Genomic DNA, 144179 nt, shown 5'->3' with positions numbered 1-144179 from the left:
TTTTCAAAAAGTAACAAAGATAGCCGGTTACTGTGCAAGTAGTACAGAATTTTCCGATCATATTCTTTAAAAAATTACGGCTTGGAATTTTTTTTTTCCAAATTAGTGTAATTTTTTCTGCTGTGTGTGATAAAAGGATCTGACGTAAAAACATTATTTAGGCATATTAGACAGTCATAGTAATATAGAGATTTTGTAGAAAAAATTTTGTAGAAAAAAGACTAAAAAACTAAAAAAAAATAAAAAAAAGAAAAAAAATTCAAAATTTTTTACAGAAAATTTTTGAATTTTTTTGAAGTTTTTGGTTCCCAAAAAGAAGCTAGAAAAAACTCCAACAACTAGTTTTACGTGCTTAAAGTTAATTTTTAAGGACTTAAATTAGGCATAATTTAGATGTTTTAAGCCTGCTCGCTTGCTTTATTTGCTCGAATTAAGACAAAAAATCAAAAACTTCAAACCGGTTTTTCTCGACACTAGAAAAGTTTTGAATTTTTTTAATGTGGTTCGATTTACGACTGAAAAGGCATTAATATGATATATCAGTCAACTCAACCCGATGATTATTTGTGGAACCAGATTTTGCGTGGAAAACAAAAAGAAAAAACAAGGCTAGCCAGTTACTGTGCAAGTTGCACAGAATGTTCCGACCACAGTCTTAGAAAAATAGAGAAAATTTTTTTTTCGAATAAGTGCCGTTTTTTTTCTGCTTAATGTGATAAAAAGATCTGAGAAAAAATTAGGCATGTTGGACAGTCATTTAAAAAAATTTCCTTGCGGAATACAGTTTTTGAAGAAAATTGACTGGAAAAAGTAAAAAATTGAAAAAAATAAAAAAAAAATTTAAAATTTCAAAACTTCTTGCAGAAATTTTTGAATTTTTTTTGTTTACAAAATGGCGCTAAAAAACTCAAAACTACATTTATTTGAGTAAAATTAAGTTTTCACGGCTTAAAGTAAGATTAAATAAGCTATTGTAAGCCTAAACGCTCACACCATATTAGCTCAAAATTAGACCAAAAATCAAAAAAAATTCAAACCGGTTTTTCTCGACACTTGGAAAAATAATTTGAATTTTTTTACGGTCTTCAAATCACGATTGAAAGATCTTCAATATGATATATCACTCAACCCAGTCCGATGGTTATTTGTGGTAGCTGATTTTGCGTGGAAAATGAAAAGAAAACAAAACAAATGGAAACTAAAACACACCCGAATACAAAATTCCGGCTCGTTTTTCAAACAGCCGGAACAAAAAAAACTAAGATGCACCCAAATACAAAGTTTATCTCCATTTTCAATGGTCGGAACAATTATACGCCAACTATCCTAAAGGTAGACTTAATATACGCTACTCTGTTTAGTTGAGGCGCTGTTGTTCACGTGGGAGCACCTGCAGCTGACCAATGACTCATTCGCCCTGGGGGTGAGCGACTTCGTGCACCACAGCGGGGGCAGCAATGAGAAGCCGATTGCAGACGAGTTCCTCTCGACAGTGTCTCACAGAGTGTCCATACAGGCCTCCTATTCTTCATTGTTGAATCTCATTCAAAAATTCAAATAATTGGCAAATTTATGCCCTAATTTTCTTATAATAAGCAGTTCATTTATAACATTTTTTTTCTTTTTTATTATAAACTTCATTACTTTCATTTGGTTTTTCAACTGAATTGTTTGTATTTTGTCATCAAGAAACTTTGTCTGCAACAGCTAATGATGTTTCTAACCAGATGACGGCCTCATTTTGAAAGTCAATTAGGCGATTTTTCTTTTCTCCAGGTAAAAAAAACTGAGCAAAATTTATGTCTAAGCTTTTCAATGAAGAATAGGAGATTTTTATAGTCTCAACCAGCTTCGTTCTCGCTTCTCTTCACCAATCACAAAGTGGCTAATGTCTTCAAAAGGAACTGCACAGCTATCAACTCCGAACTGGACAGTTCGGTTCTGCGTCTGCTCGAAGTAATGATACACATGCTCTATCCAACTGCAGAGATGATGGAGAAGTTGAAAAGGGGGAAGAAGTGTGAAGGGAATGGGGGTAGTAGGGCAAGTGAGTGGGAGAAGTTTAGTGAGAAGGAGGGGGGCATTGAGCACGAGGATGAGTCTTCGCTGGGTGGGACTAGTGGAAGTGTGAACACGTGCAATCTACCGGAGCACAGGTTCGTTGAAGTTATTTCGTTTCAAATCTATCTGATCAACGTTTAATTGGTTATTTTCCAATCCAAAAAAAAGATCAAATAAATTTTTTTTACTGAACAAAGTTTTAATAATCGCTTTAGTGACTTTTTTGGTCCATTTAAATTGAAACATTTTATTTATATATAGCGTGGTAGTTGCTCTCTATTTGTTTTGTTTGAGCTCTGATGCATTTATCGTGTCATGAAATTGTATTTATAAAGAGCTGACCAATAGTTTCCTGACTGACTGATCCAGCCGACCCTTTTTAAGTTTGGGCTCATTGCATTTATCACTACTTTTTGCAACAGTGCTCGTTCTACCTCGGAAAGCGACAGCAAACGACCGGCAGTTTCGCCAAACGCACTAAATCCAGGTCCGAGTTCTAGTTTTACTTTCCCCGAAACAACTCTCAATCCCCGCAGCGGACACATCTCGTCTAGCAACAGAAGCGACTACTCACTGAATAGTAACTCAGTGGTGAATTTCAACTGTTCGGTTGAGACGTCGTCTTTGAGTGGGAGTGCTTTCGAGATGTCAGATAGCACCTCCTCAGTCGGAAACGGGGCACGAGATAGCACCTTTTGTCAGTCAAGAGTGATGGCCAAGGAGAATAGAAGGGACATCTTCAAAGTGTTCCAAGTTTGCTCACAGTTTTGTTTCGGCATTTATTTGACAATAAATATTATTTTTTAGTCATATATCTCGACTACTGAATGGTTTTCCTGATATATTTTGATAAAATTGATAAATTTCAAAACAATATAATTTGATAAAACTTGAAATCGAAACTTAAAACTTTTTGTTTGAAGGTGATTTATAATTTAAAATTTCAGCCAAGCTTAATATTTAACTAATCACAGATTTTAAAACTAACGAACTTGATCAAAAAACCAAAATTGTTAAATAAAATTGTAAGATAAAACCTTACACGGTGTGTTCATTTCAGTGTATTTAAGGACTTGGTAGAATCGCAAAATCACATGTTCCGGCTTTGTCTTCCAGTCTCCCTCCCTTCAAACCTCTTCACCAACCCCTCCTCCACATCTTCTTCCGTATCCTTCCAACTAGCCGACAACAAAGTCCCCTCCTCCAGCCTAGTGCACTGTCACGTGGTATTCCTCAAACCCTTCCCAGACGATGACGTGGTGATGGTGTTCGGATGTCCTGCTCACGAGAACTTCATGCGGGACATCTCATTCGGAGTTGAGAGGGCCATTCGCTTATTGCAGATGTACACCTCACATCTGAAGAAATTATCATCAGCTGCTGGAGCTGACCTTGAAAAAAAGGAGAAAATCGAGTTTTTCGCCAAAGGTACAGGAGAATAGTTTTCATCAAAAGCTCAACAAAGAACGTTTTGTTTTAAACCAAAAGCTCTTTGTTGTAGATGCCCTGTAGTCGGTTTTTCGGTTTTTAAAATCAAAATGATTTATGGATTTTATGGACGGAATTAATTAAAGCTAAATGGAATATCAAATCAAGTTTGATATCGTATCGCTATCAGAAAAAATGCACGCAATTGTTTGATTTTTATGCCTGTGCACAAATATGATATCCCTTATAGTTTTGTTTATTTTCAGAAATAGGCGTATCATTCCAGTTTGTTTTGGATGAGCTCGAGAAGACTTCTGACTCTCGCAATTTTGTCACTCTGGCAAATGAAAGCTTCCAGAAAATAGCTCTCAACTCAAGCTACTCTTCAGACATCAAACACACCAAAAGTCTGGATGTTCTGAATGCAATGAAATACTTCTATGAGAAGTTGTTTTGTGGTCCCTTCTTCGGAAGAAGTTCAATGAAGATGCACACCTTCAAACAGCACTTTAATTCTCTTTCCAAGTACATCATCAAACTAAGGTATGTTTTTCCAGTATTTCACTTATTATCTCCTTTTTTTTGTTCAGCGAAACTTAAGCAAACAATAAGTACAAATAATATGATTTTTTTTAAAATTCTCAAGCACAGTATTGTAAAATCTCGAAAAAATGATCTGTTTGTGAAATCCACTGGGACATCTTTACAGCTCGACAGAACTTTTAACCAAACGATTTCAATATCTAAAGAGAAAATTATTGGCCCGTTTTTGCTACACCTGCACACAGGGGAGGATTGGGGAGGGCGTTCTTTAGGAATAGTGTTCTGCATAGACCAAATCTATTTCGTCGGCATAAGAAAAGGTCGACAAAATATTCGGAATTGTTTTGGAAAATCAACCCCCCCCCCCCCCGCGAAAATCCTAGATCCGCCCTTGTTTGCACATCAATCTTATGTTCATTTGCTTAAGCGATAAATATTTCATTTATTTTTTAATGCAAGATTGTGATTGGTTCTTTTTTTTGTAGAAAGGAGTTTACGGGAGTCTTTGCTCTGTGCCCTGAATTGGTTTACAAAAGAACAGAAATCCAAACCAAGAAATGGCTGTCACGTCAGCTACGATACTACCCCTCACTCGTATATTTCATACACATCAACAAGAGATCAGAACTGGTTCTAAAACCTTCTTTAAAAGGAAACCGACGTCAAAAAACGTTCTTCATAGAACACTTGAAAATAGCTTTGAACACTGGTAGATACCTACTTGAGCAAACCAGCGCAACTGAAGATGTTATATGGCGAGATGCTAACTTCGTTTTTACCTATCAGTTTCTATTGGGTTCGGGAAAAACCCGAGTGCCCGATGAGAGTCTTCAACTACGAAGACGAAAAATGACCGGTACTCGGCAACTCAGCTTCGACACAGATGATCGAAGTGTTCGAGAGACGCAGGCGTTTTCAAGTGCAAAAAAACGATCGCCATTGAGTGTTGACAGTTTGGACGAGCTGTTTCTATACGAGATATTTTGCGTGTTTTTGCCGGTTTGCAGACCGGGTCTGGCTATCAACTGGTCTCTTATGCTCCATCAGAAAATCTGGGAATGCTTCTACAAAAACAGAGTACTGTAGTTCGTTACTTCACAAAAAGTTCAGTTTTTCGTTTCTAGTTTTTAAGGAAGAGAGATTTTTTCTGTTTCAGGGAAACGATGTGTAAATTAGGGATGAAGAAAAAGACTTGTGCCAATTGCGCAATCGAACTTTTAACGGAGCTGCCAAACTTAAAAAACTGATCAGCTATTTGTGAACCGAGAGAATTAAGTTAGTTTTTCGAAAAAAAAATTTAATGAAATTATACTCGACTACCAAAGAATTAGAATATTATAGTCGGTTCAAAAAACGCAGTACTGAATACAATAAAATAATTTAAAAACTGAAAAATTGCGTTTGATTGAAAAATTGCGTTTGATGGATGAATTTCAAAGAAAAACAAAAAATGTATGTCAAATAACTCAACCAAAAACAAATCCAATGAAATTGAAGGGCAGCTGGAACATTCAGATCTTCACCTTGACTTGAGCAGTCTGTTTGTCAATTCAGTTTACGGATATATAATTTTTATTCCAAAAGTTACACAAACTGAAACTAATATTGGAGCTTTTTCGACAATAGCTCCATCTTGTTGCGTGAGATTACGACGATTGTTCCAATTTGTTGAGTGAGAATGATTGCCTCATCATCACAAGCAATGAGCACGGATAATGGCCGGCCTTGAACTAGCGAACTTTTTGTCGGAGAGGCGGAAACCTGAAGCGGAAACCAGCTATTGTTTCGCCGCTCCTGAACTATTTTTAGAGAAGCACTGAAAGCTTATCTAGCTCGCAGCTCAAAGCTTTATTGAGTTTTTGTTATGCAGGCAAAATATTCACGGTGAAAAAATAACCCGCACTGACAAATTTGAGATTGAAATTGCTTTAAATGGATTTTATGCAGATACTATACAGTATAAAAAGCGATTTACGATAGCTCATTTATATAAGTAAATCAATTTAGAATGGATTAAATGGATTTTAAAGGTAGAAAAAAAATCGATTTTATTAACAAAAATACAAAATTTTCCGGTAAAATGTTGTAACAAGTCATGCAACATCAAAAACTGAAACTTAAAGAGGACAGATAACGGTTTTCTGGGAGGCATCGAGCGTCTACCTTTGTGAATTTGTCTTAACTTTTGTAGTCCAGTAAAAATGTGAGACTTTCAATTTTTTGTTCAGATTTTATCATAAAACTAGTCATGTTCGGTTTTTGATGCTCTAGCTCATGATGCTTACAATAAAATCATAACAAATCATGAAAAACTTTGCCGCTGATACCCGATTCTTTCTCAATAAAATGAGTTTTGAAATAAAAGAGTATTGCAATCGTGTGCTAGACTTTTCCAGTAAATAACTTTAGGCACAGAATGTTCAAAATTATAAAAGCTAAATTTAGGTTCAGTTTTTAAAAAATTATAATTTTTATGTGTCTCCGGCGCAATTGGTCTGGAAGTAACGAATACCTCTAGGACGGCAAAAATCCTTGGTTCGAATCTGACAAGACCTGCTTTTTTTCAAACGGGAAATATTCCGTTTCACAAAAAAATTGTCGGCTCATTATTTGTCTGCTTATGTTTTGTCGTCGTTGTTTACATATTTGTGTTTACATATAATGTTTGTTTTTTGCTTAAAATTTTGTTCTCCCCAAGTGAATTCGGTTTGCTTTTTATCGGCTTAGTCACCTAATTTCAATTCGTTTCAAAGAAAATAAAATTTTACTGCTCACCTTTGGGTCGAACAAAATGCTTAAAATCTTAATAGAAATTCTAATTCAAGTTTTTCTTGACAACAATTTTTTTTCTACTTCAATGTTTTTTCTTTTCTCTCGGATTATTAGGTTTTTGTACTATAAAATATCGGTTTAAGGGCCACATTGCGACTTTCGAGGAGCAAAAAAATGTGTGTGCGTGTGTCTTAATTTTTTTCGGCCTAGAGAGTTTTTGCCAAAGTATTTTTCTGCTTTGTAACTGTTCGGTAAATTTTCATCTGATGCTTATTTCACGTACCACTGTCTTGGCATGTTATTCTTCAATTTGAAAACTAGCCTTATTTTTTGATAGATCTTGTTTGTTCGACATTTTCTAATTTAATTTGATGTTTTTCTGACTCAGCGGCTTTCTTGTTTTGTATCACCAGCGGTGCGAAGCTCATTTTTGCTTCTGTGTGCAAGAATGCCGCGCGGTAGTAAAGATTTTTAGTACTCCAGACAAGACAATTATTTTCAAAGAAAAAAAAACCATTATGAGTTTTTCGTGTGAAATTAGACCTATTTTTGCATACCCTTATATAATATATTGAATTTGAATCAGCAAAGCTAAAAACTCAGCAACGATGTTTAACCACTTAAAATTGTTTTAGTGGAAAAAAAATTCAGCCTCAAACAAAAAAGGGTGTTTTAGTTTTGGGTGTTTTAGTTTTTTTGTTTTCCACGCAAAATTACCACAAGTTATCATCATAATGGGTCAAGTTATATATAATATTCAAGTCCTTTCAGTCGTGATTCGAACAATCGTTTTCAAAAAATGTCCAGAATTGAAAAAAAAAATCCCAGTGTCGAGAAAAGCCTGTTTGAAAATTTCGAGTTTCAGTATGAATTCGAGCAAATAATATGAGTGAGTAGTTTGACATTAGCTCATTTATGCTGTGAAAATTTAGTTTTACTCAAATGAAATTAGTTTTTTGAGTTTTTAGCGCCATTTTAGGAACCAAAATTTTAAAAGTTTTTAAAAGTTTTCAAAATATTTTTATCATATTTTTTTGTTCTTCTAGACATTTATCTGCAAAAATTGTTTTCTATTTGCCTATTTTACTATAATTGCCGAACATGCTTGAGTTATAGCATTTCGTTCAGATCAGACCATGTAGAATTTCATTTTCATTTATCAGACAAAAAAACTACAATAATTGAAAAAAAAATCCTAATTTTTTTGTTGGAATATTCTGTGCTATTTGCACTGTATCCGTCGGTCTTTATTTTTTGTTTGAGTTTGTCAGGTTTTTCTTTTATTGTAATATTTTGTGATATAGATTGCATTCTTTTTGATACTTGTCATTGTTAGAGAAAAAAAGATTGCATAAACCCTTTTTAAATAATTCATGGAAGACTAAAACTATTAATAAATTTTTGAAGAAAAAATCCTATGGTAACTGCAGGATTTATTTAGAAAAAAATCGACGTGTTCAATCGAGTGCAGCAGAACTTATCCGCAAGATTACTCGTCATTCGTGAACCAACTTTAGTTACTCTGCATTGGTGCGTATTGATAGCACGATTCACTTTAAAATCCTCTCCTTCATTTATCATACTTATCGTTCTTTGAGGATTCCCAAAAGTATTAACGCCCTATTCACAAAACCAGTACGTAGAATTCTATTGATGCTCAACATGTTGTTGTATTGAAGTCAATATTTTTAAGTGTCGCACTACGTTTGGAACGCGATCTTTCTCAATTGGTGGTCCAAAGTTAGGGAATGACCTTATTTTTTCTCTTTTTTTTCAGCGTTACTCACTGCCAGGTTTACTTGGCTGATTCTATTTGGCAGTTACATCTTGAAAAAATTCACATAACAGTGCTGTACAGTGAAACAAAATTTTTAAAAAAATTACCAAACATGCGGTGTTTCCTATATAAATTGAAAGACTTGAGGAAGAATAAAGATTTTTGAGCTGAGAATTTTTTTAGCGTTTATGCCGACATCCAAATCACGGTGGACAAAACTGTAAAGCGACACCACTCCGCGAACTCATTTACTGTGGTTTGATTTGGCTACCATTGTTTTTGCTTTAAAAAAATCATACCAGCATCCAAATTTCCTCGACATACGTATCAATCTTTAAAGAACCGGAGTATTGAGGCAATTTTGTCTATTAATAAAGTTGAGAAAATTAAGTTATATGAAGATACATCATGATTTTTGATTAATTTGAGAGTGATGCCTGCCTTCAACACCTGTGCGTTATATTGCAAATTATATCTGGCGCCGGTAACAACTTTTCGCACGCTGATTGCATTACAAACTGATTTAAGTCAGACTCTTTTAATTGGTATTAAGAGGTTTTTTACACGGCAAATGTACAAACAATGAGAAAATCATTTAGATAGTTAACAAAAAATTGCGAAGTGCTTGTTGAAAATGACATGACGAACTAAGAACAATAAGTACTTTCAACATGCAAGAATGGCGAACAGCTCCCCCTTTTGTTTTATGTATTGTGACAAAAAGTGACTCTTAACAAGTTTGGAGAGCGATTCAATTAGTTAACGAAGTGATCATAACACACCAACTTAAGATATTTTTCAGCAATTAGAATGACCTGTGAAAAGTTATGCAGTTGCAATTAAACACAACACCTCTTTAAATACATATACTAGACATATGTTCTGTTGGTACTTTTTAATAACTTGTACTAAACCATTGTTTTTATGGCTTTTTGTCTGTGAGATCTGTTACTGACACCATATAAATGATAGTTTACGTCTAATAGTTACCATTCAAAGCTTTTCTTTTCTCGTGGCTGTGAATGTTCGCCGAAGGGGAAATATGTTAACAACTTTACTGCGAAACTGTAAATCGGATCTTTCATTTCTGATAAATTACACAAACGTCTGTTGGTTCCGCTGAACCGTTTTGTTAGTTGATACCATAAATTTTATTATACCCTCACTTTTAATTGGCTTTTTTGGTTCAGTAAAAATATTAGTTTTGATTTGATGCATTTCAAACGGCAATGATTGCTGCTTGCCACCGACTATCTATCTCCAGCATCATTGGTGAGTTATATTTAAAGAAATCGATTTCAACGTTTTGCTTGAAAAAGATCTATTCGGTTGAGCTTCATTGTCGCCCTGTCCATCCAAAATCTCTCTTTTACTGCTTTTAAACTTTTATATCCGTTTGTTTAATCAACTAGAATATAGCCTTTGGAGCTAGTAATTCATTTAGTATTTTTGAGAGCCAGCGCGCGCTTTAATAATAAAGTTATTAAATCAGAATCTTGTTAAAAAAATTCCCACAGATGGTAATGTTTTATTATTTCAAAACTGTGTCTGCAACAAAAAAAACTCTTCGGAAAAGTAAGATCTCTTACTGGTTAAGGAAACACGGAAATAGGAGGAGAAACTTTCGCAAATGTCTTAGTTTCGCTCCTGTTTATGGCAATTAAATGCATCTCAATTTGGGTGTGCGTTGAACACTAGAAATGGTTTAAAAAACAGCGCTCGCAATCAATGATTTAGCGCTAACCATTTACCCAAATAACTAACACTGATTCAGAACTGGAGAAATCGAAAAAGTTGAGCGACGAATTTGCATTTAATTAGCAATGAACTTTTAAATCGTGACCCCAGTAGCAAATTTCAATGCTAAAATAGCACTAATATAGCGATGAATATTAAGCGATGAAATAGAAAAGATTTTAAATTAGATTTTCAATTTTCATGCTAAAGTAGTAAAGAATAAGCAACGAGATTTTAAGTGGGCTCCAATGACAAAAAACTTTAATCAGAGTGATTCATTATAGTAAAGTCATTCGATGAAGGGCAAACCTTAAGTTTCAAAAGAATCCCCTTAAGATTTAGAGATCTCCAAGTAGAAGGAGTGTTTTTTAGGCATCAGTAGAAAAAAGTGATTTTTTGTAGGAACATTTTTACATATAAAAATTGACGAGTTAATATTTTTGTTATAAAATTAATTCAAAACTGCGCGCTATATGTGCAATTCATTGATTACATACGCTTTAGCAATAGTGCAATCCATTTTTAGCGACTCGCTCTCTTTCGTTTTGTTCAAATATCTTCAAAATGGGAAAATCAAACCTTATAAAAGCTGTAGAAAAATTCAACTTGCAAACCTTATTTTATTGATGAAGTTGCGCTGATTCATCGCTGAAATCTCTCACTCAGCGCAATAAGTTATCGATATTTCATCATTGCTGAAAAAAGTTTTAACATTAGCTTAGATGCCTCTTATTAAATCAGCGTCATTCTATAAAATAAAGCGGGAAATTTTGATCTGGAAATACACTTTTTATCAAGTGTTTTTGCAGAGATTTCAAGTATGCTGGTTTTAGTGTAGCGTTTTTCATTAAAATTTCTTAAAAAATATTGATAATCATAAATAATTTGGAGAAGCTTTTCTCCATCATAGTTTGTAGTATTCAAGGCTAATTAAATGTTTCTCTCATGTTTGGCAAAAAGAATTTTTGTTCCGACTTTCGATACGAAAGTAACGGAATATTTATGCTCGGGGTGGGTTTTTTTTTCTTCAGACAAAATTCGACTTTTTAACTAGCCATTTTTGACGGAATTTTTTTATATCATTCGAAAGCCATTGTTGTCATGAGCTTAAATTTGAAAAGATATTTCACCTGTGATCATTTTGCGTAAAGTTATGAGGGTTTAAAGATTTCCATTTTGACCAATTTGGGACAATTAACGCGCAATATAATTCGCGCTATTAACGCGTAAGCGGAGATTTAATCCGTCTTATAAATCGTTCCAAACTAATTGAACGAAGCTTATTTGCCATAATTGATTTGTTACAAGGAACAAAATCTATCTTTTTGTACTTTATATTGCGTGTGGGGGGATAATTTTTATAAAAAAAATTTCAAATTAAAAGAAAAAAATTTCATTTTTTTTTATTTCCTTAAATTTTTTATGTTATTATTGCTGCTCCATAAACCTTAAAAGGCAGTCGGAACATTCAAGGCTTCGCCCTGAGACGAACAGTCTTGTTGTGATTTGTCTTCAAAGTTTCGAGGTCTTTTTTATTTTAAATTCTGTCTTTTTTAAAGATTTTATACTGCAAGAAAACACTATAAGAAGATTTGGTACTATAAAAAAAAAGAATTTCAAAACTAAATGTTTTTTTTTTAATTTTGCTTTATGGCGATCATGATCTTGGAAATTTGCTCCAGGACTTGTTCTGAACTTTCTTTGGTTTGCGAGTGATATCGTATCAAGATATATCTGTGTTAAGCTAAGAAGAGATAACATTTTCAGAGTGTTTACCCTTGCGGTAAGCAAGGGTTTTCGAATTAGGTACTAGACTTTTTTCACGTAAATAACTTTAAATCACAATGATAAAAATCAGAATGGTACATTTAGGTTCAGTTGACAATAAATTCAATTTTATCGTGGTCTGGAGGTAACGAATATTTACACTTGGTCTGGAGGTAGCGAATATACCTGGGACGGCATGGTCCTGAGTTCAAATCTGACAGGGCCTCTCTTTTCCTACAAACTCTAAATATTCCTTTTCAAGAAACTCTCGGCTGACTATTTGTCTGCTTATGTGTTTTGTCCGCTCAGTTTCCCATCATAGAATTGTTTTTTTTTGCTGTCCACAAGTTACCTTGTAGTTACTTTCAGTGTTTTTTCTGATGTTTGTTGTTTTAAAAGTTTTGACTTCTACATTTTTTCCTGTGTGTTTCTTATCACTTAAAAATTTTCCTTCTGCGCAAATGATTTCAGCTTATTTTTAATCGGCTAATTGTCTGATTTTTAGTGGTCATAATTTAAGGAACATTCTTCTGTTTTTCGGAAGAGGTTTTTTTCTCTTTTTTTTTCAGCGTTACCCATTGCCCAGGTTTTACTTGGTTGATTTTATTTCCGACATCCAAATCACGGTGGACAGAACTTTAAAGTCACACAGATCCGAAACTCTTATGCCGTGTTTGCTTTTACCACCATTGTTTTTGCTTAGAGCAAAATCATAATAGCATCCAAATTTCCTCGACATATGTATTAATATTTAAAGAACTGGAATAATAAGTCATTTTTGTCTATTAATAAAGTTGAGTCAATTAAGTTTTATGCAGAACTTTTTTAAAATAAACATCATACTTTTCTTTAGTTCGAGAGCGCATGCCTGCCTTCAACATCTGTGCGTTATATTGCAAATTATATCTGGCGTCGGTAACAAATTTTCGCACGCTGATTGCATTACAAATTGATTTAAATCAGACTTTTTTAACTGGTATTAAGACGTTTTTGCACGTCAAATGTATAAACAATGAGAAAATCATTTAGATAATTAACAAAAAATTGCGAAGAGCTTGTTGAAAACGACATGAGCAATCAAGAACAATAAAAACTTTCAACATGCAGGAATGGACCGCGAGCGCACCCAGAAAACTGAAGAGAGCTTATTTTGACTAAATATTTTGCGCCTCAGGCAAACTTTTTGAAAAACACTTCAAAACTCCTTGAAAAGGCCACATTTTGGAAAATTATGACAAAAAAAAAGTTTTCTTTTCAGTGTGCGCTCTCCTTCAAAACTAGTTTATAATGGCGTCAAACGCGGCTTTTGAAAAGTGATAGAAAATAGCGCCTTTGTTAAAATGACAGATTTTCTTGACAACATAATTTATTATTTGTCCAATTTTGTTTGGATTTTTTTTTCAACTTTTTTCATTTTTATTTGCTTTCTTTCGACTTAAGGGGTTTGTCCTATTTTGAATTGTCTTAGTAGCCTTATAATGTTTCATATGACGAGCATCAATTGTGTGCGTTTGAGGTTGAGGGGTTCTTATTAACTTTTTTAAAGTCTTTTTTCTTGTTGTTTTTTTTTGCTTAAAGGGTTTCTGCTAAAATGTTTTCGGCTTTGTTACTGCTTGGTAAATTTTCCTACAATGCTAATTTCACATTCTATCGTCTAGTCATTTTTTTCCGAACTAATCTTATTCTTTTCGATCGATCATTTTTGTTTTGTCAATTCAATTTTTTCTCCAACTTTGCTAGTTTCTTGATGCTGTATCGCAAGCGCTAAGCTCAAAAAAAGGTCTGTCGAAAAATATAAATGACTGACCTAAAAAGAAAAAATATCATCGAAACTTTTCTCAAAAAATCCTGCGCATATAACTGACCCCGTTAGATAGGAAAAAATGGGTCGTTTTGCTGGTTAGGGGGTGGAATTCTGAGGGACTTCGATTAACCCAATTGCGACCCAGAGCTCTTGCACTTGAATCCGATAATGAAGGAACATGTGAAAATATGTCAATTGATATTCGCATTTGGTCACCAAAGTTTGTCAAAAAATATCATTAAAGGTGGCATAAATGCTGATAACTTTAATGAAAGTCGGAAAGAAACGATGCAATTTCTCATCTAACTAACTCTGATTTTTTTTCCAAATTGGTTGAATCAGAACAACGACAATCAGATTCAGCCCGATTGTGAATTAACGACATATTTGTTGTTGTTTGTGGTGTTGATTGTGTGCAATTCTAAACCATGTTCATTTATTTCTTCGCTGCTTCCTCCTTTTCTTCTTATCTTTCCCACTTTTCAGCCCCACTGTGGCGGAACAGAAACAGAAAAGAAAGAGGATGAAATTTTAACAAACACAAGACTGCAAATTGGAGCTTTTTGTGTAAAAAATGTATAATCCCGTTTTTTTCTGCTCAAACCGAATAATTATTTCCCCACTTTTGTTTGTTTTCCTTCGCTTTTGTTCCGCCACTATCTTTTTTCCATATATCTTATCGCGTACACTTTTCCCCATTTTCACTCCACTGAACATTTTCTAATTGAGCTAATTTTATCTTTTCCGTTAAAAATCCCCCACGCTTGCGCCTAATTGCCTGTTTTCCCCCCATTACTTGCAAAACATATCTATAAATCACTTTGCATACTTTTTCATTCACTTTCCCTTCAAAAAATTGCACTTGTTTTTTGTTGTTTTCCGCCATCAAACAATTGTTTCCTTCAATTCGATATTTTTAGAAGTCAAAAATCCAATTGACAAATTTGAATAATTTTTCAATTTAATTCGATTGGCATAAAATCATTTTTCTTCAAGTTTGTTGATTCATTTTTTGCCCAAAGTCTAATCGTTTTTCCCGCTTAATTGAGATTAGAACCCATAGAAGCTTTTCCTTTCTAGTGAATTATTTTTCCTCTTTGATATAAAATCTGCAAACTTATCCACTGTTTGTTTATTATTTTCTTTTTCAGTTTCAGGCGCCGCAACAATTAAATTGGTTAAATGTGCCGCGGTGTTTTTGTTTGCCCTTTTCAATAATTCTCTGAAAGCAGCAGCAAAACGTTGATAATATTTAAATTCATTTCCCTTTTACCCCCGTTGATTTAAAAAAAAAACGTTTTGCTCGTCACTTAAATTCACTTTTTCTGCTTTGCCTTTTCATCTTTCTCTCTTCCCGATCGTTAGTTATATTCGCCTGGTTGCTAAAAAAATCAACAAATCAATAATAAACACCGCACCCCTCCCCCGAGAAGAGTAGCGAGAATTTTAATCGCTTTGAACACTTTTCCATTTTCTTAATCATTTGTTGATTGATTCTAATTTCACTCACTTCTTACTTTGTTCACTCGCTCTCATCTTCTGTTCCACTTTTCTTCCCTTTTTTGTATCCTTATCTGGTAAGTGTTGCCCAAATGCTCATTCTCAAACTCTTTCTTGTCTTAGTTTCAGCGCGAAAAAAAGCTTGAGTTTGGACAAAAATATTAGCTAATAAAAAAAACCTTTGAGGAGGTTGGACAAAAAATATTAGCTAATAAAAAAAAACTTTGAGGAGGTTGGACAAAAAATATTAGCTAATGAAAAAAAAACCTTGAGGAGTTTGGACATAAAATATTAGCTAATGAAAAGAAAATAATCGCATTTTCAATTCAGTGCTACAGACACCGACAAAGACTTTTCATTCAAGGATTATTCAAATGTTGGTGAAAAAAATCGGAACTCTTTTAAGCAAACTGATTCAGCTTCCCAAAAAATTTTCCAAAAATTCTAATGAAAATTTTTTAGGAAGCTGTGTAAGCAAAATTGCATTTCGAAACTTAAAACTTAAAATAAAGTTCATTGGGAAAAACTTAAAATTAGTTGCTCGAAACATAATTTAGAGCAAAAATCTCCAAAACTGGATGTTGAGTGGTGAGTACTAATAAGCCACCCTAAATCTGCTACTCGAACAGCAGACAATTTCTCTTGTAAACCTTTCGATTTTCTTCATACCGCAGAGAGATAAAACCACTTAGCAAAAAGTGCTTTGAATCGTTGAAGTGGGAAATCAGAAAAGAAACGTTGGTTTCAAGATTGTTTTTTTTTTCACGCATAAAAACTAGTTACTCGAAAAATGTCTTATTGGGTCAAGTGTGGTATCTAATTGAGGCCAAAAAACTTTCTTATAGAGGTAAGTAGTATATAAAAACAGATAAAATAAAGTAGCAGAGAAAATTCCGACCAAAATCATAAAAAAAAACTATGAAAATTTTTAAATAATTTTTGTAATTGGACGCGTGGAGTGATGTAAAAAAACGAATAATTTAAGTTCTAATCATCTAATAATTTAAGTTCTAAAGAATAATAGTTCTAATCAATTACAGCTGACTTTAGAAATGAAATAACAAACAAAAAATTGAAGAAAAAAAATGAAACTAGTTTGAAGTTTCCTTCAAACTTTCAGCAATTTTTTGCAACTTTTATGCAAAATTACTCAAATTTTTAATGGTTCTTCGAGTTTTTTTCCCGGATTAGAAATGTTTTTCTTTGGTATATCACTCAATCCATTTTAATGATTGTTTATGCTACTTGATTTTGCGTGGAAAAAAGTTTTAAAAGTAATTTAAAAATAATAGACAAACGAAGACAAAGTTGCAACCCACTTTTGGTGGTCGGATCAAAAAAAGTAGTCCGTTGCTGTGGTTTTCGAAACACAGATTGAGAGATTCCTTTTTTATGCTTGACTGTTCTTTGCGAAGGAAGCGCTACATGAATCTTCGATAAATTTTCTGTTTCAAAAAGATATGTTTTTCATAGCCTAAATAGTCAATTTCCTTATAAAAAGGTTACTCGCTTCTTGTTTTTTTTTGGTTTTTTTAAAATGTAATTCGAGAGTCAGGATTGACTGAAGGGGTTTCAATATGTTTCACTCGACCAATTATAATTATTATTTGTCGTACCTGATTTTGCGTGAAAAAAATTAAAAACTAAAAACAATCTAAAAAACTCGTAAAAAAATTCCTTCCCTTTCTCACTGGTCGGAGCAACCAACAAAATTTAACATGATTTAGATCCAGAAAGTTTACTTAAATGGAACATGATGGGTGAAAACTTGCGACACCTGAGCAGCCAGAACTTACAACCAATAATGAAAACAGCAACCGATACACACCGAAAAAGTGTTGATGGTTGTGTTGCAATAATGATAAGATGACGCTCCCCCTTCCCCGCGTGCTATGATGACACGATCTGAACGAAGCCATAAAACTAAAGCATATTTGTTATGAATAGTAAATTAGGCTTTGTTGATAAAAACTCGCGTTCGAAGGATGAATAAAAAACATTATAAACAACTAATCTTAAAAATGTTCAACTTTTTTTCCTAATAGCTTACAAAAACTTCTGAAATTTTATTTACCCCAAAAAAGAAGTGACGCTCCTTCAAAATAATTCAGAGGTGACACTCCTTCCTTTGATTGGAGTTTTATTCAAATTTTGCGGCTGACATAATCGCTTATTTTTTTATTATAAACCCGCTTTTGTGCTTTATTTGCTCTAAACTAGATTCAAAATCAGAAATTTAAAATCGGTTTTTCTCAGCATTTAGACACTTTTTGTAACTTTTTGAAAAATTGTTTTCATGTCAATTGGGCAAAAGTATGGTTCAACTTTTCTTCAAAAAATTACTTCTAAGAAACTGTTTTAAAAATTTCGCCAATTAAATTAACTGGAGTGAAACTAAACTTAATTTATAGTGAAACTAAACTTAATCTATAATTTATTGCCTTGCTATAAGCCTGTTCGCTAAAATTAGACTAAAATTGACCATTTGATAACAATTGACCGAATTAACAAAACTCAAAAAAGGTGACTCGATCAAATTGGCATTAGTCGCAAAGCAAATTGGAATTAGATGCAAAGCAAATTTCAAACGTTGACGAACTAATAGCTGGAGTTAACCAAATTGTCACTGAGGACAAAATGGACACAATATACTTCACGGTACTTGATCTCAAGTATGCATACATTCATTAAAATTGGCTGCAGATACAGCTCGACAATTTTGATATTCGTAGGGGTTAATGCTACAGGAACTTAGAGATTCCAAACCGGGTTCTATAGCTTAGCACATATGCCGGCCGACTTCCAAAAATCATGGACAGAACAATTAACCATGCAACGACTACCCTTTGGTTGGATGATATCCTCAGTGTATCAAAAGGAGATGACCTAAAACCTGAAAAACTGATGAAAAAGATCTTAGAAAACCTAGATGAAGAAAATTTGGCGTTAAAATTTCAAAGTATGAATGCTTCAAAAATGAGCTAGATTGGTTAAGCCATCATCTATCAGAGTCGGGAATCAGACCAAACTGACCATAACAGCAGCTTTTCAGAAACCTAATCCACCTAAATTGCTATAGTAAATAAGGTCATTTCTTGGTAGTGTAAATCATCTATCAAAAATTATTCCGAACGCGGGAAGCAAGTTCGACCGGAACGAGATAAATCAACTTTCGCGATCGCCTAAACAGCCAAACAAAAAACTCTACCCCAAAAAGACACTTTATCTTCTTTGCAACTCAGAAAACGGCCGGACAGAAACTCTGAAAGAAAAATTCATATTCCGTCGGAAAACGAAGCAAAATGAGCGAGCAGCCAAACAAATGATACGACTGGTGTTCAGATACACCACAGGAACACTGGCGATGCAAAGAAAGTGAGAAAAACCTTATGGATCCTCGCTGAAACCGATGTTTCCACAATACCAACGATATGTCGGAGGAGGAAGTCACAGAGACTTTACAGAGACCAAGAAAGATAATCAGAGGAAGCCGGAAAAATCGGGACAGTTCGGAGAGCGAAGAAACCCGTCAGCCATCACGTGTGAAATGGAAATTTTCGGAGGATCAACAGAAGGAAGCCGATAGTCGGCTGCTTTGTTTCTGGCAGTTAATCGGTGGAGCAGCTAGCACTCCGCCAAACAACACAAGAGAGCTTGAAGGACATTTCCCGGCGATTAGCAGTTAGTCAGAATCCAATGAGTCACTTCGAAGAGACATCCAATTGATCGAGGTCGATCTCACCACGACAACAGAGAGCAACGAGGACGAAGAAAACGTTTGCGCAATAGAACCACCAACTCGAAATCGTAACATTTCCAGAAAGGAAACCGAACTGCAAAAACAATTGAAAGGGGACTCGTTAGACAATCTCTCAAAATTGTTTGAAAAGAATTTGTTAGCAGAGCTACTCTCGGAAGATACCCTGATGGAAACGCTGAGGAGGTCGATCGAGAGAGGAGACAAGCAGGGATTTGAACTGTGGGGACCCTATACCAATCCGTTGTGGAACCAGATGGCCATGCAAGATGATTGCATATTAGTAGACAACCGACTAGCCGTACTCTTACAACTGCGTCCGGCAGTATTGAAACGAAATCACTGAGGACACCCAGGACAGGAAGCGATGCTGAGAGTAATAAGATACCTGTGATGGTATCATATGCACGAGGACACAGTGAATCTCGCGGAAGAATGCCGTGTTTGCACCAGATATGGTGAGAACTTAAAATAATTAATTCCAAAAACGCTTCAAAACCCCTTCCACTGCTTACGCAGCCGGGTCAGGAACTCGAGTAAGATTGCGCGGGTCCAATAAAAAATCATAACGGGAAAAAGATATACTTTTTGGTAGCTATCGGAAGATTTTCGAAATTTTCGCCAGTAAAAGTAACTAAATCAACAAATGGAAAGACCAGATTAAAAATTTTGCTTACATATTTTGACACACATGGCTTTACGGAATGGTTTCTGTTAGACCAGTTGTCTGGTTTCAAGGAGAATATTTGTACAAGAACAGTATCGAACAAAAATTTTGCCCGATCGGAGACCATCGGGGCTGCGGCCTAGTAGAATGAACAATCCAAACGGCACAGCCCAGACTGGGGGTAAGGGTATTAGAAGAAAATAAGCGTCTGATCGAACTCTGCCTCAGCACCATAATCCGCGATTCGAGATGGAATAAAAAAGAATGTTCAAGTCTCTCCATTTCAGGCGCATTTCTGAAGACTCACGAAAATTGAATTTAAAAAATGCGTGATAGAATTATGAAAAGTTCTGACTATTTAGACAAACAACATCGACTAATCAAGGGAGACTAATCGAGGGAGAATCGAAATGTCATCGAAAAGGGGACTCAGAGTAGAGATACGGAGTCGATGTTCAAACAACAACTCACAACAGCGCGAGACAGGGAACGACCAAAGATGCAAAATAACCTTTTGAAGGCGAACGCTACATGGAAGGAAGAGCATAAAGATGCAGCGAAAAACGATATCAGGCGAACTGTAGACTCAGCAGGACAATCAAACCCGGAACTCAAAATGGAGATGATCTACTCCTGGGAGAGGAGTCTTATTGAAGACTAAGAAGAAGAAAATTTTCCCTCACCAAAAAAGACAAAACTACGAATGGACGACCTCAGGAAAAGTGGGAAAGCACTAATGAAACCCATAGAAGGAAAAATTTCATCGGATTCCGGTTCCACAATTAAAACGTCTGGAGGATCGATCTACCAGACGACACCAAACTTCACGCGGACGCCAAAAATCAACTTCAACCAGAACCAGCACAAGGCTCGAGTAAAGCGGAACCGAAGAACTATCTCCAAAAAATTAGCTCTCCAGAAGAGAGGCTCAGAGAAAGAGATTCAGAAAATGAACTGCAGCTGCAGTCACAGCAAGCAGACACATTGTCCCCCAATGAAAGGTTCTAGCACAGCCAAACGATCGTTACATCAGAAGCAAGGGAATCGGGAGAGGTACTGAACTTTGCGGTAAATCGGACCAAACCGAACGAGGGAGGACCAAGTTCAGCAATCGGGCCAAAAACTAAAAAAAAATGGTCCTTAAAAAATCCGAAAAGAAAAAGAAAACTGCACAAGAAGCTCAATGACCCGAAAACGGCAAAAAGGGGGAAAATGAAGATGGTGGATATAAATACCAAATCAGAGGAGATACTAGAAACCTTTCAAAATCGGGTCTTTGCAACAAGCGAATGGGAGAACGTAGCTGACCAAGTCCTAAAAAGAGGATTACAAAAAGTGGCGGACGAACTCCAATGAAAGAATCAATAACAAGGAGAGAGGAACGAGCGATTTGACCCACCAAAAGGCGCATCCGACGTATCGAGCAAGGAGGACACAAGGGTCAGGAGAAGCTCTCGACAAACAAAGAGCAAGGAGCCTCAATGTTTCGGCAATCCTTTCAAACACTCCATACGGAGAAATCGGAAGAGGAACCGACAGGGACACTCTTAAAAGCGGCCCTAAAAGAGATTCAAACTCCTTCCTATCGTTATTATAAAGTTGTTTATATAAATGTAAAAAAAGTTCACCCTAGGGAGTATGTGGTACTGCTAGTGCACTAGCAGTATTTGAACTACGACTGAAAGGCCGTGAATATGGTATATCACTCGACCCATTCCAATGATTGTTCAATGATTTGCTATGAAAAAAGTTTTGAAACTTAAAACAAAATGCAACTCACTCGAAGACAAAGTTTGTGCCCACATTCGGTGATTGGAACAATTAAGAAGTATATGTGTGTCGGTTTTTGTTTGCCTATGTGTAAGTTAACAAATTTGTTCGTGGATAAAATTCGTACGACTGAGAAGCTTTGCAAGTATGTGCATAGGAACTTAAGAAGCCTCAGGAGCTAAAGCTTTAACTAAGTCAGTAGATTTTTGACTAAAAAAGACAAAAACAATCAGAACTCAGCGATTTATTCGTTTTCTTGCAGTTCGTTTTCATAAAAAATCGAAATGAACTCAAATTGTTTCCATTTTGAATTCTAGAAAAAAAAATTATACGGCCACAAATAGCTACACAGCTAGTTTTCAAATTTTAAAACAACTATGTGGGGTTAGACAATCAAAAGTTTACATTTGTGAGAACTGAATAACCTTTTTGATTTTAAATTTGTTCTATATTTTGAATGCACTTGTGAACTTTTCGAGTCGATTTGATTTCTAAATTTGTCAGTTTAAATTGTGCAGTTGGTTTCAAATTTTTCCCGAGTTTCATAGTTTTTTATAATTGGTTTCATTTTACCCGAAATTTTTCCGTTGTAGTTAATTTTATCCAGTTATCTCATTTGAGAAAGCTTAGTTTTTTTTTCTATTTGGATTCACGCTTTTGTCTTTTTCAATTGAAATGAAACTTATTTCATGTCATTTGCGTGTTGATTTAACATAACTTTTGGCTATGTTTCTAGATTCCGGTCCAATGGTTTTGACCAAAATTGTGTAGCCCATTGAGCGGATGCCCGTAACCGGTTACGATGGACATAAAGCGCTAGAAATGTGTATTAATTTTTTAAAAGGTTTTTGTTGAAAATTGTAAAAATTTTTAAGCTTTCCTTAAAACTTTTTGACCTTTTCATACTTTTTGAGTTTTAAAATAAAACGTTCTTGAAGGGATTTTTCTAGTATATAAACTTGAAATTTTGAAATCTGGCTACTGAAACTAGCGTAAGTTATCCCTATGTAGTGAATTAATACGATTCACAATCCGACAATAATCCGTTTTTAACGACAACATTCTTACATTCTTGGAAGTTGTGTCCAGATATTTTTTTACAGATTATCAACATCATCGACGACAGATTTCAATTTTTTCTAAATTCTATTTTATTCGATTAAATGTATTTCAAAAGTTCGATTCACTTTCCAATTTTCCTCTAATTATCTTCTCTCTCAAAAATTAGTTTTCAACAACAGACATGATTCCTGGTAATTTCCGCAGAAAATCGGCCAAAAACTTTAAATTCTGAGAACACATGCTCTGTCACAATCAGAAAATTTCGAGGCATAATGCAGGGAGGGCGGAAAATAAAAATATATTGAGCAGGACCTTGAAAAAGAGACTTTTCATGACAAATCAGAATGAACTGCCTTTTTATTGCTGAGTAGAATCCTCTGAACAGAATGCAATCTATAGCTGAATCACTGCACTTGTCTTCCTGTTGACTCGTTCAACTTGAAGGATCTGAGCTTTTGGCTCAATTACTGAAAATTAATTACGTAGCAATAAATGGATTCGAAGACAACACTGGTAAAATCGGAAACATACAACAACATGAAATGAAAAAACATGGGAGCCTTTTCCGACATAAAATTGTTGAAAACAGAACCATACAAAACTTTTTTATCAGTGGTGTACCGAGACGGAGAATTCCTCTTCATCCGTTGAGATGCCTTGAGCAGAGCAAGCAAAAGTTTATCTCGCTTGAAAAACCTTGAAAACCTTGCAAAGTAACCAGCGCAATGGTATCAATGGAGTTCGTCGCAAGAGCTTAACCACATAGTATACTGCAAAGAGAACATTTGTTGAACACAAGGGCCGTCGATGCTGGAGGTGTTGTGGTACTGCGCTAGCAGTAATCTTGAAATGTATGCAATGTAAATTTTTATGAACTTTTATATTTATATCATTATACCAAGGTCACTCTAGACCAAACCTAATCTAAGCAGCTGCTAGCTCAGTCTGTTATTAACTAAGCTAAGCAACAGCTAACAAAAGAAAAGACCACATCAGTTAATAATTGAATTAGTTCTGGTTACATTTTATTTTATCAGTAAGCAAGTCCCGTAGGTTATCACATGGCAGGATTCTCAGCGCAAGACAATCGCACCGATATGATGATATCAGTATTCTGGGCATCGACGAACTTGAATTCATCCAGGCAGTTCAAGATCTGGTTAAAACAATTTTTGATGGCCGTAACAGTCAAAGGATGTCTGAACCCATAAATAATGCTAGAAGACCCAAAAGAACCGGTGAAAGAGCTACCTCCGAGACCAGAAACCCAGATGGAGGTTAAAAAAAAAGCTGGGATTTTTGCAGCAAAAAGTACTAGCCGAGACAAAACCACATCAGAAGAATCAGCATGAAACGACATCAGAAGAAAAATGGACCTCACAAAATTTAGCCCAGAAACCCAAAATTTAGCAGAAAATTGATGGGTTCCGGGAAGAAATGCTACATCGAAGAAAAAGAGCAGACAAAACTCAGCTCACCCAGAAAACAGTTTTTGGAAAAGACGAGAACAGAAAAAAATGGGAAAGCACTGACAAAACCGTTAGAGAAGATTATTGCATCGGAAACTGAATCGAAAAAGAAGACTACTGGGGGATCAGTATGCAGAAAAAGCGGTATCGCTGAAGCAAAGATTCAACTAAAAAACAAACTGTCTCAAGAGTACAGTAAAAGTCCGACTGCATAACCGAAAAAACTACTGAAAATCAGCGCACCAGAACGTCTGGAGGAACAACAAAAACAAACGAACCTGGGAAAGACAGCGAGTCGGTCGGCCAATCAAATTCGACGCCGAAAAAATACATAAACTAAAGAGAAGAAGCTCAAACGCTTGGATAAGCTTACTTAACCGGAGGAAATAGTAGAAACCTACCAGAATTGCGATCTATCACCGACAGAATGGGAAAATCTGGCAAATAAAATGCTAAAGAGGGAAGAACAGAAAGTCGGAACAAAAACCGCCGGAAAAACCAGCCAGCTTCCTAGAAAGGAGAAGAGACGTTTGACCCACCAACGGGCACATGAGACGAATCGAATATCGAAGATGTACGGAAGTCCAAAGAAGTTACCGGCAAACGAAGAGGAAAGAAACTCAGCTGATCGGAAACCCAGTGAAACCCATGAAAAGAACCTCCTGCCGGCCTACGTTTAAGCGGCACTGGCGGCATATAGGGAACGCTGGTCAAATTGCAAGACGCAAACGATCGGCCAATGGAATCCAGATTAAGTCTACTTCTGTGACATTTTTCCCGAAAAAAATCGGTTATGCAAGTTGGGCGAAGAGAAGGGCACATAGAACTTAAAAAGATTTAAATAAAACGGATAAATCAATAATCCGAGAGTTTCAAAACCTGCAAACTAAAAACTGAGCAAAAAACTCCTATTGTTACTATAAAATTATTTACATGAATTAGTTTTAAAAATTTCTGCTAAGCAGGGTATGTGGTGCTGCGCTAGCAGTAAAATTGAGTTGCATACTATGTAAACAATTTTGACCTATTATGTTTAAGCCATTATACCAAGGTCACTGTAGACCAAACCTCATGGATGATGCTGTATTGGGTTGGCAAGACGCAAGAGGAATATAGAAAAGTGAATGTTTATCTGAAACTGTTTTCATCATTTCTCAGAATCAGAGCAAAATAAAGAACTCAGTTTTGGCTTGGAAATGAAAACATCACTCATGTTTATACGTGAAATGATCAAAAGTTTGAACTACTTCGCCCAAAATTTTCTTCAAATGTTTTCTTACAAAAGAATCCAAATTTTAGTGTTTTTTTTTCAATTAGCATGCTTTTTCGGACCAAATTAACATCCTCCCCTCAAATGTGTTTAGGGGGAACGATGTTAACTTGGTTCTGAGGTCGAATTTTTTGCCAAACAGAATATAGCATTTTACATACAGCGCTAAGTAGATTTAAATTAAAATGAACGCTGGGGTGGAGGAGAGTAACTTGGTCTATTTTTTTGGGGTGGAGGGAGAAGTAGGATGTTAACTTGACCCCTATTCTCTACAACAAAGTTATGAAGTATCTGATTTATTCTATAAACCATTTTATGTCTCTGCGCATACCATGTTGAGTTATATGAGTTATAAGAGCTCACTGCAAAAACTTTACTGTTTTTAGTATGAACCTATAAAACTACCTTTTTGTTTAATTCAGATCAAGAGTTGAGTTAGATCAGATCAGGGGCGGATTTAGGGAGGGGGGATTGACGGACGCCCCCCCCCCTCTCAGGGATTCGACCACCTGCCGACCCAAAGGGTCCCCCCTTTGATACTTTTTCAGAAATCCATTTTTGGCCGACCGACCGTAAAAATTTTCTAAAGGCGCCTTTGGCGCCAATATATACTAACTTTGAGGGGGAGCGCGCGCCAAAAAAAACGCGTTTTTTTGTCAAAATTTTTCAAAAAGTGCCCAAAAACGCCTTTTTTGACTGTTTTTTCAAAAATTTGCCTGCGGCGCTGAAAATTTTGCCAAAAAAGGGGCAAAACAGTGCTTTGGGAGAGCTCAAAAAATCTATTTGGTCGACCTAAAAAAGAAAAAAAGGTCGTCAAAATCCCCCCCCCCTCGAGAAAATCCTAGATCCGCCCCTGGATCAGATGTTGAGTTTTATGAGTTATAAGAGCTCACTGCAATAATTTTACTCTTTTTAGTATGAACCTATAAAACTACCTTTTTATTTAACCTTTAATTCAGATCAAGAGAATCAAAGTGACCGGACCCTTTTAAAATACCTAATTCCGTCCCCTCACCTATCATATTGTTTGTTAAATTTGTTCTAAATATAAAAAAAGACGATAGTAGTCTGTTAATTATGTCCCATCAAATAGTAATTGAGCAATACTTCTTTCAATGTTGGGTTAACTAGTTTTGGAAACGTTTTAATAATTTGGCCCAAAACTCCTTCGCAAATTGTGTTCTAATTCGGATATAAATCTTGGGAGATTCAAATTAGGCGAGATATTTATCCCCAGTGGAGGTTTTTGTTTTCCTTCAAAATATAATTGGGTCTCTCGAGAGATCGGCGAGATTGTTTCTTCCCACCACCAACTGACAGACTAAGGTGTTAATTGCGAGCAGCTACTCATATATACTTCTGCAGCTCACCTATGTAATGCTACACCCGATATCTTTCTCTCCCCCCCCCCCCCCATACTTTTTGCTATCTGTGAATAATTGCGATCGGTAAACGAAAGAATCTGCTGCTGAAGACAGAACCGACGCGCCAAATCGCCGAAGTCTCAATAAATCGAAAACTTTTTTGACAAACAAATTGCAAGCCAAAAACTGTACACGTAAATAGTAGTAAAAACCTAAAAATCGCAAAATTTTTAGCAAAAAAAAACTGGTCAATACATATGTTTTGGGTTCTACATTTTAACTGCGGTAAGTATGGTAAAATTTTAGGCTAATTGAGCTAGGTTTGTATTTAGTGGGTTGAGATTGGGTTTTGAAATGGTAAAAGGGGGATTTGGGTGGATAATGCGATTATATGGGAGAGCTTTTAACTTCTCCCAAAATGCAACTGAGAGTGCTTTCGCAAATGTCACAATCAATTATCACTTCTAATCTGCTAATCCTTCACTTCTTCTAAAGAACAGAGCAGACTACTAAGTTCTCTTTCTCACTTTTCAAACCCCCCTCTCAAGCCCTATCAAGCTACTCTCCAAAATTTAACTTTTGTCTCCTAACATCGCAGCCTAGATCGAAGAGTAGCGACTGAAAATCTACAAATGTGATTCTTTCTTATATTTGCTTAAATTATCTCGGGATAAGTGTTGTTGTTTTTCCAGTTGGCTGATTTTAAACTTGTTACCTGTAATCGAAGTTTTGTAATTTTTGATAGTTTCACGTTTACTAATTCGAGCAGAAGATTCAAATTTGGTGTGTAATACACTTTAAAACAGTTATTTAAAACAGTTATAAGATCAAACCTGAAAATATTTACTCTGATTGTTCGTCACAGTTTTATCTCAAAAGGTAAGTCTTGTGTACCTTTTGAGAATTTGTTCGGCATTTTTTTTTCTAAAATTTGTGTTAACTGATTTTTTGAGGCCATCCAAAAATTTTGCCTTCTATATTAGTTTGCAGCTTCATTAAAAAATTTTCAATTTATTAATTAATTTTATTATTAAATCTTTCCAATTTCACAAAAAAAAATCAACCTTTCTGAAAATTTTCATGAATTTTTTTTTGAATCAAACGAAAAGACAAAAAAGGAATTGATGAGTGCGATGAGTTCAGATGCGTTAAGAAGTGGTGAAAAGACGACAAGGTATTTATGGTTTGTGTTGATTTTGTGTCTTTGTCTTCCCTCTTCACTTGTGTATTCTGGCATAATTGCAATTTTATGACAGGAATAATGCTCGTAATAAATTGCCGTGAAATCACCTGTGAACCAATACCGTATGCACATGCTAGAGATAGAAATAGAGATAAAAAACAGACACCAGAGAGACACTCGTTCTTATTCTCTCAAAAAGCAAAAAATATATATTATTACTAATCAGTTTTTCATTGGCGAGCTGCTCTCTTAATAAAAGCGATCATGGAAAATCCAGAAAAATTGTGAGCTAACTTATTAGATCCTAATAAATTGATACCTAAAAGATTTTTTACTACCTGGAGTGTTCTCATTTAGCAAATTAATCTGAAATCAATTAATATTTTTAGTTGGCACAGATCTCGTCCAACGACATCTTTCAACGTTTCAATAAAAGTTGACGGGTTAGTTAGTCCTTGATGTTATAACATAGTCCAATTTTTTTTTCAGATGTTTTTGTTCCTATAGAAAAAATTTTGTCTCAAAAGACTCGCGGTGGGCGCATTAAAAATTTCGTATTGGTACTAGTACTGGAAAGCTCAGAACGAATACAACCTGATTTTATGCATTAACCTTTCCAAACTAATGGAGAAAAATGGGCAATTGAATTATGAACGAGCTTAGATCTGCTGGTATAAAAAATTATGAAGTAGTAATAATCCGTTTTTGTTTCAATTGACATTTGGTATTTTTGCATTTGTTGTTCCGACCACTGAAAGTTATCGGAATGGTTTCATTTTTTTTAGAAAAAACGTTCTTACGCAAAATCAGGTACCGCAAACAATGATCAGAATGGGTCGGTGATATTCAATATCAAAGCAATTTTAAGTCACGACAGATTTAAGAAAAACCTAGAGTTGTTTTCTCAGTTTTGAGAAAAACTGCTTTGAATTCAGTGCTTTTTTGGCAATCTAATGTGTTTTTCAACTAAGAGATATGCAATATAAACTTTGTTGAAATGGCCATTCAAAACAATTGATTTGCTTAAATTATAAGCTTTGCTTTGGTGCTTCTTACCGAACTACGCACAAAAAAGACAAATTTGAAGAAAAAATTTTTTTTTAAATACTCTTTCTAATTAATGAGAGCGGAACTTCCGATGTTACTGGTACATCAACTTTATTTTTTTTGTTCCAAGCATTTGAAACATGGGGATGAAATTTGTCTTTTGGTGCGTTTTAGCTTTATATTTTTCTTTTTTGTTTTCCGCGTAAAATTTGGTACCACATATAATCATCTGGGTCAAGCGATATATCATATTAAAGCCCTATCAGTCGCGATTCGAGCGATATTATAAAATGTTCAAAAAGTTGCATAATGCCAAAAAAACTGGTTTCAGTTCAATTTCAGTTCAGTTTCAGTTCATTTTTGAGCAAGAAAAAGCAATCGAGCAGAAATATTATAGAAGAGTAAGCCATGAATTTTAAGTTTTATTTTATTTAACGCGGTCTAGGGAGCAAAAAAATTTATGACAAGAAAAACAAAAGATCTGTAATAAAAGTTTCTTGCTCCCAAGACCGCGTTAAATAAAATGAAACTGAAAATTTATGGCTGACTCTTCTATAATATTTCTAACGCGCAGAAGAAAACGACCCTATTTTTTTTAAAAAAAAAAAGAAAAATTTTATGATTTTTTTTGAAATACTCTCGGACCATTTTGTGCTACTTGCACATCAATTGGCTATCTTTGTATGTATTTGGATATTACTTGTTTCTCTAAGACTGAGCAAACTAGATCCTTGGCTCAGTCATTTGGATTCTGTGTTAATTTTGAATTTATTATTTTGTAATGTTCGTTCTGATCTACTAGTTTCTAAATTTGTGCAGCCACTTAAATAATCAAAAACAATGATGTTTTTTGAAAACTTGATTGCGTCGTTTTGAGTATTTATATTTTTAACTGAGTTTTTACTTTGTTTGTTTAACATTTTTTTTTTCTACGACAATTATTGTTGCCTTTGGCTAACGAGCAAAATGTTAATGATGAATTTGCAAAGAATGAGGCTTTCCAAATCATCAGTTCTTTCATCAGTTTTCCGTATTTACAAATCGTATTTCTCATTTGAATTGTTTCCAACTAAATTACGCTGCAGGTGTCTGTTCATTGCTTCACTCTTTTTTAAATTTTTGACTGACATTTTGCTCTTGAAATTTTCTCGTTATAAATGAAAAAAATAATATTTTTGCTTAAATAGTGTTCCTTTGATTAACAAATAAGGAAAAAGAAAAGATTGCCCGCATCAGGGCAAAGCTTTTTATGGTTTGTCTGCTTTTTGACTACTATGAAATATTTTTTGATAATTTTTTTAACGAATATTTTTAAAAAGCATGATTATTCTTAAGAAAATAAAAATTATTGTCAATTATTCTCAAATGGTTTAAAACGTTCCCACTTTGATTTCGTCCCTTTAAAAATAAAGTTCGTCAATTGAAACAAAAAATATAACATGAAACAAAGTAATTCAAAGACCTGAACATTCTGCGCAGAACCCATAATTTTTGTTTCAATGAAATAAACGTGTTTTTCTCGCTGGCTGACTTTTACTTCATTATAAAATTTCCGTTAGATTTAATTGACCTCAAAACTCATCAGCTGTAAAATTTGACAAAATTATCAGTTTTTTAGCGTTTTTTTCCCTGTTTATAGCCTTTCCTTGACACAGTTCGAATTGTTGTTTTCTACATTCTGTGTCTTATACTCAAAATGTTTTCAGCATAGCTAAAACGGTTATTCACGCAGTCAATTAGGGACTTGTCGCTTGCACAATATATCGAATTTAGCCCCTGATTCTTGACTGCATCTATTTATGCGGCCGGCAGGGGCTGGGGAAACCCTCTCTAATCCATCTTGTATTTTCACTCTCTCATTTTCCCTCATTTATCCCCTCATTTTCCCCTCATTTCTACCCAATTTGCCTGTTTCACTGCTCCATATATTGAACCCAAATTTAATCCTAAATATTTTGTAACATGTCTCATTATAGGTATATTTTGTCAACGCAAATAATTTACCCCTGACTATCAGACAGGCAGACAATCAATCAGCTTAACTTCAGCAGTCTTTTTTTTACATTCCGATCAAATTATTCATAATGGTTTCTTTCCCTGTTAAAAATTTATAAATCGGTGAGTGAGTATTTGTATGTACTTGAACTTGCCAGTAAATCAAGCGCTCTCCCTCTAACCTTTTGCAAGAAGGGACTAACAATGGAGAAATTATCATCACTTTTTCTTTGAAGCTATTTCCCTCAATGGAAACAGTCTCATTTAATGCCTATTCCATTCTATACGCCCTTTTTTACTTTACCTTTTTGAAGCTTCAATTTGTGAACAGGCCGTCTCTTGCTCATTTTTCAAGCCTTTTTAAGTTTCTTAAACGCCCTTCGAATTTCAGTAAACCGTTTCGTAAATTCCCAATTTAAGCCGATTTAATTTGCCCAAGTGGCGTGAATATTTTTAGGTTCCCCTGTTTTTATCACAAGCCTTCTGATGTGTGAAGGAGTTTCGCTTGAAAATGCATTTTTGTACAATTTTTGTTCACAATCCCTATCGGCCACACCCACAAAGTCAGTAAATCTTAATTATCTTACTATTATTTCACTAGCTGCTTTTTAATGCATTGCCTCACAAAAATTTTTAACCTCAATTATTTAATCATGTTTTTTCTATTTGAAAAACTTCTTTTCTCTTTCTGTTTCAATTCCTTTTCTAATATTTGAGTAAAAAAAGATTTTGTAAGTTTGGGGTAATTTTCTTCTTGTCTTGTGAAAAAAATTTTTCTAGTAAAATAATCCTGTTGTTTGACAAAAATTGATCATTTTTGTCTTGCAAATCAAAATGTGTCGAACCCATTGACAGTTAGTAGATGAAGGCAACACTAAATTTAGTTAAATACAAGTCAAAAATTACAGGTTTAATTAGTCAATTATTGCAAAATTAGTCCCTGATAAAGAAAACTGACTCGAGTTATTGAAAGACAGAGAGCGAAAAGCACATGTTTAACTGAGCTTTTTTCTTTTTCTTACTGATATATTTTTCCAATTAACATTTAAAAATTATATTTTATTTTACCTTTCATCTATAGAAAACTTCATAATCTAATTAAAAACCAGTAAAGATCGCTTACCAACTATACTAGTGCACAATAAAATAAATGTTCACTACAAATTGAATTTTATAGAGCAACATTGGCTCCGACTTGCCGCTGTATTTTCATTTTCATCCTCCATAAAAAAAACAGGTCTGTTTTGCCTGAAATGTTGCGTGTACTTTCTGCTTCCCTAATCTAAGATTTAAGCCCGATGCGTAACTGTAATTTGGTTGAAGTAACTTGTCTGCTGCATTAACACTGTTCCGCATATTAATATCCCCCTAAAATGACGTTCACTCCGCTTCTAATAATATCTGCTCTCTAGGTACTACCACCCGGTATGAACACTATACTACAAACTAAGATGAAAAATAACTACAGAATAACTATAGAGTTTTTAATTTTTTAAACTCGTGTTTTGTCTTCTGCTAATTCTTCATCCCCGGTGAAAGTTAAGCGAAGGAAGCCTCCTTTTTGTTTGCTGGCGGCGCTTTAAAAATGTAAGTAAAAAATAAGAAAAAACATGGTTTTTAATTTGCATTCAAGTTGAAAGCAGAGTCAGCTATTTCCACGGAAAACTCAGTTTATTTCGCCTGTCTACTTGTTTTACTGTTTTTCAATTCCATCAACCTCTTCCTCCGTAGTTTTTACACTGTTGTTTTTCTAGGTGTGTTAACTGTCGCTTGTTTTTGTCGTTTCCTCTTTTTACGTTTCCTCTCTGTTTATTTATTGCTTTTTGAGCAAAATCAAGCTGCAAATTTATCGTGTCGATTTTCACTCACAATTCTCTGTTTTAACTGCAATTCGCTGATGCCATTCTAGCTTTCTTTTCATTTCTGTAGTGCTCATTTTCCCCACTTAATTTGTTCACCGACTTCCAAATTTTTCTCACTTGTTTGTATTTTCAACCTTCACTTGATCCCTTTTAGCCAACCATCAACAAACAAAACAGCCCCTTTTCTCAACATCTAAAGTTTTTGTTCTTAATAAATTTTGGACCTTCAGATCTCAAACGCCATATCATCTCGCTGCTGAAAAGTGAGTTCGATAGTTTTTTAAAAAGTTCCCCATTTGTACTTGTGTTCTGAATTTCAAAGAAAGTGACAGAAAAGACATAATCGAGGTTGTTTTTTTACTGATTTCAAATTTTCTTCTTTTTGATGCATAACGAGGCCAAGCTGTGTATTTATTGAGTTGTCACCTGATTCCGCAACAAAGACGCTCTCTTTGATCTTCCTTTGTTCTTAGGTTTTCTTACAAAATTTGAACACGTTTAAAGACTTGTCTCTGGATTCTAGAGACCTCACACGCTAAATTGTGCGCCTATCCAGAGCACAGTTTGGTCTCCTAATTTGAAAATTTTTCAAAACATAAAAAATTACAATTTGTCGAGCTCAAATTTAGATATCTGCTTTACCTAAAATTTTTTTTCTTAGAGCGGGTTTGATTTTTAATTTGTCCTAACAGCAACTAATTGAAGTTGAGGCACACTAATTGATCAAAACAATTTGTTAAAAGATACAAAGTAAGTCATTTTGCACTTAACATTGGGTTTGTGAGATTTAAATCATTATGGAAGTTTTTCGTCTAAGTTTATATCAAACTTTTTGAACGACTGCTGAAAGATCCAGATATTTGAACTTACACAGCAGTTTTTAAGAAGTTGTTTGTTTTTACTTCGGTGGTTCAACACTTTTTAATTGTACACTCTGAAACATATTTTTAGCTAGATTGTAGAAAATAGCTCCAGTTTTTTTTGTGTTTTTTCTTGCACAATTTTATGAAATTGACCTCTCAAGTACTACTTTATTAAGCTCTTGTTTAAATTTATGAGTTTTTTCGTAATATTTGAGTTTGAACAGAATAGCGTTAAAGAAGTCCTTTCAACCAGAATTGCAGCTTTAATGATCAAATTGAAAGCTTTTTTTTCTCTTATGGTTAAACGAAATGTTAATGTTCCTGGAAGAAGATTTTTTTAGAAAAAACTTTTAGAGCGCTTTGAAAAATTCTGATGACTGCTTCTATTTCAGTCATTAATTAGTAAATGATTAAGACCCAATATATTTTGTTTTCCAAAAAAAATCTGATAATGTGTTTTATACTGGTTGCGTAATTTTGATTTGAGCAGTGTTGTATCTTATTTCTTTGTATCTTATTTTTTCTATTTCCTCTTGAAGTATAAGGTTAATACCCCGTTTTCGTTGGATAATTTCATATATGTTCTTCAAACACCACGATTCCCAACAAAATAGTTCTTGATCAGAAAAAATTGTTATGCTTAAAGCTATTCAAATCATTATTTTTGTCAAAAAGGTTATATATTCAACGGAACTTTTCAAAGGCAAAATCCTAGGCGCAAGAAATATTTTTTAAAAATCTCAAACTTCGAACAAAAATTACATCATAGCCATTTAATTGAAAGACATGTCTCCTTTTTATATCAATTTTCAAAACAAAGCAAAAATTCTCGAATCACGACAAAGCCTTAGATTTTCAGACTGCTTTTTTTATCGACGAAAAATTTTGGCGTAAAAAACGATGAAACACTTTTCATATAAAATTTTATCCATCACCCACACGCTACGAGAAAATTACGTTGTTTTTTGAAATTAGAAGCATATAATTTTGCACAACTAGCAAGTTGCTTCAATTGAAGTGGAAATGATTTAATTTTCCGCTGAGCAGTGCGAAACATTATGCGGTTTTTCACAAGACAGCCAAATTGGCAAGAACAAATTAACTTGACAAAAAAGATTGCATGTAAAAGAAGTTTTTCAATTTTGAGCTCAAAGCATGACTTGCTTTCAGATCATACAAAAAACCGCCAAAATTTTGAAATTTGTCGAAAAAAAACACGCAGAGCACAAATATTCCCTCGTTTTTTTGAACTTCGAAAATATAAGCTTAAAAAATTTTCAATTTTTATTTATGACCGATAGCATTAAATTTAACAACAAAGGTTTTTTCTCATGAGCAACACTCCGATTGGAAACTTCAAAAAAACTCAAATTGTAATTTCAAAAAGAAACTAAAGCAAGCTAAGTTAATCCTCCTCAATTCAAATTTCACGCGTAATAAACGAGGCTGCTAAACTCTAGGCGAAGCTCCGAGCTTTTCAAGTATCCTGTCAACTTGGTGATCCTGCTTTGGCCGAAAAAGTAAACTTGTTTTGCTTCTTGTGATTTTATTTTTTGTGACAAATTTTGGCTTTGTAAAAAGCCCTTTTTGAACATTTTATCCTTTGAAAAAACTGTTGACTTGTTGACTACTGACTTGTTGACCCAAAATTCAATATTAATTTTCACCTGTAAATTGTTTTTGTAAACTTACGGGGGCTTGAAATCCGGCTACATCTAAAGAGTGCCATATTTCTTGCTAATAGCGCGTAAGCGGCGGAATAATCCGTTTCAGAATTAGTTTCACATAGAATTGATTTAGGCTTTTTGGACTTCAAAATACGTTGTTAGACGTTCATCGCATAACTTTGTAAGTTACATGCCATTTGAGCGTTGACAAATCTCCTTTTGGGCAAATGGTAGCAATGATTATGCTGAGGCAGGCTGGATAGCGTTTTATAGATCCTCTGTGAATTGCTGAAACCACAACTATTATTGTTCAGACCTTTTTGTAAAGTTATGGGGGTTTAAAGATTGCCACTTTGGCCGATTTACATATATTGACGCGCGATATATTTTTTGCTATTGGATTAGGTGGATGATGATTCCATCTGAGAAATTATTCCAGAACGAATTTAGTCATTCTATTTGGTCTATTCAACGCTTTGCTATATCCGAATCTATCATTTTGATCTTTACAGTTTGGAAAAAACCTCAAAAAATCAATTTTTTTTTCTTTTGTTTGGAAGTTTCTTGCCACTTTTTTTTTAAAAACAAACTCTATTCCTCAGAGCTTAAAAGTCAGTTAGTTGGAACGTTTAGGACTTCGTCCTGATAAGAGCATTCTTGCAGGCATTTTATAGTTTCTATTAGAAACTTTGTCAGTTTTCAAATTTTAAAAGAGGTCAAGATTTTCTCAAACATATTCTGTAAGCAAAATGTCCTCACAATACTTTCGCAAGTCGAATAAAAAAACGAAAGCTGCGTCAGATTTCGAAACAAAAATACTTTCAACTCGAAAACGTAAAAAAAATGCAATTTCTGACATAATGAATGTCATTTTGTTCTTTCAAAGTTTGTTGACGCATCAAGTTTTTTTGTAGGAGGTGATTTCAATGTATGCACAAGGCATGAGCAAGAAGATGCCATTCTAATGATTTCATCTGTTGTTCAATTTAAATTGCAATGAGGCTGCTGGCGTTTTTAACATTCTAGCCAATATAGGCAATACTACTTCTTAGCTATTCTACATCACATATGTTTGCATTAGTGGGGTGGATTTAAACGTACAGTTCAAGACATGAGACATACATTATACACTTGTGAGAAGTTAGAGGGATTGAGGAGCAATAAATATCAAAGAAATTTAATAAATTTTTTCTAGTCTAGTACCACAGAAAACGGTGTCATTTGCGGAGCGCAAACAATCAATAAAATTAGCGCTGTTACTACTACTGCATTGCTCTACTTACTCTCGGATATACGAGATTTTTTTAAATTCTTTTTAAGACGACATTCTGGATATACTGAAAAAATATCTGGTAAGTTAAATCAGTTTTCAACGAAGTTATTTTCTTTGAAAATGTTGACGTTATTTTTTCTATTCCTTTTTGGTTGCAGAAAAAATGACTTTCGTTCAACAATTTATGGAAAATTTTATCATAAATTGAACAAGTTCATAGAAGTTTTTTTTCAGGAAATATGCTGACCCCCTGCTATACACGAGAAGTAATGCATAAATAGCAAACAACTAATGAACAACGTCGAATGAAAATAACAAATTTCAAGATTTCACCTTTTTATCAATAGATTTTGACAAATTAAAATATGCCCCTGCGTAGTATGCTGAAAAATTTTTGTGGGCGCTATCTTTTAAACGCTATTTCAATTCTAACAGAAATTTTAGGTTCTTTTATGATTAAAAATATTGTTTTGGCTTTGGGTCTGGCTCTCAAATTTGAAAGTTTAGTTCCCGCACAAAATCTTCTCAACAGGGAAACCAAAACAAATGAAATTTAAGTTTGTTAATACAAAGCCTGTTAAGACTTTCCCTGTTTGGGCTAACAAATGTCCCTTTTATTCTACCATGAAAACTCAAATAGAGAGAAAAGGTCTTTTGTAAATTAGGGCACACTTTGATAGTGTTGATTAGAGGTAGTTAATAAAAGGGCTAGAAGTACTAACTTGGTTAGTGGACCTGGCCTGGGTTTAATAATATTACCATCTGGAAGTAGTTATTGCACCCGTGTACAGCCCTCTATTTTATACAGGGTATCATATACAGACTACAAAAGAGTCAATGTTTGTTTTGAAATTATTCGAAGTTTTTACAAGGTCTTACAAGTGCTATCTTTTACCGTCCGAGCAAGCTTCGCTTTACTACACAAAAATTTGTGAAACATGGGCTAAATTATTACAATATATCACAAGCAATTTAGTGCAATCCGTTTTTAAGTATAAAAAAATACCGTTTAAATCAAAAATGAAGAATTACGGCAAATAAAGCTTAAAATTCCCCACCGAGATTCAAACCAGTGACCTTTATGTTTCAGTTGACATCTTCATCCGGCTGTGAGTCCAAAACTTAACATAGCAACCGGCGCATTCAGGCCCAACTTCAGCAGCTGATCTGACCCCAAAATTGACCCCAGCTTAGAAGCTCAATATTGCAACCTCAATTTCAAATTCCAAAACCTAATTAAAATTTCTCGCAAACCTGTAAAAAAACACTTCACTTGCAACAATTTTACACTTCCTTATTTTCAGTTGATTATCGGTTCCTGGGTAATAAAAGGTTGAAAAAAAAATTAAAAGTTGCTCTATTCTAGCCTATCAGACATATCATAGTTTGAACCTTTCAGTACCCATAAACTTTTTGTGAATAGTGTCCCCTTAATACCGATTATTGTTCATTTGTCGAAAGCGAAATTTACAAACTTTCTTGAGTTCTATTATCTGTTGGTTCTGTGTATTAGAGATTTCCCTTTACTGTCGTCAATGCTTTACCCCGCCGCTGTAGCTACGCAATTTCAAGGAAACAGCGCTAACAACACACACAATTTCAACCGATTCGACTTCTTGGAACGAAATCATCAGAACAAAATTAAAGGGTCGAACCACTATAACCACAATAGATCGGTAAACAACTCATTCGTAAACAAAAACTTGAGTAGTACTTACCGAAGTTCGCCAGGAGCTTCTTCGGCTCTCGATATCGACTGCATGATGACCGCTGGAGGCACGAATATCTCGGTCGTCACCGCGAGCAACGCGGCAACACTTCCTTACAACGCCACATCAATGGATAATGGGCCGACAGTGCCACTAGACGAACTGTCTCCGTCGTCGACAGGTGCCAAAATGGAGTCGGGAGGTCACAACCATCAGAGTTCGATGGGGGGAATGGGCGATGATTGCAGTGTGATGGCGTGTGTCGAAGGGGGTTCGCCTTCTCCGCCTCAGACGTTGACCTTGAGACTTATCATGCAGGGAAAGGAAGTCGGAAGCATCATTGGGAAGGTGGGTTGTTTAAAGATATTAAATGCATATTTTTGAGAAATAAACTGTTCAAACCTACAAATATGTTGTATAATAGTACAATTCCCTATTATCATAGAAATTATTGAGTATTTCTGAATTAAAATGTGTTCACTTTTGTTATAGAGAGGTGATACAATCAAGAAATTCAGAACTGAGGTGAGTCGTAGTTTAATATTTTGTCAGAATAAAGTGCAAGTTTTTTACAGAATATTGGTGTAATGCTCAAATGTTCTGATTTAATGAACAAAAAAAAAACAGTGGTTTCTGCTAATTGCAGAGGATCTATGAACGGCTATCAATGAAAGTTTTAAAACCACTCAAAAATTCAAAAATTACCCTTCTAATTTATCTATCAAAAAAACAGGCTACTTCTACGTTAAATTTATCGGAATTCTTATGAAAATTGAAACGCTATGAAATTTTTGGGGATTCGTGACGTTTCTGCTGGTTTTATCCTTACTAAATCTACCACCTCAAAAACTGTTGAACTATATAAATCTGTGAGTTGGTTTCCGCAGATTGTTCTTTGTTCTTTGGCAACTAGCATCATGATAAGGCGTTCACTTTGAGGATTTGAGATCGTGTGTAGAGACTTTTGTCATGGCTTCAAGGACGAGCCCTTGTTTGACCTCTAGGTTCAAGTCTACCACAGCCTGATCGATTCTGGAACATCTAGAAACTTCTAGACGCAAAACATTGAATCGCGTTAACAAAAAGGTTCACTCAATGATATAGACTAGATCACTTCGCATAAATCAAACTTCATTGATCGACAAGATGTGGCGACGAAACCTTCTGCTTCAAGCATTTTTTGTATCTAGAAATAAATTAGATTGGGTAGGTCCATGGATTTTGTAAAAAAAAATGATGCAAGCTTTTCTATATTTTTTTAAAAGTTTTTCATGGAACTGAAAGAGCTGGTCTGAATATATTAGTTCACAGATTTTGGTGTATGGCTATAACTAAAATTTCGAAAAAAAGGTTAAGCCACCCAAAACTTCGTCCTAACTTTTGAACCCATTCAGCACACAATGAGAAAAAACCATCTCCATATTATCAAAAAAAAAACTTTTTTTTTCAAAATTTTAACAACAAAATATACGCATCGCTAAAGTGTAAAAAATTAGACAATCAATCCAGTATTTATTTTTTTTTTTTTCATTTTTGTAATTGATTGCTGAACAAGATTTTCACAAGATTAATTTCACGTAATATATTGTTTGTAATCTGCTATTTTTGTATTTAATTTTTCCAAAAACAAAATAGATTTACAAATTTTTCTGAAGAAGCCATTGAAAACTGAAAAAATTTCAAAAAGATTCGATATTAAAAACAATCAGCCTAAATAAATTCAGAGTTGTTTAAAAATGCTGAAAATCACTGAAAATTTGTCCCTAGTTAGTATTCTGAGTCAAAAATAAATACAAAGTTATTCGAATGAGCTGTTTCCAAAAAATGGGGAAAGGGGCAGTGTTTATCTGAGCTGATCCAATAACTGATTATAATTTATCAAAATTTAGAGCCAATTATTTTCCGATCTCTCTATTTAACGTCAAACGAAAGTCTTGAACAGAAACTGACGGTGAAAATAGGGGAAGATAAATTCTTTCCTGCTATCGCTTTGTCTCCATGCGAGTTTTTCTTTTTGAAATAACACTTTTCTATAGATTTTTTTAAATGTTATAATACATGACAATTGGAGGCGTAGTAAAGTGCAGAATAGTTTCAGAAAAAAGGGTCCAAGAACAGTAAAATTCAAAAATATTAATTTTTGTAAGCTAATCGGTAAAACAAGAATTAGAACTATCAATGCTACAAAGAAACGAATAGATCATGCATAAATTGAGTAATTCATCAGATTTTTTTTGAGTTCAATAAGACTAATTTGATGAAATTATATAATTAATGTATGATTTATGCATTTCCTTGATAGTTTGACGATTCTAATGATTTTTTAAATTGATTAGCCCGTCTAGATCATTATTTGACCGGTTATTTGCTCTTAGACCCTTTCTGCTCATAGATCATTCTGCTCATTGACTGGCCAGCATGACGACAATATGAGTTTAAAAATTATATTTTCATAGTGTGACCTTTTTTAAATTAGCAACTTTTGAAAATTTGCACTAATGAATGTGCAGTTTTTTTTTCGAGCATCTTCAAGCAAACGCATAAGCAACGAATTTATTATTGCAAAAATATATAAAACAGAGCTTTAATAATTTTTTTTTCTATCAAAACATCAAAACAAAGAGTGGCCAGTAAATAGAAAGTCAGGCAAAACCTTCATCCAAAAGAAATAGAGACTGGTTTGTTGTTACTAAATCACAGAAAAGTCTCTTTCTTCAGTGTGCTGTTTTTTTAATTGATACAAAGGTTTAAAAAAGTGATATACTCTTTTTTTTGCTGTCGTTCTTCAAGTTTTTTTGCGGCCAATTTTCATAGCTGACCGCTTAATAAATTAGTGTATTACTGTAACCATCCAAATATGCTGAAATAGATACAAAATATAGGGCAGAAAATATGAATGCGCAAGTAAAACATCAGATGTCCAACTTATAGGACTAGGCGCACATTAAAGACATCCATTCATTGATTTATTACATCGCCATGGGGATTCCGTATGCGATTCGACACACAATAGAAACCCGTGCCATTGTGTTAAAAGGATTCGCTATTTGGGATGATAATTTAGCCCAAATATTGCAACAGAGGTTTCTGATTTATATTCCCACGTTAGGGACTTCTTAACTGATCAGGGAAGATTTATAGCTGGACATCTTTGTAAACAGTAGCCTGATTGATCGGGGCTTCTAAGACGACCCAGTTTAGATAAAAGCTAAAGAGAGTTACAGTTACGGTAAGTTATAGCATGTCATACTTTTAACGGGCTTCGAAAACCGCTCAAAACCGTCACCAAAATTAGCCATTCTTTTCTCAGATTCAGTTCAAAAGATCAATTTGAAAACTCAGTTGTTATGGGTTGGTCGCATTATTAAAAGTATGTAAAATTGTGTGATTTTCTTGAAAACGCAGGTAAAAGTGCGACCAATTTTCATTTTTTTAAAGACTTTCTGTTCGCATTTTTCATTTTTGTCGTTTCATGGAACAATGACCCAATTTTACGTAGCTGTGAGTTTTGGTTCCAATAAAATCCAATCGACTTAATCCATTAAATAGGGTTTTATTTGAGTCGCTAATAGATCCCTTATGAAATTTATTAAAACTTTGGGAAATAGTTAGAATACCCTGATTTGACACCTATTTGATACTGTCCGTTTTAAGAAGAATTCTCTCTTTTCTGTTGCGTTTGTGGGAAACATAATTTGAAACGCACCTGTTAATGAGGTCAGATTTTTTATTGATTAAATCTAAACCTTATATTTTCATTTTATCACTGAGAAACGGAAAGTTTTTCCGCCTTGAAAAACTGCTAACTTGCCAGCTTCATTCTTCAGAAACGTGATAAAAACGCATTTTCCTTTTTTTTTTCACCCAGTGTATCTTTTATTTGGTCTGTTTATCTTTTTGCGTTTCGTTGAATTCATTATTCTAATCATACTAAATACTTTTTGACATTAATTTTATTCGCTTAAATTGAAGTTCAAATTTATCTTTCAGCAGAGACTTGCAAAAAGGTTAGGCGGAAATTTTTTCACAACCGTTTGTTTTAATTGGTTTTCTCAGTTTTCTGATTCATAGGTTGAAAAATGGCACTTGCAAATGTTTCCAATGCAATTGGCGAAATCCTTGAAACCTTTGTGTTTCTAGAATTAGTGAATAAGCACGAATTCTTCTTCAATTGAGTTTTATTTCTTTCAAAAGATGGGCCTTTAACAAATCCCTTTTAGAAATTTGAATTAATATTGGAACAAAAATAAGGCAAGGATTCTTTTTGCCTCCACATCGTAAAAATTAATTCGCAACCTTAAAATAGAGATTTGGTGTGCCAATTAAGAAACGAATGAAGTGTGACTGAAGTTGAATAGAGAAAAAGGAGTTTCATTTCTCTGAAGTTCATGTTCTCTATACCAACGCAAAATACAACAGAACAGGTATCGATTTCACGATATCAATTTTGATCGGTTTATGCGAACTGTTATTTCATCCAACTCAGAAAAAAAATGCTCTGGTAAATTTTGTCGGCTCTTCAAGTCGCAAACCATTTTTTGAATACCGAGTTTATATGGGTCTATGACAATTAACATTAAGATATCCATTCATGGCTGACGGACCCTAAAGTGGTTCGAAAGGCGCCTTTGGCGCCAAAATATGCCAAAGTTTTTTTTTGGGGGGGGGGGGGGGTAGCGCGCGCCGAAAAAAAAACATGATTGGTCAAACTTTTCCAAAAAAAGTTTTTGGCCTGTTTTTTCAAAAATTTGGTTGCGGCGCAGAAAATTTTGTCGAACTGGTGTCTTTATAGTATTTAGGGAGAGCTCAGAAAATCCATTTGGTCGTCCTAAAAATAAAGGTCAACAAAATTTTTGAATTTTTTTTGAAAATCCGCCCTCATCGAGAAAATCCTAGATCTGCCCTTGAGGAGGACAAAAGCTTGCGACCACAATTATTTCGAAAAAAAATTTTCTTTATCAGTTTTTGTATCAAATTTGAGTCAATTTTTTGCACTGTTCCAGAGATAGACTCATGGAAAAAAGAAAAAAAACTTAAATTAAACTTCAATTTTTTCAGATTCAGATATTCAAGTTTTCGCATTTCTTTGTGCTAAGCTAAGCTTAAAAAATGCTTGCGACTTAAAGGGCTTTCAAAGCTTAAATGATCAAATAATAATATAATTAATGGCTCCACTCGACCCATTCTTATAATTATTTCCTGTACCTCATTTTGCGTAGCAAAAAAAGTAAAACAGACCGGAATACAAAATTATTTGCCATTTGCAATCGTCGGAAAAACAACTCACAAAAAAGCTGATGAGGTATGAGGTTTGCTTGAGTTAGAACCTTGCAAAAATTGCAAAAATAATGTAAAGTTCCGTATCGGTATACCACAGAAAAACATAATTTTCTGGATCATACCGTTTTTTTTTGTATGGCAGTTTGGTGAAAAATTCAGCATCGACTCCCACGCCTTTACACTTATCTGATTCGTATCTAAAGAACGGGCAAAAGGCAGTCAATTTTAATTGTCAATTGGCTGGCCGAGGGTTGTTGAGGTGTGAAAACTTTAACATTCAGTATCAACCGCCCATCTTTTCTTGAAATTCGGTTGCCAAATTTATCTCTCCTCTCATTTCTGTACCTTTTTATGTCGTACCTTTTGGGCCAACTGACTTAACAATTTTTCGAAAGGCGTTTTTGGTGCCAATATATACTAGTAACTTTTAGATGGAAGCCAACGCAAAAAATTGCTTCAAAAAATGCTCAAGTTTTTAAAAAGTAGGTCTCCTTAGTGATTTGGGAGAGTACCGAAAATATATTCGACCAGCCTAAAAAAAGCCGACCAAAATTCTGAAAAATAAACGACACCCCTCGAAAATTTTTTGCTGCTACATAAAAACTGCTGAATCAATGGTTGAGCATATGCGGACTTCGTACCACGTAAAGAGTTCCTCAACTTTTGCAATAGGGATGGGGTGGTACTTAAAGAAATACGAAAACATCTGGCAGCGTAAAATTTAATTTAAAAATCATTTTAATCAACTGAGTCGGTCGATGAGACATTTTTCATTGAAAATTGATAGTTTTTTGACACTGGAAACGTTTTTAGGAAATTTTGAAATACAATTTCCATATAGACAAAAATAGCTCACTGCCCATTTTTTAACTTTTAAAAAACACAGTCAAGAAGAAGTTCAGTCAACCCTGGCGTCGAAACGGTACCGCGACAACTCCTAACAAAGTCACTCAAAATTTACGGAGAGCGGCAACTCACAAAGTGTTAAAATCAGATAAATACGGGGCATTGGTTTGTACCGACGGCTCGCTCCACTGCGCTTATATCCAGAACAAATGGTATAATGCGCGTGAATCAGTGTTTGTCTCCAGTCTAGATTATGATTAAAAAGAGAACGTTAATCACCTTTTATTGCTGCGAGCTGTCGCTTTCCTTAAGTATTGCGAGTTATTTTTTGTTGTGAGTTGTGTTATGCGATTATAATAGATGAAAGTTGGTAGCAGTGAAAAAATAAGAAAAATACCTCTAAGAACGAGCGTTACATTCTGGCCTGTAGGCGAGAGAAACGCATAGCTGATCAAGGATAACCGGTTGCTGTGCAAGTAGCACAGAATATTCCGACCTGTTCCTAGGAACAACAAAAAAAGTTCTTCTAATTATCAAGTTCTATAAATTAGTGTCGTTTTTTGTATGTGGTGTGATGATAAAACTATACACACGCGTAAAAAGTTGGTAAATTGGGCATAATCGACAACGGTTGCGTTAAAAAACCAACAAAAACTTGAAAAAATATCGAACTACCCGAACAAAATTAAAAAAAAACTTTTGTAATATTTTTTTTGCCAGGGAAATGCCAAATATAGCGTTTAAAACTGATTTTCGTTCGGAAACACCAATTTGTTTTAGCCTAATTGACCAATTTAACAAATCATCACTTTATTCATTCTAAATAAGACGAAAAACCAAAAATTTGAATCCGGTTTTTCTCGACACTGGGAATTTTTTCTTGGAAATTTAAAATTTCGTTCGAATCACGACTGAAAGGGCTTTAATATGTATCACTCAACCTAGTCCGATAATTATTTGTGGTACCTGGTTTTGCGTGTAAAGCAAAAAAAAAAAGAAAAACTAAAACATACCCGATTACAAATTTCTTCCCCATTTTCAATGGTCGCAACAAAAATAGAGCAAAACTTGGTTATCAAATATACATACGTAATTTAAGTATGTTGAACCAGTCAGTTTTGTTATGTGGTCTGAGCTCTGGCTTTGTTGCAGAGTGGAGCTAGGATCAACATCTCGGATGGTCAGAGCATAGAAAGGATAGTGACATTGACTGGAGCTAACGAGTGCCTGAACAAAGCTTTCGCCATGATATCATACAAGTTCGAAGAGGTGAGTTCAATTCCAACAGATTCCTGTATAACGATCATCGTTTCTACCATATCAGGAAGAAGCATGATGCAACGAGGCTTGAGTTTTTTTTGTTCAATTGATGCTGCTTGACATTTTTGATACTAAAAACTAACTGAATAAAAACGTTTTGCTCAAAGTGTGTTTGTAAGAATTATGCTAAAAACGGTTGAAGTTAGATATATCAATATAACTTGTGGTTGTTGTTGTGTTTCAGGACATGAGTGAGGGTCTCACTGCAGACTGTCCCAAACCCCCGGTCACACTCAGACTCATAGTGCCCGCATCTCAGTGTGGATCCATCATCGGCAAAGGCGGCTCAAAGATCAAGGAAATCAGAGAGGTAACCTTTATTACAGTTATATAAAGACTATGCAGTTTGATTTAAAAAAAAAAACAGAGACAGAAAAGATTCATCCAATTTGAAGAAAACATCTGAGGGCTCTCGAACTTCCAAACGTCTTCTGTGATCAATCCCGCAACGATTCTGTTCAAACGTATCTAATATATTCAATCGCATACATTGAGCGCTTTGATTTAACCAAGATGCAACAACTATGGTAAAAAAAGTATACAATTTAATGAAAAAAGAGCATCTGATCGACTTTTGGGCTGTTTGTTTTAGCACACTGGCTGTACGATCCAGGTGGCAGGCGACTATCTGCCCCAGTCGACCGAGAGAGCAGTCACTATCTCGGGCATGCCGGAGGCCATCACCAACTGCATCATGGAGATATGCAAGATCATGGCTGAGGTCACACAATTAGTTCACTGTCACTCTATACGCAACTGCAATGACATTCATATAAATAATAATAATTACTTAAGAAATTACTTAACATTACTCCAAATTATATCGACACTCTTATTATAATAGTTTCTGGTATCGATTTCCAGTTTTTCGAACAGTTTTCACTGCAAATTACTCAGCTTTACTCCAAAATATATCGACATTTTTATGATAAGAAATTAAATTCTGGAATTTATTTTAGTAATTTTTGAACGTTTAGTAAATAGTTTCTTTAATTTCATGTTATTTTAAGCTTAATTGTAAGTATGATTTTATATTTTCTAGTCCCCTCCGAAAGGACAGACTCTTCCCTACAGGCCCAAACCCATATCCTCCGTAGTGTCTGGCAGTCCCATCATAGCCAACACCCACCCCGCCCTCTCAGCCGCAGCAGCATCGCACCCCTTCGCCGCCGCAGCAGCAGTGGCCGCCGCCGGTGGCAACCCCAACTTCGCAACTGGGGCCATGCATGGGGGAGTGTCGATGGGGAATAACTTCTTGACCTCGCCCTATGGCATTCACCCGGCCAGTGCAGCCGCAACCCATTCCTCCCAGTTCATGCCCAACACCACCCAGAGCGAGGTGAGAATGTTTTCTAAAACTTTTTTGCTCATTTTATTTTATGCTGAGAGGCAAATCATATTAGTGCTTTAGCGCTAAAGTATCAGAAAAAGTAAATGCGAATATTCGAGAATATAAGTAACGATACCTTTAATTTTTTAAATCTAAGATTTTTCTTTTATGCGTTTCTCAACCTGATTTTAAAATAAATACCTTCAGACGTTGAGATAGAGTTCAGATTTTGAAAGTTCAATAAATAGAGTTCAGACGTTGATTCAAAACATTAATGATACTTTTCAAGGATAAGGATGAGACCGAAAATGTCTCTGAACCAAATGCGACCGGCAGCGTAAGTGGAATGTCAAACCAAAATGACATTAATGTGTTACCAACTCCTGATGTCGATACTTCCACCAGTGGTCCTGGCGGACAATTATCAAATTCAGTTCCGTCCGATCACCCGACATTCGACGGATGTTTAATGCTGCAAGAGAACCAAATGGTTCCAAATTATGATCAAGACATTGCAGACTTAGCATACATGCAATCGTTTGAGGTATTAAATGGTCATCCAAATCATGAAGTCATTCATAAAAATCCATTTCATTCAGGCAATTTACATCATAGACTTTTGTAAACTCAATAAGTGATATCTCAGAAAGTCTGATGAAGCCATAATGTAACATCTTACAATAGACTCCAAAATCAAAGGCTAGCTTTAGTTATTAATTCTTTATTGCAACTATGATGCTTTTATCCTGTTGATTTTTAGTATCGTATTTTAATCATATCTCATGTTTAGGTTAACTTTTTACTTGTATTATTTCTTGATTGATGTGTTTATTTCAAGCTGGCAAAGATCCAGGCAGCCCAGCTGTCGAGTTTCTACGGGTCGTTCCTCCAGCCCGCAACTATGATGCAGCTGGGCGCTACGCCCCTCAATACATTCAGTGCAGCAGGGGCGTCCCTTGGGGGAGGGGCTACTGGCCACCAGGGGGGCTCTGGCTCTCCGGGGGTGTCGTCGGCAGGAACCCATTCCACGCAAACTACCCAAGAACTCACAATTCCCAATGATGTAAGTGTATACCACCGCAAGTTTAGTTTTAATGCAATTGATAAATACAATTTTTATAGGAGTAGTCTCCAATTAACTTCCCTTAAAATGGTAGAGAATAAGATACTGAAAAATTACATCGATGCATATTTAATTGTTTCTTTCAAGCTTAGGTCAAACTTCGGTTTTTGTATAATTTTCATATCACAAGAAAACAAATCTAAAAAACATGTTGAACTTAAAACAAAACATAAAAACTGACTGATTATGAAGTTTGCGATTAGTTGGAAATCTGTTTTCATCATGCATTGTTTTGCGTTTAGGTCATCGGTTGCGTAATTGGTCCTCATGGAAACAGGATCAACGACATCAGGTCAGTAAATGTGAACAGGAACCCACTCAGTGTCTAGTATTTAACTGTGTCTAGAGATCTTGGTGTTGTTGTCTTTTAATTTAAAGTCCTAGTGATCGAACCTGTATGGGGTCTTTTCTGCGGAGAGTAACAAATTTGATAGTTTCTTTCTTCTGAAAGTTGGATCATACCGCGTGACTCGAATTAACTCAAACTAATTCAAACCGCTACCAGAAGAGAAAAGCAATTGCTCAAAATGAGTTAAAACATGTAGGTTAATTTTGAATGAACATAAAATGGTTAACAAAGTGTGTTTGCGAGAACAGTACGAGCGTGAGTTCGGGTGGCAGTGCTAGCGGGGCCCCGGGTGGCGCCGCCGGCGAGTGGCATTCGGCCGACGTGCATGCCTCTGCATATCAACATCCCCATCATCATCCCCACCACACGCAACAAAACATAGCAGCCGCTGCTTACTTGAATAATCTCGCAGCCTATCAGTCGGCGGCAATCTACTGGCCTTGGTTTATATCCGCCGCAACAGCTGCGTCCGCATATCAACAACACCACCCGGCTGTCTCCGGTGCCGCCGCGATGACCGCTTATCACAACCAGCATCTTATGGCGACACATCATCACAACAACTCGGCTAATGGTATGATGCAACTGCAGCTCCACGCAACGTCGGCAGGATCCAATAATCCGAACGCATACGCAGCCGAAAGTGCAGGAGTGGTTGCATCGTCGGCTAATTCAAGTTCGGCTAACAATGCATCCTCGACCGTGACGTCGGATTCTTCTACTTGTCAACATTCCAATGTGACAAACCTCACTTCTAATTAAATTATCTCGATGTTACCTTCACACTTTGATGTTTTCCTTCGTTTATCGTTTTTGCTATCATCGTCCTCCTTAACCGAAATATTATGGAGCCGAAAATGTACGATTTCGACAATCCTTTTGAGATGTTCCTTCGATGTTATTCTTAGCTTTGGCTTCTTCATGAAATCATTCGATTCGAATCGGGTCATGAATATTGAAATATCTAATCTTTACTCGGTTAGTATTCATAGATGAAATCATCAAGCAAGCTACTATTTTTGCCAATGGTGCTGATGAAAAAAAAACACATGTCAATCAATGTTGTTTTTGTTGTTTTCGTTCTAAACTGAAGATTAAATGCCTATTACTGCAATTATAACAAGCTGCCTTCAATGTAAATGCAATTTATTTGTTAGAAATATTAATTTCAATGTTCATTTGTAGATTACTTAGTTGTTAATTCGAGTTAATTTATCTTTTTACTCAAGCTATCGAAACTCGTGAGCTTTCTGGTGACCGCTTTACTTCGTATTCTTTCGTTTATCAACGCTGGTCTGAACTACGAAATCAAGACGGTGCTTTCAAGCGAACAGCTGCATACACAATATTTGACTGGTTAGTCCTAAAACTTTGCTCAAAATTTTTTGAAAGTATCGAGAAAAACCATAAAGGTTTGTATGAATGATGTTTTACTGTCAGCAGCGTTTGTATCATTGATCACTTGTTCACTTTTATTGCTTTTCCTTTCCTGTCTGAAGAATTCGCTCCTTCATTTGGGTTTAAAGTGGGTTAAAATCTGCTTGCAGACCTTTGACCTCAATCATTCGTTTTCTCCCTTCTATAACCTAGATCCTGCTGTTAGTAGATAAATTATGAATCATAAAGCTGCAGCAGCCTTTTGCTTCTTTTGAAATGGGGAAGTTATATATTAATTAGTATATTAAAAAGCGAAACTTGATGTTTTGTCCTCAATTTAATTTTGAAAAATCACAAAGGTTTCAAGCAGGGCGGATTTAGGTGGGAGGGGGGGGGGGCTTGGCGGACGCTTCTCCATCAGGGATTCGACTCCAAGCTGACCCAAAGGGTCCCCCCTTTGTACTATTTTGAGATATCCATTTTTGGTGACGGACCCTAAAAATTTTCTGAAGGGGCCTTTGACGCCAATATAAACTAATTTTGAGGGGGGAGCGCGCGCCAAAAAAAACGAGATTTTTTAATCAAAATTTTCCAAAAAATGCCTACTAACGCCTTTTTTGGCCTGTTTTTCAAAGTTTTGCCTGCGGCACTAAAAAATAGGGCGGGTCAATAAAGTCGAAAGCATGAAAGAAGCAAAAATATTTCAAATATTTTATCTCAACTGATTACAAATTATGCCATTTAATTTTCCTAATGATGATGGTGATGATGATTAAACTTGCCTTGATTATTGTTCACAATTCTCTCTCCCTATTTCGTTTACCCTTCTTTTACCCTGTAGCACATATACCATATTATTACTAACTTGGTGTGCCCTCATTTATTACTTATGTCTACACGTGGGATAACTCTTGGATTCGTCGCGTTGTGTTTTATGATCTGTCGGCCTTGTTGCTGTTATACTATCCGCCCAACAATCAAATTCTTTCTCCTATTATTAGTATCCGTTCCCTTATTCTTATGTCTTATTTCGTCCTTTGGGTGCAGATGCGAAACGAAATTGTCTCAGCTCGAATGCAATTGGTCGACCCGACTAACCAATCACATCTTAGTGAGTCGAATGCTAATGGCTGACACAATTGGCCAATGAGATTTCTCCGAGGATCAAAGAACAAAATATATATGCTTTCTGGATTGAAGCTGCATTGGGAATTGGGACCCGGTAGCACGGCCCTGCTAAGCGCTACGTAACTGCCACCCGCTTTTAACCCTCACGCACAGTTTTTGCCCAAACTATTTGTTTTTAGGTTATCAACCAAATAAGCTCAATGTTTCTTTTCAGATGTTTCCTGTTGATTTTAAAAGTTTATTCTGATACATTTTTAGCTGATTAGTTTGTTATCATTTGCATGTTTGACGGTTTGATTTTTTTTGGATATTACAAACCAAAATGTTGATAATTTTAGCGCGAATATTTGGAAGCGAGTAGCTTGTAAGTAGTTTGGCCGACAGCACATAAAACCGAACATAACGCCCCACTACAAACTAAGAATGTTTTCCCGGTCCTAAAGCATATAAGAATTTCAGAGTTCCTTCATATATCCACAAAACCGAAAGTTACAAAACCTTTTTTCTCTTTTTTATCCACTTTAACTATTATTCCACTTTCAGTTCACACCACTTCCAGCAGCCATGAATTGTCCATGACCTTTTACACCTATGGGATACAGGCAGGGTCTAATCCATAACCTACTTCAAAACTTTCAAAGCTTTGCCAACCCCAAACTGGGTTTTGTTTGAAACATACTAAGTGATTTTTTAGCAAGACCATAACTTCAGCCCACTGTATCTGTTTTCATTTTTATCTGAAGCTACACTTGATACTAAAAGAAACGATTGTACGTGATCAATTAATTTTTGTTGTAAGTTTGGTAGTTTTTTGCCGGTTTTCACTAAAAAACAACAATTTGCATTGCATTTCCGAAGAATGGAAATCACATGGAACATATTCTGTGACTAGAAAAATATCACAAAAATTTCAGATGAACTCTGAGTTCTAGTATTTATCATAGTCCAATCAATTTTTATATGACTTCATTTGGTTATTTCTCATGACTCTACAGCAAAATTTTTGTTGCAATTATTTCAGAAGTTATAAACTTTGAAAGTTGTGGCCTTACTAAAAAACCACGCAGTATTTATTAGAATCTCGCATCAGCGCTCGAAACTGAAATAAATATGAAAAAAAAACAAGAACAGTTGATTGCTATGCACTTAGTGGAGAAAGATCCGAGCTCGGTTATCTTTGAAACTTAATTTTAATTTATTTATCGGCGCAATGGAAGCGCTAACCGAAGTTTAAATTAACAGTGACGGGACATAGAAGTTGTAAAGTTTCGATTTAAATGAATAAATTTTTTCTTCATTTTTTATCGTTTTCTCTGCAACTATTTAGAAAAAAAGTGGAAACCTTGATGAATGCTGGATGAAATTAGCTCTAGTTCGTTGGCGGGATCAAATGTTCAGAAATTTTATTTTGAAAGCGTAAAATAGCTGGTGTATCTTTACTGGTTTCAAAGGTGTCCTGGCTGTGGAAAAATCTTCGCAAACAACGCAAATTACTTTTTTTTGAGCAGCGGAAGAGCTTGATTTGTTATTTTTGCCGTGGAAAAACGACGCACAAATTATTGAAAGAGTTACGCGTCAAAAAAGTTAGGTATCACATCACAAAATAACCCTGAATAACGAAATGTCAGATAATTATCTTGTGATCATGGTTATCTTGTGCATAGATTGAAGCAGCCATGATTTTGCAGTAATTGCTGGAAAAGTTCTTTTGCTGGCTTTTTTCATAAAATCAGCGCAAAATTTTATAAATTGAACAGCTTTTTTTAAGCCTGACTAAGCAACTTTTTCCGCGAAAAAGCTACCAAAAAACTAAATTGACCCCATAAGTTCAAATTTATTGTTCTGTTTGCCAAAACTTTGCCACAGTAAGGTTCTTTCCACAGCAACGACAGCTCTCAAACTAATTCTGATGTACCAGCTAATTTACGACTTCAGAACAAGTTTTCTCATATCTTGATCCGACCAGAGCCCTTCAAAAAAAAGTACCTAGCTTTTGTCAAGTTTTTAAACCTTTAATCTAAATAGTAAATAGTTGCAGCGAAAATGACAAAAACATGAAAAAAAACTTTCAATTGTTATTTGAAATAGAAAGAGATTGCCACTTTTGTTTGTACCATGACTGTTTTATTTCTAGCTTCTTTTTCAAAGTTTGAACAATTTTCAGCAAAAATAAAGTAAAACGATGTAATTTGATTGTCAATTCTTCCCTTTATTCTAGTTTTAAGTTCTCACCCAATTTTTTTGCTTGCGATTTTTTTAAATTATTTTAAATGGTTTTGACACTAATTTTAAAAAATTAACAATGGTATATCACCTGACCGTATCGGGCATTTTTTGTGCTACCTAATTTGGAGTGGAGAAAAAGTATAAGCATAGATGCCTGTAGACAAAATTCCTTACTAATTATGGTTCAAGCAGTTATAGATTTTTCAGCACTGATTACTACAATGTAAACAAAAAAGGAAATTTCACTGGAGCTGCTTTTTCATCCCGTTTTTTAACACGTCAAATTGATAGCTCAAAATTGTTTTAAAACTATTTGACACAAAATAAACCGTCTAAATATTACGTTAATGACAAGTTTTTTTTCATCCATCTCGACACGATATTGCATTTGGGCATAAACGTTTGCCGAAAATAAGCAAAATAAAAAGCTCTTTTTTCGAAAATTTTATCAAGCTTTCTGCCGTGAATGGTTTTGCGTCAATTATAAATACAGTTAAAAGATTCGGTGCTTTCATCTCATACGATGTTATTTGAAAATGAAATGCAAATTTATCAATCAAAGTTTTTCAAAACTTCTGAGAAGACACAACATTTTCAAATTTGTCTAAAGAGTAAATTCATTATTCATTTTTTTTTAGTTAACCATGAAATTGATTATAATGTTAAAATCTGGGTTGGAAAATTTTTTTGATGAAATTGAAAAATCAGTCGGTTTGAATTTTGCGACCCGCTGAAAACCCGAGGTTGATATAAGCTATCAACTTGCGTGCAAACAGTTTTATTCTTATTTACACGAAAGTTTGACCCAGTAGCGGATTTAGGGGAGCATAGAGGATAGAGGGCGGACGCCTCATTCAGAGAATCGACCCCTAGCCGACCCAAGTCACCCTTTGGAACTTTTTTTGGGTATCCATTAAAAAATTACTAAAGCCGATTTGACGCCATTATATACTAACTTGGGGGGGAGCGCGCGCTAAAAAACGAAACATTTTTGTCAAAACATTCCACCCACAAGTTTTCGAAAAATGTCCCCAAAGAAATTTAAGCGCAGAAAACTTGGTCAAAATAGTGTCTTTATAAGGCTTTGAGAGAGCTCGAAGAACCAATTTGGTCGGCCTTAAAAAAGTCGAGAAAACTTCAACAAAACCTGGCCATTTTAGACGGGATTTGTATACCATTTGAGTTTGACATGCCGAAAGCTTAAACTCAAAAAATGCGCCACATGTGATATATATTTTGTAGCTAAGTTTATGAAAGTTGAATTATGGACTAGATTGACTATTATTAATCAATTTAAAACATTCACCGGCGCAAAAGCTTTTGTGATATTATTTCAACTTTGAAGAAACTGAGGAAATTATATGCTTGGGTTGCTTTTTTATTCAGATAATTTTTCAAAGAACTTCTGCTGAGTGTGGATATTAATCCTTGAGTATGTACCAGCAAGGGCATGATTATCGCTATTGTAACACCACTCTAGGTCATTTGTGAAATAAGTCTCGCTAAACTGCTCGTTCAAAATTTTGATATAAAAATGTTTAAAACTGAGCAAACTATTTGTAAACGACAGTTACAAAAACGTTTCAAGATGAACTGAGGTAAGCTAATTGGTCATAATAATTCCATGTGCGACTGAAACTCTAACGCATATCTATTCAATTTTTTCAGATCAAGATTCATAATTTACCAATATTTTGTTTATTAAAAATTATTCGAAACCACTTAAAGGGTAGAGGAACATTCAGTTTTTGCACTGATACACGAGCAGTCTTGTTAAAGAATATATGGCCAAATATGCTTTTCAAAAGTGAATTGATAATTACTTTACCAAACACAAAAAAAGTATCAACTTGTAAATTATATGCTGTACGCGAGTGATATGATACAACTAAGAATTAAAAACGTTCAAAAAAACAAGTTGCCTCCAGTTTGTTTATTTTGTAACAATTGGTCTAAGCAAAAAATTTTCAATCAATCTTACAGGGCAGTCGGAATTTTCAAGGCTACACACAGATCCGAGCTGACTTGTTGAAATTAAAATTTAGTTTATAAGTATCCGCTTGCAGTGAAAAAACTGCGGTAAACACAAAGAAGTTATTCATTAGCGTCAAAGCACCTGAATGAATTATCAATTGCCTCTTTGAAACGAATGCCCCTTTCTATACTAGTATAAAGTTGACGAGTTTCAAAAAAGACTATCATATGGTTAGGTTTATTGAGTGGATGAAGATTACAAACTGCTTATGTTAAGGTTTCTAAGACCGAGATGAATTAAAACTAAACTAATTTTCACGAAATTGATTTGTAATTACTTGCGTGTGCAAAAAATAATCAGATTGGTCTCAAAAACCAAAAATTATAGTTAAGCAAAACTAGTTATGCCTTCTTTGTGCTTTAAAAATGATTTTTTTTCCAGATTCAAACATCCAAATTTCATCAAATAGATTTGTCTTTGAAATTTTCAGTCCTAGATTGATTCAATCCAAAAAACAAGAAACATTTTCAAAAATTGTATATATGAGTGATTTTTTTTACATTCGCACAACAATATTTTTCCGAAGGTGTAAATAAGTTTGTCAAAAACGCTCAATTTAACAGCCGAAACTTGATTGAATAAAAAACCAACCCAAGCATAAATATTCCGTACTTTCTTCGAGAGTCAGAACAATAGAAATAGAATTAAAAGAACGAGCGTCAGAACAATAGAAATAAAATTTAAAAATGATTTATTGATGATTTATGTAGAAATGAAGAAATTTGTTATGAATGCCCCCATTTTGGCATGTAGACGTTCACGAAGTCCTCTATCGCAATTCGATTTTATCCAGTGTTGACTGCTGCGCCTGTTTTTGTGATGCTAATTTTTGTATTTGGAACTTGTTTGTGCGTAACAACCAACCCCTTCCCCTCCCCCAACTCATTGAACCTAAGAGTAACACTTTGTTTATTGATGTTAGACCTACGGAACCTCATATTGCATAACCAGAACTGGATTCAGAAAAAAATTTCATAGGAATTTATTGTCTTTGGAATGGTTCTACCCTATTTTAGTCTACAGATACAATGCTTTATACTAGATACTGCATAAAATCAAATTGTAGAACGCTTTTTTAAAAATATTGTTACGAAAATTGAGATTGATAACACAAAATGTGCTCTTTTAGGTTGAGATCGTTTGAAACGCATTTGAAATACATCTTACCCGAACCTCAAACCTCAAGGATTTCTTAGTCTTTCGGCTGTAGAATTTTTCTCCCTTGCAATAAAATCAGTTTCCCTTCTTCACGTTTAAACCTTACTTCACAGTCAAAAATTACCATTCCATACCTTTGTATGTCAACCCCGTGTCTAGTGAAGTGTATAGCGGTGCTGATGTTTTGCAGAAATTCTTCGGGAGCTAGTATAAAAATCTCCCCCATGACGGAGACCTCTGGGCCCGCACGGGTGGTGACCGTGACGGGTACCCAGCAGGCAGTCACCAATGCATGCCACCAAATTGCCACCAGGTAACACACCACCCTCCCCTCCCCTCCTTCGACACTTTCCAACCCCCCAATATCCCAACACCACCTTCGCCACCACCGCCACCATCAATTCGAGCATCTTCATTAAATGTATAGCACCATAAAGCATCCAGCCAGGCCCCAACATGGCCCAAGCCAAATTCAGGAACATCTGGCCTCGATTTTAATGAATTAGTGGCAACTCACAGCAAATAATTCCCAAATCAGAATGCTGCATCAAGATATCATATCATTACCATTTTAGATCATCGCCAACCTTCAACTTTAAAGACCATTTTCAAAATTTTGTTCGGATAGCCGTTCTACGACTATAAATGAAGTTGCGTAAAATATGAGAAAAAAAATGATTTCGTTTTTTAATGTACTTCAATACTCTGGCATAATAGCATATATTGTATGAGTGTGACATTCAACATAACTGCATGGTTCGAAAACTCTACAAATAGCATGATCATTTAAAAAAAATTATCATGACCTTTAAATCGTTAAAGTGAAGGTTCTGTTAAAATAGTAGGAAAAAGATCAGATAAATTTCTGTGGATCTATGAATCTGATCTCGTTAGACAGAGTGGCTACTTACGGCTATTCAGTAGTCAGATTGTTCTTAAAACTGTTACATATGCGCTTAAAATGATGGGTTGTTTGTTTGATTTTATGCACCTTATAATAAGATGCCCTTATAATAAGATGTGCAGTTTGATACTTGCAACGCAAATAAAGTCTTGTCATTTGGAATCTTGTTTAATCATTTGTTCATGAAAGTATGCCAAATGTTTTTGATTGATGCTGCATCTTCATTACCGAAGACATCGCAATACTCATCACTTCCATTCAGAAAAATTTCATCATATGGTTCGATAATTTTGAATTCGGGATTTCTGTTTTAGTCTGGGGATTGATCCATCGTCTTTGACCTCCGGAGCGTTCGGTGCTTCGAACGGCTGTTACGGGAACAACAATGCTTCGCTGCAGGCAGCAGCATTGGCTCTTTCTGCCAATCCTGCTTTCGCTTCAGCAGCCGCTGGTCTATCAACCAATCAGATGCTTCAACTGTTGAATCCTGGTTTCTCTTTGGCTGGTTTTGCGCCTGCGTCAGCCAATCAGATTGCGACATCATCTAATGCGGCTTTTGGGGCGTTCAACCCTTCTATGACTATGACTGGTTCAAACTACGGGCAAGCGCAGAATGTGGCAGCCAGCTTTGCGGCGGCGACTCAAGGGTCAAATCTGGTAAATGTTATGCGACCCAATTTTACGAACCTCAAGAAAGCAAGAAGTGAAGCGGCACCTTACTAAACACAGAATCGAAGTGATTCGACATACTTTCGCCCTGGAGGGAGGTACGCATCATCTCATATTGCGAAAACTAAATGATTTTCAAATTAGATCTTTTCAAGAGTCACAATACTTTATGCTTTAATTTAAACGCCAGTTTAAAAAAACTGTGCAAAATGTTGTGATTTTAATAATGCAAGTTTTGACATTGTTTGTTTTACTCTATTTTTCTAAAAATCTGTTTAAGCTTCAGCGAGGCTCAACATATGCCTACTTATACATATTTTATTTGACTTGTCTGTTTTGAAAATTGTGATTATAATATTGATGTTAAATGTGGCAAATGTTTATTTTTGTGAAAAAAACTATTCACAATAATGGCAAAATCAATTTGTGAAGAAATAATTTGAGAGCAATAATGGTGCAGTGAAGATGCCAAATTTCACGAAAACAGTTTTGATTCGCTGAAGTCAACGTTTCAAAAATCAGATTCGTTCAAATTTTACTGTCTGAGGAAGTAGCGTAGTTAACTGTGCTGATTAGTGTAATTTAGAGATGAATTGGTTCAACTGTTTAAAGGCAATGTACAACTAGTTACATTAATAATATTTTTAATTAATGCAAATTATCTCAATTGATGAAACATATCGCAATCGTTTTCTATTTGTAACTTGTCAAAATGAGCAATATAACTTTGCTTTGTTCGTTTTTATCCTAGAGAAGGACTTTAAGCCTTTGTCTGGAATCCGAATCATGGCAAGTAGGTCTTTAACAGGATTCTCCATGAGAACTGTCGAATTTTTTCATAACACTAAACCATAGTTATTTGCTTTCATTTTGTGGCGAGGTGGAACGTATTAAGTTCCCGCTGGTTTGTGCTGTACCAACCATACAGAGGTATTATAAAAATGCACCAATGGTCATGATTCGAATTTCAGATCAAAAATTTCTAGTTAATTTGACTGTGTCTACACAAAATAGGTCCAAAAAGTCAGCTTTTCAGACTGCAAAGTTGTCATTTAAGCTGAATATAGCTAAAACAAGCTAAAATCAGCTTTGCTGAAACTAAGGTAAAATCGAAAAGAAACAATGATAGCCAGTTTTTTTCCGCGTAGTATGATATCAAGATCTGACGCAAAACTATAATTTAAGCATATTCAACAGATACAATAGTATAGGCAAACAGAACATCAGTTTTCTATGAAAAAAAAATTAAAACAAAAAAAACTTTTAAAATGAACTTTTTCAATTTTTTCCAGAATTTTTTGAATTTTAGAAAAATTGATTCTTCAAAATGGCCTTACAAATCTCCAAAAACTAATTTTAATGAGTAAAATTTAAATTAAACGTAAGTAATTTTTTGTAAACGGCCTAAATTAAGTATAAATAAGCCTGCTCGCTCGCTTTACTCGCTCGAAGTTAGACAAAAAATCAAAATTTCAAAACAATATTTATCGACACTGGGAAAAACTATTTAAAAAAATTATCAATTGTTGTTGGAATCACAACTGAAAAGACTTCAGTATGATATATCACTCAACTCTCTCCGACGACTATTTGTGGTAGCTGACTTTGAGTGGAAACCGAAAAAAAGAAACAAAACTAAAACACACCCGAATATAGAGTTCCTCCCCATTTTTCAAATGGTTGGAACAACGAAAATAAGGTCGGAAGTTTTCATCTTAAGAAATCTTGTTTTCGAGAAACAAAAGTAGTTTTTCTGATTTGGAGCGTATAAGTAGTTACTCAAAATGTAATCTGAAATCGGCTATTTTTCATTCCCAATAACCTCATATGAGCATCAATTTTATGGTGTAACGACTAACGATGGATTTTACACGATGAAGTATGAAAACTAAATATATTTTTCATGGCTTAATTAGTCCTAAATTTTCATTACAACTTAAATTTGCATTACAATCGAAAAATGAGAACAAAAATTTCACTTGGTGAATAAAGACTTACAGGAAAAGGAAAACACGCCCTTAGATACTATAAAAGCCAAAAACTCAATTCACACTACAAAAAGAAAATTGCTTAAATAAAATGAGAAGCACAGTACAATATGTTTGCCTTAACAAAAATGTTACTCTTTTGCTGGTCTAATATATGTTGTTTTAATCATTTGTTTAATCAAAGTTATGTAACAGGTCATTATTTTTCGCAATCTGCCTTTTTGCGAGTATCAAATATAAACTGGCAAAATATCGGTTTGAAACAAGTTTTTGTTTTTCGTGGAGATTATCTGATTGAGCACGTGATTTTCAACTCGACTTCAAATATTTTTTTTTAAACAAAATTGAACTTTTCACAAATGTTTGAATAAAACAACATCGAAAAGCAAGAAAAGTGGCAAATTTTGTGTTTTTTAAGACATAATTAGAATGCCGGACATCAAGCTGACGGGACTTTAAACCGAATCAAATGTACATCTGAATATCCCAAAAAATTGGGTCGTTTCCATAAAATGATTATTTGTAACTTTTGTTACTTTTGATGTTGTATATAGTCTCCGTTGTTTGCATCTAAAATGAGTAATTAATTGCTTTACTTATTTGCTCCGACCAATGAAAATGGGGAGGAACTTTGTATTCTGGGGTGATTTAGTTTTTTTTTGCTTTTTGTTTTCCACGCAAAATTAGGTACCATAAATAATGATCGGACTGGGTTGAGTGATATATCATATTGAAGCCCTTTCAGTCATGATTTGAACCACCTTAAAAAATTCTCAAAAAGTGTTCACAGTGTTGATGAAAATTGATTGGAAACTTTTTGATTTTTCGTTTTAATTCGAGACAGTAAACCAAGCGAGCAGGCTTACAACAGCTTAATTAGGAGAAATTTATGTTTTAAGCCCTAAAAACTTAACTTTATGCAAGTAAAAGTAAATGTTGGAGTTTCGTAGCTCCATTCTGGGAATAAAAACCTTCGAAAATAAAAGGAAAAATTGCTTCAACAAATTTGAAAAAAAAATTTTGAAACCTTTTGAACTTTTTTCTGATTTTTGATTTTCTAATCAACTTTCTAGAAAAGGTTTGTCTTATTTGCTTTTTTTACTATGAATGTCAAATCTGCCTAAATTATAGTTTTACATCAGACTTGTTTTTATCACCCACGCTGGAAAACTAATTTGAAAAACAAAGGCTTATCTTGTAGTTTTTCTTAAAGACTATGGTCGGAACAATTTGTCCTACTTACACAGTAACTGGCTATCCTTGTTGTAATTACAAACCTTAAGGCATTATTTTCAAGTCCTAGAATTAGCTCTAACAATTTTGTTTTGTCCAAAACGCTTCATCATTTTTGTTTAGGCTATAGAACGTTGGGTTGTGTATATTTGCATTCTGAGAAACATAAAGTATAGAGAATGTTTCAACAGTCGTTTACAAAATGGGTGATTTTTATTGTGATAGTTAGATGTTTAACTGAAAAAATGAATGTCATTACATATCGCTGAAACTATGGATTATAATCGTGAACTTAAAGTTTATCTTGTTACCGTAGCTTTTAATCAAAACAGTGATTAAATGTAAGGAACAAGTTTTTTTTGCTTGAATAAAAAAATTTGTTAAAAAACAAATCAAAGAAGGAGTAGATAAGCTCATATGCACTTTTTTAGTCCAACAAAAATTAGTTAACCAATTTGATTTTATTCGGGAATTAACCAATTTGATTTTATTCAACACTATAAATACGGTCCATTAGTTATCTAGCAAAAGAAATCCGAAAAAATTTTGCTTTTATAAACAAACAGTGATTAAATTAGCTAATATCAACCATTTATGATGGTTAAATTTTTTTTCGGCTTTACAAAATTGGATTGTGTAACATTGTTTTTGTTAGAAACATTCAGAAAATTTTCAAATTTTTTTCACAACACTATTTCTTAATCTTTAACAGTTAAAGTTTTCACAGAAAAATTAGAACGCCATTAAGATGCAGGTTTGGATCAAAATTTTAATTTTGAATATAAATTGTTACTAAAACTCAGATTTAAAACCTCTTTCTTAGATTGATTGCATGAACAGGGAAATCATAAATTTGTTTAAAAAAATATGTTATGAAAACAAATCCCATAGATGAGTTGATAGCATCAGCTAAAAATGCACACTAATTTTGATCCGATTTGATCAATTGACGAAAATTGTGTATACAATTCCAATTTAACTATTGTTCTTTTTTGCCCATTTTGATTCTGAGTTATAGTAACGGTTTATAATTAAAAACAAGATGTGTTCCAAACTTTTAGCGATTGGAAATGACGTTCTAATTTTTCTGTGCAAATTTTAACTGTTAACATTTAAATAAAATTTGTGAAAACTAGAACTGAAAGTAAAACAATGTTACGTAAGCCAACTTTGTGAAGCCGAAACAGAACAAGTAACTATCATGAATGGCTAAGATTAGCTAATTTAATCACTGCTTGTTTATCAAGCAATACTTTTTCGGATTTGTTTTGCTACATAATTGATGGAACACATTAATAGTGCTGAACAAATCCTCGATACTTGCAAATTTGTTGGTTGACTTCTTTGAACACTATCTGTGAATTAAAAAGAGTGAACCAAAAAAGTTTTTATGAGCTTATCTACACCATCTATGATATATTTTTTTCTACATATTCTTATAAAAAGAAAGAAAATTGTTTCATTACACTTAATCACTGTTTTGGCTACGGTAACAAGATGATCATTAAAATCACAAATATAATCGAAAAATTTTCAGCGATATCTAATGACCTCCATTTTTTTCACTTAAACATCTAACTGTTCACAATAAAAAAAAACATATTTTGTAAACGGTTATCGAGACTTTTTCTATATTTCATGTTTGTCAGAATGCAAGTTTACACAATCTTAAGCTTTAAAACCGTATAGAAAAGGATGAGCAACTTGATGAAGCAAAAATATTAGAGTTGGGCTTAGGATTTCCAAATAATTCCTTAAGGTTTGAAATTACAAATTGCAAAAATGAAAAACATGTAATTACTCAAATTTAGTTACAAACCAAGAACACATAATACAACATTAAATGTTACATGATTCGCCATGAAAACAAGTTTTTCTTTGATATATTCAGATGTATCCCGACACCACGATGATATCAACTAAGCTACAAAATTATTCATACCTAATAAGATCCTGTCGATTAAGAGTTGGGTTAAGAGTTGGGTTACTAATTGGGTTACCTAGGACAATAGAGCCCTAAAGCCCTAAAAACTTAACTTTATGCAAGTAAAAGTAAATGTTGGAGTTTCGTAGCTCCATTCTGGGAATAAAAACCTTCGAAAATAAAAGGAAAAATTGCTTCAACAAATTTGAAAAAAAAATTTTGAAACCTTTTGAACTTTTTTCTGATTTTTGATTTTCTAATCAACTTTCTAGAAAAGGTTTGTCTTATTTGCTTTTTTTACTATGAATGTCAAATCTGCCTAAATTATAGTTTTACATCAGACTTGTTTTTATCACCCACGCTGGAAAACTAATTTGAAAAACAAAGGCTTATCTTGTAGTTTTTCTTAAAGACTATGGTCGGAACAATTTGTCCTACTTACACAGTAACTGGCTATCCTTGTTGTAATTACAAACCTTAAGGCATTATTTTCAAGTCCTAGAATTAGCTCTAACAATTTTGTTTTGTCCAAAACGCTTCATCCTTTTTGTTTAGGCTATAGAACGTTGGGTTGTGTATATTTGCATTCTGAGAAACATAAAGTATAGAGAATGTTTCAACAGTCGTTTACAAAATGGGTGATTTTTATTGTGATAGTTAGATGTTTAACTGAAAAAATGAATGTCATTACATATCGCTGAAACTATGGATTATAATCGTGAACTTAAAGTTTATCTTGTTACCGTAGCTTTTAATCAAAACAGTGATTAAATGTAAGGAACAAGTTTTTTTTGCTTGAATAAAAAAATTTGTTAAAAAACAAATCAAAGAAGGAGTAGATAAGCTCATATGCACTTTTTTAGTCCAACAAAAATTAGTTAACCAATTTGATTTTATTCGGGAATTAACCAATTTGATTTTATTCAACACTATAAATACGGTCCATTAGTTATCTAGCAAAAGAAATCCGAAAAAATTTTGCTTTTATAAACAAACAGTGATTAAATTAGCTAATATCAACCATTTATGATGGTTAAATTTTTTTTCGGCTTTACAAAATTGGATTGTGTAACATTGTTTTTGTTAGAAACATTCAGAAAATTTTCAAATTTTTTTCACAACACTATTTCTTAATCTTTAACAGTTAAAGTTTTCACAGAAAAATTAGAACGCCATTAAGATGCAGGTTTGGATCAAAATTTTAATTTTGAATATAAATTGTTACTAAAACTCAGATTTAAAACCTCTTTCTTAGATTGATTGCATGAACAGGGAAATCATAAATTTGTTTAAAAAAATATGTTATGAAAACAAATCCCATAGATGAGTTGATAGCATCAGCTAAAAATGCACACTAATTTTGATCCGATTTGATCAATTGACGAAAATTGTGTATACAATTCCAATTTAACTATTGTTCTTTTTTGCCCATTTTGATTCTGAGTTATAGTAACGGTTTATAATTAAAAACAAGATGTGTTCCAAACTTTTAGCAATTGGAAATGACGTTCTAATTTTTCTGTGCAAATTTTAACTGTTAACATTTAAATAAAATTTGTGAAAACTAGTACTGAAAGTAAAACAATGTTACGTAAGCCAACTTTGTGAAGCCGAAACAGAACAAGTAACTATCATGAATGGCTAAGATTAGCTAATTTAATCACTGCTTGTTTATCAAGCAATACTTTTTCGGATTTGTTTTGCTACATAATTGATGGAACACATTAATAGTGCTGAACAAATCCTCGATACTTGCAAATTTGTTGGTTGACTTCTTTGAACACTATCTGTGAATTAAAAAGAGTGAACCAAAAAAGTTTTTATGAGCTTATCTACACCATCTATGATATATTTTTTTCTACATATTCTTATAAAAAGAAAGAAAATTGTTTCATTACACTTAATCACTGTTTTGGCTACGGTAACAAGATGATCATTAAAATCACAAATATAATCGAAAAATTTTCAGCGATATCTAATGACCTCCATTTTTTTCACTTAAACATCTAACTGTTCACAATAAAAAAAAACATATTTTGTAAACGGTTATCGAGACTTTTTCTATATTTCATGTTTGTCAGAATGCAAGTTTACACAATCTTAAGCTTTAAAACCGTATAGAAAAGGATGAGCAACTTGATGAAGCAAAAATATTAGAGTTGGGCTTAGGACTTCCAAATAATTTCTTAAGGTTTGAAATTACAAATTGCAAAAATGAAAAACATGTAATTACTCAAATTTAGTTACAAACCAAGAACACATAATACAACATTAAATGTTACATAATTCGCCATGAAAACAAGTTTTTCTTTGATATATTCAGATGTATCCCGACACCACGATGATATCAACTAAGCTACAAAATTATTCATACCTAATAAGATCCTGTCGATTAAGAGTTGGGTTAAGAGTTGGGTTACTAATTGGGTTACCTAGGACAATAGACCGACGGGACTTCTAACCGATCAGGTTGAAACTTAAACTTTTTAAGCACCGTAAGACTACTTTTTTTAAATCTCTCTAATGTTAGTTTTTAAAAATTAGGGCAAGTTTAGCCCATAAGAGGCTTTATTCGTGACAGTGAGCCACTTAGGAGGGGTGTCCGTTAAATACAATAGCCGAATTTTGAATTGAATTGTAAGAATTATTAAGAGAAACAGATTAAAAATTTTTTAATTTTTTGATTTTTCCCAAATTTAATTTGGAGGTTTTAGAATTTATGAAGAAGCCTCAAACTGGTATAAAAAAAGATCTTGAACTTGAAAAATTCTTCAAAGCGATTTTAAATTTAATCATTTTTCATGACTTTTAGAGAAACTGTTCGACAGGAAGCTCCTAATTTTACGATTCGGCTTGAAGACCTGTCTAGTTGATGACCGGCACCCGTTGGAGTTAATCCATAATTCGAGCAAAAAGAAAAGAATAAATTGTATGGCAAAGTATGATTGGTCAAATGAAGATGCGCGCATCTCGTAATGTTTTTTTCCGTGATGAAGATGCGTGCATCACTGTTTTCAACTCAATTGCACAAGTTGTCACAGTTGTCGATATCAGCAAACTAAAGTTTGAAATAATTCAAAGGTGTAGCTGAAAGAGCAGCTATAACCAAGTGCGTCTACTAGCATGCGATTGGGGGTTGAGAAATTAGACGATAAGCAAATTATACGGAGGTACTTAAAAGGAAATTAGACAGGTTTGCAAAACTACAATTGCGAGAAAATAGACGAAAGTGAGAGAAATTGACTTTGTTTGCACACAAATTGCGTTAGAAAATTAAATTGTTTGTAGACAACAGTTCAATTTCGGTGGCCAAAAACTTTACAAGTCAATCATGCATAATTTATTCAATTCAAAACTCTCCTGTAATATTCAGATTTGACATTTTATGTTCATGTTAGCTAATTGTTTTGATAGGCATTGACATTTTATGTTTTTTTTGTATTTGTGAAACTTGACTCTTAAGAAAAAAATTTGTTGGCCCTTTCCTTTTTATAGCTTTTTAGTCTAAAATGCCAGATCTGTAAGAAATAAATTCCATCTTGTTTCGTTTTTGTAGTATCCGTCTAATTTGCTTATCGTCTAGTTTTCTAGGATCCCATGCGATTATTGCTTTTTTGGGTGTTCGTACCGAAAATATTAAATTGTCTCAAATGTTCCCATAATTTAAAGACACCTGATTTGCCGGAGTAATTAAATTTTTCTTTTGAATTTAGTGAAACGAAAAAGTAAAATTAGAATTTGCAGAAAAACAAAGCGGAAATATTGGTACAAATTTATTACAAACACAAACACGGAGTCCGTTACAAACCCAGAAAGTTAATGTTTGGTCTCGTAATTATAATTATGTATGAGTCGAACAAACTGTTCTAAGATTACCTTGTATGGCTAGCTGATTCTATCAGTCATCTTTGAGCATTTTTTGTTCCGACTTTCGAAGAAATTGGCTGAAAATTTTTGCTCGGGTGCTCTTTAACGTCCAAAAGAATTTGTGCGATAATTGCGTATGTGGATATTCAATCCGTCTGAGAAATTCTTCCAAATTGAAGTCATGTCTCCTCTTCGGTCTACTCAATGCTTTGCTATATCCGAAATCTATCATTTTGTATTTAGCTAGCGTGCGGTGGATAGTTTGAAAAAATATTCAAAAAAGTCCATACATTTTCTTTTTGTTTTGGAAAACTCATCAATTTTTGTAAGGCGAATACTACTGCATAGACTTTAATGGGCAGTCCAAATGTTCAAGTCTTCGTCCTGATACGAGCAGTCTTGTTTTTCTTCAGATACTTTCTCACATAACATAAAAAGAGACTTTTTGTATCAAGAAGACCGAAGGATACCCGTTGACCTTAAACGCCTTTTCAGTAGGGTTCAATTAAAAAACTTCATAAATTTTTTCAAAAAATAAAGAAAAATTTTGAAGAAATATTTATTTCGTAAAGAAATTATCAACATACTTGCTCTTTAAAAGTTAATTTGAAATTTTAGCACTCTTTAACGAGTTAGTTAGAACAACTAGCAGGACTCCGCTTATAATGATTTCTAATCCTGATTGAATCGCCGATTGTGCTTTTATAAAACAAAATGCATCGCGCGTTATTGTCTAAATTAGCCAAATAGAAAATTTTCAAAACCTTTGGCTTTTGGATAAAATTGGTTACAGGTTAAATATTTTTTGATATTGAATTCAAGACAAAAATTTCTCAGATAATATAAAATGACTTGTTTAGAAGTCGCAAAAATGCTTGGAGAAAAAACCGCTCAAACACAAAACGACCGTTCTTCTTTTCAAATGTTGGAGTAATCAAATTTTAATGCAACAGGTTCTGAGTAATTCAAAACAGAATTCAACTGTTAAAATTAGATTTCGTAGCTGTTGACCGTAAAAGCAACTAAATGTTATGTTTCTCGCAGGTCACGGATATACTAGAATGATCAACTAGTTTCAATTAGGTGTTCTCCAGGCAAAACCTAATTTAATAAAATTTTCTATTATTCTAAATTATAACTTTTTATACATTAGCTTAATGGAATTTTTCAAGTTCGCTCAATTCAAAATTTCAACTTCAATAATCATCAAATAACTGTTCAGTCGAATGCAATCAATATATCAGGTCTCAAGAAACTATCAGGAACCCTAATGAAAATATAGTGCTTCAAAATTGTTCAGTTTTTTACCACGGTGACTAAGTGTTCAATTTATTACCTCGACGATGTCATCTTAGTTTGTCATCAAATAAAATTGAGCAAATGAGGCAGGTTATTGCGTTTGAGAAAAAATCTTGAAAAGTATCGAACGGCGTCGAAGAATGACTTAATAGCTATAGTTGCTCGAACTAGCGTGATTTAGGACCCTTTGGTGCACATGCTTTTCAGCCGGTCTCCACTTAAAGTCGAGCAAATTTGCCCGCTAAATTACCAAAAATTAGAGAACTTTTTATACTGTTATAAGAGAACTTTTTTAAATCTAACCAAGAGTTTTTGAACACTGAAATGCGTCATACCTGTTATAATGCTCATAACCTTTTTTATCTAACCAAGAAGTTATGAACATTGAAATGTTTTATAATTTATACTGAACAATTTTTAAAACTTTTAGATTAAATGGTATTTACTTTCAATGCAATTTTCAACAGTTTTTCTTCAGCAAATTTAATTTTTCTTCAGCAACACCATTTCAGCATGTTTGTTTTGAAAATGGCAGCTGCTATTCAATATTGAATCATTAAAATGTAGTTATATATATTAGGATGGTCGAAACACTCCTTATTCTTGCATCTTATATTTCGCTCGCTTTTCATACCATATATACTCATAAAAGCTTGCAAACCACAAAACATTCTGTCAATCTTTTATTTTTTTATTACTTGAATCTAAACACACAGTCTTAAATTGGTATACCTGAGAGCAAAAACGTGCATTATATACAGCAGTCTTTTGAAAAATAGCAGTCTTTACTCAAAATTAAATCTTTGTCTTCAAAAACATCGTGTAGCTGAATGATTAACTCGTGTCATCAGGATGTTTTTCAGACATTTGAGACGAAACTCAACGAGTTCAATCCATCGATTTTTGTAATTGGTGCGGTAACATTTGATTTGACCAATTATCAGTGTCAATCGAACCTTGTTGATAGTTCGATTGAGGATCCCGTTTTATTAAGCGTAATTTTGGTTGAAGGTGAAATATTCGAATGTTTGGAACCGTTTTCTATCTTCTGAAATAAAAACAGTGAAGATCTTATTTTAGTACTATTTTCGTTATCAAATTATAACAATGCATTGTGACCTGACCTTATGGCGCGTTTGTGCTAGAAGCAAGTCAAGAAGTGACTTTTTTTTAAATATTGGCAAATAGTTATGGCTTTTCCGTTTGAATTACCGGTTCACTAACATCTGCTTTTTGACTTAAGTGCTGCGGAAAACGTCTGCCAAGTTAAAAGGAACTCAGTGTTAAATACAATACGTGTGAAAATGAAAAAAACTTTATCGCATAAAATCGTTAAGTTTTCCAGGAAAAAGAAAAACCTATTAGGTGTTTTGTTGTTAGTTATTCTTGTATTTTTCTCCTTGAATTATTATTTTCTACTCGATCTTTCATTAGAAATTAATTATCCGTTCCGGTCATCAAATGTGCTATCAAAACAGCTGCAAAAAATAGAAGCGCGAATTGACCAAAATCTGAAGCTATCAGAACTTAGACAGCTTTATTTTGGGACTTCAGGGTTCAAAGTGTGTGAAAACTCAAAAGGAAACTGGCCCGATTATTTTTGGACCATAAAACCTGAAGATGAAATGAAGTTGAAAATTTTTAGGTACAGGTATGATAGTTAGTTTCCTTGCAAAACTATTTTAATGAACTGACAAAACTGTTTTACTGACAAATTCAAAAATTAGGGCAAGTTTAGCCCATAAGAGGCTTTATTCGTGACAGTGAGCCACTTAGGAGGGGTGTCCGTTAAATACAATAGCCGAATTTTGAATTGAATTGTAAGAATTATTAAGAGAAACAGATTAAAAATTTTTTAATTTTTTGATTTTTCTCAAATTTAATTTGGAGGTTTTAGAATTTATGAAGAAGCCTCAAACTGGTATAAAAAAAGATCTTGAACTTGAAAAATTCTTCAAAGCGATTTTAAATTTAATCATTTTTCATGACTTTTAGAGAAACTGTTCGACAGGAAGCTCCTAATTTTACGATTCGGCTTGAAGACCTGTCTAGTTGATGACCGGCACCCGTTGGAGTTAACCCATAATTCGAGCAAAAAGAAAAGAATAAGTTGTATGGCAAAGTATGATTGGTCAAATGAAGATGCGCGCATCTCGTAATGTTTTTTTCCGTGATGAAGATGCGTGCATCACTGTTTTCAACTCAATTGCACAAGTTGTCACAGTTGTCGATATCAGCAAACTAAAGTTTGAAATAATTCAAAGGTGTAGCTGAAAGAGCAGCTATAACCAAGTGCGTCTACTAGCATGCGATTGGGGGTTGAGAAATTAGACGATAAGCAAATTATACGGAGGTACTTAAAAGGAAATTAGACAGGTTTGCAAAACTGCAATTGTGAGAAAATAGACGAAAGTGAGAGAAATTGACTTTGTTTGCACACAAATTGCGTTAGAAAATTAAATTGTTTGTAGACAACAGTTCAATTTCGGTGGCCAAAAACTTTACAAGTCAATCATGCATAATTTATTCAATTCAAAACTCTCCTGTAATATTCAGATTTGACATTTTATGTTCATGTTAGCTAATTGTTTTGATAGGCATTGACATTTTATGTTTTTTTTTGTATTTGTGAAACTTGACTCTTAAGAAAAAAATTTGTTGGCCCTTTCCTTTTTATAGCTTTTTAGTCTAAAATGCCAGATCTGTAAGAAATAATTTCCATCTTATTTCGTTTTTGTAGTATCCGTCTAATTTGCTTATCGTCTAGTTTTCTAGGATCCCATGCGATTATTGCTTTTTTGGGTGTTCGTACCGAAAATATTAAATTGTCTCAAATGTTCCCATAATTTAAAGACACCTGATTTGCCGGAGTAATTAAATTTTTCTTTTGAATTTAGTGAAACGAAAAAGTAAAATTAGAATTTGCAGAAAAACAAAGCGGAAATATTGGTACAAATTTATTACAAACACAAACACGGAGTCCGTTACAAACCCAGAAAGTTAATGTTTGGTCTCGTAATTATAATTATGTATGAGTCGAACAAACTGTTCTAAGATTACCTTGTATGGCTAGCTGATTCTATCAGTCATCTTTGAGCATTTTTTGTTCCGACTTTCGAAGAAATTGGCTGAAAATTTTTGCTCGGGTGCTCTTTAACGTCCAAAAGAATTTGTGCGATAATTGCGTATGTGGATATTCAATCCGTCTGAGAAATTCTTCCAAATTGAAGTCATGTCTCCTCTTCGGTCTACTCAATGCTTTGCTATATCCGAAATCTATCATTTTGTATTTAGCTAGCGTGCGGTGGATAGTTTGAAAAAATATTCAAAAAAGTCCATACATTTTCTTTTTGTTTTAGAAAACTCATCAATTTTTGTAAGGCGAATACTACTGCATAGACTTTAATGGGCAGTCCAAATGTTCAAGTCTTCGTCCTGATACGAGCAGTCTTGTTTTTCTTCAGATACTTTCTCACATAACATAAAAAGAGACTTTTTGTATCAAGAAGACCGAAGGATACCCGTTGACCTTAAACGCCTTTTCAGTAGGGTTCAATTAAAAAACTTCATAAATTTTTTCAAAAAATAAAGAAAAATTTTGAAGAAATATTTATTTCGTAAAGAAATTATCAACATACTTGCTCTTTAAAAGTTAATTTGAAATTTTAGCACTCTTTAACGAGTTAGTTAGAACAACTAGCAGGACTCCGCTTATAATGATTTCTAATCCTGATTGAATCGCCGATTGTGCTTTTATAAAACAAAATGCATCGCGCGTTATTGTCTAAATTAGCCAAATAGAAAATTTTCAAAACCTTTGGCTTTTGGATAAAATTGGTTACAGGTTAAATATTTTTTGATATTGAATTCAAGACAAAAATTTCTCAGATAATATAAAATGACTTGTTTAGAAGTCGCAAAAATGCTTGGAGAAAAAACCGCTCAAACACAAAACGACCGTTCTTCTTTTCAAATGTTGGAGTAATCAAATTTTAATGCAACAGGTTCTGAGTAATTCAAAACAGAATTCAACTGTTAAAATTAGATTTCGTAGCTGTTGACCGTAAAAGCAACTAAATGTTATGTTTCTCGCAGGTCACGGATATACTAGAATGATCAACTAGTTTCAATTAGGTGTTCTCCAGGCAAAACCTAATTTAATAAAATTTTCTATTATTCTAAATTATAACTTTTTATACATTAGCTTAATGGAATTTTTCAAGTTCGCTCAATTCAAAATTTCAACTTCAATAATCATCAAATAACTGTTCAGTCGAATGCAATCAATATATCAGGTCTCAAGAAACTATCAGGAACCCTAATGAAAATACAGTGCTTCAAAATTGTTCAGTTTTTTACCACGGTGACTAAGTGTTCAATTTATTACCTCGACGATGTCATCTTAGTTTGTCATCAAATAAAATTGAGCAAATGAGGCAGGTTATTGCGTTTGAGAAAAAATCTTGAAAAGTATCGAACGGCGTCGAAGAATGACTTAATAGCTATAGTTGCTCAAATTAGCGTGATTTAGGACCCTTTGGTGCACATGCTTTTCAGCCGGTCTCCACTTAAAGTCGAGCAAATTTGCCCGCTAAATTACCAAAAATTAGAGAACTTTTTATACTGTTATAAGAGAACTTTTTAAAATCTAACCAAGAGTTTTTGAACACTGAAATGCGTCATACCTGTTATAATGCTCATAACCTTTTTTATCTAACCAAGAAGTTATGAACATTGAAATGTTTTATAATTTATACTGAACAATTTTTAAAACTTTTAGATTAAATGGTATTTACTTTCAATGCAATTTTCAACAGTTTTTCTTCAGCAAATTTAATTTTTCTTCAGCAACACCATTTCAGCATGTTTGTTTTGAAAATGGCAGCTGCTATTCAATATTGAATCATTAAAATGTAGTTATATATATTAGGATGGTCGAAACACTCCTTATTCTTGCATCTTATATTTCGCTCGCTTTTCATACCATATATACTCATAAAAGCTTGCAAACCACAAAACATTCTGTCAATCTTTTATTTTTTTATTACTTGAATCTAAACACACAGTCTTAAATTGGTATACCTGAGAGCAAAAACGTGCATTATATACAGCAGTCTTTTGAAAAATAGCAGTCTTTACTCAAAATTAAATCTTTGTCTTCAAAAACATCGTGTAGCTGAATGATTAACTCGTGTCATCAGGATGTTTTTCAGACATTTGAGACGAAACTCAACGAGTTCAATCCATCGATTTTTGTAATTGGTGCGGTAACATTTGATTTGACCAATTATCAGTGTCAATCGAACCTTGTTGATAGTTCGATTGAGGATCCCGTTTTATTCAGCGTAATTTTGGTTGAAGGTGAAATATTCGAATGTTTGGAACCGTTTTCTATCTTCTGAAATAAAAACAGTGAAGATCTTATTTTAGTACTATTTTCGTTATCAAATTATAACAATGCATTGTGACCTGACCTTATGGCGCGTTTGTGCTAGAAGCAAGTCAAGAAGTGACTTTTTTTAAAATATTGGCAAATAGTTATGGCTTTTCCGTTTGAATTACCGGTTCACTAACATCTGCTTTTTGACTTAAGTGCTGCGGAAAACGTCTGCCAAGTTAAAAGGAACTCAGTGTTAAATACAATACGTGTGAAAATGAAAAAAACTTTATCGCATAAAATCGTTAAGTTTTCCAGGAAAAAGAAAAACCTATTAGGTGTTTTGTTGTTAGTTATTCTTGTATTTTTCTCCTTGAATTATTATTTTCTACTCGATCTTTCATTAGAAATTAATTATCCGTTCCGGTCATCAAATGTGCTATCAAAACAGCTGCAAAAAATAGAAGCGCGAATTGACCAAAATCTGAAGCTATCAGAACTTAGACAGCTTTATTTTGGGACTTCAGGGTTCAAAGTGTGTGAAAACTCAAAAGGAAACTGGCCCGATTATTTTTGGACCATAAAACCTGAAGATGAAATGAAGTTGAAAATTTTTAGGTACAGGTATGATAGTTAGTTTCCTTGCAAAACTATTTTAATGAACTGACAAAACTGTTTTACTGACAAATTCAAAAATTAGGGCAAGTTTAGCCCATAAGAGGCTTTATTCGTGACAGTGAGCCACTTAGGAGGGGTGTCCGTTAAATACAATAGCCGAATTTTGAATTGAATTGTAAGAATTATTAAGAGAAACAGATTAAAAATTTTTTAATTTTTTGATTTTTCTCAAATTTAATTTGGAGGTTTTAGAATTTATGAAGAAGCCTCAAACTGGTATAAAAAAAGATCTTGAACTTGAAAAATTCTTCAAAGCGATTTTAAATTTAATCATTTTTCATGACTTTTAGAGAAACTGTTCGACAGGAAGCTCCTAATTTTACGATTCGGCTTGAAGACCTGTCTAGTTGATGACCGGCACCCGTTGGAGTTAACCCATAATTCGAGCAAAAAGAAAAGAATAAGTTGTATGGCAAAGTATGATTGGTCAAATGAAGATGCGCGCATCTCGTAATGTTTTTTTCCGTGATGAAGATGCGTGCATCACTGTTTTCAACTCAATTGCACAAGTTGTCACAGTTGTCGATATCAGCAAACTAAAGTTTGAAATAATTCAAAGGTGTAGCTGAAAGAGCAGCTATAACCAAGTGCGTCTACTAGCATGCGATTGGGGGTTGAGAAATTAGACGATAAGCAAATTATACGGAGGTACTTAAAAGGAAATTAGACAGGTTTGCAAATCTGCAATTGTGAGAAAATAGACGAAAGTGAGAGAAATTGACTTTGTTTGCACACAAATTGCGTTAGAAAATTAAATTGTTTGTAGACAACAGTTCAATTTCGGTGGCCAAAAACTTTACAAGTCAATCATGCATAATTTATTCAATTCAAAACTCTCCTGTAATATTCAGATTTGACATTTTATGTTCATGTTAGCTAATTGTTTTGATAGGCATTGACATTTTATGTTTTTTTTGTATTTGTGAAACTTGACTCTTAAGAAAAAAATTTGTTGGCCCTTTCCTTTTTATAGCTTTTTAGTCTAAAATGCCAGATCTGTAAGAAATAATTTCCATCTTATTTCGTTTTTGTAGTATCCGTCTAATTTGCTTATCGTCTAGTTTTCTAGGATCCCATGCGATTATTGCTTTTTTGGGTGTTCGTACCGAAAATATTAAATTATCTCAAATGTTCCCATAATTTAAAGACACCTGATTTGCCGGAGTAATTAAATTTTTCTTTTGAATTTAGTGAAACGAAAAAGTAAAATTAGAATTTGCAGAAAAACAAAGCGGAAATATTGGTACAAATTTATTACAAACACAAACACGGAGTCCGTTACAAACCCAGAAAGTTAATGTTTGGTCTCGTAATTATAATTATGTATGAGTCGAACAAACTGTTCTAAGATTACCTTGTATGGCTAGCTGATTCTATCAGTCATCTTTGAGCATTTTTTGTTCCGACTTTCGAAGAAATTGGCTGAAAATTTTTGCTCGGGTGCTCTTTAACGTCCAAAAGAATTTGTGCGATAATTGCGTATGTGGATATTCAATCCGTCTGAGAAATTCTTCCAAATTGAAGTCATGTCTCCTCTTCGGTCTACTCAATGCTTTGCTATATCCGAAATCTATCATTTTGTATTTAGCTAGCGTGCGGTGGATAGTTTGAAAAAATATTCAAAAAAGTCCATACATTTTCTTTTTGTTTTGGAAAACTCATCAATTTTTGTAAGGCGAATACTACTGCATAGACTTTAATGGGCAGTCCAAATGTTCAAGTCTTCGTCCTGATACGAGCAGTCTTGTTTTTCTTCAGATACTTTCTCACATAACATAAAAAGAGACTTTTTGTATCAAGAAGACCGAAGGATACCCGTTGACCTTAAATGCCTTTTCAGTAGGGTTCAATTAAAAAACTTCATAAATTTTTTCAAAAAATAAAGAAAAATTTTGAAGAAATATTTATTTCGTAAAGAAATTATCAACATACTTGCTCTTTAAAAGTTAATTTGAAATTTTAGCACTCTTTAACGAGTTAGTTAGAACAACTAGCAGGACTCCGCTTATAATGATTTCTAATCCTGATTGAATCGCCGATTGTGCTTTTATAAAACAAAATGCATCGCGCGTTATTGTCTAAATTAGCCAAATAGAAAATTTTCAAAACCTTTGGCTTTTGGATAAAATTGGTTACAGGTTAAATATTTTTTGATATTGAATTCAAGACAAAAATTTCTCAGATAATATAAAATGACTTGTTTAGAAGTCGCAAAAATGCTTGGAGAAAAAACCGCTCAAACACAAAACGACCGTTCTTCTTTTCAAATGTTGGAGTAATCAAATTTTAATGCAACAGGTTCTGAGTAATTCAAAACAGAATTCAACTGTTAAAATTAGATTTCGTAGCTGTTGACCGTAAAAGCAACTAAATGTTATGTTTCTCGCAGGTCACGGATATACTAGAATGATCAACTAGTTTCAATTAGGTGTTCTCCAGGCAAAACCTAATTTAATAAAATTTTCTATTATTCTAAATTATAACTTTTTATACATTAGCTTAATGGAATTTTTCAAGTTCGCTCAATTCAAAATTTCAACTTCAATAATCATCAAATAACTGTTCAGTCGAATGCAATCAATATATCAGGTCTCAAGAAACTATCAGGAACCCTAATGAAAATACAGTGCTTCAAAATTGTTCAGTTTTTTACCACGGTGACTAAGTGTTCAATTTATTACCTCGACGATGTCATCTTAGTTTGTCATCAAATAAAATTGAGCAAATGAGGCAGGTTATTGCGTTTGAGAAAAAATCTTGAAAAGTATCGAACGGCGTCGAAGAATGACTTAATAGCTATAGTTGCTCGAATTAGCGTGATTTAGGACCCTTTGGTGCACATGCTTTTCAGCCGGTCTCCACTTAAAGTCGAGCAAATTTGCCCGCTAAATTACCAAAAATTAGAGAACTTTTTATACTGTTATAAGAGAACTTTTTTAAATCTAACCAAGAGTTTTTGAACACTGAAATGCGTCATACCTGTTATAATGCTCATAACCTTTTTTATCTAACCAAGAAGTTATGAACATTGAAATGTTTTATAATTTATACTGAACAATTTTTAAAACTTTTAGATTAAATGGTATTTACTTTCAATGCAATTTTCAACAGTTTTTCTTCAGCAAATTTAATTTTTCTTCAGCAACACCATTTCAGCATGTTTGTTTTGAAAATGGCAGCTGCTATTCAATATTGAATCATTAAAATGTAGTTATATCTATTAGGATGGTCGAAACACTCCTTATTCTTGCATCTTATATTTCGCTCGCTTTTCATACCATATATACTCATAAAAGCTTGCAAACCACAAAACATTCTGTTAATCTTTTATTTTTTTATTACTTGAATCTAAACACACAGTCTTAAATTGGTATACCTGAGAGCAAAAACGTGCATTATATACAGCAGTCTTTTGAAAAATAGCAGTCTTTACTCAAAATTAAATCTTTGTCTTCAAAAACATCGTGTAGCTGAATGATTAACTCGTGTCATCAGGATGTTTTTCAGACATTTGAGACGAAACTCAACGAGTTCAATCCATCGATTTTTGTAATTGGTGCGGTAACATTTGATTTGACCAATTATCAGTGTCAATCGAACCTTGTTGATAGTTCGATTGAGGATCCCGTTTTATTAAGCGTAATTTTGGTTGAAGGTGAAATATTCGAATGTTTGGAACCGTTTTCTATCTTCTGAAATAAAAACAGTGAAGATCTTATTTTAGTACTATTTTCGTTATGAAATTATAACAATGCATTATGACCTTATGGCGTGTTTGTGCTACCGGAAAGTCATGAAGTGACTTTTTTCTTAATATTGGCAATTAGTTATGGTTTTTCCATTTGAATTACCGGTTCACTAACATCTGCTTTTTGACTTAAGAGCTGTGGAAAAAAGTCTGCCAAATTAAAAGGAACTCAGTGTTAAATATAATACGTGTGAAAATGAAGAAAACTTTATCGCATAAAATCGTTAAGTTTTCCAGGAAAAAGAAAAACTTATTAGGTGTTTTGTTGTTAGTTATTCTTGTATTTTTCTCCTTGAATTATTATTTTCTACTCGATCTTTCATTAGAAATTAATTATCCGTTCCGGTCATCAAATGTGCTATCAAAACAGCTGCAAAAAATAGAAGCGCGAATTGACCAAAATCTGAAGCTATCAGAACTTAGACAGCTTTATTTTGGGACTTCAGGGTACAAAGTGTGTGAAAACTCGAAAGGAAACTGGCCCGATTATTTTTGGACCATAAAACCTGAAGATGAAATGAAGTTGAAAATTTCTAGGTACAGGTATGATAGTTAGTTTCCTTGCAAAACTATTTTACTGAAAGGAAAAAAAAAACATTTTACTGACAAATTTTTACGAGTTTAATCCATCTGTTTTTATAATTGGTGCGGTAACATTTGATTTGACCAATTTTCAGTTTTAATTGAACCTTGTTGATAGTTCGATTGAGGATCCCGTTTTATCAAGCGTGATTTTAGTTTGAAATGAAAAATTGGTCCCGCTGCCTTAGCAATTTTTTTAAACCGAACTATAAACAAATTTACTTTCTAAAAGACTTTAAGGCCATAAGTTTTCCTTCAGGGACCCATAAAATTTTCAGGGATTCAATACAACTATCATACTTGTACCAATTTGCAGACTTGAGCTTTCGTCGTCCTTCTCCTCGCGTAACCGGATGATGCCTCTCATTAGAAATGTGACCCCTGACCTAGCCAGGAGGAAGGCGGTGTTGTTTGTGGGGGTGAATGGGGCGGGTCACGATATAGTGCAGAAAGAGTTCAGGCCAATATGCGCACAGGTCAGTTGATAATACAACAGTGTAATATATGTCTATTTTTCTGCTTTTTGAAGAAACTCTCCCTTTTTAGCATTATATAAATTTAAAAAAATCAAAAACGGACCATTTGGATGTTGAATTAATTTTGAGCGTGGCTCATAAATTGTACAGAAAAAAACTTTTTTTTTGTGAATATAAGGCCTGATAAACACTTTGTTATTGTTTCGATCATTGAAAATGGAAGGAACTTTGTATTCTGGTGGGTTTACATTTTATTTTTTAAAGCAAAATCAGGTACCATAATCATCGGAATTAAAGCCCTTTCAGTCGTGATTCGAACAAAATTTCAAAATATTCAAAAAATTGTTTCTCAGTTTTTTGATTTACAGTCTAATTTCGAGCAAATGAAGCGAGCGTGTAGTGGGCAGTACAATAGTGCCGAACTACAACGGTGCGGAAAGTAAAAATTGTGTTCAACAGTGCCCAAAACTTTTGAATACTGTTTTTACCCATCACAAATCACTGACAATTAATTATACTCAAATTGAAGCAAATCTGATGAGACAAAAATGACTATTTTAGATCGTACCGCTTGTTAAGCAAACAAAAATTGCCCATGAGCGGCGTCAAACATTTTTCTGAACAAAAATTAACTCAGCAAAAATTGTCAAATTTTTCGCTTGGTTTGCTCCAAAAAAAACAGTATTTATGCAAAACTGCCGCGAATTTACAAACGGAACTTAAATATCATTATTTTTCTGCACTGTTGAATACATTTGCAGTTTCGGCACTGTTTTTTGGCACTGTTGAATGCCCAGCTTGTAATACATGCTTTTAAAATAGATTTGAATCAAGTTAGGCCGATAAAACTTAGTTTTACTCTGGTATAAAAATAGTTATTGCAAATTCTTTTAACGCCTTCTTGGGAATAAAACTTCTAGAAAAACTTATTGAAATTTTCTGCAGAAATTTTGAAATTATTTTTTGGAATTTTTAAAATGTTTTAAATGTTTTTATTTCATGAAGTAAATTACCTAATGACGCTGACAGAAGTACCTAATTTACCAATCGAAGCTCTAGTGAATACTCTCATCTTACCAAGATCCAAAAAATGACGCAACTTGAAAAAAGAAACTTTCTAAGTAGTTTTTTAAGAATATGGTCTGAATAGTTTGTGCTATTGGCACACTAACCGGCTATCCTTGTTTATATAAAAACTTAGACTATCAAGTTCCCCAATTGCAATGTGAATTGATCTTCTTGATAACTAAATTCTGAGAGTAAATAAACCAGCCAAAGCATCAATCAACCGAAAATGGGCGGAGTATATGAGCAAGCCAAAAATTTATTTAATGAAAGAAATTTGCATGAGTTTTGTAACAGTAAAAAACTATTGAGTTTTTTAGCTGGTTTATACTTCGGTTGGTTTTAGTTTGGCTGATTTATCTACCACACCTTTTCTGTCATAAAAGTAAAATCGTTTAGCATTACAGACGAAGAAATCAACGTCAAAATTTCTACATTGAATGAATCATCCAAGAATGGATCACAAGAAGTATTGACACTAAAACAAAAGATTTAAGTTAAGTTTGATAAAGGTTTATCTCCAATAGAGGGTGCGTGCTTTCAAGAGACCTGGGTTTAAAGGGAGCCGAATCCCTAAGACGACGTGGCGTCCGCTCCCTGATAACTCCACCCCTAGTTAAAGCGAAAGATAAAAGAATATTTTCTGAGTGTCACTAAGATTCAAACATTTTCAGTATTTAAATGGGAGATGAAAGACTTTTTTTGGTTTTGTTTTATTTCAAAATAACAGAAAAGGTGATTTTGTTTGCATAGGCATCGGACAAGCGTGTGTGTAGTCCGTTTGGTACTTACGCAAGACTAGCGGGAACTTGTACGCGGGATGTGAACAGAGACGAGACGCCATTTGCCAATAGACAGAATCTGGACCAACTCATCTACGACCTCCAACACCACCCCCATCCTGTCATATTTCTCAATACCCTTTATGGTAAGAATCGTAGCACAAATCGTGAAGAAATCATAATATTTTATTAAACATTTATTTTTGCTTATTGGCAAGGTTTATAAATAAGGACCATCGCAGATTAGTACTAATAAATTCAGGAGAAGCCTTTGCCAGACCTTTACTGAAAATATTTACCGAAGAATTAATTGTAGTTCCTGCGAATCGCAGAGGAGCTATCAGTAGGCCTTAACAGTCCTGTCGAGGATAGTCCATTTCTATTATCTCCCCACATTCCAGATAGTGTTATTTTGCTGAGCGAAGCTGTTTTTTGCGACCTAAGGCCATTTTTTTGCGTCTAGAACTTTTACGTGGTACCACTATTGCAGCCAAATTTGTTCAGGTTGTGGTAGACCTGAATCTGGAGGTCAAGTGAGAGCTTGTCCTCACACACTATCATTGCCATGGCATGGGATCGAATACACGATCTGACGATATCAAAGTGAACGCCTTACCACTGTGCTAAAGAATCATAAATTGAGATGCTCAAAGTTTGGTGTACATGGCAAAGAAGCCTTATGAAAGCAAATTTTAGTTCGTATACCAAAAATAGGGGAAATTTAAAATATCACCAAAGCAGAACCCGAGGCGGCCATAGTCTCAAATTCCTCCTAAATGCGCATCTCATGTTGCAATTTTTTCAAAAAATACATGCGATTCAACTGTTGTTAAAAACCTGTGGGTATAATCAAAAAGGAATGGATCCATGTTACAAGTGATCCCGTTTTTTCAGGTGCTTCTCATTTGCCTTATCCAAAATGCTACCGCGATTCTCCCGGCAGCGAGCAAGATGCTGAAAAGCAGCGAAGCAGACCTCTAGTCACATATCCTAATTTACGACACATAGCCGAAATATGTTCTCTACTAGCTATAGATCTCCGAATAGTTCTCGTCATCAGAAATCCCGAGTCAGCTCTGTTTTACAATCCGATTGCCGGAGACGTCAGCGAATCGGCTTTACTGCTTATTGAAGCCTTTCATGAAATCCGAAACCAGTTGTCAAATATTGACCCTAGCTTTCTGGCATCTTGTATAGATGTTGACGCAGATTCCGAAAAACAAAAAGAGCTCATGATGCCATTATTCATTGAAGAAATGGGTTTACTGAATACGACAGCTGAAAATGTTGCGAAAAGGTTTTCTAGCTCAACAAAATCAGACTGCGTTGAGCAAATTGATAACGCGAATTTGAGTAATGTTTCAGAGCAGTTCAAAAAATTGTATAAAGAAGCTATTGTTTTGAAAAATTTGTGTTATTCTTTGTAAGCGAACTTCTTGAATTTATGATGTACTAAAATGCGTTTTCTTCAAACTGTGGTTCTTGTGCTGATGATCTTAAACAACTCATATAATCAAACTTCATATACGGAGTCTACGGATAAATTGCTTAGCATGCAATTTTCGTAGAAGAAAACTGTATGATGAGCATTTTTTCAATCGATTTAAAAAAAAAATCTTAAATTGGTTTAAAATTCAAACAAAACATACTTGTGGCAGTTTTGGTAACATCAAAGTATCGTTGGCATCAATTAAGAAATTGACAAAAAATCATCATACAACTTCATATATGAAAATGTATCATATCCATTTTTCCATAAACCATACACATTTGAGGTAGAGAGTTTTTTTACTATATTTTCTTGCAAGCTCGGTCCTGTGCTCAAATACACATTTTATGAAATAGATTTGCATGCAAAATTTGATAGTTTGAGTCTATAGCGTAGTTCAAGTTGAATTTTTCACCAAAAAAATCAAAAATCACAAACGAGCATTTTTTTCAACACAATGATTATTTTTAATTTTTATATGCTAAGAAAAACAAAAAAAGGCTTCTTCCCTCAACCACTAAATAGTAACAAGACTGCTCGTATCAAGGCGAAGCCCTGAATGTTCCGACTGCCTTTTAAGGTTTATGGAGCAGTAATAACTTTAAAAAATTAAATGAAATAAAAAAAAAAACTTTTCAAATTTAAGCTCAGGACAACAATGGCTTTCGAATGATATTAAAAAATTCCGTCAAAAATGGCTAGTTAAAAAGTCGAATTTTGTCTGAAGAAAAAAACCCACCCCGAGCACAAATATTCCGTTACTTTCGTATCGAAAGTCGGAACAATAACTTCCCAGCCATAAACAAAATGTTACGTTTTTAGCATATAGCTCTGAGTGAAATTGTTAACAAGAACTTACATGGGCAATATCACCAAATGCTGTTGATCTGCGCGCTTACTGCAACTTACACTTTGGGTTTTTCAATCCTTGGTCCTTGTGTTTTTGGTTAAAACACACAATTTAAAACAAAATTAAATTTATGGAACAAACGTTTTTTTTCATACAATTTCATAGTAAAAATAAATGCTTTCAGTCTTTTCACAAAACTTTTGAGACAAAAAGTAGGGCAAAAAACTTATTTATTTATTCCCAGAGTGTAGCAAAAATTTTCTTACAGTGTTTCATACATCTCTATGAATTTCATAGTATAGAACACTGCTTATTGTGTTATTTTCACACAATTTTCTTGTCATTGAATGCAATTGTAAGACACGCGTTTTTTAATTGCATGAAATTTTTTGATAAATTTTTTTGTCAATCCGGGATAATCGAATGCCCAGACAACCTCGTTTAAACTAGAAACACAATTTAATATTTTATTTGAAGTTCTTTTCAGTGACCGTTATTTAAAAGATCCAATATGTTCCTTCTCTATTATGTTTTAGATTAAAATCTTCAGGCCATCCCAGTGGTTAAAAGCTCCATAAAACCTATCAAATAGTTATTAGGCTTTATCCCCGAAGAATTGTGTTTCCGCAATTCTTCGGGGATAAAAACGTTATTCTCACATTTTGCTGGCACATGATAGTTAGAGTCCATTACCTTTTTTACACAGAACCTTCCAATTCTACCCAAAATGATAGACAACCCATGTATCGTGTTTTACGTCCGGTAGCTTCTTTTCTAATATCAATTTCTACTTCTTCCGACAGTTTTGTCTTGTTTTCGGCTGTTGTGTCATTTTTCGCTAATCTTCTCAACAAGGTCAGACCGCTAATCGAAAGTTTGATTTAGAAAAAAATTCTAGAGCTATCTAAACTTTCTTTTTATCTGTTTTTTCAATATAGTGTTTCGCGACATTTTCAACTGTTTCCGGAACTTTTGGTTGTGTTTTCTGGAGTAATGGCTTACTACAACCAGGAATGCGTCATAAAAAAAAAATTTAGCAGTTGTTTGATAGCTATTGGCTCGAGGCCAGGACAAAAAAACCGTGTTTCTACTAGCCATTACATTCGAAGTCAATCAGTTTGTGGTTCAAGGACATCAAAAAAACCGTTTTGAACAAAAAAAAACGAACCAAAAAAACTCATGCAGTCTTGCTTGAATTGAATGCACAACCCTATGTAAATGTCGTGAGCATGCAGATACCGTCAAAAACCGGAGGCGATAATTGCATTGAGGGTAGTTATGTTTTCCTGTAACAATTTTTAGCTTGATCCAGTCTGTTTGATTCAACTCTCATTTCGTCTATCTCAACCTAGCCAGAAAATCAGTTTAAAATTGAGCTGCATTGTACTCATGGCATGACAAAAATGAAGGAAAAAAGCGAAGCTAAGTTGAAGTTTAGATTTTTGTGGCTTAGGCACCAAGAGTTCTTATCAAGTTTTCTACGGAGTCTGGGAAGATGTGAAATAGTGTCGCAGAGACTGCATTAAAGCAACTGGTTTTTTCTATATAGTTGTTCCAGTTGTTTCTCTGGATTCGAAGTGACTACTCTAGTTTAAAATAAGATAATTTTCTGCAAGATAATTTCCTGTTTGCCGTTTTCGCTCCAAAACCAACATGTTCAATCAAAAATTTGTCATCGAAAATGCAGTTAAAGGTTGACGAGCGCGGTATCAGTTTTGATGTTCAATTCAAATTAAATCTTAAAGCTTTTTTAATGGTTTCCTCAACGGTGAAAATGAGCATCTTGTGTTTTGAATTTGATAATTTCTAGTTCAATTTTGTAAGACAAACTCGAAAATGTTATTTAGAAATTTCAAAAAGAATCTTTGAACGTATTTTTTTTGTTATTATGATCACGGGCGGATCTAGGATTTTCTCGAGGGGGGAATTTTGTAGACTTTTTTTTTAGGTCGACCAAATTGATTTTTCGAGCTCTCCCTAAGCATTTAGTCCCTGTTGAGGCCAAATTAAAAAAAAACAGTCTAAAAAAGGGTTTTTAGGCACTTTTGGAAAATTTTGACCAAAAAATTGCGTTTTTTTCGGCGCGCGCTCCCCCATCAAAACTAGTATATATTGGCGCCCAAGGCGCCTTTAGAAAAATTTTAGGGTCGTTCGGCCCAAAATGGATTTCTTAAAAAGTACTAAAGGGGGGACCCTTTGACTCGGAAGGGGGTCGAATCCCTGAGGGGGGGCGTCCGCCCCCCCTCCTAAATCCGCCCCTGATTATGATTATCATGACTTCTTGGAGAAGTAACTCATACGGTTTTTTTTTAAAATAATTTTGATTATAATGACTTCTTGTATTAGCCATCGAGATATTGACCCAATTTTGACTGTGTATTAGCTTAACAATTACAGCAAAAACAGATGAAGAACCATATGCATGTGTTATTTTCAGTCCAGTATGTTGAATAGAAGTTCCACATAAGTCTTAACAGTTTTCTTTTCAAATGAGTTTTATCAGAACTGGATGAAGTTAATTATGAAACCAGTGCCATACCAGAAGCTGCTATGCCGGAGCTCTTATCGTTTTTCTGATAAACTTTGTCATGTGTGTCCTCTTTCTTCTCGGATTAAATAATAATTTGCATAATTAGCCCCATACCGCCCATTAATAATATTGCTGAAGAATGACAATTCTTTGAAACGATTGATATATAGCACAGGCAAAAATTTCAAAAAAAATCAACGATTGCTTGTATAACCGACTATCAGAAGAACAATTTCTGACGCATAAAGACACTGATGCATATTTATACCCTTTACAAATTGGTTTCTGTTGAAATGGTTGTTAAAACTGACGTGTTCCGTTTGAGCAGGAAAAAACTTGAAAATGCTTTACCGATTCGTTTCTTGATATAATCGCATTCACTTAAGGATCATCGATGATAAATTCTAAATATTCTATATATTTTTTCTATTTTCCGTTCCAAGCCTAAGTTGGTAGAATTCGGCTTTTCATTGCTTCTGACTAGAGATTAACTCAGTGACTAAATATCTATTGCAATTATAAACTAAACGGTTTTGCTAGCTACAGAATTTTCTGATCTTCTGATTTTTTCGGACATTTTCTTCCATATATCAACTTGAGGTAATTAGCAATTGTAAGTACAACTAAAGATTGCACAATTAAATTTAGATAATTTATTTGATAAAAGGAAAAAATATAGATCCAAGAGTGGACCCTGTTGAACTCCAGAGATAATTGGCTCGGGTTCGGACTCAAATGCATCAATTCTGACTCTTTGGGTACTATTGTGCTAATAATTCCGATCAGGAGAAACATTTTTTTCTGAAATACCGATATCAAACAATTTTTTTAAAGAAATTTTATACTTTTTGTTGAAGGCTTTAAAAAATCGAACTGCAATATTAAATCACAATTTTCTACGCATATAGGTTTTCGAGAGACTGAAAACAATAGTAAAATTACTGACTTTTCTGGAAGAAAGCGAAAATGCAGTTCAGACAATTTATCTTCGAAAGGTTTTTTTTATGGCTCAGAAAATGAATTATTCAAGGTAATCAAAATAAACATTCAAAAGGGTTAGTGGAAAATTTGGGATAAAGAAATTGGAAAAAAATAACAAACACGCAGAATTAATTTGGCGGAATATTTAAAATTTGATTGCATGATAGAAATTATGTAACAATTTGTTATATTATTTTTATGAATAATGTGTTTGACACTTTTCTGATTTTTGATCATTCTGTACATATTAGTTAGATTTTTAAACTTGAAGATGCACTAAAATTGTGCGAAAACGTTTGTTCAATTTACAATTTTAAAATAATCAATTATTTTTTTAGTGGTCGTAGAGGGTCAAGAAGACGCATCGCGTAAAATTTTTTGATGTGATCGATGAGAGGGAGATTTTTGTTTATTCTTGTGATTTTTGTTATTTGGTTTTCGCTTACATAAATAAATGTTTTTTGTTATTTGATTTTTATATATTCTTGTGTTTAGGACTTATTATTGAGCATTTCCACTGTTTCGAGAAGACAGCGGTTTGCTTGAGCTTAAAATTTATTTGGCTCAGTGAGTTGCTTAATGCTCCCTGACGGTTCCTGTTAAGCAGTGTTCGTTAATCATCAGGGCCTTGTGAGTTGGTGATGTCTATGTCGATGCATTTCGCGATCAGTTCTCTGAAGAAGCAGATGAATTCATCTGGTTGGTAGCAATTGAGACTGGTTTCCCCTAATGAAGGAAAAGATGATCGATTAAACATGTTGCTGAAGAATACTGAGAACAGTTCTGCCTTTTGTTGGTACGTCGCAGTTTTGTCTCAGTATGTTGGAGCAGAGGGTGAGTGTGATTTGTTGAGGCAACGGTAGTATTTAAACAGGTGTAAAGTATATTGGGTAGTTTTGCCTCGTAAGTTAGCTGGTTATTGTCTGTTTTATTTAACATTGTATCGAGTCGTTTTAGTCATTTTGCTTCGTTTTATTCGATCTTTAGTCTCTGTATTGTTCAATACAAAGGCATTATTGTAATCATTCTTCGAGAAGCAAGATTCCTGTTCAATGTCGGGCAAGTTAAATTCTCCCGCGAAAATAACTGTTTCTGGTATCTGTGCCAGTCGGTCATATTTTGAAGTTTGACCTTGAGAAAAACAAGAACGCTTAATTTTGGAGTGAAATTTGATTTTTCAAAAATTCGAATGGAGCCTGTCATGCACGATTTTCTCGCGATAACTGAAAACCGAAAAAGAGAAATCAGAACGATCGAGTAACAATCGCGGGAAAGTTGCCAGATAAAGCAGTAGGAAATTGCCATTCGCAATTTCCGTCACAATAAAACTAGAGTAGAGCTGTCCTATCTGAAACAGAAGGAAGCGTATTCCCGAGAACTGGACTATTATTGCTCGACTGGATTATTATTCAAACTGAACTAGAGTGAACCTTCGATGGAAAGGTGGACAGCTTGAGTGTCCCAATGGTTCACGAGAAACCATACTCTAGAGTTCAAACTTGGTCCTGTTATTGAAACTGATAAACATTAAACTCATTTAGTTACATTATTTAATTCTCGAGTTGATTACCGACTTAATTACTCCCAGTTCTTGAGCGTGCTACGATGTGAGTACTCAATTTAAATTTCTAGAGTGTGTTTTATGATTGTTATGTTGAGTTAAGGCGAGTTTTAGGTTGATCCATCTGAAATGGATCAAAATTCCACTGTCTGATAAAAATTAACTTAACGGATTGTTCCGACCCGGTTTTTAACGGCGTTCATGTATTTTGGGTTTCTAGAGACCTAAGTATGGGGACGTTCTTATTTCTAGAGTGGGGGGATATTTTGGTAGTAGCCTTTAAGCTGTAACGGGTCGTAGTCTCATGTCACAAGCGAACCGAATTGGCTCCGACTGATTTGAGGTAGAAAAACACAAGAGATAGTGTCCCTGACTCTTGAGCCAATGGTTATAGGGCCTATTTTTCTTAAGCCTCATGTGTGACTACAGTAGACGAATGTTACATAGTGTTTTTATGGCGCTCCTGGGTGTTTACGACATCAAGACTACGGAGTCGAACCCACTTGAGACAGCTTCGGGCTGCATGCCCATTCTAGAGTACCGGTGGTACGGTTCGGCAGGAACGTGCAAACCTTCCGGTTGTACCGTGATAGCTTTTTAAGAAAACTCGAGAAAACTTCCTGGTACGCTCTCCGAACGAGGCTTAGCTAACCGAGTAAAAGGGGGCAACTAGGGGGACATAAACACGAGCAAAAAGACAAAAAGCGAAACAAAAACCAGAAAAGAATAGAAAAAGGAACAAAAACCATAAAACGAAAAAAGACAGTGACTTTGACACCAGATTAGTTGGATCAAACCTTTATATTAATTAAATAGTATACCCATACTGTTTTACAAGTTCGATCGTTTCGATCAACCTAGCAATTTAACCCAGTAACCTCAATAAAGTGCCCGAGTGTGGGGCGTTGTCAAGGGTTTTCAGATAGCTTGGAACTTAGCTGGACAACAAGGAGACTTGACTGGAAGAGGTGACCAGCCGAGTGGGAAAGTGGTTCAGGAGCACTTGAGCTGAACCAATAGGAGACTGGACTGGAAGAGGTGACCAGTCGAGTGGGAAAGTAGCCAAGAAGGATTTGGCAGTTCTCGAGTTCTCAAGTTGGGCAGAACGGGTATCGTTAAAATCCACATTATATTATAGGAGATAAGTGTAAAATTGGATAAGCGAAATCCCCCGGTTTTGAGGAACGTTTTTACTTGAGCAGGCCTGGAGACAGGTCTACGGTTTTCTCTTGAGAGGTTTAGCACCCGGCGCTTAAGGTAATTTTAGGCTTAAGAAGGGGGGCTAAAAAGGGGGGAGGTTAGAAGGGGGGCTGGTTAAGTTAGAGGTTGGCGGTTATAATTTGTAAAAAGGGGAGACACATTAGAGTAACTAATTGCTCGGCATCGTCGACTTAGTTACATTAGATATTTACACGCGTTGGTCATAGGAAGCGGATATCCAAAATTAGAATCAGGTTAAGGTAGGTCGGTAGGGGGGATCGGTAGGGGTGAATGGACATAAACAGTTTTTGTGATACCCCATAAGATCGCTAGCAGGGGGGAGGAGAACGCGTGGCAATTCGGTACCAGACATTTTTTCGATAGAAGGTAGACATTTGTCACCTTTGAGTTTTAGGTGGGTTCATCTCTTTGTTTTTATTGTTTAATCTTGCTTAGATTTTTGTTGCCTTTTGGTAAGGATTTGTGTTTGGTTTTTATACGAACAGGTGATCACAAGATACCTGCGCACAGGTTTTGGTTTCAAGTTGCTTGGAACATTGAAAAAGAGGTAACTAAAAAAGGGGGGTCAGCATTTGGCCACTAAGAGAGGGTTTTTGGGAAAATTTTTACTAGAGCTTGAGTGGTGGTGCAAGGTACAGTGAATCAAGAAGTCCCTAAAACGAAGAAGAAAGAGGTCCCACCGCTCAAACACTTGTTAATAGTCTTGGGACAGTGCCAAAGAAGTCTTGGGACAGTGCAGTCTGGGGACAGTCTTGGGACAGTGCAGTCCTGGGATAGTCTTGGACCAGAGCAGTCTTGGTACAGTCTTGGGACAGTACAGCCTTGAGACAATACAGTCTTGGGATAGTGGTCTTGTGACAGTGGTCTTGGGACGCTAGTCTTGGGACAGTGGTCTTGGGACAGTGGTCTTGGGACAGTGGTCTTGGGATAGTGGTCTTGGGACAGTGGTCTTGGGACACTAGTCTTGGGACAGTGGTCTTGGGACAGTGGTCTTGGGATAGTGGTCTTGGGACAGTGGTCTTGGGACACTAGCCTTGGGACAGGTCTTGGGACAGTGGTCTTGGGACAGTGGTCTTGGGACAGTGGTCTTGGGATAGTGGTCTTGGGACAGTGGTCTTGGGACACTAGCCTTGCGACACTAGTCTTGGGATAGTAACCTTGGGACACTAGCCTTGGGACAGTAGTCTTGGGACAGTGGCCTTGGGACACTAGTCCTGGGATAGTAGCCTTGGGACACTAGTCTTGGGACAGTAGTCTTGGGACAGCAGTCTTGGGACACTAGGCTTGGGAAAGGGGTCTTGGGACACTGACAAAAAGTACTGGGACAGTACCGAACAGTCTTGGGACAGTAGAAAGAAAGCCTGGGACGGCACAAAGAAGAGTAGGGACAGTAACTGGAAGTCTTGGGACGGTATAAAAATTGGAGTAAAATCACAATAAGTGTTTTAAGACAGAATTAAAACAGAACAAGACTAGTCGGACTCCGTACGGTTGTAACCACAAATAAAGAAAGTTTCTCGAAAAGTTTTGAAAGAGAACTGGGAACATCGTTTTTATCACGTTGTATATTTCCTTTTAAGAATTTTTCCACAAAAGATTTTATTCTTAGAATAGAATTGTGTATATAATAATATTGTAAATAAGAGCAATTGTAAATAGAAATAATGAGACGGAGTAGGGTACCGGTGCTCGAAAAAAGGTCAACTGGATCAAACACGAAATATAACTCGTCGCTGCGCGGAACGACATCAATGGGCCCAAAGAAGACAAAAGATAACTTTTCAGTTAGTATGGTCAGCACGAGGAGTGGTACTGAGAACAAGACGAAAGAAGGTGCTAAAGACAAACAGGTGGAGCCCACAATTGAGATCAATCTAGAGACACCAGACCAGAGCGTAGATGAAGTGGAGAAGAAGACAACGGAATCCACACCGATGCCCCATATGGAAGATCAAAATCCAAAAACCGTGGAGTTTTCGCCGATAGACGCGTTGGAAGACACAACAGGCAATACCCGAGAAACTGTGAAAGACGACTCTCAAGTAAAGAAGACATCTTTTACAGAAAAGTTGGCGATGATGGTCGGAATGAAATCGAGAGACAACACGGCCGAAGAATCAAAAACTGAAAGAGCACGAACATTTGGGACAGTGAGCACGAAGGCGACAGAAGCCGACCTAAAGGAAGAACAAGCCAGAACAGGAGCGACAGCCGAAAACAAGACAACTGCTGATCATGAAACAGCTACTCTTGAGCTTGGCGACCTGATGACAAAACTAAATCAGATCGACAAAAAACTAAAGTACAGTGAGGAAGATAGAGACTTGATAAGGAAAGAGTTGAAATACAACAAACACGAGTATCTGGATAGTTATTTTAACCTGGCTAAGGCGACAGACGAGAGACTCCAGCAGATGTCGGACAAGGTGGATGCCACCAATGAAGAACGAGATAAGAACATCAAAAAAGATATGCAACAGTTGAAAAACCGATATGATGATGTCAACAGCCAATTAGGTAGCCTGGAAAAGAGAATGGACACAATGAACAGGAATCAGGCCGAAAGTTCGTGTGCAATACAGGCGAAATTGGATGCAATCTTGAGAAATTCTACCTCACAAGAAAGACCGGCAGCGGATCGTACGCAAGGCACCAGAGTTGACTTTGTGGAACCACAAAGGAACAAACGGCAATCGACACCGTTGCCTTTAAACCGGGATGCGGTAAGCATAGCACCAACGGCTGCTAAAACAATCATGAAAAATAGAACATCAAACACAACGAGTGGTCCGGGGGACTCAACGGCTAGCAGCAACGCAGGTCCGGATGCCAAGACGTGGGCAAGCACTTGGGGGATGATGAAGAGGCCTTCGCCACGAGGAACACTGACTCGAGCGATAGGAGAGACGGAAAATCAAGAAAAACTTTCAAGAAGCCAAAAGAATTCAAAGACGACTCCGATGGATGCATTGACACCTGGGTGGAAGTGATGAGATTACACCTAGAGCAAGATAACTTAAATGATGAAAGGCAAGCATGCACAGCCATACTCAGCAACCTGGAAGGCACGGCATTAAAATGCGTGGTTGCAAAGAAAGAAGAAGAACGCGATACCGCGGACAAAATCTTCGAAATATTGCTGAATCGATTCGGGTCAGGCATGAAGGGTCACCAAGCGATGATGCGATTTGAAAAGAGAAGGCAGAGGGACGATGAGTCAATTGATCGGTTCCTAGATGACCTTGAGAGCTTGAGAAGAAGGAGTGACCCAGAGGAGTCGACAAACAGAAGAAACTTTAGCATTGCCTCGAAGTTCATTGATGGGGTAAAAAGTGATGACTTAAGAATAATGTTAGCAACATACTACACATTGTCGAAAGACAGCGCACCGACCCCAGAAGAAATGAGACAGATATCAAGGGAATACATGCTGATGATGCCCAAGAAATACTCATATTCAGAAAACAGGAACACGCAAGGGGGAAGTCAACCTCAGAGGTCGTCATGGTACAAGCTTAGAGATGACATCGACAAGCGCAGATCATGCGCGAACTGCGGGTCGGCGGATCACCACGTGGCTGACTGCACAACATACAAACAAGGCATGAAGAGTCTAGGATACGCACCGGATGAGGAGGACATGAGCCAGATGGAGGAACACGAGTACTATAGCGGCTTAATCAACAAGATAGGCGCGAGATGCTTCTTCTGTAACCAAGAAGGGCACTTCAGAATAGATTGCCCCCTGTTCTGGGAAGCGGTCAAGGACCAGAGTCACCCCAAACATAAGTTGGCATTAGCGGCGGTGCAGAATCAGCGGAACAGACAAAACGAGTTTGAACCTAGGAACTTAGGAGCACCGAGCACGGAATTGCCGACGAAAACAGTGAAAGCTGCAACACATGTTAAGGGTGCGATAGAATCCGCAGCCAGGAACCCTCTAGAGATAAATTATGAGAACGCGGCGACGGAAGCAATTAACAAAGTGAAACAGGATCTGGCTGCGAAAGAAATAGAGCAACGACTAAAGCTGGAGATCGAAAGACAGAATTTCAACGAAGCATTAACTGGATCAAAGCCAACACCAGAGGCTATACCGGGCTCGACAGAGACCGGGAATTGTAACAATGTAAAAATGGTGACGGGAAAGCCATTCGGCATATCGAAAATCGGGGCTAGAATAATGTCGATAATCACAGTGGGCGGCCACGAGGTAACCAGAAACTTGAGCGAACCGAGCGACCAGACAATAATGCACATTGACGTGTACGCAGATTACTTGAGTTGTATAAGCCCACAAACGACTTCTAGAGCGTTTAGAGCACTACTCACGAGAGGGGGCAGCAAGTCGGTACGTGTTGATAACAGGTATACTGAAGCTTATGGTCCACACGAGGTGATGCTAAATATAGATGGAATCAAAATCTATACCAGGACAATGATAACATGTGACGAAGACCTAATTGGGCAAATCTACGCAGGGAAAGAAGAGTTGAAAGTGAGATTGATTGGACACTGCGCCATGCTTGAAGAAGATGCGATGCACATCGGGACGGAGGCAGATGTGACAGGGCACGTGCTAGACATAAGTGGCAAAAGGATTCAGTTACGTGGGTTACTTGATACGGGAGCAGTCTTGAGCGTCATACCAATCGAAACTTGGGAACGGATGGGCTTTGACAAAGGTGATTTGATAGACTCGAGAATACGGCTGTCAGCTGCAAACAAAGGGGCACTTCGGGTGCTGGGCAGGACGCCGATAAAAGCCCTCAATTTGGGGGAACGTAACCTGTGGATGAGCTTTCTCGTGGTAGAAAACCTAGATGAATCTGACCAATTCATTTTGGGCAGAGACTTCATCAGGAATTTCGACGTAACGATTGATCTAAATAACGCAATGTTCAGGATACGGAACCCGGATAGGAGGTACGCAATCAAACCGGTAATTTTAATAATGGCAAATGAAACCAAAGCACCGGTATTCTTGAGTAGGAGGGTGAGGCTAAAGGCGAATGAAGCGGCAATCGTAGGCTTGAGGATGAAAAATTACAATGCACTAAGTGACAACAAGCAAGTGTGTATAGTTCCGAATCATAATAGTCAAAGTGCTGCTGTTTTAGGAAGATCCTTCTCGATAACGAAGAGCGGCCTCTGCGTCAGTGTCTTGTTGAATACTCTTGATATACCGATCACGATACAGAGAGGGAGGAAACTGGGATATGCTTTACCGGTTAAAACCCGATATGAAACAACGGATAACTCAAAACAAAATGAAGTTGTTGATTGTCCCAATCATAGGGACAAAATTTGTATCTTGAGACGATTGCAGAAAATAAAAGATTCTTCAGGTCTTGTTAAATCACTTAAGTCAGAGACAGATGATGGGCCGTCGAGCTGTTTGAACTTTCCAGAGCGGCCCACACTAGATGAAATGCAAACTGATAAACCGGTTCTGCCGGAGATTGAACATTTGAGGGGCAAACTGAAAGATGAACAGCTCGAAGCCATCAAGGACGTACTAGAGCGGAACGAAGAAGTTTTTTCGAGGCATAAAGCGGATATCGGGTGTTGTAATTTTGTTGAGCATGAAATAGAACTTGAGGAGAACGCGGTACCGCACAGGGAGGGGGCGAGGCGCATGACCCCACACAAATCGGAGGCGTGTAGAAAAGAAATTGAGACGTTACTAGAGTATGACATGATAGAACCATCCAAGTCACCGTGGGCGTGTGGAGTAGTGATGGCCAAAAAGAAAGGCGACCAGTTGAGGTTTTGTTGTGACTTTCGATACCTGAACTCCGTCACGGTGAAGGATGCCTATCCCATACCTAGGATTGATGAGAGCCTCTCGAAGTTAGGTGATGCAAAATTTTTTACGACTCTTGATTTAGGCTCGGCCTTTTGGCAGGTACCACTAAGGAAGCAGGACAGGGACAAGACAGGGTTCGCCTGCGAGTTGGGTCTGTTTCAATGGAAACGAATGCCGTTTGGACTTTGCAACGCCACAGCCACGTTTCAGCGGTTGATGGCACACGCGCTGATAGGCGTGACGAAGAAGTATGGCAATCTGGTAATGTGCTACGTGGATGACGTGGTAATAGCGACGCCCACATTGGAAGACCACATTGAGAGACTTGACGAAGTGTTCGCATGCATGAAAAGGTCGGGGCTAAAGTGTAAACCATCAAAGTGCGAGATACTCAAGGACTCAATAAAATACTTGGGCAGGATGGTAGACAAGCACGGCATCAGACCTGATCCGGACGCCGTGGAAGCAGTCCTAACCTGGAAATCACCGAAGACAGAACACCAGTTGATGAGCTTCCTGGGTTTCGCTAACTATTATAGAGAGTTCATCAAAGGCTATCCGGACAAGGTATACCCGATGCAACAATTAATGAGACACAAGGGCAAGAAGTTCACGTGGAACAACGCAGCAGAAGAGTCATTCCAGAGAATAAAGAAAGAGCTATGTGAGGCACCAGTACTGGGTATGCCGACTGAGAAAGGGATGTATGTGCTGGACACGGATGCGTCGGTAGTCGCGATTTCTGGAATTATCCATCAAGAACAAGAATGGAATGGGAAGACAGTCTTGAGACCAATAGCGTACGGTAGCAAAGTCCTGAGTGACACGGAAATGAAGTACGGAGCACCGAAAGCAGAGATGTTCGCGGTAGTTACCTTTGTCGAGAAATACAGGGCATACCTGGGCAGTGAGCCATTCAAGTTGCGAGTCGACAATCGAGCACTGAGCTGGCTGAAGACGTACTCAATGGACCAAAGTTACATTGGGAGGTGGATAGTTCGCCTGGACGGATACAACATGATAATTGAGCATAGAACACGAGATAAACATCAGAATGCCGACAGCTTGAGTAAGAAGACGGAGTTCTATGAGAGACAAGAGCAAAGAGAGGCAGACAGACCTGAAATCAAAGATGGCTTCTCCTTCATGGACAAGGAAACGTACGACAGTCTTCCACTCACGAGATGGCTGGACAAACCAGGCAAACCGATTGAAGATCATCCTGAATTACCTAAAGAACCTCCAGAAAAGACCATCTTGAAGAAGAGCAGAAGGATTCCGATAGAAACAATACTAAAGTCGAAGATCGTGAGGGAGACGCTCAAGGCAAAAGGCTATGATCTTAACCAGGTAGAAGCAGGAACTGCACAGATAGATGATGACTTAATGAGGTTGCTCGAGAAACTATCAGATGAGAAGCCCGTGATCCAAGAGAAGGGTCAAGAGGAACCGGAAGTCACTATACTTTGGAGAAAAGAAACAGTGAACAATACTGACTCCTCAAGAGGAAGCGTCACTGACAGCAAAGATGTCGTGCGGTCACTAGTTGACAAAATCCCCGAAAACATTCTGGAGCAGACCAAGGTTAGGAAAAAGAAAGTGACGTTCAAAGAAGATACTGAACACCTGGGACTAGGTCAAGAGTCCGGGGAGTGTTCCATGTTCACGGAAGAAGAAACCGGAGAAGGAAAATTGTCCGGGGAGCGTGAAGAATGGGATGAAGACTCGGATGAGAGCAGCGAAAACCAAGACAGTCTGTGCATGATATTGGCGGAAGAGAAGACAAGGCACCACGACAGGGAGTTACAGACGGATCCATCTTCAGGAACGTACAATCTGGACGTACAGGAGATACGAGGTGGTGAAGAACTTGAGAAAATTGCGGTTTCAAGGAAGCCATTCAGGGAATTATCATGCAACTCAAACGTCAGAACGAATCTGGTGCCAGAAGATGATATGAAAATCGTGAAAAGGATGATATGCGTGAAGCTGAGTGATGACATCCACAACCCTGGTGAGATGAATGGACAGATCATGGCGCTAAAGGAGCATGTCAAGGCAAGATATAGGCTGTCAGACCTAATAAGAGCCCAAAAGAATGACAAAATGACAAGTAACCTCTCCAAATGGATCCAGTCGGGGGTCAAGGAGAAGGGGGAACTCGAGGAAGACAGCTACAAGATCTTGAGCCAGTTCTACAAAGAGAAGAAAGACTTACTCTACCACACAGCTGATGGGGTGGTAGCATGCAAGAGGAAAGATGAGGAGAAGATATTACACAAACACAACCTCATCATACTGCCACAATTGTAACAAACGGAGGTGCTTTTCAGATCGCACGACCAGATGGGGCACCAGGGGATAGATAAAGTACAACAAAGGATACTTCACAGGTTTGATTGGCCAGGAATGAGAAAAGCTTGCGAGAGATGGGTGAATGCCTGCTTGGCATGCCTCCAGGTAAAAGACCCAAGGAAGATGAAGTTTCCCCTCAAGTCCGTCGAGAGCTCAGAGTTCAATGAAGTGGTATCTGCATGACAGAGTCAGGATATAACCAGATACTGGTTATAATAGATCACTTCACAAAGTTGGCGGAAGCGGTTCCGTGCCGGACAGCCTCGGCCGAGGAGACATGTGATCATCTGATAACGCATTGGATATCGCGGTATGGTTGTCCAATGACTTTCCAGTCGGACAACGGCAAAGCTTTTGTGGGGGACTTGACAAAAGAATTGATGAGGAGATCGCACATTGCTCAAGCACACTCGACAACCTACCATCCACAGACCAACGGGTTGGTAGAGAGACAGAACAGGACACTGGTCAACATGTTAAGGGTGTACTGCTCAAGATACATGACGGACTGGGATAAATACCTGCCACAGGTAGTAGGGGCCTACAACAGTACACAGCACTCAACGACGGGCATCAGTACCTTCATGATGTTGACGGGCAGGGAGAGAGCAATGCCTCTGACATTCTTTTACCCGGAATACGAGGGGAAAAGGACGTCGCCTCAGGCATACGTGAAAGAAGCGATCAAAAGACAACAGAAGCTAAACGAGCTATGCAGGAGGAACACAGATTTTATTCTTAGAATAGAATTGTGTATATAATAATATTGTAAATAAGAGCAATTGTAAATAGAAATAATGAGACGGAGTAGGGTACCGGTGCTCGAAAAAAGGTCAACTGGATCAAACACGAAATATAACTCGTCGCTGCACGGAACGACATCAATGGGCCCAAAGAAGACAAAAGATAACTTTTCAGTTAGTATGGTCAGCACGAGGAGTGGTACTGAGAACAAGACGAAAGAAGGTGCTAAAGACAAACAGGTGGAGCCCACAATTGAGATCGATCTAGAGACACCAGACCAGAGCGTAGATGAAGTGGAGAAGAAGACAACGGAATCCACACCGATGCCCCATATGGAAGATCAAAATCCAAAAACCGTGGAGTTTTCGCCGATAGACGCGTTGGAAGACACAACAGGCAATACCCGAGAAACTGTGAAAGACGACTCTCAAGTAAAGAAGACATCTTTTACAGAAAAGTTGGCGATGATGGTCGGAATGAAATCGAGAGACAACACGGCCGAAGAATCAAAAACTGAAAGAGCACGAACATTTGGGACAGTGAGCACGAAGGCGACAGAAGCCGACCTAAAGGAAGAACAAGCCAGAACAGGAGCGACAGCCGAAAACAAGACAACTGCTGATCATGAAACAGCTACTCTTGAGCTTGGCGACCTGATGACAAAACTAAATCAGATCGACAAAAAACTAAAGTACAGTGAGGAAGATAGAGACTTGATAAGGAAAGAGTTGAAATACAACAAACACGAGTATCTGGATAGTTATTTTAACCTGGCTAAGGCGACAGACGAGAGACTCCAGCAGATGTCGGACAAGGTGGATGCCACCAATGAAGAACGAGGATGTCAACAGCCAATTAGGTAGCCTGGAAAAGAGAATGGACACAATGAACAGGAATCAGGCCGAAAGTTCGTGTGCAATACAGGCGAAATTGGATGCAATCTTGAGAAATTCTACCTCACAAGAAAGACCGGCAGCGGATCGTACGCAAAGCACCAGAGTTGACTTTGTGGAACCACAAAGGAACAAACGGCAATCGACACCGTTGCCTTTAAACCGGGATGCGGTAAGCATAGCACCAACGGCTGCTAAAACAATCATGAAAAATAGAACATCAAACACAACGAGTGGTCCGGGGGACTCAACGGCTAGCAGCAACGCAGGTCCGGATGCCAAGACGTGGGCAAGCACTTGGGGGATGATGAAGAGGCCTTCGCCACGAGGAACACTGACTCGAGCGATAGGAGAGACGGAAAATCAAGAAAAACTTTCAAGAAGCCAAAAGAATTCAAAGACGACTCCGATGGATGCATTGACACCTGGGTGGAAGTGATGAGATTACACCTAGAGCAAGATAACTTAAATGATGAAAGGCAAGCATGCACAGCCATACTCAGCAACCTGGAAGGCACGGCATTAAAATGCGTGGTTGCAAAGAAAGAAGAAGAACGCGATACCGCGGACAAAATCTTCGAAATATTGCTGAATCGATTCGGGTCAGGCATGAAGGGTCACCAAGCGATGATGCGATTTGAAAAGAGAAGGCAGAGGGACGATGAGTCAATTGATCGGTTCCTAGATGACCTTGAGAGCTTGAGAAGAAGGAGTGACCCAGAGGAGTCGACAAACAGAAGAAACTTTAGCATTGCCTCGAAGTTCATTGATGGGGTAAAAAGTGATGACTTAAGAATAATGTTAGCAACATACTACACATTGTCGAAAGACAGCGCACCGACCCCAGAAGAAATGAGACAGATATCAAGGGAATACATGCTGATGATGCCCAAGAAATACTCATATTCAGAAAACAGGAACACGCAAGGGGGAAGTCAACCTCAGAGGTCGTCATGGTACAAGCTTAGAGATGACATCGACAAGCGCAGATCATGCGCGAACTGCGGGTCGGCGGATCACCACGTGGCTGACTGCACAACATACAAACAAGGCATGAAGAGTCTAGGATACGCACCGGATGAGGAGGACATGAGCCAGATGGAGGAACACGAGTACTATAGCGGCTTAATCAACAAGATAGGCGCGAGATGCTTCTTCTGTAACCAAGAAGGGCACTTCAGAATAGATTGCCCCCTGTTCTGGGAAGCGGTCAAGGACCAGAGTCACCCCAAACATAAGTTGGCATTAGCGGCGGTGCAGAATCAGCGGAACAGACAAAACGAGTTTGAACCTAGGAACTTAGGAGCACCGAGCACGGAATTGCCGACGAAAACAGTGAAAGCTGCAACACATGTTAAGGGTGCGATAGAACCCGCAGCCAGGAACCCTCTAGAGCTAAATTATGAGAACGCGGCGACGGAAGCAATTAACAAAGTGAAACAGGATCTGGCTGCGAAAGAAATAGAGCAACGACTAAAGCTGGAGATCGAAAGACAGAATTTCAACGAAGCATTAACTGGATCAAAGCCAACACCAGAGGCTATACCGGGCTCGACAGAGACCGGGAATTGTAACACTGTAAAAATGGTGACGGGAAAGCCATTCGGCATATCGAAAATCGGGGCTAGAATAATGTCGATAATCACAGTGGGCGGCCACGAGGTAACCAGAAACTTGAGCGAACCGAGCGACCAGACAATAATGCACATTGACGTGTACGCAGATTACTTGAGTTGTATAAGCCCACAAACGACTTCTAGAGCGTTGAGAGCACTACTCACGAGAGGGGGCAGCAAGTCGGTACGTGTTGATAACAGGTATACTGAAGCTTATGGTCCACACGAGGTGATGCTAAATATAGATGGAATCAACATCTATACCAAGACAATGATAACATGTGACGAAGACCTAATTGGGCAAATCTACGTAGGGAAAGAAGAGTTGAAAGTGAGATTGATTGGACACTGCGCCATGCTTGAAGAAGATGCGATGCACATCGGGACGGAGGCAGATGTGACAGGGCACGTGCTAGACATAAGTGGCAAAAAGATTCAGTTACGTGGGTTACTTGATACGGGAGCAGTCTTGAGCGTCATACCAATCGAAACTTGGGAACGGATGGGCTTTGACAAAGGTGATTTGATAGACTCGAGAATACGGCTGTCAGCTGCAAACAAAGGGGCACTTCGGGTGCTGGGCAGGACGCCGATAAAAGCCCTCAATTTGGGGGAACGTAACCTGTGGATGAGCTTTCTCGTGGTAGAAAACCTAGATGAATCTGACCAATTCATTTTGGGCAGAGACTTCATCAGGAATTTCGACGTAACGATTGATCTAAATAACGCAATGTTCAGGATACGGAACCCGGATAGGAGGTACGCAATCAAACCGGTAATTTTAATAATGGCAAATGAAACCAAAGCACCGGTATTCTTGAGTAGGAGGGTGAGGCTAAAGGCGAATGAAGCGGCAATCGTAGGCTTGAGGATGAAAAATTACAATGCACTAAGTGACAACAAGCAAGTGTGTATAGTTCCGAATCCTAATAGTCAAAGTGCTGCTGTTTTAGGAAGATCCTTCTCGATAACGAAGAGCGGCCTCTGCGTCAGTGTCTTGTTGAATACTCTTGATATACCGATCACGATACAGAGAGGGAGGAAACTGGGATATGCTTTACCGGTTAAAATCCGATATGAAACAACGGATAACTCACAACAAAATGAAGTTGTTGATTGTCCCAATCATAGGGACAAAATTTGTATCTTGAGACGATTGCAGAAAATAAAAGATTCTTCAGGTCTTGTTAAATCACTTAAGTCAGAGACAGATGATGGGCCGTCGAGCTGTTCGAACTTTCCAGAGCGGCCCACACTAGATGAAATGCAAACTGATAAACCGGTTCTGCCGGAGATTGAACATTTGAGGGGCAAACTGAAAGATGAACAGCTCGAAGCCATCAAGGACGTACTAGAGCGGAACGAAGAAGTTTTTTCGAGGCATAAAGCGGATATCGGGTGTTGTAATTTTGTTGAGCATGAAATAGAACTTGAGGAGAACGCGGTACCGCACAGGGAGGGGGCGAGGCGCATGACCCCACACAAATCGGAGGCGTGTAGAAAAGAAATTGAGACGTTACTAGAGTATGACATGATAGAACCATCCAAGTCACCGTGGGCGTGTGGAGTAGTGATGGCCAAAAAGAAAGGCGACCAGTTGAGGTTTTGTTGTGACTTTCGATACCTGAACTCCGTCACGGTGAAGGATGCCTATCCCATACCTAGGATTGATGAGAGCCTCTCGAAGTTAGGTGATGCAAAATTTTTTACGACTCTTGATTTAGGCTCGGCCTTTTGGCAGGTACCACTAAGGAAGCAGGACAGGGACAAGACAGGGTTCGCCTGCGAGTTGGGTCTGTTTCAATGGAAACGAATGCCGTTTGGACTTTGCAACGCCACAGCCACGTTTCAGCGGTTGATGGCACACGCGCTGATAGGCGTGACGAAGAAGTATGGCAATCTGGTAATGTGCTACGTGGATGACGTGGTAATAGCGACGCCCACATTGGAAGACCACATTGAGAGACTTGACGAAGTGTTCGCATGCATGAAAAGGTCGGGGCTAAAGTGTAAACCATCAAAGTGCGAGATACTCAAGGACTCAATAAAATACTTGGGCAGGATGGTAGACAAGCACGGCATCAGACCTGATCCGGACGCCGTGGAAGCAGTCCTAACCTGGAAATCACCGAAGACAGAACACCAGTTGATGAGCTTCCTGGGTTTCGCTAACTATTATAGAGAGTTCATCAAAGGCTATCCGGACAAGGTATACCCGATGCAACAATTAATGAGACACAAGGGCAAGAAGTTCACGTGGAACAACGCAGCAGAAGAGTCATTCCAGAGAATAAAGAAAGAGCTATGTGAGGCACCAGTACTGGGTATGCCGACTGAGAAAGGGATGTATGTGCTGGACACGGATGCGTCGGTAGTCGCGATTTCTGGAATTCTCCATCAAGAACAAGAATGGAATGGGAAGACAGTCTTGAGACCAATAGCGTACGGTAGCAAAGTCCTGAGTGACACGGAAATGAAGTACGGAGCACCGAAAGCAGAGATGTTCGCGGTAGTTACCTTTGTCGAGAAATACAGGGCATACCTGGGCAGTGAGCCATTCAAGTTGCGAGTCGACAATCGAGCACTGAGCTGGCTGAAGACGTACTCAATGGACCAAAGTTACATTGGGAGGTGGATAGTTCGCCTGGACGGATACAACATGATAATTGAGCATAGAACACGAGATAAACATCAGAATGCCGACAGCTTGAGTAAGAAGACGGAGTTCTATGAGAGACAAGAGCAAAGAGAGGCAGACAGACCTGAAATCAAAGATGGCTTCTCCTTCATGGACAAGGAAACGTACGACAGTCTTCCACTCACGAGATGGCTGGACAAACCAGGCAAACCGATTGAAGATCATCCTGAATTACCTAAAGAACCTCCAGAAAAGACCATCTTGAAGAAGAGCAGAAGGATTCCGATAGAAACAATACTAAAGTCGAAGATCGTGAGGGAGACGCTCAAGGCAAAAGGCTATGATCTTAACCAGGTAGAAGCAGGAACTGCACAGATAGATGATGACTTAATGAGGTTGCTCGAGAAACTATCAGATGAGAAGCCCGTGATCCAAGAGAAGGGTCAAGAGGAACCGGAAGTCACTATACTTTGGAGAAAAGAAACAGTGAACAATACTGACTCCTCAAGAGGAAGCGTCACTGACAGCAAAGATGTCGTGCGGTCACTAGTTGACAAAATCCCCGAAAACATTCTGGAGCAGACCAAGGTTAGGAAAAAGAAAGTGACGTTCAAAGAAGATACTGAACACCTGGGACTAGGTCAAGAGTCCGGGGAGTGTTCCATGTTCACGGAAGAAGAAACCGGAGAAGGAAAATTGTCCGGGGAGCGTGAAGAATGGAATGAAGACTCGGATGAGAGCAGCGAAAACCAAGACAGTCTGTGCATGATATTGGCGGAAGAGAAGACAAGGCACCACGACAGGGAGTTACAGACGGATCCATCTTCAGGAACGTACAATCTGGACGTACAGGAGATACGAGGTGGTGAAGAACTTGAGAAAATTGCGGTTTCAAGGAAGCCATTCAGGGAATTATCATGCAACTCAAACGTCAGAACGAATCTGGTGCCAGAAGATGATATGAAAATCGTGAAAAGGATGATATGCGTGAAGCTGAGTGATGACATCCACAACCCTGGTGAGATGAATGGACAGATCATGGCGCTAAAGGAGCATGTCAAGGCAAGATATAGGCTGTCAGACCTAATAAGAGCCCAAAAGAATGACAAAATGACAAGTAACCTCTCCAAATGGATCCAGTCGGGGGTCAAGGAGAAGGGAGAACTTGAGGAAGACAGCTACAAGATCTTGAGCCAGTTCTACAAAGAGAAGAAAGACTTACTCTACCACACAGCTGATGGGGTGGTAGCATGCAAGAGGAAAGATGAGGAGAAGATATTACACAAACACAACCTCATCATACTGCCACAATTGTAACAAACGGAGGTGCTTTTCAGATCGCACGACCAGATGGGGCACCAGGGGATAGATAAAGTACAACAAAGGATACTTCACAGGTTTGATTGGCCAGGAATGAGAAAAGCTTGCGAGAGATGGGTGAATGCCTGCTTGGCATGCCTCCAGGTAAAAGACCCAAGGAAGATGAAGTTTCCCCTCAAGTCCGTCGAGAGCTCAGAGTTCAATGAAGTGGTATCTGCATGACAGAGTCAGGATATAACCAGATACTGGTTATAATAGATCACTTCACAAAGTTGGCGGAAGCGGTTCCGTGCCGGACAGCCTCGGCCGAGGAGACATGTGATCATCTGATAACGCATTGGATATCGCGGTATGGTTGTCCAATGACTTTCCAGTCGGACAACGGCAAAGCTTTTGTGGGGGACTTGACAAAAGAATTGATGAGGAGATCGCACATTGCTCAAGCACACTCGACAACCTACCATCCACAGACCAACGGGTTGGTAGAGAGACAGAACAGGACACTGGTCAACATGTTAAGGGTGTACTGCTCAAGATACATGACGGACTGGGATAAATACCTGCCACAGGTAGTAGGGGCCTACAACAGTACACAGCACTCAACGACGGGCATCAGTACCTTCATGATGTTGACGGGCAGGGAGAGAGCAATGCCTCTGACATTCTTTTACCCGGAATACGAGGGGAAAAGGACGTCGCCTCAGGCATACGTGAAAGAAGCGATCAAAAGACAACAGAAGCTAAACGAGCTATGCAGGAGGAACACGGCGCAAGCGCAAATGAGGCAACGCAGAAAATATGACGAAAAAATATTACAAGCAAAGCCATATGAGGTGGGCCAATACGTGTGGGTCTTTCAAAATGTCATACCGCCCAAGGGAACGAAGAAACTACTCAAGAAGTGGAGGGGACCATTCATGATAACGGAAGTTCATCAACAAGGACGGTTTTACCGCTTGAGTACTGAGCGAGCAGCATATTATGAAAATCTGAAGCCTCACGTTCCGTCCCCGGAGGACTGGTGCATACCGAAGGACATGGAGGGTCTCGAGTACCTGGTGGTAGAGCCAGCGTGTGAAGTGAATGAAAAAGGCACCAGAGAGAAAAATGATGGTAATGAGAACTTGAGTTTGGACGACAATGAAAAGATAGAGGTGGAGTCTGAAGCAGGATCGTTTGTAGAAGAAGACTGGAACGACCCGGAGCAAGATGAGGTGCCGAAGTGGATGGAGCCAGATCGACCAATACCACCGGGAACCAGGACTGGCAATCGTAAACGGACCGGCATGAGCTACAACAGATACGGGGATGACTTCTTGATCGATAAGATACAGCCAGACAAATTGGGCGAGGAACTACTGAGTACAGGCGAACTGGAAGCCGAAGAGGAATTGCAGGTCATTGACGATGGTGGACATTATCCGCAGGAAGACTACTCGACACCAGAATTGGAGACGGATCTCGAACAGAGTGAGATAGAGAGGAGGGAGAACACGAACTTGAGGATACTAGAGTGGATGCGCGATGTCAAAGACGAGAGCCACAAAGGACAAAGCATTCAACAAGTCGACGTGTCATCGGCAAATTATATGAAGACAGAGGACCCTCTTTTCGGATGGAGGGCAACAGACAGGCCACTGGACATTCCTCCGGACAATTCAGACCCGACAACATCGACGGGGACGTCGATAAATATTTTTGTCCGGGGAGTGGGGGTAGGATTTACCCACACCGAAAATTTGATGATAAAGAAGCTCAAGGAAGTGAGAGAAACAAGCGAATTGGAACTGGAAGAAGAAGAGCCAGAGCCTACCATAGGTCGGAATTTCAAAACGAAGTTTGAAATACCCAATGAGTACTCGGAAAACATCATGATAACGGATAGCGACTTCATCCTGTCAAACAGGAAAAGCGCGATCTGCGTCACGGCGGACATGAGTTTCAAATCAAGATTGGAAGCTGACTTCAAAAGAGAGTACCAGAATGTGGAGTTTCTGTTCAGACAGAGACCAGGACTGGGAGGGATGGCAGCGCTTCCACCATCAGTAGCACAAGTCCCGGGCAAATATCTGTGCTTCCTAGTGACGAGGGTCAATGACAGGAACACAATTGATCCCGAACACGTGATGTTGGCAATAACAAGACTACGAGACTTCATGATTGAAAGAGGAATAACGGAGGTCTCAATGCCGGTGTATGACCCAAACAGGGGCAAACTGAGCTCAAGGGAATTGTACGCTATCCTACACGTAGTCTTCGCGGAAACTGAGATAATGGTGTATCTTCACAAGAAATACTACTTGAGCATCGCCTGAGTTGGGCACACGGGGGTCTCGAGTTGGGCATGAGGGAGGAGTCTTGAGTTAGGTACTGGGGTGCGGCACAGGTAAAGGGATCTTAAGACGCGATTGGCATGACAATTGATTTTAGAAGGATTAACGGTGCTAAAACATAAAATGAATCTGCATGCTTTTAAGGAAATTCCAATTGAATTGATTTTAGTGGAATGAAAATGATAAGATTTTAACCATACTGGTAAAAGGGGGGTTTCTAGGTTAGGAACATGACATATTAAGTCTTAATATGGTTTCTGTTTTCAGATCAAGTTTGATAAACAAAGTTGAAAATCCAACTATACTCAAGCGAGAGACAGAAAGGGAAATCTTGATTGAACTTGCAATAATCGACACCTGCAGCAAGTATTTGCAAGGAGACATTTCTAGAGAATTCTTAAGTTGGTCAATTCTTGAGTCGGTAAGGTAATTTTTGAGTCGGTAGGGTAATTCTTGAGCTGGTTAATACTCGAACACATCCCGAAGTCACAGAAAATGGCAAACAGGTTCTGGAAATCCATGCCCGCGGCCCTGAAGAAGCCCACTCTCGATGAGCTGTACAGACGCCTGAGGGACCTGGGTTATACCCAGATAGACGAGAGAATGGCGGTAATGCTGAATGCCATCCTCCAGTTGGAAGAACAGGGTGAGTGCAGGGAGTCTGCGACGGAGGCTGTCTTGATGGTCGGCTACACCACCGAGGGAATATCAAATCAGGAACAGATCAGATGGTTGTCTTGGAATGTGGATAGAGGAGTAAGGGGCTTTGACTTGGCAAGGAATCCTGGCCTGAGTAACAATACCGAATATGGCGCAGGAGAATTCCCACTACCAACTAGGCCATCAGCAAGATCGACAGGCCAGAGCTCGAGTAAGGTGCCATCGATGACGCGAGCGCAACAGACGACTGAGTCATATCCGGATCTTGGTGTTCTAAAGAAAGAGCTCGAGAAGACGCAGAGGGAAAGGAGCAAGGCGAACCTCGCTCTGGATCAGGCTAAGCTGGATCGGGAAAAGGCTCAGCTGGAAAGGGACCAGGCGGTCAACGAACGAGATCAGACTCTGAGGTTGCTTGAGATGCTGCGGGCTGAACATCAGCAGGAACTAAGGGTGCGGGAGAATGCCGCAAATTGTGAGCAACTGAAGTCAGAGATGGAGAGAATAAAACAACGACAACGTGAACTTGATGCACAGAAGGGAGCCAGGCCAAAGGAGCGAGTGGTTACCAGCTCGAGGCCAGAGTCACGCATGGAAGTGGATGACGCCCCCAGGGCAAGAGAACGGTTCAACCTTGACCGCGAGGCTCGAGAACACATGAGTGAAGGGTTGGAAGTCTGGATACCGAATGAAGCAACGTCCTCCTTGCGTAGCTTAGAAACGCAACCCATACGCCCGCTGATGGATGTGGTACTGCCGGGATATACCCCAACCTCGACCTCGAGCGGCAGTCAGGTGAGCGGCAGCTCATCGCGTCTGAAGGAGCTGAGCGAGAGATTGCGGCAGAGAAGTCGTGAATGTTCGGCAAGGGCGGAGCTTCCTCCAACGTGGAGGGAACAGCCGGTCAGGAGCGTCATGATCTCGAGTTATAAGAAGAACACCGAAAAGAGGTACCACAGGCTCAATCGGCTGGATTGGAATGCGGAACAGAAGGCCAGGAGGGATTGCTTTCATGATGCAGCCTGGGTGGAATATCTTGCGCCACCCCGTGTGCCAGAAGGTGCGGTCCACCTGATTATAGGGGACAGCCTAGTGCGGGTGTTGACCCGGATCCAATCGCACTGGCAGACAGGAATCTTGAGTTTCGCTGGAGCTGCCACGCCACAGATATTGGTAACGCTTGAGATGCTAGGAATGACAAAAGTATACACGGTGACCCTGATGATCAGAACGAATGATGTATCAAGGGGAGAAGCGAGGAAAGTAACGAGGCTGCACGACAAGATGAGCTGCCTTCTTGAGGAACTGAGGATCCAGATGGATCCCATCCTGTTGACAGTATGTACTGTCCCTTATAACATGAAGTTCGATCAGCACGCCTTGGAGATGAACGAGAAGGTGCGGAACCTAAACGGGGTGATCCGAGAAATCCACCGGAAGAATGTGCTCCCCATCAGATTGTTGGACGTGGCGGAGCGCATGGAGCAAGCGGGATTCCCTGAAGACACCTCCTCAGATGGAATCCACTTCGACAGACCGAGGGGAGCAGAGTGGCTGAATGACGTCTTTCAAGGATACATAAATGCGCTAGAGGCGGATCTGCTAGAGACGGCCCAATTCACATTGGGGCCACCTCCGAACCCACCATTCCTTGCCTCGAGGGCCTTGTCTAGTCGTTTGGGACCGAGGGTCGACACTAGAGACAGCTCAAGGAGCAACCAGGCCAGATTGCCGAGTGCCACGCCAATGGAGTCTGAGGAGGTGACGTCATCAACGCCTCCAGGTTCGGCAATCACCTCAGTGGTAGTGGCAGAGAGCAAGCGGGTGGAGAGGCCTATGGAGACCGCTCGCTTGAGATATCTTGAGAAGGTGAAAGGGCTGGACCTAGAAGGTTTGGAATGCAGGCGAGAATTGGCGGAGACTCTGGGTATTGAACGAGTGTCGCACGAAGACTTGAGCAGACACCATTGCGTGGACTGGTTGAAGGCTCATGAGACGCACTTCTCGAGAGCAAAACTGATGGAGACCGCGGATCTGACCGGAATTCCCACGAAAGCGATCATGGGACCCAACAACTATAGACCTCTCAAGCTGCTGGGGAGTCCTGGACTCATAGCAGAACCCCCCAAACACCGAACGAGCATCGCCAGGATCAGATTGGCGACCCCGGCACAATTGAGGGTGATGGATAAGCTGCTGAATCCGGGGGAAATGGAATTGCCAGATGCCGCGTACGAAGGCTCGAAATTGGCGGAAGATCCCAGGTACGGGAAGCCCTGTGGGAGCACCCAGCTGGCCGAGACTTTGGCAGTTTACGATAGAGCAGATCCAGCTGCTGCAAGGGTAGTCATTTTGGCGGGATCAGACTTCGAAGGAGCGTCTCCTAAGCTGTTTTGGCCGGAGACTCTGATATACTCTTTGCCAGGAGCCGAACTAAACCAGATGTTAACTCTAGTGGTGGCAATAAAGTCGGAGATGCCCTGTGAGCCTGAGCTGCTATTGTTTGCAGGAATGAATGATCATCTGCACGCGGCGGGACTTCTTGAGCAGCTGAATGGCAATGAACCAACTCCGAGGAAGATATGGGAAGCCATTCAGACGTTGTTTGCGGCGATGAATGAGGTGCAAGAGAATGTTGTCTCGAGATTCGGCTCCAAGACGAAGGTGGTGTTCACTACATCCCCTGGATACGCGAACATGCCACCCGCCCTACAATTCGTGTACGCGGTCTTGATCCTGATAGCAGAGGGAAACGAATGGCGAATTCTAATGGCGGCCCCCAATCGGGAATTGGAGCCATCGAACCTGAGGCTCCGCAAGTCAGAGTTGGCAGCGGCATGGGCGGACATATCTCATGCACTGAGGGGCTTTTATGGATTAGCCGACATCCTGATCGTATTGGACGAGGTGCTCTTGCTAGAGATATCGAACTTTGCCAGGCAACTCAAGTTCAGCCCAGTCATCGGGGACGATCACCCGGCGATAAACCAATTGACGGCCAGCTTGTGGTTTCGGAGCATGGAGGTGACGATCACAGGTTCCACCGGCAAGTCTAGAGGCCCGAGCAACGAGAGAAAAAATGTGGCCGAAACGGAGAAACAATTAGAGTCGATGGCATATCGTCTGACGCAAGAGAATGGCTGGTGGCCATTTTTGACACCAAGGCTGGAGAACGCCACGAATAAGACGAGGGAGGAAGCACCACCCCTCGTGAAACAGGTCTGGAGTTTTCTGGAAAAACAACTGGAGCTGGCCGAAGGAAGAGAGATGATGGTGGCTAGATTTGTCTCGGCAGCCAATGAAGTGACGATTGGAGGGTTCTGGAGAGAGCACGCAGAGGGTGAGCTGAGGACTAGAAGGGATCATGAGATTCTGAAGTTCTTGAGTCCTTGCTGGGGGAAAGAATTCATGGCAGAGATATTCGGCACCAAAGCGACTATCTTTGGAGCCTTCGTGCAGGAGATACTGGGCATGCCCATCAGCCTGCTCTTGGCTTTGTATCTGGTCTACCCCAGATACTTGTTCAACATGGGCCCAGCGTACATGTTTAGTCGAGGAGTGGAGACACTTCGGTTTGATGGGTATCTGGCACTAGTGCTCTTAACCCATGGGGAACTGGTGTCATTTCATCGATTGATGAAATATGGGGAGCCCCTGTCAATGGGGAAGGTACACTCGAGTATCGACACCTATTCCTACAAGTGTGCCGCGGGGTTGAAGACGCTGTTAGTGCAATACCTCATGATGCAGAATCGGCACATGACGGGTGAAGAGAAGAACCCAAAATCGAGAGAAGAGTGGAAGAAGATGAATGGAGGTATGCCTCTGTTAACGGACCTGTGCCTGGCAATGAGGTCGGACCCGATGGGGATAATCCGGGGTCTAGAGGAGGTGGTAACCTGCATTTACGGTCCAGCAGTGACGTACGCATTTCCTGATCCCCTGGTGACAACGTATCGTTACTCTGTAACGCACTTGAGTCTTATCAGCGTACTGGATGGGACGGCGCTCAATTGGTGTCGACAGGAGGTGCTCAGGGCACAAATGAGCAATACGGTACTCTTTGGAAAAGTGAAAGATGCCGAGTTGATAGTGTACAATTTCAGGGGACAGCAGCAATGTAGAATGGGAGGCAAACGCGAGGGCCTCATCGATACATATCCCAAGTTCTGGAACTTGAACCCACTGGCAGCAGACGGACGGGAAATCTTGAGGATTCCTGCTTGGAAGGACAGCTTTGCACTGGTTAAGAGGGAGCTGGAGGCCATAATGGAGAAAGAAATCCTGCCAGCCACCATGCCTGAGTTTCCGATAGTCAGGAGGATGACCTTAGGGATGAACAGTCCCTTAGTAGTTCCATCCATAATTGCGAGGATGACAACGGAGGAAATGCAGAAGGACTTCACTGATGGCTGGGACCCCCTATTCGTCGGCTATACGGCGGCGGTTTATTTCCACACTAGCGAGGCGAAGATAAATTCGTGGACGACGCAAGCAAAAAGGATGAGAGGCTCGCAGCCCCCCGGATATGAGGTGCGAAAGGTCTTGAGAGCTCTTGATCAGTAGGGACTTGAATACATGCTACCAATATGGGATGATGGCAGGATGATCATGATGGAGGGGCATGTTGCATTGGTGGACGAGAGGAAATTCGCGACACGAAAGTATAGGGCACCCTATGGCTTAGAACAGGTGGAGATGAGACAGGAGGGAAAAGAACTGGATGCAGCAGGTCAACTGTATGTGGCCCTGACGGAGTACAAGAGATTGGAGCCGGCGACACCATCACCACTGTCAGTAGATACACCTGGAGACAAGAGGAGTGGACCCGTGGAAGACCGGTTCAAAAGAATTCTCGAGAGAAGAAGAGCTGAGTCAGAAGAAGAGAGTATGGATGAAACTCTCAGCGAAGCCGGCGAGGACATGGAAGTGGGGAATACGCCTGAACCAAGACCATCAGGTGAGGAGCTCACCACTCAAGAGCTGTTGAAAGACTTGAGTGAGGAGAATTGGGCAGATACTGCCACTCCACCTCTGACCCCGTCTCCCCGGAAGAATCTGGAATTGCCATTGGCGAGCAAGACCTCCAATATGGGGATGATACTCTTGAGTTCGGAGGAAAAAGAGAAGAATACATTCGAAGGAAATAAGGACATGTTCCTGGGGACTCTGGAGGACGACGCTTGGCAAAAGTTCTTGAAGGAATTCAATCACGAAGTGGGCAGCGAGACGACGCTGGACAAATTCAAGGATGAACTGTGGGACACAGTCGTGAAGTTTTGAGAACCGCTTCTGATGGGGACGGGCCTGGATGAGAAGGTAAGTAAGGAGCTGCTGAACAAGCTGATAGAGCTGAGGAATTCACGATCAAAGACTAGAGAAGAAAAATGTGAAGACAGCTCTACTCTGAAACAAAAAACTGTAGATAAAATAGTTGATGATATAAAAGGGGATAAGGTTGGGACTAGTAATTTGATTAAAAGTACTAATATCCTTAAGGCTCGAGCAGGGGGGAGGCAAGAGTTGGAAAGGTTGGAAGTAGACAGAGAGGTCGAATCAGTGATGATAACCACAACACCCTCAAGCAGAGATGTGAAGACTCGCAAGAGGAAGAGAGAAGTAGAGGGATTGAGTAGTCCTTCAGTGGATGCTGTCTCGGCAGGAAACTTGAGAGAGACGGCGCCCACGGTTTTGGCGCGATGCAAGACAGCGGCATACAAGAGCAACACGGAGCTCAGAAGACCACTCGAAGTAGAGAGGGAAATAGAGGCTTCCATCAGTTCGACATCGGAGGAAGACTTCAAGCCCCAGAAGATAAACGAGAAAAGAGGTTCAACGGACGGACAGACAGGGGAAGTGGATGTCGGCAAGGAATGGGTCTCGAAGGGACACCAGGCCACGGGGAAGCAAGTGACGAGTGATCCACTGGAGAGGAGCAAGACGAGGAACACCTCCCGGCCATGGTGGGTGGCCCTCGAGACATTGAAGGAAATGGAAGACTGCTTGAAGAAGTTGGACAGTGGAGTAGGTCGCAAACGACGCAATTGGGCCACCCAGCAAAAGGCCGAGGTTAACAAGATAGAATTGGCGAACCAGCTGAAGAGGTCCTGGCAGAACTTATTGAAGGATCATTTTGAAGAGGCAATGAGGACCCCCGCATCAGCACCGCCATTGATGGCGAATCCCTTCGTTAGAACCGCAGGACAATTGATGTTCACCTGGAGTCTGGTGGGAATAGAGTTGGAGACACTGACCTCGTATGGCAGGTTGAAATTAGGAAGCAAGAAGCTAGAAGTGTATCAAGCACTGATGCAGCACGTGGCCAGGGATAATTCAGGCTTGAGCCTGGCTAGGAGGAAGGACGCCACATGTTTCTTGAGATGGATAATGTCAATGATGTCTGATAGCACCATCTTGGCGTGCTACCAAAGCGGAAGTAGAACCGTGGAGAAGAGAGTCTCAACGATCATCTTAAACGTATATCAGAGTACTGGAATAGAAAAGGAAGATGGTTCCAGACTATCCCTAGAGAACCACAGAAAGCTGGACGAGGTACGGAGGTTTTACAATAAGAAGTTCGAAGAAGAACATGATGTTCACCGTAACCTGGCCTCGCCAGGGCAGTACTCGAGACTCAGTGAGAAGGGGGAATACCAATACGTGTCAGGAGTGATGGGGATAGCCTACAACCCCTTCTTAGACTCAGAAACTGGAGGCGCTCACAAGAACCACGAGGTAGCGGAGCTGCTGAAGTTTTGGACAGAAAAAATAGTGGAAATAGACGTGGTGGAGAAAGAGAGGCCGAGCCTGGGCCTGATTCTTGAGAAAACACCGGAGGTGGTGAGCATACCGCGCTCGAACAAGAGAGTTGAAGTGAACATGGGTAATGGCAATGGCTTGTTGATCACGAACTTGGGAGTGGTATGGAAGTTACTAAGACCCTCCTGGTGCCCACATCCCCACGCGAGTCTGATTGAGGAGACCACCGAGCGGGTGAGGTTAGCACCAACGGAAGATGAAGATTTGGCAAAGTTGAGTGTGGTGCACAAACTGATCTTACCTCAGATGAAGGAGTCAGGCGAAAAGACGAACAATCTCGAGTCAGCAAAGAAGATGGAGCCGGGTAGCTGTCTGGATTCTACGTGTGGGAGTGGAGAGCACACCTGCGACGGACGATCATGTGTCAGGATACTGTCCTTTCAAAAAGAAGATCTGGTTACTTGGTTTGAAGACATTACGGAAAGGGAGAAAAGTGAAGTACGAATAGTGGCGGAGTGTTACGCGAGAACTACGGTGAACATAGCGACATCTCTCGGATTCTTCTCAAGAATGTGTAGTCTGCAGTCACTGGAGAGGCTAGAGTCTGAACACCATTTAGTGACTGCGTTGAGCGTGGAATCATGGCCGGGAGTGTTGCAGGTGACTCAAAAACATATCCGGAGCTGGAAGGTTGGTCTCGAGGCGGAAATGGGGTTTCCCATGAGCGAAGCTTATGGCCTGCCATTGAACGCAAAATCCCTGATAGGGTCAATGATGGCCAATTTGTGCGGAAGCCACTACCAACTGCACATGGCGATGGTGGAAGCATCCAGCCAGAGAGTATTGGTGGACAAGTCCTTCTCAGTGCCCATGTGCGTGAGGTTGGCTCGGGTATCGCATCACTCGCACAAGTTGTTGAGGAAAATCAGAGGGACAGTACCGAAAGAGTTGAGAGATGACTTGAGTGAAATCTGGGGAGAAGAGCTCTTGAAATTGGAAAGTGAGAACACAAGCGGTCACGAGAGACAAAACGTGATCGGGAAACCTGTGGGGGGTGCTCCAAACATGGGAGAGAACGACACGATGCATGAGAAAATGATGGAGCTTGAGCCTCTCTTGGAAGCCTCGGGGGAGCGTAACCTCAGGAGCATTGAAATCACCCATGGAGAATGCCCATGCCACTGTTTGGCACAAACGGTGTGGTATCCAGATCACAAGAACCTCTGCCTGGTGTGGGATATGGAAGAAATTCGGTCGATCGCATTGCCGGATCACCGGCAGAAGGTGACGCTCTTAGTAGTGAGTACGATGCTGGCTCTGAGATGGATAGAAGAGAATATAACGAAGTATCGGGAAGCGAAGACGCCAACGGCTGAGTCAATATATGCGATAGACTACAGCAGGAGACTCGAGTTGTTTGAGACTGCATGCAAAGTATTCGCCATACTAATGGAAGTCAGACACGTATGGAGCCGCTTGAGGTACTTTCCATGGTTTCGAGCGACACTGACGTCTTGGTTATACATGACAACGAAAGATCACATGAGAAAGCATCAAAAGGAGTATCGACAGTTCCAGGCCGAGATTGGGCCGGAAGCTTTCAAGAGACCCTTGTTAACCCATCGAAATGCGATCACGACAGGATGGAAAAGAGTGGCTAAAATGTCTAGAGACAATACCAAAGCGAGGGAATCGATACTAGAGGAGGACTTGGCGAAGAACGTGAGCCTGAGCCTGCACAACTCATTTTGTTTGAACCGGGAATCTAGGGTGAAGGCACTAACCAATCAGGCAAAGAGTTTGCAGGAGCAAAGGGAATGGATGCGATCCTATGAACAGCTGAAGGCTTGGGAGGAGATCGTGATTAGCTCCGATGATGAAGAAGAACTGTTGAGACAGTTTGCCGTATCCAGTACTTCAGGGGACGGCACCTCCAAGGCGAAGAGTGCGAAATGAGCGGATGGTTCAAAGAAATCTTGAGTCTTGAGAGGGAAGGGGGGCTTGAGTGTGAATCCGGATGAAATCTGGGTTCACGAAAAAGAAATTTTAACGAATCAGATATTCTTATTAATATGCTATATTTACTATATAAATCAAAATGCTGCATGACAATTTCCTGATTGAATGGGACAAAAGAGATTTTAAATAATTGGCTTGAAAAGCGAGAATTCAAGGGTGCAGGTGTGTGCAGATTTTGATTGCTGTTTAGCGATAGTGTGAAAATTTTACATGGCGGTGAATTTTGGGGTGTAGATAAGCTTAAGTCTGCTGCAAACTTCTGTAAATGACCACTGGCACTGTACCTTGAGCAACACTCGGTTTTCTGGGACTCACTGGCAGACGACAGCACGCGATGAGGACATCGATCTTGAGTCCGGGGAGTATGTGCCAGTCGGTCATATTTGGAAGTTTGACCTTGAGAAAAACAAGAACGCTTAATTTTGGAGTGAAATTTGATTTTTCAAAAATTCGACTGGAGCCTGTCATGCACGATTTTCTCGCGATAACTGAAAACCGAAAAAGAAAAATCAGAACGATCGAGTAACAATCGCGGGAAAGTTGCCAGATAAAGCAGTAGGAAATTGCCATTCGCAATTTCCGTCACAATAAAACTAGAGTAGAGCTGTCCTATCTGAAACAGAAGGAAGCGTATTCCCGAGAACTGGACTATTATTGCTCGACTGGATTATTATTCAAACTGAACTAGAGTGAACCTTCGATGGAAAGGTGGACAGCTTGAGTGTCCCAATGGTTCACGAGAAACCATACTCTAGAGTTCAAACTTGGTCCTGTTATTGAAACTGATAAACATTAAACTCATTTAGTTACTTTATTTAATTCTCGAGTTGATTACCGACTTAATTACTCCCAGTTCTTGAGCGTGATACGATGTGAGTACTCAATTTAAATTTCTAGAGTGTGTTTTATGATTGTTATGTTGAGGTAAGGCGAGTTTTAGGTTGATCCATCTGAAATGGATCAAAGTTCCACTGTCTGATAAAAAGTAACTTAACGGATTGTTCCGACCCGGTTTTTAACGGCGTTCATGTATTTTGGGTATCTAGAGACCTAAGTATGGGGACGTTCTTATTTCTAGAGTGGGGGGATATTTTGGTAGTAGCCTTTAAGCTGTAACGGGTCGTAGTCTCATGTCACAAGCGAACCGAATTGGCTCCGACTGATTTGAGGTAGAAAAACACAAGAGATAGTGTCCCTGAGCCAATGGTTATAGGGCCTATTTTTCTTAAGCCTCATGTGTGACTACAGTAGACGAATGTTACAATCAGCTAGCTCCCTGTTCCACAGCATCAACACCCTTAACACAGGGGAAAAAAAGCAATACGAGAGCCTTGTTACAGCAATTCCTGGCCTATCCCTTAATAACAACTTGCTGAACCAAGGAAAGAACCTCCGACGACTACTCGAAGACAGTCCACTGAAGGAGAAAAAAGTGGTTGTGTGGCACGACGTGGTGAACAACACCATTAGCAGCCACAGAACAAACAACTATCGCCCAGCTGGTGTCGAGGAGCTGACAAACTATTTGAAGACGAAGAAGCAGCAGATATTGGCGATCGTTTATTGCAGAAGGGAAGGAACGCCCGACTTGTTTAGTCAACTTCTCGGCACAGGGGTGCTCATTATTCCAGCTACAAAACGACTACTCTCCAAGAGCAAGCAAAACAACCCGGAGCAGCTCAAGGAATATTTGAAGCTGCACCAGAGTGCTGATTTGGAGCTGAAATCTCTGCGATTGGTAGTGGCACACAAAGAAAGGCTGTCAGAGCTGATTGGCAATATCAGGGGCAAACAACAGAGACCGTCACAGACAAGGAGGAAGGCGAAAGCAAGACGTGAGCAGAAGCTGAGGGCAGAGGAAGTGTCTGCGCTTCAAAGACAGGGGTGAGAAGAGTGTGATTTGTTTTGCTTTGTGCCTTGTGAGTTTCATTACTCGTGGCCTGCAAAACAATGACCACAGTAATTTTGCCTGCTGTTTGGCTCAGACAAATTTTGAAAAGGAAACTAACTTGGAAAATTGTGTTAGACTATTTAAAATTCTTTAAAAAAGTTCAAGTATCTGTACATAGACTGAAGTTTCTGAGAAAATGTCTGAAAAACGATCTAATACCGGACTTTTTGAAGTTTAGGGTCCCCGAGAACGGGGTTTTTTCGGACCAAGCTGTGCATAATTTTCAATTGAAACTACTAAGGACTGAAACTTCTAGGGCAAATGAGGATAGGAAAAGGTACGAGGAGATGCTAAGGAAAGCGAGATCACTGGTGCAAAAAGAAATTGACAAACAGTGGTGGGCATCCATTTTCCGATTCGTGAGGCGGCAAGTTGAGGCAAGCTTAAAGACAACATCAGAAAACCATAGAAAAAAGTTAGAAAAACTGTCCGAGAGACAAGATAAACCTCTTGGGGGGAGAAATGAGCGATCAGTTAGGGTACTTGATAATATTGAACTGCCTGAATGGGTATATGAAGTGCTATCAATGGGCCCCAAGCATCCAATTAGAGACAAATTTAACGAAACACATTTTTTGGCGGATATCGACATTTTCCTCTCACAATTGAAAAATCAAAAAACATCTGGTGAAACGTTATGTGAAATAGAAGCCGCGGCAAAGGCATATGCAAAAAACGTACGGCAAACCCCAAGAGACAAAGCCGTTGAAAAAACGAGGAAATATCTCAAAGATAATGGGTTGCTGGCTGTGCCTTTTGATAAGGGGGTTGGTTTTTGCATAATGAGGAAACAAACATATGAATCAAAGCTGGAATCCTTGTTGCAATCTGCTCAGTTTGTGAAAAAAGATGCAACCACTGATGAGGTGATACTGAAAATTGAGAAAGAACTTAACAAAGAGTTATTAGCCATGAACAAAAGAGACGAGAGAAGTGATCAGTTATATACTAAGATACGATCAACAGGGGGGCAATACGCCCGTTTGTACGGTTTAGCTAAAGGAACACAAGGATGAGACACCCCTACGACCTGTACTATCACTTCCCGGCAGCTCGTATGAGAATCTTAACAAAATGCTTGCGAAGTTTTTTGACAACATCGATGGAGCAAATATAGAAACCAATACTAAAGAGGCTAGAGAAAAAATAGAAAACATTGCTCTAGATCCGGATGAAACCATAATATCTCTTGATGTGAAAAGTTTGTACACCAACGTTCCCCTGAAGGAGGCAATTGAAATTGCTTTACAGAAGCTGTACAGCCAGGAGTCTCCTCCTGAAATTCAAAGAGCAACCATGAAAAGGCTTTTGAATATGGCGGTCAGCAAAGTATATTTCAAGTGTAATGATTCATGGTATGTACAAGTTGATGGTTTAGCAATGGGAGCGTCCCTCGCTGTAATTCTGGCAAACTTATGGCTGAAAGAATACGAATTTGCTCTACGACAACAAATACCGGTGGGAACGGGGGTACAGCAAATTAATGACAAAAACGGCTTGTGACCATGTTGCAGCAGGAAAGTCACATATAGATCAAAGGGGGTTGAATGCGAGAGTTGCCGAAACTGGTATCATCTAAAATGCGGAAAAATATCCGATGACGTATACGCATCAATAACCGAGATAGTCTGGTACTGTGAAAGCTGCTGCCGAGCTAAGAACAAGGAGAAGGATACTCCCCAGGTGAAATTGTTCCTCAGGTATGTGGATGACATTGTTAGAACAGTCAGAGGGGAGCCGAGTTGTCTTCTCGATGCCGCCAATTCTCTTCATCCAAATTTGCAGTTCACTCTAGAGAAAACTAATTCGGAGGGGAATTTGCCGTTCCTGGATTTGAACATAAATATATCGCAGGATAGGCGTGTAACTTGCAGTTGGTATCAAAAACCAACAGATACAGGGACTATACTGAACTATAGAAGCTGCGCCCCAACTCAGTATAAGCGTAGTGTTATCCAAGGCACTGTACACAGGGTTTTTAGGAGTACATCTAGCTGGGAGCAATCTAGCTGGGAGCTAAGGCTATGGAAACTAATAGGGCGCAATGGCTGACAAATCAGTACCCTGAAAATTGGTCCGCAAAGGTGGCTTCAGACGCCTTGTGCAAGATCATCGAGGGTAAAGGCAAGCCCCTGGATAGTGACAGGGGTTTGTCAGTTCAATCACCAAAGGATGAAAAGCCCCCAATGCTGATGGTGCAATATAGAGGTAACCAGAGCCAATATTTTGCTAACAGGTTACGAAAATTAACGAACGTTTAAGTGGTTTTCACCACAAGAAAACTACAATCATGTTTACCATCACTGAAGTCAGCATTTTCTAATGACCTCAAGTCAAGAGTGGTTTATAAACTGTCATGTAGTGGATGCACTTCCACCTATGTCGGACAAACTGTTCGACATTTGACCACTAGAATTGAGGAACATAGGAAAGCAGACTCACCGGTAGGCCTCCACCTTCAGCAATGCCAACTTGAGGGAAATAGCGCAGATCTTAGTTGGGAAATTATAGATAGGTCAAACAACCAAACAAAATTGCTAACACTAGAGGCAATACATATCAGGAAAGAGAAACCGGGCTTGAACACGCGCGATGAGTTTAGGAGCAGGGAGTTAACACTGAAAATTTAGTCCCAAAATATTTTTGGTTTTTTATTCAAAACGTACATGTCTAAATCGAAATTATGACTCAGAAACTTCCAGACAAATTAATTTTAAAATGTTTAATTAATTTTAGAGGTTAAAAGTATTTTAATCTTAATAGTAATTTAGAGGTCAACTGTGATTGGCTAATTTTTTATCATGATGGTTTAGAACCAAATTGTATGTGATTTATTGTAAATAACATTTGTAAATTGATGTTTTATCGTCATTTAGAGTAGTTTATTGTAAAAATCCTGACGATGCACATAGTTGCGAAAACGTTTGAAATTTACTTTTTAGCAAAAATTTCTTCAATCAAATTATTAAATCTAATTGTTGTGATAAAATTTTTAAACAGCCTACTTGTTGTGATAAACTTAAAAAATAGCTCTTCAATAAATTTTTTTCCTCTCTGTTCCCAGACGTATGAGATGGGGCCAAAAATCAGTTATTCATTTCAAAAAGCCGTCTTTTCTACTTTTGACGGTGAAATCATCATATTCCTCATATATTTTTCGTTAAATTTTTCTTATGATCCTAAAATTTTTTCACAATCAATTTATTTTATAGCAAATTTTAGCGTGTTTCTTTTATAGCGTGTTTCTTTTATAACTTTGTATTCAAGTTTTTGCTTAGATCGCATTTTTTGACTCCGAAAGATTTTGAAAAATGAAAATCGAACTTAAAAGGACGCGATTGAAAACATCCAATTCAAAAAAAATCATAGGAGCCTGATTGCATTCAAGAAAAGACGGAGACAAAGATGAAATAAACTTCGATTTTTGTTTCATAGTGGTAATTCAAAGTTCCAGGAGAACTTTGAAAACGATATTAGGCAATTAAGAACCTATAGTAAAAAACAAGTTCAATGTTAAAACGTTTTCGTCTAAATTGACATCATCAGTAATCTAAAAAACAACAAAACATCGTATAACGGAAAAATGCGGAAAAAACAATGTAAAATTTAGAACCAATTAAAATTCAAAGCATCAAATAAAATAAAGAAGAAGAAGGGACTTTCTTAGTGAATGATAGTACATATAGAAGTGAAATTTTGAGTTTGCGTAATTCAAGTTTTGAGTTAAATTGTTAATGTTCAGGAACGACATGTGTTGCAACGGCATTTGATGAAGAAAGTGCATGGATTGTCGAGATTGAAGGTTGATTCAAGTTGCTGTTTAAGGAAATTGAAGAGTACAGTCTTGGTTTGTGAGACCGTAGTTGTAGAGTTGATGTCGACTTTTGCTAAAACACTATTGACGCTATGAATTGTTCTTTGGAAAAAGCTCCCAAGGGAACAGAATTTGCGGGTAAGAGGTACAGAGAATACCATTCTCTGACTGGATCTGTTTCCCGGTCTCGATTCACTAACAGTAAGATAATCATTAATATCGAAGTTATGTAGCAGTAAAAATAATTTGTTAGCAAATAGGCAGTATGTTTAACATCACAAGACTGTCAGTATAATTTGTGGAACCAATTATCCACTTTACTGCCTTTTTCTGGAATTTTTCCAAATCACGTAGCTTTGATAAATTTGGGTACCAAATACAAGAGTTATAAAGTAAAATGGACCTCACACAAGAAATGTACATTTGAAGCTTAGTTTTAACAGGTGAGTTTAGATAGAAGGTAAGAAAAAAAAAATCAAGTTAGCGTAAAATGCTAAAACAATGAACATTACAACTGCAGTGTCAACTGCCATTGCCGGTACTCCTCTCGCGTGTTCAGTGCCGGTTTCAGTTTTGCGATATGTAGAGCTTCCAGGTTTAAAAGTTGTTCTGATCAAAACTGCGATCAATAACTTTCACGTTCATATCCATGTTTGCCCGCATTCTCTCAGATGAGCTCCAACGGGTGCCGACGCTCTCTTGTGTTCTTGTAGTCGAGTTTGGCGATGTCTGGTCGTTTGATCGACATAGCAGGATTGGCACCCTGAACAAGTTAGTTAATAAACAACTCGACTGCAAAGGCTCTCAGGAATAGGGTCTTTTAATGATGGCAGATGTGTTTTCAGTTTCCGTGTTGTAAAGACTGTTGATATCTCTTCAATGATAGTGCGTAACGTCTTAGCAAAACTATCTGACGAGCGCCCTCTGTATTGTAATATCACCATGTTACGTCTTCCGTTCACAGACTCCTTGGTGTTGTAGTTTGGGAGTTTTCGGGGGGTTTCCAGTTGGCAAATTTTGGTAATGATATCGCGAACAAGAGGAATATAGAAAGCAGGTGGGTACTGATTTGCTTCCCAGTCTCTAACTGCCTTCTCCAAACCCTCATGAAAACCCATCCATGCTGAAGTGGCTTGATTAATGCGGTGGATGGTTCCTTCGATTATTTTGCGCTTATATCTGGTCGGAGCGCATGCATGAAAACCTAGTGTAAGACCCGTGTCCATCGGCTTCGAGTACCAAGTAGTCGATATGCTGCTATTCTTCCTGGTCACTAACATGTCTAAGAAGGTCAAGTTTCCGTCCCGCTCGCATTCGCAGGTAAATTCCAGATTGGGATGTAATGTTTGCGCATAGTAGTTTTTCTTATACTTTTTTGCAACCGCCCGATCGAATAATATCATCCACATATCTGCCATAGAGCTTGGCTTGCTCGCCAACCGTATGGGGCTTAGTACGCTCGAGACGACAACCACAAAACTGCCCTTTTGTCATTTCGTCTCTTCAACACTGAGGTTAGTACACTTCCTATGATACCACTTGTTTCACTGGACACAACGAATAGAATAACCTACATAAGTGACTGCCTTGGCACATTTGCCGCATGGGTATTTGGTTGCGGGAGCGGGCGCTTCCGTTAGCACCTCTTCTTTCTCTTGACAAGCCTCTTCAGAAGGGTCAACTGGACCACCAATGCTGCTCTCAAACTGATGTAACCAAATATTGGATAATATCATCGCTAAGGCGGACCCTTTGGCAACACCATCACTCTGCATGTACCACTCTCCGCCACTCAGGAAGCAAACGCCTTTGACGGCCAGACGGAGCAACTCAACGAAAATTTCCTTGGAGAACTCCGGCTGTTTGTCAGAGGCGTATAGCATGTCGGCCGCTCTCTGAAGAGACTCCTCCACTTGTACGTTGGTGAATAAACTTTTCACGTCTAACGAAACCATTATCTCACCGGGTTTCAGTTCCACGTTGCAAAGTTTCTTTTCCATTTCCTCTGTTGAAGTCTCAATCCTCGCTTCTGGCAGCGTCTCCAAACAACTTGCCAGCTTCTTAGTAAGAGGCTCGTAACCGCTATCGGGTAAAGATACTATTGGTCTCAGCGGCATGTCGTGTTTATGCACCTTGCCGAGACCGTACAGGCGAGCTGGTTGGGCACGCGTGCATCTAACCGTATCATAACGGTCTTTAGAAATCTTCTGCGCTCGCGACGTTGAAGTTGTCTTCAATCTTGAGGAGAATGCGCTTTCCACGACTTGGACTTTTCAATCTCTCTAATTGTCGACCTGTGAGAATATCGTGCAGTCTTTTTAGATAGTCTATGCTAGACATTATGCAGTATCCCGCGCCTTTGTCGAAAGGAACTGCTTTGAGGTCATTTGTTTTCAGATACTGACGAACTTTGGCTAGCACCCGGTCAGGTTTCTGTTTCTTCATTTCTTTCAAGTAACCCACCGCTGCTGCGTTGACCTCATTGCAGACCTCAGTTGAAACACGTATCTTTGATATTATAGAACAGCCGGTCCATATCCGCCAGAAAGTGTGTGTCGCTGAACTTACCGAGAACAGGATGCTTAGGGCCCAAGGAAAGAAATTCGATAACGTACTGTGGCGGTGCCAAACTGTCCACGATCTGGACCGTGGTACCCACCGATCGTAGGGGTTTCCCTTGCTGTGCCGCTTAGTCGGCTAGCTTCTGGTGTCGCAACTCTCTTGGGCTGTGTAACACTATACTAGGCAATAAATACTGGGGACATCCGCTTTTCAACACGCTCCTCGAGTCCTCTAGAAGTATTTTCATACCTCGCCAAGTTTTCATCGCCTTCGATAGTTCCCGTCTTAAAAGACGCCTCTGGAAGTTATGCACAACCGTCATCTCAAAACAACCATTCTCTGGAATCCTGAATAGCAAAAACCGAGGAATAAGGTCATTCTTCAAACAGATTTTCAAAAAAACTGCATCTCAGCTCGCTGTTGATACATTTTGCTAATTTTATCGTGAACGCCAAATGCGACTTCCAAATGTCGCATCTCTCTAAAATCTTTATCGAAAGTTTCCAGGGTAAAAACATCGATAAAGGTAGATAGTAAAATCAAGCTATTAAAACCAAGCAATCAAGAACCAATCACATAATGAATTAGCGAAACCAGGAAAATGTTGTTAACCAAAAATTTAGCAACCAAGGTTTTCAAAGCCAGATTAACCAGAAAACAACCTTTATCTAACTCAGGAGATGAAGATTATGTTGGGCTAACTGACTGATTCAATTGTCAAAAAAATCTATGGCGAGCGGCTATCTGTTAAAACATTTGGCAAAAAATTTTGTGGAGGACTGAAGGTTATCTGAATTATTGGAGCGTAAGATACAACAAATCAAGCATTTTCGAACGTAAAACTACGCTTATTGGAATTAAAGACTGCGCATTCAACAAAATCGATATGAATAAAACTTTGACTAACTAATTTTTTTAACCAAATATAAATTCGCCCCGAAACAATATTCGTTCATGCAGTGATGACTCTGGGAGCTTTTAGACATTCAATTAGCATCTTTTTATAGAGATCAATGATGCTGTAATTCCTGTTTGATTTATTAAACAGGTATTATGAAAACTTTTTTTTTTTCGAGTCCTCTAGAAGTATTTTCATACCTCGCCAAGTTTTCATCGCCTTCGATGGTTCCCGTCTTAAAAGACGCCTCTGGAAGTTATGCACAACCGTCATCTCAAAACAACCATTCTCTGGAATCCTGAATAGCAAAAACCGAGGAATAAGGTCATTCTTCAAACAGATTTTCAAAAAAACTGCATCTCAGCTCGCTGTTGATACATTTTGCTAATTTTCTCGTGAACGCCAAATGCGACTTCCAAATGTCGCATCTCTCTAAAATCTTTATCGAAAGTTTCCAGGGTAAAAACATCGATAAAGGTAGATAGTAAAATCAAGCTATTAAAACCAAGCAATCAAGAACCAATCACATAATGAATTAGCGAAACCAGGAAAAGGTTGTTAACCCAAAATTTAGCAACCAAGGTTTTCAAAGCCAGATTAACCAGAAAACAACCTTTATCTAACTCAGGAGATGAAGATTATGTTGGGCTAACTGACTGATTCAATTGTCAAAAAAATCTATGGCGAGCGGCTATCTGTTAAAAAATTTGGCAAAAAATTTTGTGGAGCACTGAAGGTTATCTGAATTATTGGAGCGTAAGATACAACAAATCAAGCATTTTCGAACGTAAAACTACGCTTATTGGAATTAAAGACTGCGCATTCAACAAAATCGATATGAATAAAACTTTGACTAACTAATTTTTTTAACCAAATATAAATTCGCCCCGAAACAATATTCGTTCATGCAGTGATGACTCTGGGAGCTTTTAGACATTCAACTAGCATCTTTTTATAGAGATCAATGATGCTGTAATTCCTGTTTGATTTATTAAACAGGTATTATGAAAACGTTTTTTTTTTTCGAGTCCTCTAGAAGTATTTTCATACCTCGCCAAGTTTTCATCGCCTTCGATGGTTCCCGTCTTAAAAGACGCCTCTGGAAGTTATGCACAACCGTCATCTCAAAACAACCATTCTCTGGAATCCTGAATAGCAAAAACCGAGGAATAAGGTCATTCTTCAAACAGATTTTCAAAAAAACTGCATCTCAGCTCGCTGTTAATACATTTTGCTAATTTTCTCGTGAACGCCAAATGCGACTTCCAAATTTCGCATCTCTCTAAAATCTTTATCGAAAGTTTCCAGGGTAAAAACATCGATAAAGGTAGATAGTAAAATCAAGCTATTAAAACCAAGCAATCAAGAACCAATCACATAATGAATTAGCGAAACCAGGAAAATGTTGTTAACCAAAAATTTAGCAACCAAGGTTTTCAAAGCCAGATTAACCAGAAAACAACCTTTATCTAACTCAGGAGATGAAGATTATGTTGGGCTAACTGACTGATTCAATTGTCAAAAAAATCTATGGCGAGCGGCTATCTGTTAAAAAATTTGGCAAAAAATTTTGTGGAGGACTGAAGGTTATCTGAATTATTGGAGCGTAAGATACAACAAATCAAGCATTTTCGAACGTAAAACTACGCTTATTGGAATTAAAGACTGCGCATTCAACAAAATCGATATGAATAAAACTTTGACTAACTAATTTTTTTAACCAAATATAAATTCGCCCCGAAACAATATTCGTTCATGCAGTGATGACTCTGGGAGCTTTTAGACATTCAATTAGCATCTTTTTATAGAGATCAATGATGCTGTAATTCCTGTTTGATTTATCAAACAGGTATTATGAAAACGTTTTTTTTTTCCAGATGAGATCTGGTTTTTTTTTTTTTTTTTTTTTTTTTTTTTTGAGACCTTTTTTCGAAAAATTCGCTTTCCCAAAAAACTACCCGTCAGATTCTCATAAAAGTGGTACCAATGGAATCAGTAGCGTTTCACCTACCTGCCTGCATGAAATTTAGGGCAATTTTTACCCTACCCCACCCGCTACGGTCTTAGAAAAGCTTCACAACTCGGTACTTTTTTCCCTTTTTGCCCATTTTTTCGGAAATTTTCGATTTCCTCAAAAACTACCCGTCCAGATTTGGGATTAAGGGTTTAATCGATAGACCAGGTTGTAGGAAACTCCCCCGCACAAGCGGCTGGTCCTTAACTTGCCTAGGGGAAGAGCTATAGACTTAGGAAAAGTCACTTTTTTGATTTTTTTGCCTATTTTTTCGGAAATTATCGATTTCCTCAAAAACTACCCATCCAGATTTGGAATTAAGGGTTTAATCGATAGACCAGGTTGTAGGAAACTCCCCCGCACAAGCGGCTGGTCCTTAACTTGCCTAGGGGAAGAGCTATAGACTTAGGAAAAGTCACTTTTTTGGCCTTTTTTCAAATCTTTCCGATTTCCTCAAAAACTACCCGTCCAGATTTGGGATTAAGGGTTTAATCGATAGACCAGGTTGTAGGAAACCCCCATGCACAAGCGACTGGTCCCTAATTTGCTTAGGGGAAGAGCTATAGACTTAGGAAAAGTCACTTTTTTGATTTTTTTGCCTATTTTTTCGGAAATTATCGATTTCCTCAAAAACTACCCATCCAGATTTGGAATTAAGGGTTTAATCGATAGACCAGGTTGTAGGAAACTCCCCGCACAAGCGGCTGGTCCTTAATTTGCCTAGGGGAAGAGCTATAGACTTAGGAGAAGTCACTTTTTTGATTTTTTTGCCGATTTTTTCGGAAATTATCGATTTCCTCAAAAACTACCCATCCAGATTTGGAATTAAGGGTTTAATCGATAGACCAGGTTGTAGGAAACTCCCCCGCACAAGCGGCTGGTCCTTAACTTGCCTAGGGGAAGAGCTATAGACTTAGGAAAAGTCACTTTTTTGGCCTTTTTTCAAATCTTTCCGATTTCCTCAAAAACTACCCGTCCAGATTTGGGATTAAGGGTTTAATCGATAGACCAGGTTGTAGGAAACCCCCATGCACAAGCGACTGGTCCCTAATTTGCTTAGGGGAAGAGCTATAGACTTAGGAAAAGTCACTTTTTTGATTTTTTTGCCTATTTTTTCGGAAATTATCGATTTCCTCAAAAACTACCCATCCAGATTTGGAATTAAGGGTTTAATCGATAGACCAGGTTGTAGGAAACTCCCCGCACAAGCGGCTGGTCCTTAATTTGCCTAGGGGAAGAGCTATAGACTTAGGAAAAGTCACTTTTTTGATTTTTTTGCCGATTTTTTCGGAAATTATCGATTTCCTCAAAAACTACCCATCCAGATTTGGAATTAAGCGTTTAATCGATAGACCAGGTTGTAGGAAACTCCCCCGCACAAGCGGCTGGTCCTTAACTTGCCTAGGGGAAGAGCTATAGACTTAGGAAAAGTCACTTTTTTTGACTTTTTTGGCCTTTTTTCAAATCTTTCCGATTTCCTCAAAAACTACCCGTCCAGATTTGGGATTAAGGGTTTAATCGATAGACCAGGTTGTAGGAAACCCCCATGCACAAGCGACTGGTCCCTAATTTGCTTAGGGGAAGAGCTATAGACTTAGGAAAAGTCACTTTTTTTGATTTTTTTGCCTATTTTTTCGGAAATTTTCGATTTCCTCAAAAACTACCCGTCCAGATTTGGGATTAAGGGTTTAATCGATAGACCAGGTTGTAGGAAACTCCCCCGCACAAGCGGCTGGTCCTTAACTTGCCTAGGGGAAGAGCTATAGACTTAGGAAAAGTCACTTTTTTGATTTTTTTGCCTATTTTTTCGGAAATTATCGATTTCCTCAAAAACTACCCATCCAGATTTGGAATTAAGGGTTTAATCGATAGACCAGGTTGTAGGAAACTCCCCCGCACAAGCGGCTGGTCCTTAACTTGCCTAGGGGAAGAGCTATAGACTTAGGAAAAGTCACTTTTTTGGCCTTTTTTTCAAATCTTTCCGATTTCCTCAAAAACTACCCGTCCAGATTTGGGATTAAGGGTTTAATCGATAGACCAGGTTGTAGGAAACCCCCATGCACAAGCGACTGGTCCCTAATTTGCTTAGGGGAAGAGCTATAGACTTAGGAAAAGTCACTTTTTTGATTTTTTTGCCTATTTTTTCGGAAATTATCGATTTCCTCAAAAACTACCCATCCAGATTTGGAATTAAGGGTTTAATCGATAGACCAGGTTGTAGGAAACTCCCCGCACAAGCGGCTGGTCCTTAATTTGCCTAGGGGAAGAGCTATAGACTTAGGAAAAGTCACTTTTTTGATTTTTTTGCCGATTTTTTCGGAAATTATCGATTTCCTCAAAAACTACCCATCCAGATTTGGAATTAAGGGTTTAATCGATAGACCAGGTTGTAGGAAACTCCCCCGCACAAGCGGCTGGTCCTTAACTTGCCTAGGGGAAGAGCCATAGACTTAGGAAAAGTCACTTTTTTGGCCTTTTTTCAAATCTTTCCGATTTCCTCAAAAACTACCCGTCCAGATTTGGGATTAAGGGTTTAATCGATAGACCAGGTTGTAGGAAACCCCCATGCACAAGCGACTGGTCCCTAATTTGCTTAGGGGAAGAGCTATAGACTTAGGAAAAGTCACTTTTTTGATTTTTTTGCCTATTTTTTCGGAAATTATCGATTTCCTCAAAAACTACCCATCCAGATTTGGAATTAAGGGTTTAATCGATAGACCAGGTTGTAGGAAACTCCCCGCACAAGCGGCTGGTCCTTAATTTGCCTAGGGGAAGAGCTATAGACTTAGGAAAAGTCACTTTTTTGATTTTTTTGCCGATTTTTTCGGAAATTATCGATTTCCTCAAAAACTACCCATCCAGATTTGGAATTAAGCGTTTAATCGATAGACCAGGTTGTAGGAAACTCCCCCGCACAAGCGGCTGGTCCTTAACTTGCCTAGGGGAAGAGCTATAGACTTAGGAAAAGTCACTTTTTTTGACTTTTTTGGCCTTTTTTCAAATCTTTCCGATTTCCTCAAAAACTACCCGTCCAGATTTGGGATTAAGGGTTTAATCGATAGACCAGTTTGTAGGAACCCCCCATGCACAAGCGGCTGGTCCCTAATTTGCTTAGGGGAAGAGCTATAGACTTAGGAAAAGTCACTTTTTTGATTTTTTTGCCTATTTTTTCGGAAATTATCGATTTCCTCAAAAACTACCCATCCAGATTTGGAATTAAGGGTTTAATCGATAGACTAGGTTGTAGGAAACTCCCCGCACAAGCGGCTGGTCCTTAACTTGCCTAGGGGAAGAGCTATAGACTTAGGAAAAGTCACTTTTTTGGCCTTTTTTCAAATCTTTCCGATTTCCTCAAAAACTACCCGTCCAGATTTGGGATTAAGGGTTTAATCGATAGACCAGTTTGTAGGAACCCCCCATGCACAAGCGGCTGGTCCCTAATTTGCTTAGGGGAAGAGCTATAGACTTATGAAAAGTCACTTTTGTTGATTTTTTTGCCTATTTTTTCGGAAATTATCGATTTCCTGAAAAACTACCCATCCAGATTTGGAATTAAGGGTTTAATCGATAGACCAGTTTGTAGGAACCCCCCATGCACAAGCGGCTGGTCCCTAATTTGCTTAGGGGAAGAGCTATAGACTTATGAAAAGTCACTTTTTTTGATTTTTTTGCCTATTTTTTCGGAAATTATCGATTTCCTGAAAAACTACCCATCCAGATTTGGAATTAAGGGTTTAATCGATAGACTAGGTTGTAGGAAACTCCCCGCACAAGCGGCTGGTCCTTAACTTGCCTAGGGGAAGAGCTATAGACTTAGGAAAAGTCACTTTTTTGGCCTTTTTTCAAATCTTTCCGATTTCCTGAAAAACTACCCGTCCAGATTTGGGATTAAGGGTTTAGTCGATAGACCAGGTTGTAGGAAACCCCCATGCACAAGCGACTGGTCCCTAATTTGCTTAGGGGAAGAGCTATAGACTTAGGAAAAGTCACTTTTTTGATTTTTTTGCCTATTTTTTCGGAAATTATCGATTTCCTCAAAAACTACCCATCCAGATTTGGAATTAAGGGTTTAATCGATAGACCAGGTTGTAGGAAACTCCCCGCACAAGCGGCTGGTCCTTAATTTGCCTAGGGGAAGAGCTATAGACTTAGGAAAAGTCACTTTTTTGATTTTTTTGCCGATTTTTTCGGAAATTATCGATTTCCTCAAAAACTACCCATCCAGATTTGGAATTAAGCGTTTAATCGATAGACAAGGTTGTAGGAAACTCCCCCGCACAAGCGGCTGGTCCTTAACTTGCCTAGGGGAAGAGCTATAGACTTAGGAAAAGTCACTTTTTTGACTTTTTTGGCCTTTTTTCAAATCTTTCCGATTTCCTCAAAAACTACCCGTCCAGATTTGGGATTAAGGGTTTAATCGATAGACCAGTTTGTAGGAACCCCCCATGCACAAGCGGCTGGTCCCTAATTTGCTTAGGGGAAGAGCTATAGACTTAGGAAAAGTCACTTTTTTGATTTTTTTGCCTATTTTTTCGGAAATTATCGATTTCCTCAAAAACTACCCATCCAGATTTGGAATTAAGGGTTTAATCGATAGACTAGGTTGTAGGAAACTCCCCGCACAAGCGGCTGGTCCTTAACTTGCCTAGGGGAAGAGCTATAGACTTAGGAAAAGTCACTTTTTTGGCCTTTTTTCAAATCTTTCCGATTTCCTCAAAAACTACCCGTCCAGATTTGGGATTAAGGGTTTAATCGATAGACCAGTTTGTAGGAACCCCCCATGCACAAGCGGCTGGTCCCTAATTTGCTTAGGGGAAGAGCTATAGACTTATGAAAAGTCACTTTTGTTGATTTTTTTGCCTATTTTTTCGGAAATTATCGATTTCCTGAAAAACTACCCATCCAGATTTGGAATTAAGGGTTTAATCGATAGACCAGTTTGTAGGAACCCCCCATGCACAAGCGGCTGGTCCCTAATTTGCTTAGGGGAAGAGCTATAGACTTATGAAAAGTCACTTTTTTTGATTTTTTTGCCTATTTTTTCGGAAATTATCGATTTCCTGAAAAACTACCCATCCAGATTTGGAATTAAGGGTTTAATCGATAGACTAGGTTGTAGGAAACTCCCCGCACAAGCGGCTGGTCCTTAACTTGCCTAGGGGAAGAGCTATAGACTTAGGAAAAGTCACTTTTTTGGCCTTTTTTCAAATCTTTCCGATTTCCTGAAAAACTACCCGTCCAGATTTGGGATTAAGGGTTTAATCGATAGACCAGTTTGTAGGAACCCCCCATGCACAAGCGGCTGGTCCCTAATTTGCTTAGGGGAAGAGCTATAGACTTATGAAAAGTCACTTTTTTTGATTTTCTTGCCTATTTTTTCGGAAATTATCGATTTCCTGAAAAACTACCCATCCAGATTTGGAATTAAGGGTTTAATCGATAGACCAGGTTGTAGGAAACTCCCCCGCACAAGCGGCTGGTCCTTAACTTGCCCAGGGGAAGAGCTATAGACTTAGGAAAAGTCACTTTTTTGGCCTTTTTTCAAATCTTTCACTTTTTTTGCGTAAGAAGGGCGCTATCGACTTGAGAAACCTGAAATTTTAAAACAATTTTAAAATAATCAATGTTAAAATAATCAAACAGGTCCTCCAGCTTTCAGCTGGGCCCCTAGTCACAAATCGACTCCTTCCTTCTGATGCGGGTGCAGAGCTATTATTGCAATTTTTAAAGATTATTTAAATTTTTCCCGAATTACAGCAAAGAATTGGGATACAACGACTCTGAATAAAACCAAGCCATCAGCCATCCAAATTTGATACCAACCAACCCTACAATCATAATGCAACAACTTTTTCATAACAATTCATGATTTTTCAGAAAATATTAATTTTTCTTTCTTGGTGTATGCATAAGCGGTTATACCTTTGAGCGGTTCTGTTATTCCTACTATGAAAATTCAGTTGTTTACTGCAGCATTTCTAGTTTCTGTGTCTTGACAAAAAAGAAATATCGAAAAAAAAACTTAGAATCAGCTCCCAAAAACTCCATTTCCAGCAAAATTGAAACAAAGTGGGAGAGGGACAATCATAACGACTCATTTTACCGTTTTTACTTCTCAGTCAAAGGAATTGAAGACAAAACAAATCGATTGAAGTTTTTTAATCGATTCGTTTTTGAAATTTTTGAATTGATCCGCAAAATTTGCTCAAAACATGCAAACATCCTCAAATTTTTTCCTGTTAACTTCAGAAAACGCAGGCAGAAAACGTCAAAACATTTTTCTTCCAGATGTGGGTGAAAACGCAGTTTCAGTAAATCCGGAAACATGGCTTAGTAAAAAAAGGTGATAACAATTTATAGAACCTTGATCCAAAAATTTAAGTCTTAATTCGATATGGCAGACACTCTTGTATTATTTTCACCGGTAAAACTAGCGGCCAAATTGAGAGACGATTTAAATTTGTCTGATAAATAAAATGAGTCAGTTAAATGCAAATCCAAGTTCAATTGTGCTTGAAAAAGTTAATTCATATAAATTACAACCCCAACAAAACTTTTTTAAATTGATTTTTAAGAACAAGTAACTTGCAATGTTGATAATGCATTTTCAATCTCAATAAAATAAAATTTCAAATCAAATATAACATCAATTACTTGAATAAAAAAGAGAGGAATTTTGCTATTTATAATAACTCCACACGGCCTAAATGTTTTTTTGTTCAAACGATGAGACGCGAGTTCTTAGCAGTGAATATGAAGCAAACCGGAACGATTTTGTTTCTGATACACTACACCCTATAAAAGCAACGCGTTGGTTTATTTTCTAGTGCCAAACATCAAATGTTGCAAAAACCTGCCAGAGCTTATCTTCACTTTCAATGAAAACAAGTGCACTAAAAGTGGTTTTTGCAAAATCTTCTTTGCTTTTACTTGGTTCCAGTTATATCTAAGTACAGATGTAAACAAAATGGTTTCTTTTTTTTCTCGGGTTAGTTATTAGTGCTCTGCAGCACCATGCCCCAATCGAAAAGAAAATTGTAGGTAATTTTTAAGCCAAAGTGTGCTGAGAACAGACTGTTTTGATCAGAATGCGAACAAGAAATTAAAAAGAAACAAGATTCCGTTTGAGTTTATCAAAACCAGAATTGAAGTGACAACTGACAAAACTACCGAATCTGCCGAGTTAGATTTTTCAAATTAATTACAATTACCCAAGAAAACAATTCGCAAAATTTTTTCATTTTTAAGACTGTTCAGCCCAGCACAGTTCGCGGTTCCGGTTCAAGTTACTCAAAATTAATGGCTGAAATTGAAGAACAATTGGAAAACTTTTCAATTTTGATTTTGCTCTCCTTTAGGTTACAAAAAAAGTTCAAAGAAAAGGCTTTCAAAAGAACAGTTTATGCAATTTTCTTGGATCTATCAAAAACTTAAGATTCTATTTCTAATAACAATTTAGTGAAAACATTACGCAGTGTGTTTTTCAACAAATGCCATTGCACTATTAGAAGTTTTTTTAAATGACCAAATCTAAAGAGGGAAGGTTATTGGAGTTTTTTTTCCAAATGAATCAAAGTTAAAAGAGTCTGCCATAAGGAACGGTACTAGGTCCACTGTTTTTCAGCTTATATGTCAAAGATATTCGAACTCGATTATTTGCTGGATGTTTTTTGGTACATCTCGTCCGCATATTGTACATCGTGCACAATATGGGGACGAATGTATGGTATATGCTTCATATTTAACTACAAAAGTGTTCTGAGCAAATTAAAAAATTCCTTTCAGCAGCTCACATAATTTTTGTTCGAATATAGTTGAAAGTGAACTGAAAAACGAAAATTAAAAAAAAATTAAAACTACTTTTTGGAAACGAATTTTTTGAAAATTTGGTAAACAGTCATCCAATTTTTTAAAATTTGTATGTAGAAAGAAATCTGATTGCATTTTTCAGGTCAAATTCTCGACTCTATATTGTCATTTCAAGCACAAATGAAAATAATTTTACCAATTGCCAAAAAATTTTAAAATAATAAAAAACCATAGATACAATTGGACAACAGGTGCACAAAATAACTTTATAGTTGCCTTGCTTCACTGACTAAGGTTATTGCATTTAGATTAAGCATTTTTTATCTGAATTCCAAAAAGCGATTTTTTTGCAAGTAAATTACGGAAGTTCGGCAACACCAGCTTAAACTCAAGAATAAATAAAAAGAGTTTATATCAGTGAAATGCAACCTAATCCAATTTGTACGCATACCAATTTTTTGGCATGGTTTCAATTTCTACTTGTTATCCTTTATATATGGTTTTTAACAAATTTTTATTTTGAAAGTTTTATTTTTGTCTAATTTTGCTTTTCATATTTTTTCTCTAAATTGATGATTTTAGTGGAGTCATTTTTTTTTGAAAGTTTCATTTTTGAACAATTTTATTGCTAGTTAAAAAACTAAACGTAACTAATTTGTAACTCGTATAGATGCGGAGACAGCTTTGTAAAGTGAACAAAGTGTTTTTTCTTCTTTTTCTTCAGAGAGTTTTCAAAAAAGAATCTTAAAAAAAATCTTCAAAACATTTTCAAAAAAGATTGATGTTTAATTTGATATGAATTCCCGATTGATGGGCTCTATAACACTGCTAAGAAAATTATTGCAAAGAAAATTCCCAAATTTTGTGCATCATCAGAATTTCACTGTTTTTTTTTTACAATTTTTACAAAATTGATCAATTATTTGCAATTTAATTCTGTTACGAGCAGGCCAGAAGCGATGTATATTTTTTAGAAGTACTTAAAATTTGTTTCAAATCGTTATTGTATTATAATAAAATGTGCCGTATTAAGAATAGATTGTAAGGAAATTAACACCTATCTTACTTTTCTTTTGAATGATTACCTTAAAAAGACTCTTTTTCCACAAGCTAAAAAAGGCAATTGTCACGACAAAATACAAAAATAAACCCTAAAAAACTTGAAAACTACAAGCCTATCTCAATTACTATCAAAAGTGTGAGAAACTTCATTATAGAAACGTTTTAATGGTAAACTTCTATCTCAAACCCTTTCAAGCAACACTCAATATTGCTTTAGAACATCATACAAACCATTAAAAAATCTTGACCATTAAAAAAATCTCTAGAAGGCATTTGATGCTATTGACTATAACCAATTAAGTAAAAACACAAACAACTAAATTTTCCATAATCTGCCCTCGACTAGCCTGCTAAATTCTTTCATAAGCGACGATGTCAGAACCCAATAGAAAGTAACACTGAATCAGACTGGATCTCACTTCAAGAAGGTGTCGCACTTGGCACTGTATTTGGGCCTCTCATTTTCAAACTGTACATCAATGATCTTAACAGCAACTGACAAACTAATGCGAGGTAGTTCAATATGCAGATGACACATTTCTTTTCTGTGACGATGAAAACACATTGAAATTGCACCACGACAACTTGAAATAATTGCATTATTTCATTTAAGTACTTTCGGAGACAATTATTCCAATCTAATGCTCAAAAACAGAGCTTATTATCTTCGGAAGAAATCATGTTAGAAAAGATATAAATATAAGCAATTGCCCTCAACAAAATTGTTATTGAAGAAAAAGTCAATATGAACTATCTCGGAGTAATTTTAGACCAATTTTTGACATTTCGAATTCACAGTGATCCTTAAAAAGGGGCCTGTAGGATTAAAACACTACAGTCGATCACAAAACCCCTTCTATCAAAACAAGAATACTACTCATGAACGCACTCGTTATCAGTAACCTACACTATCCTGGCATCCCATTAATTGGAATTTCAGCAAATTTGTCACTCCATGGAATAGCAAAAAGAACGTTTAAAAATGTTTACTTAGTTTTATTTAAAGAATATCCAACAGTGGGCAACCTATGGAAACACTTCATCAAAAGATTTCAAATTTTTAGTGAAAGTTTCATAAGATTGTGGTACTATCAATTTAATGCCTGAGGTTTATTTGGCACTAATGATAATCATAATTTGACTTACACTTGCACGTTTGAAATTACTTTCAAATGGCAAAGAAAATTTGTTTTTAAAATTTATACTGTATAGTTTTCTGTATAGTTTATACTGTATTAGATATATAACTTAAATTTATTTTAATTTTTTTAAAAGCCTGGAGGCGCGTTTTATATTGAATCTCGTGCTGTAAAACCAGTTTTTGTGTATAAATGTACAGAAAATGATTAATAATGGAAATGAATAATAATGGAAAGTCTGATCAAGGTGGAATGTGTTTTATGCTTATGATTAAGAATATTGACATCGGTATCCTTTGCAGTACTTGACGTATAGATTTGCTTCTTTCGATGGCCTCGGATTGCGATTAGGGCAGTTTTTAATATTGTGAATGGCAGCTTCTTTCTGATGTAATTCACAGTGTCGGCATAGGAACAGTCTGTCTTTTCACTCGTCTTCTCGGCAAGCTCAGAATGGACTTTAAATATATTTTAATGCCGCAGTATTTCAGAGGGAACGGTGTGTAAAATGTGATATCAATAACTGTCGAAATGAGTAAACGTGTTAATCCCTTTCACCAAAAACAAAAGAGTTTAAATAAGGCCAAAAGACTATATGCAGAGCAGAACAAGCAGGAAGAAGATGCAGGAACATATCATTTAACAGAATATGTGTTCAGAGATGGACTGAGATTTGTGAATCCATATTATTATACGTTTAAGTCTTACGTGAAGAGTAAGTATATCGATTTTATTTTTTTTTAAGTTGTGTTCAAAAACTCATTATAATTGCTGGCTTTGATTCGTGTTTAGAGCGATGGGTTGGCTCAAAGTTGAAAGATATTTATGTCAATGAGTTCAGAGGCGAGTCAGAAGAAACCCTACTGAAAAGATTTAAAGCTGGTAATATCAAAGTGAACGGTGATCCTGTTGAAGCTGACTATTTGATAAAGGATAATGACTTCCTGGAAGCTACAATGCACAGACATGAGATGCCAGTCAAATCCGATGAACTCAGCATTCTGCATAATGATAACAATTTTTATGTTGTCAACAAACCAGCTTCTATCCCTGTTCATCCAGCTGGCCGTTTCAGATATAATAGTTTGTCTTTTATTCTAGGCAAGTATTTGATTTTTTTTTCCTTTGTGTATCAAGAATTTTTGGAAATTGACCGCGTGATTCATATTTTCCAGCACCCTATAAACTCTAAATTGTGTTTTTTGACAGGTAAAACATATGGTTTGAAAAACTTGAGCACTGTCCACCGGTTGGATAGACTGACTTCGGGCTGTCAGATATTTGCTAAGAATTTGAAAACTTCACAACAGTGTTTCGAGGCATTGAAGAATAGAAAAGTATCCAAAATGTATGTGACTGGACTGCATGGCGATTTTTCGTCTGAAGAAATAAGATGCGATGCCCCGATTGCACCTATATGCAGTCGAATTGGTAAGAAAGTACGTGAAATATGCTGCTTTTGTTGTAGTTAAGAAAGTTTTTATCGGGCACTACTATTTTTTTCCGTAAATAACTTGATTCACGTGACTCCACCTGGAGCCTGTACTCACTTACATGCGATAAGCAAGGGTATTGCAATCGGGTACTAGACTTTTTTTCCCGTAAACAACTTTGTTCGCAGGTTGATCTCCGATTTCAAGATCTCCTTTTTAAGCACATTGCATGTTCAACACCTCGAGTTATCGTGCCTAGTGTTAATGCATACAGTCACTGGATCGTCTGGTAAAAATATTTTCAGATGTATTTTTTTTGTAGTCTTAATTGATTTCGGTCAAATTTTTGTCGGTTTATTTGCCGGGTGTTTTTTTTTGAAAATTTTATTCAATTGATTATAACTTCAATTTCAGTCAAACCTTCGACGCACGTGTTGTAGAGGTAACACACTTACCTGAGACGACAAAGGCCTGTAGCTCGAATCCCACCGGGACAATGTTTTTCAAAAACTTGATTTTGTGCTTTTTTTCGGGCAATCTTACGTCTGCCTATTTTTGTCGGCTTGATTCCCGTAGACAGCTTTTGAACTTTCAGCTTTCGTCCAAGTTGCTGAAACACACTTGCTTGAGACGACAGAGCCCAGGAGTTCAATTTCAGTCGGAACATCTTTGCTAACTGAAAACTTTTGGCTATTGAAGATTTTTGTGGCTGCTTATTCTTGCTGACTAAGTTACCACAGTATTTTTTTAAACGTTCGACTTCTTTCTAGCATTCGGAAAACTATTTGTAAAGTTTTTCAGAGCAATGAACGTAGTGAGTACTCTTATATAGGCCTTGCTCATTTTTTCTTTGGTATTTTTTCAGGAAAAAGTCTTAAAATTCGTTCACGCTCAATTTTGGTTTTTAGCAGTTTGAATTGTGTTTTATTTTCAAGTTCAGTGCATTTCCATTGTTAAAAGAAAGGCAACTCCACTATCGAACAGCAAAAATCTAAAATTCACAAAAAATGTGACCGATTTCTAATTTCCAAAATGGAAATTAATTATCAGATTTCCCACTAAAAGTTTTGCCTAATGATCCTGTTTTCTCAACTTGGGTTAATTACACAAGAAAATGTTCATTGTAAATTGTTCTACAAAGTCAAAGAGCTTAAAGGTCATCTATTTTTTTCGAAATTCAACAGTTTTTCAGTTTCCTTGCGTTCATTATTCTTTTCCAACTGTCAGTTGGCTATGTTTATTATTGGTGAAGGTAGTTTTGTTCCAGATATTTGGGGATTTTTCAATTTTTTTTTTACTACTGTCCGTCTGTTTATTGTTGTCGGCTTAGTTCCTGTAACTTGTTTTTTTTAAGGTTCAGCTTAATAAAAAAAAACCTGCTTGACGACAAAGCCCGGTATTTCAATTTTTCCGAAACTTGTTTATTCTGCGCACACAACATTTTGAAACTCGAAGTTTATAAGTAAGTATCCAGTAGCGTATTAATTTTTTTTTGTGTAGCAGAAGACGCATTATGAGTTTACTAAGCAGATATAACATATGCAGAAACCTTGAAGGGTTGGTAATTGAAAAAAAAACCTACTTCGAATTGAACGCGAAATTGCATCTCTTGAATCCGAGTCTTCGCTAAATTAAAAGGAGTCTGAATAGCAAAAAAATTTTCTGGAAGTTAAGAATTTTTTTTGTTGATTTAGAAGCACGACCAAAAAGGGCTTCAATATGGTATCGTTGTTGATCTCCAAGTTTACGCAAGAAAATTTATATATTGCTCCCATATTTTGCCCGAGTACTCCAAACATAAGTATATATAACATAGCTATATTAGTATGAATTCTAAATTGAGGCTATTGTTTTTAGGTATCAATGCAGTGTCTGAATCACGTGGTCAGAACAGTGTGACCATTTTTAACAAAGTGCTGTACGACCGAGACAAAGATATCAGCGTGGTGTTATGCCAACCGCTGACTGGCAGGACCCACCAGATCAGAGTGCATGCTCAATACCTGGGACACCACGTGATTAATGATCCACTCTACGGCACAGATGCATGGGGCAATAGTGAAGGGAGGAACATTGACGATTTGAAGGAAGATGAACAGCAGGCAATCATTGCCAAATTGAAGTAAGATACACTTTAAGTATCAATGAACGTAGTTAAGACATTTATATAGGTCGTGATGAATTTTTAATTAAAGTTTTTTTATTTTGATGTCGTTCAATTCAAATTAATTTGCCAAAAGGAAGATAAATTGGTGATGTATTACAAATTGTTGACCGTTAACTTTCCAATATATTTATAGCAAACAACAGAAGTTAAAATGACATCTTCAATTTGAATCCCTGTGGTAAACAGCTTCTATGCTCAGCTGAGTTAAATAATTTGAATATGCCACCTGTTGTAATATATCACCGACAAATAACGCCGTCCAATTAAGAAAGCGGAAATCGTGAATGACTTTGGTTTGAAAATAGAATTTGATGACTTAAAGTTTCAGATTTCCCAGCGGAATAGAAAAAGTTACTTTTGATCCAGTTTTCTTTTATTGAAAAAAAGTTGATTATAAAATCTTCTTGAAATTTCGAGAGCTTCAGTGTTATATATATTTTCTCGAATTCCGAAAGCTTACTAGAGTCAATATTTTTTGTTTTTATTGAGCTTATTGGCACTTTTCCAACTTTTTATTGGCTATGTTTGTTCTTTTTCTACTGCAAATTCTAGAGTTATACATTGATTAATCTGCAATTTTCCTGCATTAGGGCCGAACATGACAACAGCTGTGGCATGGAATGGCGTAAGAAGAACAAGTTCATCAAACACACAAAAACGGAAGAAGAACTGAAGGCAGCAACAGACACACAAAGTGCACAGTTTGACCCAATTTGCGAGGAGTGTGGAGTTGATTACGAAGATCCGCCTCTTAATCAGCTGGAGATCTATCTGCATGCGTATAAGTATCAAATGCTTCACCAAACATTTACCGCCCCTCTACCACATTGGGCTGCTCATCATTCAGAGAGCATTGAGAGGCTTGCAAATAAGTTATTTCAAGCTGGAATCAAGGATGAAGAAAAACCAGACGAGTGCACAGTTGAAAGTAATCAGAAGGCAAAGGGAAAAGAAGAGATAGATAAGAAGTCTTTAGATAATATTTTACCTGCAAAGTGCTTAAAAACTGAAATCATGTAGTTTTTGTTTTTGAAAATATAGTGTTTTCAATTGTTTTTTTTTTGTTGAAATGTAAGTGATTAAACCTGAACTGCAATTAACGTTGAAATATTATATGGTCAGTAACGTGCCAAGGAAGGTGATTTTTGTCGAGTTTTCATCTAACTTCAAAACGGCAGACGTCCAGAAAGAGTTTTTTTTATATTACTCAAGATCGGTTACTGGGCTAGAGAATTCTGTGGATAGCGCGGCTCGAATGTGTATTACAATGTCATGAACAGGGGTTTAAAAACCTGATTAGTTTTTAACAAAATAACGGCTGAATCCTTCGGCTGAAACTTTGAAATCGTGGGTGGTGAGCATCAGGAGTGAAAATAGGCAATAGAAAAATATCTAGAGATCGCAAAACCAGCGAGTATTAATTGTTCCAGCGTTGGCCTTGGAAGAGGTTTTTGAACTCTGGGCTAAGATACAGATTTTGGAAAGCCAAAAATTTGACATTTTCGTTGAAAAACAATACAAATGAGATGATCTCATTATTCAATAGAAACGTGTTTCCAGTGTGTTAAATAATATTTCACCAGCCTTGGTTGATACAGTCCAGTTGTGTCTTTTCAATGCCTTTAGCCGCATATGCCACCTGGACTTAATTATAGTTTGATCATAACTTCGTTTTGCTGCCATATGCATGCACTAACTCGGCCAGATCTTGAAAGCTTGATTTTTTGTTGATTAAGAGTAGATGAATGTAGTGCAGACTGTCATATAGGTCGTGCTGATGTTTTTCATTTAGGAAAAGTCATTAAATTTGTTCAAACTCTAATTTAATTTTTCCCGGTTTTCACACTCTAATTTTTTCTAACCTAAGTCGCTAAAAAAGTGCTACGTTTGGGGCAATTTTAAAGCTGCATTAGCTGTGTAAGGCAATTGACTTTTGATTAATAATAAGTTAACACAGTTGATGGGTTTTAATTCATCAAACGAAGCGAAAAAAGTTTTTTTATTTGAATGTATTATAATTGTGCTTGCGATAAGCAAGCGTTATCAAATCGGAATAGAGACTTTTTTCGGGTTAACATCTTATAATAAAATCAGTTGAATCACTTACGATACTGCTGTGCAGCTGACATGCTCAATTTCATGAAAACTCAAATTTAACTACTGGGTGGGTACTAGTTACTACAGGGTAATTTCAGGGAGGAAACGGAGTTTAAAAAATCAGTTTTTTTCCGGCTCAACTGGTGTCTGCTCAAAAATAGGTTTTATGAAAATATAAGTTGGGTTTTGGTTATTTTTGTTTTGAGATGCTTTGATAAACTTTTTACTCATTACTTTTCAAAAAGACTTCAACCGATATCCAAACAAAGGGTATGCATAGAACGACCGCCTTCATTCTTGTGTGCCTGCATACTCGCCTGTATCTTTTTGCCTACAGTCTGAGGCGG

At 37.5% G+C, this 144179-nt stretch overlaps 4 protein-coding genes across 19 annotated transcripts; all 4 read left to right on the top strand.

Moving 5' to 3' along the window:
• The first annotated feature begins 1112 nt into the window (after nt 1–1112).
• On the top strand, nt 1113–5259 carry LOC134844795 (uncharacterized). Its single transcript, XM_063861611.1, has 8 exons — nt 1113–1140; nt 1362–1516; nt 1840–2156; nt 2484–2814; nt 3132–3489; nt 3756–4032; nt 4518–5109; nt 5189–5259. Exons 1-8 carry the CDS (start codon nt 1113–1115, stop codon nt 5201–5203), a joined length of 2073 nt encoding a protein of 690 aa, XP_063717681.1. The 3' UTR covers nt 5204–5259.
• Nucleotides 5260–9480: 4221 nt separating this feature from the next.
• LOC134843893 (poly(rC)-binding protein 2-like) lies at nt 9481–58827 on the top strand. 13 transcript variants are annotated; one of them, XM_063860222.1, is made up of 12 exons: nt 9481–9853; nt 37729–38695; nt 38840–38872; nt 45626–45742; nt 45978–46103; nt 46386–46514; nt 46836–47132; nt 47413–47667; nt 47962–48186; nt 48489–48538; nt 56710–56832; nt 57738–58827. In XM_063860222.1, the coding sequence occupies exons 2-12, from the start codon at nt 38174–38176 to the stop codon at nt 58144–58146; spliced, it is 2286 nt and encodes a 761-aa protein (XP_063716292.1). In that variant the 5' UTR covers nt 9481–9853; nt 37729–38173; the 3' UTR covers nt 58147–58827. The 13 variants fall into 13 exon arrangements, 12 of the variants coding, with proteins under 12 accessions (XP_063716292.1, XP_063716288.1, XP_063716298.1 ...); XR_010162622.1 differs by lacking the exons at nt 9481–9853; nt 56710–56832 and adding exons at nt 14488–15466; nt 48844–49951 and having other exon boundaries at nt 57738–57850; XM_063860218.1 differs by lacking the exon at nt 9481–9853 and adding an exon at nt 14494–15466.
• An 18992-nt stretch (nt 58828–77819) lies between these two features.
• Nucleotides 77820–82552, top strand: LOC134844125 (uncharacterized). Of its 2 annotated transcripts, none has more exons than XM_063860635.1 (4): nt 77820–78743; nt 79105–79264; nt 81083–81257; nt 82006–82552. In XM_063860635.1, the coding sequence occupies exons 1-4, from the start codon at nt 78403–78405 to the stop codon at nt 82536–82538; spliced, it is 1209 nt and encodes a 402-aa protein (XP_063716705.1). In that variant the 5' UTR covers nt 77820–78402; the 3' UTR covers nt 82539–82552. The 2 variants fall into 2 exon arrangements, with proteins under 2 accessions (XP_063716705.1, XP_063716703.1); XM_063860633.1 differs by having other exon boundaries at nt 77820–78749.
• Nucleotides 82553–88505: 5953 nt separating this feature from the next.
• LOC134843894 (pseudouridylate synthase RPUSD2-like) lies at nt 88506–142795 on the top strand. Of its 3 annotated transcripts, XM_063860231.1 has the most exons (6): nt 88506–88568; nt 122580–122789; nt 138928–139236; nt 139345–139566; nt 141426–141690; nt 142326–142795. In XM_063860231.1, exons 2-6 carry the CDS (start codon nt 122744–122746, stop codon nt 142753–142755), a joined length of 1272 nt encoding a protein of 423 aa, XP_063716301.1. In that variant the 5' UTR covers nt 88506–88568; nt 122580–122743; the 3' UTR covers nt 142756–142795. The 3 variants fall into 3 exon arrangements, with proteins under 3 accessions (XP_063716301.1, XP_063716300.1, XP_063716302.1); XM_063860230.1 differs by lacking the exons at nt 88506–88568; nt 122580–122789 and adding an exon at nt 136960–138850 and having other exon boundaries at nt 142326–142789; XM_063860232.1 differs by lacking the exons at nt 88506–88568; nt 122580–122789; nt 139345–139566 and adding an exon at nt 136961–138850 and having other exon boundaries at nt 142326–142789.
• The last annotated feature ends 1384 nt before the right edge of the window (nt 142796–144179 follow it).

The sequence above is a fragment of the Symsagittifera roscoffensis genome, chromosome 4 (genome assembly GCF_963678635.1).
Source record: "Symsagittifera roscoffensis chromosome 4, txSymRosc1.1, whole genome shotgun sequence".
Taxonomy (NCBI): domain Eukaryota; kingdom Metazoa; phylum Xenacoelomorpha; order Acoela; family Convolutidae; genus Symsagittifera; species Symsagittifera roscoffensis.
Note: the sequence above shows the minus strand (reverse complement) of the source record. Positions and strands in the feature narration are given on the sequence as shown.

What these genes read in the sequence shown, in the direction of transcription:
- LOC134844795 (XM_063861611.1), top strand. Translation starts at nt 1,113, where the DNA reads ATGATATATCACTCAACCCAGTCCGATG. An exon ending in TCACTCAACCCAGTCCGATG is followed by an intron (nt 1,141 to 1,361) that starts GTTATTTGTGGT and finishes TACTCTGTTTAG; the next exon opens with TTGAGGCGCTGTTGTTCACG. An exon ending in ACATCTTCAAAGTGTTCCAA is followed by an intron (nt 2,815 to 3,131) that starts GTTTGCTCACAG and finishes AGTGTATTTAAG; the next exon opens with GACTTGGTAGAATCGCAAAA.
- LOC134843894 (XM_063860230.1), top strand. Translation starts at nt 138,667, where the DNA reads ATGAGTAAACGTGTTAATCCCTTTCACCAAAAACAAAAGAGTTTAAAT. An exon ending in GTTTAAGTCTTACGTGAAGA is followed by an intron (nt 138,851 to 138,927) that starts GTAAGTATATCG and finishes ATTCGTGTTTAG; the next exon opens with AGCGATGGGTTGGCTCAAAG. An exon ending in ACCTATATGCAGTCGAATTG is followed by an intron (nt 139,567 to 141,425) that starts GTAAGAAAGTAC and finishes TATTGTTTTTAG; the next exon opens with GTATCAATGCAGTGTCTGAA.
- LOC134843893 (XM_063860222.1), top strand. Translation starts at nt 38,174, where the DNA reads ATGCTTTACCCCGCCGCTGTAGCTACGCAATTTCAAGGAAACAGCGCT. An exon ending in CATACATGCAATCGTTTGAG is followed by an intron (nt 47,668 to 47,961) that starts GTATTAAATGGT and finishes GTTTATTTCAAG; the next exon opens with CTGGCAAAGATCCAGGCAGC. An exon ending in AACTCACAATTCCCAATGAT is followed by an intron (nt 48,187 to 48,488) that starts GTAAGTGTATAC and finishes TTTTGCGTTTAG; the next exon opens with GTCATCGGTTGCGTAATTGG.
- LOC134844125 (XM_063860633.1), top strand. Translation starts at nt 78,403, where the DNA reads ATGAAGAAAACTTTATCGCATAAAATCGTTAAGTTTTCCAGGAAAAAG. An exon ending in TTGAAAATTTCTAGGTACAG is followed by an intron (nt 78,750 to 79,104) that starts GTATGATAGTTA and finishes ACCAATTTGCAG; the next exon opens with ACTTGAGCTTTCGTCGTCCT. An exon ending in TCAGGCCAATATGCGCACAG is followed by an intron (nt 79,265 to 81,082) that starts GTCAGTTGATAA and finishes TTGTTTGCATAG; the next exon opens with GCATCGGACAAGCGTGTGTG.